The sequence below is a fragment of the Castor canadensis genome, chromosome 7 (assembly GCF_047511655.1).
Source record: "Castor canadensis chromosome 7, mCasCan1.hap1v2, whole genome shotgun sequence".
NCBI lineage: Eukaryota > Metazoa > Chordata > Mammalia > Rodentia > Castoridae > Castor > Castor canadensis.
This window is the reverse complement of record NC_133392.1, coordinates 40,918,224-41,062,402: the sequence shown is the minus strand read 5'-3', so window position 1 is coordinate 41,062,402 and position 144,179 is coordinate 40,918,224. Positions and strand designations below refer to the sequence as shown.

Here is a 144,179-nt window from a genome sequence, read left to right as displayed (position 1 = left end):
ACATTGTCACAGAGCAAGAGGGACCTCTTTATTTGTCACCAATTATTCATGAATATTGATGCATATGCTTCTATCATCCTTTAGACACAAAGGACCTGTGTTGTGTGCTCCCATGGAAACTACATATTAACATAATAGTAGCAGAGGAGACCACTTGGAAAGGGGTAGAACACCTGCCTAGGAAGTGCAAAGGCCTGAGTTCAAACCCCAGCTCCACCAAAAAAAATTAAAAAGATTATTGAAAGAGTTATTTCAGTATAAGGCTGCTTACATAGTCATACTAGTCTACTATTACATAGTCTACTACTGGAATAGTAGAATACATTCTACTATTAGTCTAAAATCACTGCATAATTTGGAGAAACTTTCAATGTTCTCTACACTGTTGTAGTGAATCTCTAGGTTTAGAACTTGAGAAAGCAAAGGGTTTAAGACAATGACCTCCAAATGGATACACAGTCGCCATAGACATCTTTGAAAAGAAAACTCAAAAGTTCACACTTACTTGTTTTGTAAACTTGTATGTCTTGCTGAGCATCTCTATGCTCAGATTCACATCTCTACTTTGCAAGACATAAAATTATTCATCCATGCACCCTCACAAAGTTATAATCTATCAAAAGGCTCCTGACTGTGAAAACATTCTGCACATTTTGACTATTAATGAGGTAACTAAATGAAGTCATTAACTGGGGCCAACCCAGACACTAGACCTTTCTCAGTTCCACTGAAAGCTGGCATTTTACTGCCTCCACTTAGGTAGCTGTCCCAGAGAAGAAGGAAACATGTCCAGTTGAAAACTTCTCACATCCTCCAACTTATCCCTAAATTCATATTTCCTCTCAAATATAGAGACATATCAAAGGTACAAAGCAATATTAAGCTAAATTGTCTGGAAAAATGAAACATGTAAGGGTTTATTTCATTCAAGACTGCCTCTAAGACTTTCGGTGGTTTAAGCATATACTTGTACATGAAAGAAATCTCCCAAGATGAACTCAAAGAAAAGATAGTAACTGCTTTTCCCCTGTGTTTTGGCATCATACTGCTAAATCCAGCCAGGCAATTTCTTTTTCAGTGATTTTTTGGGGAGGTGGCTGGCACATAGGGACATGTAGAAGTAAATACTCATAGGCTACCACAAATATAGGCTACTTACCCTACCATGTTAAGAAAACCATGCCACATGGTGAGAAGTGATACATTCTGGTATATATGGGCAATTTACTCAGACTTACAAAAGCATGGAAAGTACCTTCAGGAGTAATTGAAAGGAGAGATGCCAGGTGAGTTTGTGATTGTCAGCAAAACCTTCTAGTCTCTGGGTAAAACACAGCTGACCTAGAGCCTTCTCACACAGGACTGCCAGCTGTGCATTACAAAGCTCCACTGGGGGCGGGGGTGGCACCATTCACTTTACCGCTATGAAACTGACATGCCCTATAAGTGTTCAGTGTACAGTCTACATGGCTGTGCCTGCCAGATACAGCCATACAAAGTTTCCATGTCACCTGATAGAGAGAAGAAAAGGGAGGTGTGCAGAAGAAAGAAGGTTTGCTTTAAGACTGAATTTGTGTCTGGTTTTTCCATTTATGCTTTGGTTAACCAGAGGCAAGTCATGTGACCTCTCTGAACCTTGATTTCCTTCTCTGCAAAAGAGAAAATATTTTTAAAAATCTACTGAGTTAGAGAGAGGCTAAATGAAATGATGAAGATGAAAGTGACCAATACATGGAAGGGACACATTAAGTGATAGTTATTAATACTGAGTCACACACAAGCCTACCAAACAGAAAATGGAGGAAGCCAGCATCTTTTATTTATAAAGAGAATAATAGTAGTAGTAACAATAATACCAAACACTTAAGGAATTTTATGTATTAACATCAAATAACCTTTGTGGAGAGGTTACTAGAAACCCATTTTATTTTTTAACATTTTATTACAATATATTAGTTGTACAGAGGGGTTAATTGCAACATTTCTATGTATGCTTACAACATACCTTGGTTAGGTTTATCCCTACTATCATTCTACCTCATCCTACTCTCTCCCTACTTAAAACAACTTCAACAGGCTTCAGTATAAAGTACACTGACCCTATGCACCCGCTTCACTATCTCCACTCACCCTCACCCCTCGCATAGTACTTACCTCTTAATAGGATCTATTTTACGTTCCTGTTCTTCATTTGTTAAGTGTATGTTCATTGTTTGGAGGGGTTTCACCATGGTATGTTACCATGAATATATTATTCATTAATCAGATTACTCTCCCTTACTGTTCACTGTTTCTCACATTTTTGAAGAGTTTTCAGTGCATTTCACTACGCCATCTTCCAACACAGATGCAATGCATTTTGATATTATTCACTCTATCATTCTCTTTTCCTCTCCCTCCTCTCCCTTGTCCCCTCAAACAGTCTCACTATTGCAAACATGTTTATATGATCATGTTTGTATTTGTGTATGTATTTATCTTTTGGATTTATCTTCTGCATATGAGAATAAAAATGAGACCTTTATCTGAGCCTGGCTTATTTCACTTAACAAGATGAGCCCCAGTTCATCTGTTTATCTGCAAACCATACAATTTCATTCTTCTTTATGGCTGAATAATAGTCTATTAAGTACATAAACCATATTTTCTTAATCCATTTATTAGTTATAGGGCATCTGGGCTGTTTCCATAACTTGGCTATTATAAATAGTGCTGCAGTAAACATGGGTGTGAAAGTGTCTCTATTATATCCTGACTTACATTACTTCAGATATTTGCTCAAGAGTGATATCACTGGATCATATGGTAGTTCTATTTTTAGCTTTTTGAGGAACCACTATACTGCTTTACATAATAGCTGTACTAATTTACATTTTCATGAGCAGTGTACAAGAGTTCATCTTTTAGAACTCTATTTTATAAATTAGTTACATAACATTGATAATCACAAAGTTAGTAAGTGGAAGCACTAGAACTCAAGTCTGTCTTTTTGACTAGAAGTCCAATGCCCTGTCTCTGGGATGGGAGAGGCTCCTGAATGAAGCTTAAATTTCTATTCTCCAACTAGGGCTGGCTACTGAACTTTCTTGGCAATGGATTTCATGGACTCACCAAAGCCCATTTAAAACATGTCTTTCTTTCTCATCAGCTACTATGGGACTGCTTTGGTACAACCCAGGAATTAGAAAAGAGAGATCAATACTCAGGCTGCACAGATCTACCAGGAGAGAAGAGCAGAAATATGTGTCATTTAAGAGCTTTAAAAATTCCAAAATACTTTTGGGAATGTAAAGGTCCAGGTCTATGTCATGCTCAAGAAGATTTAAAAGGGGCTAAACATTCACCAATAGCTAGCTGATCTTTAGGCTTTGTGTAAGCAAAAAATGAAGGCTAAGGCAGAAGGAGAAACTGCCAAACAAAGATGACAGTGTGACCAAACACACACAGTCTTCTTGCAAAGAATGGAAGATCTGTTAGTTCCATGTATTTTAAGGTACACTAAGGTCACTAAACAACAAATGCAAAAAAAAAAAAAAAAAAGGAGGAAAAACAAAGCCTAGGGAAGAGTAAGAGTTTGATGTAACACATCAACACATTATAAAATTCAAAATGTCTGATTTCAATTAAAAATTATATGATATGCAAAGAAGCAAGAAAGTGTATCCTGTTAATTGGGGAACAATAGAAACTATTGCTGAAGAAACACACCTATTGCACTTATCAGATAAAGACTTTAATTATCTTAAAAATGCCACAATAGCTACAAAATAAAAAATCTACCAAACAAATAAAAAATGTGGACAAGAACTAAAGAAAATGAAGAGAACACTGTCTCACCAAGTCACCAAGAAGGTAATATCAATGAAGAGATTAAAATTATAAAAAGAAATCAAACAAATTCTAGAGTACAAAAACAAATAAAAAATAAAAAAAGCTAACTGAGGGACCCAAGAGCAGCTATTAGAAAGAAAATGAATGAACCATCAAACTTGAAGCTAGGTCAATTGATATTATTCAGCCTAAAGAACAGAAAGAAAAAGAATGTCAAAAAATGAACAAAGCCCAAGTGGCCTATGCCACCATCAAGCATAGCAACATAAGCATAAATATTGTTAAGATGACCAAAGATTCACAGCAATTCCTATCAAAATTCTAACTGTTTCAATAAAGGCAACTGCACACCCATGTTTATTGCAGCTTTATTTGCAATAGCTAAGCTATGGAAACAGCCAAGATGCCCAACTACTGATAAATTAAGACAATGTGGTATTTATATACAATAGAATTTTATTCAGTCATAAAGAGGAATGATTTTGTTTGTTTGTTTGCAGGTAAATGGGTGGAACTGGAGAACATCAACTCAAGTGAAGTTAGCTAGATTCAGAAAACCAAAGGCTGCTTATTTTCTCTCATATGTGGAATATAGACCCAATACAAACAAAGAAATATGAAAAAACAGGTCACACTAAGGGGAGTTCACATACAAGAAAGGGAGGGTAAAAGAAAGAGTTAAGAAGGTGAATATAGTTGATAAATACCTTCTATATAAGAATGAATATAGAATTTTTAAACCTGTTGAAATCACCATCAGAAGGGGACTAAGGGAGAAAAGAGAAAAATAGAGGAGATGAACGAATTTGGATTATAATACATCTATACATGGAAATGTCACAAGGAAAATCCCTATATACTTATCCTAAATAGACAAAAATGTCTTTTTTCTTTTACAAAATTGGAGAACAGGAGGGCAGAACATATCCTGCCTGGGGGGTTGGTACCAGTGGAAGGGGAGAGGATGTGGGGAAAGGGTGTAGGATGGTGCAAATACTGTGTACACATGTATGTAAATGGAAAAATGATACCTGTTGAAACTATTCCAGGAAGGGGGGAAGAAGGGATAAAGGAGAATGGTGGAGGGAATGTATTTAAATATGATATAGTTCATATATTGTAAGAATTTTTATAAATGCCACAATGTACCCCCGACACAAAAAATAAATAAATAAATATAAAACTTCTGTTTCTTTTGCAGAAATGGAAAAGACAGTCCTAAAATCTTACGGAATTTTGAGGGACTCTGAATAGAGAAAATAATCTTGAAAAAGAACAAAAAGCTAGGGTACTCACATTTCCCAACTTTAAAACTTGCCACAAAGTCACAGTATTTGAAATAGTGCAATGACACACATGTGGATCAGTGTAATATAATTAAGAATCTGGAAATATGTTCTCACACCAATGGTCAATTCATTTTTCACAAGGACTCCAAGACCAGTCACTGGAGAAAAAATAGTCTTTTCAAAATGTTATGCTGGAGCTACTGAATACTCATGAGAAAGGATGAAGATGAATGTTTACCTCACACCATCCATAGAAAATAACTCAAAAGAACCCAAAACTATAAAACCCTTAGAAGAAAATATAAGGATAAATCATCATGAATATGGAAAAGGTAATGGTTTTAAGTATGAGACAAGAAGCACAAGCAACAAAAGAAAAAAGTACATAACTAGACTTCAACAAAATTAAAAAACTTCTGTGCATCAGAGGACACTAGCAGGAAAGGGAAAGGATGACCTGCAAAAAAAAAATCTATATATCATGGATCTAATCAGGATCTAGAACTCTAGAACAAAGAGGAATCTGATGAAGGGCCACATACAAAAAAAAAACTTACAAAAAATATCATAGAGAGGCTACAAGATGGTGGTTAGGATAAGGAATCAGAAATCTTAAGCTCTGTGATGCCAGAAAACACCTTGAGACAATGGCACCACACTTGGGTAATTCTGATTGCTCTAACAAAAATAATAACCATCATCACATTAGGTGCAGATAAAATTCAAAGACTGACTGTTAAATCAGCATTCAATTGCACTTAACAGCCATAAATATCCCACACAACACAGCCAGCAAGGTGTGCCTGGCCCTGGGGGAAAAAAAAGCCTGGCCAGTGTTCTCTCTCTTTTTTTTTTTTTTCTTTCCCCAATAAACAGAAGACAAAGAGTCAATCAGAATCAAACTCTGTGACATCTTAGACCACTAGCCCATGAAAAACCTCCTTATACCACACCACACTGAGAAAAGTGGTACCATTTCTCCCCACTGGCTGGCTCCAAAGTTGCTTGTATGAATTTGCAGAATGAACAGGTAAGCATCATACACCCCTAGTGACTACCCTACCTACTCCCCAGGAACATAATCCAGCACAGTTCCTGGGCAGGCTGAACCTCCCCAACAAAACTGAACAACATAAACAGCCAAGTGTAATCTAACACTGATAGCAGAGGTGGGGGTGGAATGTTGAACCAGACCTGGAGAATGGGGGTGGGGCAAGAAGCCACACTCTCAATGTCCAACTCTCCATGATGAACAAGGGTCAAACAACAAAGACTGAGAGGGGGGTCGGGCAACAAGCAAACCTCCCAAAAGAAGTGAACTAGCACTGAGCAGAGGTCAAAAGAGGCACAAAGGCTGAGAGCAGGGGTGGGGCAACAGGCCAACCTCTCAAAGTGGGGCAAGTGGTGGATCCCAGTGCTGATCTCATGGAACAGAGGACAGCATTCAAAACTGAATTGCCCCACATTGCTGGGGGAGGAGCTGACCAAACAGAGTTGCAGCTGAAGGACAATGAAAACAACAACAGCTCTGACCATCCTGCACACAGACTCATGTCACCTCCCAATTGCAACTAATCCTGTGGACAGAAGAAGCCAAATACCACTCACAAGCCAGTTACCTGGTGAGACCTTATCAGAACTTCTACTTGTATGCCAATACCAGGATTAGACACCTAAGGAATAACTCCAGACCTGTTACCAAAAACTGAACTTTTTGTTGTTCCTGTACCTGGTGTTGTGTGTGTATGTGTCTGTGTGAGGTTTTTTTTTTTTCTGTATTATTAACATCACCATCACTATTTTCTTATCCCTATTCTCACCCCCTCACTTTCCCTCTTTTTTTCTGTGCTACAATCCATTGTTCTCCCTCCCAACTACTCTTTCTGTCTCTTCTCATCTACTCTCTCCTATAGTCTTTACCTCCCCCTCTTACCCTCCCCCAACCTATCACCATGCTACCCTTCCCTCCTACAGACTCACTACCCACTGACTATCCTACTGTGCCAACTGTGCACAACCCCAGGCCCCTGCAATCCCTGACACAAGCACCCTCCACTACAACAGAAATACACCCAAACATGCACAAGGGCTACAAAACCTAGCAGCCACCATAATTCTTCCACTACCCACTCCTTTTCCTGCACCCCCTTTAGTGCCAACTTTGCCAATTTCCCAAATTTCTATATCTAGCATAATAACAATTACCCTCTCCCAGCTCCCACTGCTTACACATATTATCACCAAGGAGTTTTATATATAATATGTAAACAATCGGTCTGGTATTGGAACTGTGGATTTGTTACTGCTAAATTACACCCTTAGGCCAGGGACAGAAAGAGCACATCAACCTAGCTAACAACCAATTCAGTCACAACAAAAAAAATAAATCAAGGGAAAGAAAACAGGCAATTAAAACCACCAATTAGCCTATCAAGAACATAACTTCACAGTACCTACTGGAGTGATGGGAAGAAGAAGGGATGGAAACCACTCTCTTCAAAAAAATAATTCAATACAGGATTCAGTGAGAAATGAACAAAATGAATACCCAGTTCCTGACATCAACAAAACAATGATAAATGTCACTAAGGAGCCCACTGATGCCACACACACACAGCAAAAAAAACCCTCAAAGAAGAAATCTCTGAGAAATTTGTGCAGAAGATAATAGACATGGTTAAACAGAATGTACAAGATACACTCAAGAAATTTCAAAACACCAAAAATAAAGAATATGAGAAGACACAGAAACAAATAAATTAACTCAAAGAGGACTTCAACAAACACCAACATGAAATAAAGGACACTATAAAAAGAGAGAGAGATGGATAAAAGATGACAACACAAAATATAAAAGAGTTGAACAAAGATATGGAAAAGCTCAAAAAAAAGAACCAAACAAAAATCCTAGAAATAAAAAATCCCTTTAGTCAAACAAACAACACAGTGGAAAGCCACTCTAGCAAACTAGAACAAGTGGCAGATAAAAACTCAGTTTTAAGATAAAACAGAAATTAAAGAAAAACAGAAGAAATCTTGGTCAAACATTACAAGAGCTGTGAAAGGAATATGCAAGAACTCAGCAACTCCCTCAAAAGACAAAATCTGAGTATCATGAGCATTGAAGAAGGAGGAGAGGTACAAGCAAAAGGTATACATAATATATTCAACAAAATAATAACAAAAAATTTCCCAAATCTTGAGAATGGTTTGTCATTCAGGTACAGGAAGCCTCCAGAACCCCAAAAAGACTTGACCAAAATAGACACTCCCCATGGCATATTATCATTAAAACAACAAGCACAGACAACAGAGAAAGAATATTGAAAGCTGTAAGAGAGAAAAAAACAAATAACATGTAAAGGTATACCCAGATTTCTCAACAGAAACCTTAAAACACAAAGGACATGGTGTGAGGTATTTTGGGCACTGAATGATAATAGTTTCAGCCTGAGGATACTCTACCTAGCAAAACTATCATTCAAAATTGATGGAGCATGTCTATCACCCTGTACTAGTATCAACTCAAAATGGATCGAGGACCTTAAGGACCCAAGACTCTGAAGTTAGTACAGGAAGGAGCAGGAAACACTCTGGAACTAATAGGTATAGGAAAGGACTTCCTCAATAGAACCCCAGCAGCCCAGCAACTAAGTGAAAGAATGGACAAATGGAACTTCATAAAATTAAAAAGCTTCTGCACAACAAAAGAAATGGTCTCTAAACTAAAGAGACCACCCACAGAGTGGGAGAAAATATTTGCCAGCTATACATTAGGCAAAGGATTGATAACCAGAACTTTAGAAACTAAACTTTCCCAAAATCAATGAACCAATTAAGAACCAATTAAGAAATGGGCACCTGAACTAAATAGAAGTTTTTCAAAAGAAGAAATTCAAATGGCCAAAAAACATATGAAAAAATGCACACTATCTCTAGCTATAAAGGAAATGCAAATCAAAACCATACTAAGATTTCACCTCACCCCTGTTAGAATAGCCATCATCAAAAACACCACCAACAACATGTGTTGGCAAGGATGTGGGGGAAAAGGAACCCTCGTACACTGCTGGTGGGAATGCAAGCTGGTGCAACCACTCTGGAAAAAAATTTGGAGGCTTCTTAAAAATCTAAACATAGATCTGCCATATGATCTAACAATCCCACTCCTGGTGATGTACCCTAAGGAATGAGACACAGGTTATTCCAAAGTCACCTGGACACCCATGTTTATTGCAGCTGTATTCACAATAACCAAGTTATGGAAACAACCAAGATGCCTCACTACTAATGAGTGAATCAAGAAAATGTGGTACTTATACACAATGGAATTTTACTCAGCCATGAAGAAAAATGAAATCTTATCATTTGCAAGTAAATGGATGGAACTGGAGAACTTGACTCTAAGTGAAGTTAGCCAGACAGAGCAAAAATTGTATGTTCTCCCTCATATGCAGTCTTCAGATCTAGGGCAAATACAGCAATGTTGTAGGACTTGGGTTACATGACAAGGGGAGAACATATATGGGAGGTACAGGGTTAGATGGAAAACCCAAAACATGAAAACATTTGATGTCCCCACTCCAGAGGAATTAATACAGAAATCTTAAAGTGACAGAGGTCAACATGAGAAGGGGATCAGAAACCAGTATAAAGATCAGTTAGAGATGAATCAACCTGGGTTGTAACACATTTGTACATGGAAGCAATGCTAGGAATCTCTCTGTATAGCTGTCCTTATCTCAACTAGAAAAAACATTTTGTCTTTCTTATTATTGCTTATTTCTACTCTTCAATGGAACTGGAGAAAAGCACAGAACAGGTTCTGCCTGGAAGCGAGGGGGGAGAGGGGAGAAGGTGGAGGTGGGGGCAGTGGGGAGAAATGACCCAAATAATGTATGCACATGTGAATAAATGAACAATTTAAAAAATTGATGGATCAATTAAAATCTTCCAAGATAAACAGAAGCTAAAACAATACATGACTAGCAAAGCCACCATTACAGAAGATTCTACAAGGAATTCTACACACAAAAGATGAAAGCAAACAAAACCATAAGAGGATGGGAAGTATCAAACCACAGGAGAAGAAAGAACAAGTAATCAGAGAATAGCATTGATTCAGCTGCACACAATCAAATACTTAAACAACAAAAACAACTAGATGGAAGGAATCACCACATACCTATCGATATTAACACTTAATGTCAATGTACTAGACTCACCCATCAAAAGACACTGTTTGGCAAACTGGATTAAAAAGGAAGATCCGATAGTCTGTTGTTTACAAAAGACCCATCTTATTGACAGAAATATTCACTGGCTTAGGGTGAAAGGCTGGAAGAAGGCTTACCAAGACAATGGCCCCCAAAAACAGGCAGGACTAGCAATACTTATATCAGACAAAGTAGACTTCAAACTTACATTGGTCAAATGAGATAAAGAAGGACAATTCATACTAATAAAAGTGGAAATACACCCAAAGGAAATAACAATTATCAACCTATATGAACCCAACATCAATGCACCCAACTTCATCAAACATACACTAAGGACTAAAATCACATATAGACTCCAATACAGTGGTGGTGGGAGACTTTAAAACCCCTTTACCACCAATAGATAAGTCATCCAAACAAAAAATCAACAAAAAAATCCTGGTACTAAATGACACCATAGATCAAATGGTCCTAGCTGATGTCTACAGAATACTTTATCCAACTTCTGCACAATATACATTCTTCTCAGCAGCCCTTGGAACTTTCTCCAAAATAGATCATATCTTAGGGCACAAAGCAAGCCACAGCAAATATAAGAAAATAGAAATAACCACCTTCACTCTATCTGATCATAATGCAGTGAAACTAGAACTCAACAACCAAAACAGCAGCAGAAAACACACAGATAATTAGAGACTGAATAATACATTGCTCAACAATCAGTGGGTCATAGTAGAAATAAGAGATGCAATCAATAGTTTCCTGAAAGCTAATGAAAATGAAAACACAACCTAACAGAACCTATGGGACACAGCAAAAGCAGTCTCAAGAGGAAAGTTTATAGCCATGAGCGCATATATTAAAAGGACAGAAAGATCTCAAATAAACAAGCTAATGCTACATCTCAAACTCCTAGTAAAACAAGAGCAAGCAAAACCTGAAACAAGCAGAAGGAGAGAAATAATAAAAATAAGGGCAGAAAATAATGAAATAGAGACCAAAAATAAAACGTACAAAGAATCAACAAAACAAAAAGCTGGTTCTTTGAAAAAACAAACAAGATTGACAACCCCTGGAAAATCTACTAAAATAAGGAAGAAAAGACACAAGTTAGTAAAACCAGAAATGAAAAAAGGGAGATAACAACACCAAGGAAATCCAGGAAATCATCAGAGACTACTTTGAGAATCTATATTCTAATAAGTTGGAAAATCTTGAAGAAATGGACAAATTTCTAGATACTTATGACACTCCAAAACTGAACCAAGAGGATATTAACAACCTAAACAGATCTATAACACGTAATGAAATTGAAGGAGCAATAGAGTCTCCCAAAAAAGAAAAGTCCAGGACCTGATAGATTCTTTGCTGAATTCTACCAGACCTTTAAAGAAGAACTAATGCCATCACTCCTTAAACTTTTCCACAAAATAGAAAGGGAAGAAACACTGCCTAACTCATTCTATGAAGCCAGGATTATATTCATCCAAAAACCAGACAAGGACATATCCAAAAAAGAAGACTACAGGCCAATCTCTTTAATGAACATTGATGCAAAAATCCTCAATAAAATAATGGCAAATCAAATCCAACATATCATGACCAAGTTGGCTTCATCCCAGGGATGCAGGGATGATTCAACATACACAAATCAATAAGGGCAATTCAGTACATTAATAGAAGCAAAGACAAAAAACACTTGATCATCTCAATAAATGCAGAAAATGCCTTTGATAAGATTCAGCACCATTTCATGTGGATGCTATAAGAAAACTAGGAATAGATGAAATTTACCTCAACATTATAAAGGCTATATATGACAAACATATAGCCAACATCATACTTAAGAGGGAAAAACTGAAACCACTTTCCCTAAAGTGAGGAATGAGACAAGGATACCCACTCTCCCCATTCCTATTGAACATAGTCCTGGAATTCCTAGCCAGAGAAATAAGGCAAGAAGAAGAAATAAAAGGAATACAAATAGGTAAAGAAATAGTTAAATTATCTCTATTTGCAAATGACATGATCCTATAAAGACCTCAAAGACCAAAAAAATCCACCAAAAAAACTCCTAGACATCATAAACAGCTTCAACAATGTAGCAGGATACAAAATCAACTTACAAAAGTCAGTAGTCTTTCTATATGCCAACAATGAACAAATTGAGAAAGAATAGAGAAACAATTCCATTTACAATATCCTCAAAAGAAAATATGTGGGAATAAACCTAACAAAGGATGTAAATGACCTCTAAAAGGAGAACTACAAACAACTGAAGAAAAAGATTGAAGAAGACTACAGAAGGAGAAAAGATCTCCCATGCTCACAGATTGACAGAATCAACATAGTAAAAATGGCTATACTACCAAAAGCAATCTATAGGTTCAATGCAATTCCCACCAAAATCCCAATGACATTCATCACAGAGATTGAAAAATCTACCCTAAAGTTCATTTGGAAACACAAAAAACTATGAATAGCCAAGGCAATACTGAGCAAAAAGAGCAATGCTGGAGGTATCACAATACCCCATTTCAAACTGTACTTCAGAGTGAAAGCAATAAAAACAGCATAGAATTGGCACAAAAACAGACATGAAGACCAATGAAAGAGAGTAGAGGACCTGGATATGAATCCACACAGCTATGCCCACCTTGTTTTTGACAAAGACGCCAAAAATATACAATGGAGAAAAGACAGCCTCTTCAACAATTGTTGCTGGGAAATGTGGCTATCTGCCTGAATGATCTGTGCCTATCACTCTGTACTAGTAGCAATTCAAAATGGATTAAGGACCTTAAGTCAGACCCAAAACCTTACAGTTAGTACAGGAAAGAGCAGGAAACACTTTGGAAGCAATAGGTATAGGCAATTACATCCTTAGTAGTATTCCAGCAGCCCAGCAACTAAATGAAAGGATGGACAATGGGACTACATGAAATTTAAAAGTTTCTGCACAACAAAAGAAATGATCTCTAAATTGAAGAGACCACCCACAGAGTGGGAGAAAATATTTGATAACCAAAATATACAGGGTACTCAAAAAATTAAACTCCCCAAAAATTAATGAACCGATAAAGAAATGGGCAACTGAACTTAACAATACTTTTTCAAAGGAAGAAGTCCAAATAGTCAAAAAATACATGAAAATATGATTACCATCCCTGGCCATAAAGGAAATGCAAATCAAAACTACATTAAGATTCCACCTAACTTCTGTTTCAGGAAGTTGCTATCTTAGATACAAGACACTGAGGCATTTTAGCAGGAAGCAACTTTTTACTGTGCCAGCATAGACTCAGCAGACTCGTGTCCAAAGGCTGAGCTCCGAGAACAAAGGGGTCTCATCTTATATACCCTTGCAAACAGGTTGCAGAAACAAAAAGCAAGATCTAATCCATAAATGGTTATATTTAATTTTATAAGCTTCTTTACCCTAGCTATGTGACTTTTTCCCCTCCCCAGTGCTATGTGACCTTCCTCATGTTCAGATTTTTCAGGTTTTATCTCTCTGCTATGCCATCCCTACCTCCCTGCTACTTTCTCAGGATTCAGGCCTAGTCTGTTTTCTTCTGATCCTCTTCCCTGCTACATTATTCCCCCCTTTGATGCTCAGACCTACCTAGGGTCAAAGAGCATCATCTTGATCTAGAGGTTTGTATTTTCATAACATCATTACATGTGTGGCCATTTTCCTTTTTATAATGGCCTTTATAATAGTCTTGATAGACTGTAGCACCAGGGGAACCAGGCAGGGCAATATTAAGCATGTTTTTAGAATTAGGCCCATTGCCCCTATCAGGGTTTTGAATCCACCTAAGGAAGAAAACCATCCTTCAAACATGTCATTGGGATCCCAACCTCTCCAAGTCTGGATGGGGACATGGGCAAGGTTTCTCATTTTGTCTGATCCCTTTTATAACCTTTTTTTTTCATCATTAATCTCTAAGCAGTAGTTTTTATAAACTCCTCCCTCAGAAGCAAGTAAATAGTCCAAAGTCAAGTGGTTCAATAGATGGCATTGTGCATCTTAGTGCTTGTCTTGTCAGCAAATTGAGGGCTCTTCTATTTTCATTAGTTATAATTTTAACAACAGTCTGTAGCCTGATGATGTGGTTGAGCATATATATAGGGGTGCGATAGCCCCAGGACCCATCTTCTCCCCAGGTGTCAGGACCATAGTATTGGATGATTTACTCAGGAGGCCACTTGTCATCTTTTTAATTGCCAATTTGTAAGGCACCCAATTTTTGTCTACTTAATCTTTTGTTATAATGCAGCCTTCCAGTTTTTCAACTTGTCTGAGGGGAATCAAGAGGATGGATGGTCTGATTAGCCTAGCACATAAGACCCAAACCAGCTTCTAGGTAGCACTGTATAAAAATGTTTCTCACAGATCCAATAGAGCCCCCTGGGTGCCTGCCAATCTATGTTTGCAGTAAGATTTTCCAATTTTTTTTTTTTTAGATTAGAAAAGTTGGCCAGTGGGTAGGGCTGGTGTTCTGTATGGTTTGGAGCTCCCCAACATTGGGTCTCTTGGGCAGTGTCATTGTAAAACTTCTGTCCTAAACAAGTTAAATCCCCCATCAAGGTGGAGAATTTGCCTTCTGGGCAGGAGATACAATAATTTCTGATGATGGAAGTTTTTAGGAGTCAGATGCCTTTCCTGTGTTTTGGGAAAGCAGTCTTATTAAAAGGCTTCTGTGGGCCCAGCTCCCTTACTTCCCAAAGCCAAGAGTCTCTCATGTTGGTCCCCCCACAAACATGGCATAAATTGTATTTATGTCTGGACTATAGACTGAGCCAGTGAGAGGAACAAGTTTTTAGCTTTGACAGAGATGAAAAATTCACCATTTGATATATAGGCTCTTTCTCAAGATAGACCTCCACAGCCACAGCCTGTACCTCCATATCTACCTTTGTCTATGGATGCACATGCATCAAAGAGCATTGATACTGGTTTAGCAGGACTAAACACCTGGGTGTGGCTGACAAGGTAGGTTCCCAGGGAAGCAGACACTCCTGATCTCTAACCATTGCTCCTGGGGACAGTAAGTGGGGTTGAAACAGATATGCTGATTACCATGGGAGCACACTAGATAGGTGGTGTGATTGTGAATGCATGACCCTATGACAGAGCCTGCACAGTAATAGTAAGTATGGAAAAGTAAAGTCTTAGTGACAACACTCCCTGCCTGAGTAATATGCACACATAGGTCACAAGAGGAGAGCTCTGGGGACATGAAGGTAAACCAGATCAGTAACAATAAACAGTAATTATGCATCCTGCCCAAAAGACATAAAAGAGAGCAAATAAAAAACCCTTTCACCGGAAGTCCATCAATGGGGGCGGTTTCTGCCAAGCCTATGAAGGAAGACTAGAGTGAGGACTACAGCTACAGATACAGACAAGGAGTGTCAATGCATTACAGTGAGATAACTGGTGTGGAAAACAGCCCATTTGTCCCATTGGAGAGTTGCCTCCTCAAGCTTCTGCTATGCATAGACTAGTTAGCTTGTAGGGGTGACTAGAACAGGGCAGTCATCTGTTCTCAGTCCCCTGTTGTTTCCTTAGAAGCTAAATCCTGCCAAGAAATGGTGCTCAGCTTCCAGAGGATGATCCTGTATGGTGAAGCTGGATCAGGGATGCACTCCCACCCAAGAGAAGCTGGCTTGACTGGACTATGGTGGATCTAAGGAGCAATCACTGCTACTTTAACTGTGGTGGAAGTAGTAGACAAGATAACTACAAAAGGGCCCCTCTAATGGGATTTTACTGGGTGGACATTTTATTTTTTTACCCAGACAATGTCTTTTTTTTTAACTGAGTAGAATTACCATGGCAAAAATATATTATCAGTATATATGTCCCAGAAAATGTATTGTTTAAAAAAAAAGTTAAAACCACCACCTTTAAGTATCAAAGGACATGTTTAGAGCCAGTAAAAATAGTTATTTTGTCTCTATTTAAGTAGAAGACCCTGTCTAAAAATATGAGTTTGTGTCTGGAAGGGCTCTAATGCCAGACAGCCACACATGTATAGGAACCATTTCCTCAATCCTCTTGCCTTTGGTTATTTTTGAGAGATCTGGCACGAGTGACTCTATTTGAACTTTGATGGCATTCCCCCCCTTGTCTCCAAACTGCTTGTCTCTGAAAAGTCTCCTCTGAAGATCTGTTCAAGTACTAAGTAGACCTGACACTACTTGGCTTTTGAGACCAGATGAGATTGGGTGAATTCAGGGTGATATGGCCTTAGACTGAAGATCTTTCTTGATTGGTCATTTTTCTCATCATCAGGATTTGCTCTTTTCTGGATTTTATTTGGTTGGTCTGTCTTGGTCCCACATTTGGGGGAAAATAATGAACAGATCAGTTGGGAGTCAGTGTCAACATGACCCTTTTGGCCAAATTTAAGCAACAAAGAGGCTTAGAAGGAGTAGCTCTTAGGCAGTGTGCTTCTAGACAAGGAAAATACAAAACAAAATCTAACAAAAGCAGACTCTAAAAAGCTAACCTTGTTGACACATAAGTAGTTATTAGAGGCATTTTTTTTATTGTTTTATTATTCATATGTGTATACAAGGCTTGGGTCATTTCTCCCCCCTGCCCCCACCCCCTCCCTTACCACCTACTCCCCCCCTCACTCTCCCCCCCCACCCCTTCAACACCCAGCAGAAACTATTTTGTAGAGGCATTTTTTTAATGGACTAGATTGTAAATGCCCCAGAAGGATCAGAACTGTAATGACAAAAACTTAAGAGTCAGGCTTAAAATTCTGATGGATAATTTAGCAACTAACAGAATAGTATACCAGTACCACTAACTTTTGTTGCTGTGTTTATCTAAATTTTGTATTTTAGAAGGCATATTTTAATAATCATAACTTGTTTTCTATTTACTTTTTATTTTTAAGACATAAAAACTCAACTGAATGAGTGTATTAAACCTTTTTTTCTGTCTCCAAATATTTCATGACATTTACACTTTCAATTTACTAGACTTCATCCTTGAAGTCCTCATCCCAATCTTGTTTCCATTTCTCCACTTCCCCCTCTCTACATTCACAGCCCTTCTGCAATATTCCTTTTCTTTCAAGTCAGGCCAGATCTGATGTATCAGTGCAAGTCCATCCTTCATGTGCTAATTTTTATAAGAGCTCAGTTAGTGCTGAACTTCAGTCCTTCTTCAGAATGCCCATTTTGTGTGAAGATGTGCAAACTGGGTACCAAAGCTACCCATCAAGACTGAAAGACTCTGATTTCTCCTCAGTCTGCCCAATAAATTGCTATCCAAATTTAAATAAACAACAGAGTCTGGTCTTTGAAGACCAGTTTTAGCCTCTTGGCTTTTCCCATTCTCCTGGGCGTTAGGGTTCTTTTTATAATTACTCTGTAAATTTCATTAACTACAGTTTTATCTAGTGACACTTCTGGGGCCATCCTACACCAATAGCAGGCCAATCTACTTCACAAAGGACAATTAGCTTCTTAGGAGTTAACTTAACTCCATAATCTCCATTAAATCCCTTTTTAAAGTTATTACTCATACACTCCAAGGGAGTGGTCTTACTCTGACTTCCACTAATCTCCTTCCATTACCAGACTGCCAGACAGACACATGGGGGGATGGTTTTGGAAAAGCACTTGCTTCATCTGTCTCCAGCCACTCCCTTAGTGGGGACTTAGGCCTCTCTTTGGCCCTAGTAAATCCATTAAACCCAGGACTGGAAGCCCTGTTAGGGTTCACTCTTGACCTTATGAGTTTGCCACAGAACCATGGATTGGGACTCTCTCTCACTTTGCAGCTGGGTTGCATCTCAGGCTCACACTTTCATACACTTTCACACAGCACAGTACTTCCACCCAGCTCCCTAAACCTGAGAGACACTGTTTCATGATGGTTACTAGTGGTTACTAGGTGATCAGTCTCTCCTTCTGCCTCATGAGACAAACCTGAATTTGAATGTGGGTTCTTATGAGCAGTATTCCCCTCCCCTCACTGGTTCCTATGCCTCACTGAGTTCCATTGTGCATATGAGGCCCTCACCCTGACTCTCCAGGAGGATGAATGCCTCTCCAGATCAAGCTGTCCATTGGCACCTGGTGGGATCGCCTCCTGGTAGTTCAGGGGGATGCACCCAGGTGACAAGGGAGGTGATAACTCACTGTGTCTCCACAATCCTGGATGAGCCCCCAAAAAATGTTTCAGGAAGTTGTCATCTTAGATACAAGACACTGAGGCAATTTATCAGGAAGCAATACTTTATTGTGCCAGCACAGACTCAGCTGTCCAAAGGCAGAGCCCTGAGAACAAAGGGGGCTCACTTTATATACCCTTGCAAGTAGGTTGCAGAAGTAAAAAGTAAGGTCTAGAGGAAGGATCCAGATGGTGACTAGAGCACAGAAGCAGACAGTATGAGCTCTGTAAATCAAAAATCTTGCTGAGATGCTGGAGCCACACTTGGTGGAAATCAAGCACCAAGAAGAATCAAAACTTCAACTCCCTGAACCCCTAGCCCATACAAAGCTTCTCCATGCCATGTTACACTGAGAAAACAGGAGGGCTCCTGTGCTGCCAGATGTTGACTCCAAACCTGCTTGGAAGACATTCAGCATACCAAACAGGTGAGCACCAAGCATCATGCAGCATTCCCCCAGCCACCCCTTGGGGATAAATCAGAATAGCCCCCTGAACAGACTGATCCCCTGCACCACAAAACAAAAGAAACAACAACTGAACAATAAACAAGCAAACTATCACAAAGCGCTGACAGCAGGAGGCCAGATGATGGATCACTGACCTTGCCCCAGAGAAAGGGGACAAGGCAAAGAAACAAGCCCCCAGTAAACCAACACAGCAAAAACCCAACTCCAAGGCAGGATGTCTGGTGGGCTACAGAGCTGATCTCCAGAACCTGAGGACAACATACAAACTTAAACTGTCACACCTCACTGAGGGAGGAGCTGACTAAGCAACTGCAACTAAAAGATAGAAGAAAAACTGATGAGACCCCCCCAGTCACCTGGTGAGACTAAGACAGAGCTTCTGCTTAAATACCAACACTAGGACTGGATACTGAAGGAGTAACACCAGAACTACAAAGACTGAAATTCTATTGTCCCTTAACCTAGAGTTTTTTGTGTGTTTGTTTGTTTGTTTATTTTGTCTCTTTTTTCTTTATTCATCTTTCCAAGTTGATTTCTTTGGTTTTTTGTTTGTTTGTTTTGTTTTGTTAGTTTTACTATTGTGAGTTAGTTAATACTAAATAACACCTAGACCAATGATAGCAATAGCATACATATGCTAAGCTAAAAACCCAATACACCCACAAAACAAAATTAAACCAAGGGAAAGAAAACAGGTGACTGAAAACACCAATAGCCTATCAAGAACATAGTTACACAGTACCAAGTGGAGTGATAGGAAGAAGAAAAAGGGATGGAAACAATTCTCCTCCCCAAAAATAATTAAATACAGGATTCAGAGGGAAATGAAGAAAACAGATACCCAGTTCCAGACCCCAACAAAACAAAGATACACAACATCAATGAACCCAATGATGCCCACGAGAACAACCTGAAAGAAGAAATCCTGCAAGTAATCACTGAGAATTTCATGGAGATTTTACCAGACATGGTCAACCAAAATGTACAAGAGGCACTTAAGAAATTCCAAGACAGAAAAAATAAAGAATACGAGAAGACACAGAAACAAATAAATGAACTCAGAGGAGCCCTAAATAAACACCAAAGTGAAACAGAGAACACTATAAATAGAGAGATAAATGAATTAAAGATGAAAATTCACAATATTAAAGAGGAAGTGGCCCATGATATGGAAAACCTCAGAAAAAAGAGAAACAGAAATACAAAACACAATGAAAGGACACTACAGCAGACTAGAGCAAGCAGAAGACAGAATCTCCCAACTTGAAGATAAAATGGAAATTAAAGGAAATACTGAAGAGCTATTAGTCAAACAACTCAAGACCTGTGAAAAGAATATGCAAGACCTCATGGACTCCATCAAAACCAAACCTGAGAATCATGGGCATTGAAAAAAGAGAAGAGGTCCAAGCAAAAGAGATTTATAATATATTCAATAAAATAATAACAGAAAATTTCCAAAATCTAGAAAAAACTATGCTCATTCAGGTACAGGAAGCCTCCAGGACACCAAACAGACTTGACCAAAATAGAACAACCCCACAACACATTATCATTAAAACAACAAGCACAGAGAATAAAGAAAGAATATTGAAGGCTGTAAGAGAAAAAACAAATAACATACAAAGGTAAACTCATCAAAATCACAGCAGATTTCTCAATGGAAACATTAAAAGCAAGAAGAGCATGGAGTGAGGTCTTCCGGGCACTGAATGAAAATAACTTCAACCCTAGGATACTCTACACAGCAAAACTATCATTCAAAATAGATGGAACAATAAAAGTCTTCCATGATAAGCAGAAACTCAAACAATATATGACACCAAAGCCACCACTACAAAAGATTCTTCAATGAATTCTGCACACAGAAAATGAAAGCAAACAAAACCATGAGAGGACAGGCAGTATCAAACCACAGGAGAAGAAAAGACATGGAATCAGAGAGTAACATTGATTGAGCTGCACACAATCAAACCCTTAAACAACAAAAATAACTAAATGACAGGAATCACCACATAATCAATGAACCAATAAAGAAATGGCAACTGAACTAAACAGTTCAGTTTAGTTAGTTTATCTTCTTTTTCAACAGAAGATATTTAATTGGCCAAAAAACACATGAAAAAATGCTCACCATCTCTGGCCATAAAGGAAACACAAATTAAAACCACACTAAGATTCCACCTCACCCCTGTTAGAATAGCTATCATCAAAAACACCACCAACAACAGGTGTTGGCGAGGATGTGGGACAAAAGGAACCCTCATACACTGCTGGTGGCAAGGCAAGCTAGTGCTACCACTCTGGAAAACAATATAGAGGCCTCTTAAAAGTCTAAACATAGATCTGTTATATGATCCAGCAATCCCACTCCTAAGGATATACCCTAAGGAATGTGACTCAGGTTACTCCAGAGGCATCTGCACACCCATGTTTGTTGCAACACTATTCACAATAGTCAAGTTATGGAAACGGCCAAGATGCCCCACTACTGATGAATGGATTAAGAAAATGTGGTACTTATACACAATGGAGTTTTACTCAGCCACGAAGAATAATGACATCTTATCATTCGAAAGTAAATGGATGGAACTGGAAAACATCATCCTGAGCAAAGTTAGCCAGGCTCAGAAGGCCAAAAATCGTATGTTCTCTCTCATATGCAGACTTCAGATCTAGGGCAAATGCAGTAATGTTGTTGGACTTGGGTCATACGCTAAGGGGAGAGCACATACGGGAGGAATAGGGATAGGTAGGAAACCCAAAACTTGAAAGTATTTGACATTCCCTCTGCAGAGAAGCCAATACAGTAACCTTAAAGCAACAGAGGTCAATGTGGGAAGGTGATTGGGAACTAGTGAAAAGGTCAGGTAGAGATGAATCAATTCAGGTTGTAATACACTTGTGCATGGAAGCAATGCTAGGAATCTCTCTTTATAGCTATCCTTATCTCAACTAGCAAAAATGCTATGTCTTTCTTATTATTGCTTATGTCTTCTCAACAAAATTGGAGAAAAGGGCAGAACAGGCTCTGCCTGGAAGCGAGAGTGTTGGGGGGCAAAGGGAGAAGGCAAGTGATGGGGGGGAGAAATACCCAAACAATGTATGCACATATGAATAAATGAATAATAAAAAAGCAAGGTCTAATCCATATGTGGTTATATTTAATTTTATAGGCTACTTTACCCTGGCTATGTGACTTTTTTCCTTTCCCAGTGCTACGTGACCTTCCTTATGTTCAGATTTCTCAGGCTTTATCTCTCTGACATGCCATCCCTACTTCCCTGCTGCTTTCTCAGGACTCAGGCTTAGTCTGTTTTCTTCTGATCTTCCTCCCTGCTGCACTCCTGTTAGAATAGCTAGCATCAAGAACACTAATAACAACAAATGTTGGCGAGGATGTGGGGAAAAAGGAACCCTCATACACTGCTGGTGGGAATGTAAGCTAATATAACCACTCTGGAAAACAATATGGAGGTTTCTTTAAAAACTAAACATCTATCTGCCTATGATCCAGCAATACTACTACTAGGAATATACCCAAAGGAATATGACTCATATTAATACAAAGACATCTGCATACCCATGTTTATTGCAACACTATTGACAATATCCAAGCTATAAAAACAGTGAAGATGCCCCACTACTGACGAATGGATTAAGAAAATGTGGTGTTTATACACAATGGAATTTTATTCAACACCAAGAAGAATGAAATTCCAAGTAAATGGATGGAACTGGAGAACATCATCTTAAGCGAAGTTAGCCAGCTCAGAAGGCCAAAAATAGCATGTTCTCCCTCTAATGCACATTATAGAGACAAAACAAATGTAGTAATATTATTGGCCATGGCTCACACACTATGAGAGAGAATGTGCACAAAGAATAGAGAAAGAGAAGGAATCCTAAAACATGAATGTGGTTGATGTGCACACTGTAGAGGAGCAAATATAGTAATCTTAAACTGGCAGAGGTCGCTATGGGAAGGGGACTAGGAAGTAGTAAAGAGGTTTGGTAGAGATGAACCAATGTGGATTGCAATTCACATGTGCATGGAATCAATGCTAAGAATCTCTCTGTATAGCTATCTTTATTTCAAAGTAGCAAAACGCTATGTCTTTCTTATTATCACTTATGTTTTCTCTTCAACAAAATCTGAGAATAAGAGGGCAGAACAGGTTCTGCCTGGAATGGGGGTATGGAGAGGTGGGCCAAACAATGTATACACATGTGAGTAAATGTAAAAATGATAAAATAAAAAAGAAAGAATATCATAAAAATAATGACATGCTTACTGGTGAAATAATGAATGTTTTTCTCCTAAGATCAGGAACAAAACAAGGATATCTCCTTTCTCATTACCTCTGTTTAATATTTTACTGGCAATTCTTAGCTTCTAGCCAGAGCAAGAAAGCAAGAGAAGGAAATAAAACAAATCTAGTCTGGAAAGAAAGAAGTAGAATGCCTTGATTTGCATGCACACTTTATTTTCATACTTCTGCTCTAATCTGTTGAGTATGACCAACATACTTTTCCAACTTACTTTTTTCAACATACTTCTTTCATACTTTTTTCAATATACTTTTTCATACTTCTGCTCCAGTCTGATGAGTTTGACCACCATCTTTATTTTTCAGTCTGGGATATAAAATGGGGCGGGTCTCTTAAACCCCAAGGACATCCTGCAAACAAACTACACTGACAAACTCATGCATAATATCAGCTCCATGGCAATTACTAAGACCTCATGCCATCTTAAAAGATGATCTATAGCTGCCTCATTAACTAGCTAATGATTTTTAACTGGGAAATCAGAGGTCAGAGAAATGGGTAACAGAAACCAGAAGCAAGAGCTGTTTGTCTGCTCTTAGACAGGTGATGCAGTAGCAGTTAAAACAGGAAATAACAGGGATGGCACACTGAGTTGACTCATGGGAAAAAGCTTGAGGAATGACCTAAGACCATCTGGTCCCAGCTTTGGTTCTTACCATGAGCTAGTCAATCTATGACAATTCACTTAACCTCAGCCCTGGCTCTTACTATAGAGCTATTTGATCTTGACAATTTATTTAACCTTTCCTTCTTCTCTGTGAAATAGGAATAAGCACACAGTGTTCTTCATCTGGCTGTCTCCCTCTTGTCATTCAATACTTATTTTAAAAAGCAGTTCTTTAAAGAGGACTTCCCTAACCCCCAATCTATAGGACCCCCACCCCACTTTCCAGGTCCTCTATCATCACATCATTCTGTCACATTTTCTACATATCATTAACATAATTTGAAATTAATTTTCTTCTTTATTTGTTTAATATCTGCTGTGAAACCTTGATATCAGTTAATAAAGGTATTACTTAAACCAAGCAGATTGTTAGCTCTGAAAACACTGTTGTTTTAAGGATGGAAAGGAATCATAGGTACACAGCATCTAACACTGTGTCTGCACCATAATAAGCAATTGTTATATCATTATCATTATTATTTTTGCTATCATGATTCCTTATCACCACACTAAAAGTGCTCATTAAGGTATAGGCTAAAGTGAAGTGCTGGGCATTAGGTCTGAGAAGCAGCATAGAGCAGTTCTGAGTGGCCTGATGTCCTAGATTATGCATAGGTCACATGGTCAGAGACAAGCCCACACTGGAGTAGACCAAACCAAAGGGTCAAACTAGAAAGAAGCTCTAACTCTGACAACAAGCCCTCAGTTCCTGGCTGAATGTAAGCAGAGCTGTCTGGCTACTCAGCTACCAGGACTCAGTCCAGGCAGTCACCTCTGCAGCCCCTTCCCTGGTCCCTCTTCATTGCCCTTCAGGAGGGCTCACACTAGGATAATGTATGTTACATCTGCACTATACACAGAACTTTTCTTCACAAACTACTTTCCTTCTTGATTCAATTCTTTCTTTTATCAGTGAACACTAGCTGTGATGCCCCCCCGCCCACACACACACATCCCACTGAGCAAGCCCAGGCGTAGGTCAGATGGCAAAAGCTGTCCTTAGAAATGTCCTCTTGAATGAATTCACAAGCTAGTTTCCTTTAGGAAAGTGCAATGCCTGCTTGTAAAAACTTATCTTTGTTTAACAAAAAGAGGAACAAATTCCCAAAGAAAAAGCCAGACACAACTCTTCTAAGCAGCCTTGGACTCATTTTTCTATGAATCTGAGGAACATGTGTAGCAAAGAAAAGATGAGCTATGAGGGACAACAGAGCATGGCAATGATAAGGGTAGGTTTTGGAGCCATTTTGCCTGGTGTGGATCCCGACTCAGTCACTTACTAGCTAAGAGAGTTTCTGTGCCATTGATGGGACTGCTGTGAGGAATGAAATGAGTTACTAGACATAAAATGAATCACAGTCTGGTGCGTAGTAAGGATTAGTGAAGCAATAAGATAACACAAAAATGAAAGAAAAGGGCAGCAAAACAGATATAGCTGGAGACAGACAGGCAGACAGAGATAGGCATCAAAATGCATCAAATGGGAAGCTCACCAATAGCGGAAGTGGGCTATGTGTTAGGAAGCTGCTACAATCAGCTGAGAACCCACAAAACCTCTGCAAGACTTCTAACCCAAAAGAGGTCTGTTGGGAAACAGGAATATGTTTAGGGTAAGAATAGGATTTGGATAAGATTTGGGCTTCCATGGGGTCTTTGATTCAAAGCCACTTTGAATCTTTTGTCTTAGCAAAAATATGAAATAAACTCTACCCTCGAGTTGACAAAGAACAGTAGCATTTGCCCATTTTGGGAATTAGATAATCAAGATGATGTTTACTGATATTAAATAATGTCAAAACACTCTCTGTGTTCACCTTGACTCCTAACAATCATACTAAATCTGTTTGCCCACCTGGCTTGTGGGGCACTGCAACCTCTAGTCAATGCTTAAGATGTGGCTATTCATTGCCTACTGATGATAAACACTCATGGACTCCTAGATTCACTTATACCTCAGGGGTTTCCTCCTTCAACCTAAAAGTAGAGGGATGCCACAGAGATATCACATTTTAAGCAATGTTCTTTTAAATAAAAGAACCAGAAAGGCATTTGGCCAGCCAAAAAGGAAAATTATTGGAAATCATGGCACCCAAGGGCAGAAAGTACAGCAGGCTTAAGGCCTAGAACTTGGGCCTGTAGAACCTCCAGAAACTAAAGCAGCTGATTTCTCTCAGAACACTCCTTTTGCAGTGAAGTATGTCACTCAATTCTCTTCCCTGAAAATCTGCTCATCCTTCTGTGGATGAGCTTACTCTGTATTGCTATTTATATAACATGGATAGTGTTCCCCAAATGGTCATCCTGACCCCCTTGTTTACATGTCCTAAGTTCCCAGGAGATATTCTAATTATTCCTATGTGGATCAGATTTCCAACCCATGTCTAAAAAGCTGTGGTCATGTTAGAGCATCATATTCTAGAACTATGGCTTTTGCATCAGAGCAAAAACTCAAGACATGGGGTTCTGTGTTAATTTATCCTTATCATCACAGCCATTATCAACATTTAGTATAATTGACATACAAGAAACTACACATATTCAAAGTATACAATTAGATAAATTTTCAATACACAGGTACATGGAAGCAATGCTAGGAATCTCTCTGTATAGCTATCTTTATCTCAAACTAGCAAAAACACTATGACTTTCTTATTATCTCTTATGCTTTCTCTTCAACAAAAACGGAGAACAAGAGGGCAGAACAGGTGCCTGGGGTGGGGAGGGAGGTGGCCCAAACAATGAATACAGATGTAAGTAAATATAAAAACTATAAAATAAAAAAAGATAAATTTTAAACATAGGTATACACCTATGAAGCCATTACCACAATCAAGATAATACACATAGCCATCATCCCTAAAAGTTTTTTTGGGCTGGCAGAGTGGCTCAAGTGGTAGAGCACCTGCCTAGCAAGTATGAAGCCCTGAATTCAAGCCAAAGTGCCACCGAAAAAAAAAAAAAAGGAAAAAAATTTTCTTGTGACTCTTGGTAATCTGAATTTGTTGTTCCTCTCCCTCCTCCAACAACTATACTGATCTATGCTTTTGTCACAATGGATTGTTTGCATTTTCTGGAAACTTATATAAATGGAGCCATATAACTGTACTCTATTTTATCAGGCTTTTAAATTCAATATAATCATTTTAAGATTCATCTTTATTATTATATGTATTAATAGTTCATTCCTATTTATTGCTGAGTTGTACTCCATTGTATGGATGCTTTCTTAAACATTTTTAAACAGTTTTCAGTTCACAGTGATAAGAGTTTACATCACTTAACTCATCAAGGTATGTGGCAGATTGATCTGAAACACTTCAAATTCCTATACATTGACACAATAATGAATGTAAATAATTGGCAAAAAACATAGATTACAATAATTTCTAAGTAGTATTCCATCACTGCATTTTTGACACTCAGCAAGAGACAGCACCCCAAGTGCTCTGAGGACCTAGAGGGTAAAAGGAAAGTAGCAGAGAGGAACAGAATGAGCATAGGTCTTTGTGCTTTAGACCAGCTGTGTGACCCAGGGAAAGTCACTTCCCATCTCTGAATCTCAGTTTCCTTATTTATAAAATAGGGAAACTGGACAGTGGCATCCTAACCTTAGCATCTGTGGAATCTGTAACTTGACAGGGTCAGCACGCAAGCTTCTTCCCTCAGCAGTGCTGGATGTGAGACCAACCAACCAACCCACAGCCGAGGACGAGCAACCTTTCCCTTTCCCCATCTAACAGGGAAATCAAACTGCATAATAAGGATGACTTTTTCCAGACAGCGTCACAGTCCAAGAGGCTTCTTTCAATAGTTCTTTGCTGCTAATTTTCACTAATCTCGCAGGTTTGGGGCTCTTGGCTTGGAGCTGATCCTTGGGATAGAAATAAAGAGCCCTCTCCTGGTGAGTATCAGGCTGACACTACCACAGATTTTCATAAACATTACAGCTCAGGCTGCTTTTGCAAGCTGCCCTGGGCTAGCTTCCTTTAATTCTTGTCACTCTGAGCAGCGCTTCCACCCCCACGCTTCCTACAACATTAGTGGAATTCTACCTCCCAGATTCTCTTGAGAGTCAGTCATGGAGGGAGAGCAGGGGCTTGCAGAAGAGAAGAATTCACAGAAAGAAGGCTAGAATGGGACCAGAAAGGCAGTAGCTAAATGGGGAGAGGTGGAGCATTGTCAAAGCAGAAATGGAGGATGTATGAGTATCTTCTTCCCTTCACAAGTGTCTAGGTCCACCTCATAATGCTGGGCAAACAGGGTATTGGTTCATCCACTCAGCAAACTACCACTTTGCCTCATTTGATCTTCAAACCAGCCTTAGGAAGTGGTCAAGGCCAGTTAATGTTGCTCTGCCCTCCATCCACTTCAAAGAGAGAGAAAGTGTTTTTTGGAGTGATTTAATGATTTCCTTCAAAACAGACCATCAGGCAGCTCAACTGCAGGTTTTTCATGCTCCACACCCTAGAGTCTACATTCCAAAGACATTTACAGAACACTTTCCAAGTATAAGAACATTGAAGGAATGAAAGATTTATAAAACATGGCCTCTTCTTTCGGAGACTTTTCTCTCCAGTAGAGGAGATTGTTTCCATGGAAGGAAAGGGGTAAAATTACTGTAAAAGAAATAAATGAAGCATCATAGACAGCAAAAGAGAGTAAAGAAAAGTTACAGGTGAATAGAGCAGGGATAGCCTTGCTTTTCCTTTGGCTTGACATCTCAGGTGCAGAGCAGGTATGCCACCCTGTCTGCTTGTCACAGCAGACACCAAAAAGATGGAACAGAGAATCCTCTTCTTGTTTTGCATTTTGACCAGGAGGTATATAAAAAAGCAAATAAGCAAAATATTTGGAGGAAGAAAATGTCTTTGGTGCTTCACGCAAAGAATGTCTGTCCACACTAATTTTCTTTTTTTAACCTCTAAAAACCATTTAATGACAGCTTAAACAGAGGAGGAGGAGGTAGTTGAGAGACAGACAGACACAGAGACAGAGAGGTTGAATGATTAACTTTTGGGTTTGGTACCCAAGAAAGGGTTATAGAATTACATCTGCAATGAGACTTAGTTAATAGAATGTTAATAGAGGTTAACTTTACACTTTTCAGTTCTTTTCCAGTGTTTGCAATCTTACCATGTGCATATTTTACTTTTATAAAAGGTAACTTTTTAAATCAAAAAGAAATCCATTTCTTTTTATATATCCTGCCTACTCTTTCTTTGGGAGCAGCTCATTATGTCTCATGTTTAATCATAACACTTTTGTAACAATTTAAATAAAAGAACAACTATCTACAGAGTGTTTGCAGTGTATAAGGCTGTGTGACAATTGTTATCTTTCTTATTCTTCACCACACTTCTAAGGGTAGGTCCTTCTACCTTCTTTATACATATGAGGAAATTGAGCCTTAAAGAGATTAAGCAACTTGCTTTAGATCACAAATTAAACAAGCAGTAGAGCCAGGATTAGGACCCAGACAGAATTTGCCATGGTTTCCTAACTGGAGTAACTAGCACTATTCTCTGTTGACAGTTATTACCCTAAACAGATATAATCACATCACATCTTTGCTTAAAATCTGTAGAACTCCTTACCTTCTACCTACATTGCTCACATTCAGTTTTAAATGAATTTGTCCATCTATTCATTATACATCAACAAATTATAGCAAACCCTAACATTTGCTTCAAATTTATTTTATGTATGGTCTCTCAAAACTCTTGTGACATAGTTAGGTGAGTAAACAGTCCTAAGCAGTGACAATGGCTTATCAAGAAGCAAGACAGGAAATGCATACCACAGGGCCCCAAAACCAGGCCTTGTTGAACAAAAGTAGAGTTCTTCACTGTCTCATGCAGTGCTCTGATCTTCCTTCAGATTTCAAGAATGTTAAGTTCTTTCATCTCTCTCCAATGTTGCAACTACTATATATTCTGCCAGGTATACCCTTTCCTTGCCTGATGAACCCATACAAATCTTCCATGATTTCCTTCCAATGGTCCACTTTCTTTAGGTTCCCTTAGCAACCTGTTAATATTCCCCATTACAGCACTGACCATATTAGGTTAGACACATTTTCATGATTGACTATCCAAGAACACTGTTACCTTCTCTAGAACAGAGATTATGAGTTATGAACATGGATGAAGCAGGAAGTTGGGATAGAGTAGGGATGGAGGATAGAGAAGAACAAGAAGGAATGGATGCAAAGAGACAGGACTATGCTTCCATTACCTGCAGAATTTTTGCAAACGGAACCAATGTGTACCAAGCAATAGGTATAGTTGTAGAGGTAAATAGGACAAAAATGGTAGTGTGTATTGAGCGAGAGAGAATGAGAAGGGAATGAAAGAAAAGAGAAAGAGAAAAAGAGAAAGAGAAGAAAATGTGTATATATAGACAGAGTTTTATACATATTTAGTATCCATGTATAGCATGTTTGTATCTGCATACATATATGTGTACATATACAGTGTGCATGTACATGTAATGTATATATCTTATGTCTGTATATATACTGTGCATATAGAGACTATTGTGTATATGTAGTTTATAAATACATACATGTGCATGTTTATAATAATGTATATATATCTATATAGTTTATATATATAGTGTATGCATATATAGTGAATATATGCTCTCATATATCATGTACATATACATGGTATGTATATGTACATGTGTGTGCACACATTGTGTGTACACTATAATGGAATAGGAATTATAAAGTACATTAGGAGATGGTAGGAAGGACATTCAGTACATACAATACATATTTTTTAAATAAAAAAAACAAGAGACTTGCAGCTTGCCTACTTGTGGTGAAGAAAAAAGAAACAGCTGAAGAATTAAGAAGGAAAAGGATTTAGAGAAACCTCACTTAAGGCCAAGCAAGAACCACATCCTAGGATGTAGCTGGTTAGCAAGAAAAAATAATAATAATTTTTTTTAAAGAGCCAAGGAGATGGAAAACCACAGGAAAGTGAGGGAAAGTCACTGGATTTGATAATTAGGAAGATAGTCAGTGGCGAGCCCAGAGTAAGTTCAGGAAGAGAGGAGGGTGGGATGACTCAGAAGTGGGGAAGTAGAATGAGACAGACAGACTTCTGTCTCTTTCTAAAGAGTTTGCCTTGAAAGGATAACTAGAGAAGCAGTTGGTGATCAAAGCAGTATCAAAACCTGGACTGCATTTGTCTCCCTATAAGATGGGAGAGCTCAAGCATGGTCGTGGACAGAAAGTTATAGTCCCAAAGTGCATGCACTCCAGGCGCTCAACACCACAGTCATGACCTCCAACCCATGGAACACTTAACATCTAATAACTCAAAAACGTCCTTACAGCTCTGTGAGAAGCTGACAATCCACATTTTACAAATGAGGAGTCTGAGGCACAGAGGGGTTAACGAGCTCGTTCAAAGTCATTCAGCTAATAAATCCCAAAACTCAGCTTCCACCCAGGTAATCTGGCTTCAGTATTTGTGCTCTTGGCCCATGGACAATGAGAGATGCAGAAAATATAGTCCTTGACCTGACTCCTGCTCTTCTAGGTCCTGTGTAGACTAGCCTACCTTCCCTGACTTCTCCCTCTGCCTCTGCAGAGGTTTTGAGCCCAAAGATATCAACATCTAAGTAGCGGGGCCAGGGGAATGCTGTGTTTTAGTAGCAATGGGCAAGGAGAAAGAGCGAAAAGAGACCTTAGGCTGGCATTGCAGGGTTTGCGTCTCTCTAGAAGTTGTGAAAATGATCACAAGCATCAGAAGAGACCTAAGTTTGAGAGAACTGGCTCCAACTCCTAGTGTTTTTTTAGTTGGAAAAAAGCATTTACTCTGTGTGGTTACTAACCCCCCATTTGTAACTGGATGATGGTAATATTAACAACTATCCTACACACCTCACGGTGTCGTTTCAAAGAGCAAGTGACATAATGAGTCAAAGTGTACCTAATTGTGAACTGCTTGTAACTATATATTAGGCTCACAAACGATCCAAAATATTGTTTGTCCTTTCCACAACCCCAATCCACCACATCTGACTTTGAGAAAGTTTCTAAATCCTAATCCTTTCCATGTGTACGGTTTGCCTCATCTAAAATTCCCTAATACGGTAAGACAATGGGACACATTTTTACAGATCTCTGATGGTGAGCTGTGACAAGTTGTTGTTATCCAAGATTCACAGGGCAGTTTTTTTTTGTTTTGTTTATTTTTTGTGGGTGCTTGGAGCAGCTAACAATAACTGATAGTTGCAACACACATTCCACATCTGCCTGTTTATCCTTCTCTTCTTTCTCCAGTCACTATGGAGAAATTAATGTACTGCCTCCAACATAGCTTTTTCCCTCACATCTCGCTTCCTCTTTCTGTGAATTTCACTTTTATAAATCATTGTGATCCTTAAGTTTCAGCCTGGTCTTGCTGAAAATGCAGAAGGAAGTAACTTAAGTCTAGAAGCCAGGGGAACACACATTAGAGGGAATGTGAGAAAATCAGCAGAGACTCCAGGCATTCTGACTTCATACTGCCTATCATTTGAAAGGACTGCAGGTTTTTCTCAGGAGTCTCATTTGACAGACGTGGTGACTAGGTCTTTAGATGGATTATTTTTACCTTTAAATGAGTCTAAAACTGCATGCAAACATTCTGTTCTTTATAGATTTCTACCTAACTTATCTTCACTTCTAATGTTATCTGATATAATTTAAATTACAAAGTTAACATTAAGATGAGTAAGCAGCAGCCAGATGAAACACTTGATGGGTGACGTGCATAATCTGTAACAGGGACAAATAATCTTCAAGAACATCTGGGACACCATCTGCTTTCACAGATGAGGAACCAGGGATCGGCGCCAAATTTTGCTTTATCTTTCTTTGAGAAAGGGCTGTATGTTTTGTGTGTAAGTCTTAATTAAGAAAATAAACTGTAGAAAAATTCCAGACAACAGAGGCAATGTTTTGATGATCAGTTGCACTGGCTAAGTATGGTTTCCTGAAAGGGGACTTCTTTGAAATTCCTTTTTTTTTATCAATCAGCTGCTCTAATGCATATACTTGACACCAGTTTCCCAAAACAAGGCAGTCCTCTAGTTCTATAAACTCCCTACACACACCCTCCAAATAATCCAGTGATTGCCCAGTGTTAACTGTCTCTGCAAATTCTTTTTGCCTATTATGTTGAAATCAGTTGAAAAGCATTCAGAATGATAGTGTCTTTCTCTCTGTAGAATCTCTAGATCAAAACAGTCAAACAGCCACTTCCCCATCTCCTTTTTTCCTACACTACCCCCTCATGATTCCACCAGATACCTCATTTTCCATGGCAGAGCTGATGGAGGCTCTGCAGAACACTTACAATCCCAGCACCCCTCCCTTTTTAGTTTTTATCCACTAATATGCAAGTGAGACAGGAGCCAGTACTTGTTTGAGTCATGTTCTTTTTCTTTCATTTTTAAAGGTAATAACATTCCTTTCAATATAAATATACACTTCTATGAAAAAATAGAAAACCCATAATCTCAGTCACTGTCCAGCAGGAACTTGTTAGGTTATTTAGAGTCAGTAGCTCTTCCACAAAAATGTTCATTTAGCCTGATTCTAAAACAATTTCAGACATAAGAAAGTCCTTGTTCTACCAAAAAGTCCTTTTAGAAAGAGGCTGGTGATGAATGTTTAATTTATGTCCAGCAGTTAAGGTTATCAAAGTGAGTTAGATTTTTGACATTAAGAATACAATTATATTTATATACTAACATTCTATAAATTACTTTCTCAGATTACAAAAATACATCAGATTTCACCTGTTACAGTTTTCATCAGTTAATAAGTTACTTGATTCAAAAAAAATAGCTCAGGTGTTTTTCTCCTGATTCAAGTGCAAAATGCACCGCAGTCCCTGGTCTGAAGGACATCTGTCACAGCCACACAACCTAGCTGGGAGTGGCGCAAGCCGCAGAGTGCCCAGTATTTTGTCCCAGTGTGTGAAGTAAGGAGCAAAGTTGCAGTTAAATTGAGAGTGATGAAGGTCGTGGTGTGCCACGCCTCCATACCATCCGAAAGGCACCAGTCTGTGAGTGGACCACGGGAAGTCATAGCCTGAGTGGTCCTCCACCGACAGCCAGATGTTGACAACGTGGAAGGTGAGGATAGTGAGCGGGTGGCACTCAAGCAGCGTGACGTTCACTATGTCAAAGAATCCCAAGGAAAACAGTTCCCAGATGCTCATGTACTGCGTCGCCAGCGCGAACGAGGACGAGTTCTGGTGGTGCACCTTGTGAAAGGTGCGATACAGCCAAGGCACCTTGTGGTGCAGCACGTGCCACACGAAGACTTCGGTGTCGAAGAGCAGCAAGCAGAACACGACATGGCGCACCAGCTCCAGCAGCTCGGGGGCTTCGGGCGGCAGCAGCGCGGGGGTGCGGGCCCAATGCAGCAGAGTCACCGGGAACACGAACACCACGTGCTGGTAGAGCGTCTGCCCCAGGCAGGGCAGCAGCTGCAGTGCAGACGGCAAAAACTCTGGGTGGATCTTGTAGCGCCGCAACGCGGGCACCCAGGGATACAGGACGTCCAACACCACGAAGGGCAAGCAGAATCCCATGTAGGTGGTGATGGAGAAGACCACCGGGAAGAAGGGGGACCGAGTGAGCGCCTCCCAGGTCTTCACGCGGTCCCAGAAAGGCTGCAGGAACAGCTGGCCGGAGCTGCTAAAGACCTGGAGCTCGGAGCCGTTGTGGCAGCTCATGGTGAGGTTGTGTCTGGCGCTGCTGCTGCAGCTGCGTCCCGCCGACTTTTCTTAGGACTGGCCCCACCCTCTGAGTGATGTCAAGTGGCTCCCTTTCCTGGTTGGGCGAAAGTTGCATTTAGTTGCTACAAAGATGCTCATTCACCGTTACATCTAATCGATTTTTATGTATGCCTTATGTAGTGTCATATAAGAACTTTTCATATGCATACAGAATTATGTTCTCATTTTTTCAGTTGCGTAGAATTTACACGGGACACAATGTACAGATCTGCAGTGAAGAGTTCCCGAGGGTTCTTTGTTTGAGACTGGGTCTCTCTAGGTATACCAGGTTGGCTTTCTGCCAGATTCCTTCCCAATGCTGGGATTAAAGTTTATATCACCACGCCCGGCTAAATTTCAGACTTTCGACAACTCAGTTCACCGGTGTCATCACGACTCCCAAACTAATGTTTCCATCCCTACCAGAAAATGCTGCTTTACAACCAATGCAGAATTACTTGCGTCTTTAAACGCACACATGTGTTTTCATCCAAGCTCAAACATCAGTGAATTTTTTAAAACTTTTTCAGGCAACGTACTTTGCACAGTTGGGGTTTTTTCTTTGTTGCCCACATTACAGCGGTCTAACCTGTTGCGAACAGCAAACGATTCCTTTGCAGAGGAAATAGTGAATCGCAGACTGAACGCGGTGGTGGTCAGCTCAGGATGGTGGCGGGATGGGAACCTCCGCCAGTTCCAGCGACTCTGAGAAGAAGCTTTCCAGTCCTGCTTACAGCCGGCTCAAGCTCCTGCACGCAGACTTGACCCTAGGGGCCAAGGTTGATCCGACACTGACGACTGTCGACAGAGCATCTAGGGGTGTCCAGACCAGCGACCACGGACCGTGAGGCACTGCTGTTAAAAGACTGCGCGGCCACTGCAAGGCTCGGGTTTGGGAAGGGGAAGGACGCCGGGTTTAACACTCAGTGCCTGTACAGATCCCGCTATAAAGCCACCGAATCTCAGTGTGGGCTGGAAGCAATTGAATAGGTAAATCACTTACTTTGATCCTCACGGGGATGGTTTGTGCGATTCTAACCACTGGGAAAAACGCACGCATTGTCGCACCTCCTCTCCTCGCCTTGACTGGAGCATTGGCGCCAGCTTTCCTCCAGCTCTCTACCTCCCTTCCCCAAACCACTCCTGGCCCAGAGAGCTGGAACACCACTCGTCGTTGCCCCCTCCGTTTCTCTACCACCAAACTGGAATGGCGTGGGGGGGGAGGGGGGAGTCAGAGACTCAGCACAACGAAATTGGTACTAAAATAGCTCTGGAGAGATCCCGGACCTGCATAAAAATCAACCTCCACGTTTGCCTGGGCGGGACACAGGGACCCCTAAAGGATAGACGTTTAGGACAAAAACTTGGAAACCTGAGACTATTGGATTTCTGCTTTTGCCTCTGAATCTATGTCATTGGGACCTGCCTTTCACTCCCAAAAGCTTGAATTTTCATATCCTCAGAAAGGAAAATAACAGTAGTCATCTTACAAGCTTGTTGTATTAAATGGAAATAGTAATAATAATAATGTCTACCGTGTCATGCTTGTATACTACATGCCTGGCACTCACTGAGTGTTTTACTTGAAGTGATTTCATCCAATCCTCAATAGCTAGTTTCCTCCTCTGTCAGGAAGTAGGCATTATTATTATTGCTGTGGGTTTAAAATCAAAATGCCTTGCACATAGCAAACAAAATAAAATGCATATTATTTAAAATTTATACTCCACATTTTATCTAAAGAATAATTGAGAGACATTGGAAATTAAAATCAAATTATGTAATGAGAAATAAAGGATATAAAGCCATATTTTATAAAGAAAGAATAAACACTATAAAATATAAACCAACAAATGAGTCTAAACTATAATACATAGGACATGTATATGTAATAGACCAATTCCTAATATATGTATATGGTGTATATGTGTGCATAATAGGCAAATTCACAATTCAGACATCATATCTGGTGTGTGTCCCAGGATAATCCTAGATGCCTGTTCTCTGGAGCCCTTAGGCAGTGGTAGCTTTTGATCCTAAAGCAACCTTCAAGAAAGAAAAAAAGGAAAAAAACCTCCATTGTGCCATGAGAATATATTCTGCTTGCATATTTGCCATTGATGATATAAAGGGTTAGAAGCAGCTTGAGCTTTTTGACAATGGTATAAAAGAGGAAAGAAGATAGATTTTCTAATGCCTCTCTGATATCTGAATGGTAGCAGAAACAGGTGCAATGCAGGTCCCAGGCCTCCCTGCTAGTGGGTTTCTTTCAATTAGGCAAGGATAGGCTTCTTACCAATATCCACACCCACACATGCTGTTTGCACTTCACCTTTAGGGCAACTTAGGAACTTTCTTCTTGTTCATTCCTGGTAAAGGTGGTCTTGCCTTGGTGTAGCATCTCAGAGAAGAGAGGAAGGCTTTTCTCTCCTTCACTCCCAGGTACCTCAGTGCCTCAAAGGGACACTAAGAATGCACATTCTGCTCATTAAAAATCACTCAAATTTACCCTCAACCAAAGTTATATCAGCCTTCAAATCTCCTTCCAGCATATAGTGTCCTTTCATTATGGTCTCAGCAATCATGCTTGGATGCTTTGAATGTTCTTGCAAAAAAATTTTTAAGTGGTTGACCTTGGTAGATTTGTTTAATTTGCATTTAGCCCTTAGATTTGCTATCAGAACTGTGTTCTTTGAGCTTGCAGCCAAAACCAATCCATTCTTTTTCTGTTTTATTGGTTCTGTCCTTTGTCACCACAAGACTGGTGTCTATGTGTACTGACATGGGAGAACTATGAAGCAAAATCTGGAAGCCAGGCACAGTTGGAATGGACCAGAATAAACTGAAGCAGAGCCATTTCTTTATTTCTTGATTTCTTGATTTCACACAGTATTCATGTGAAAATGTAGCTTGCTAGGTAAGTAGATCTGTTTAGAGTTCAAGGTGTATCTTTTCCCCACAGCATTATATCTTTTATTCTTTTTTTTTTTTTTGTGGTTCCATGATCAAACCCAGAGGCTGGCACATGCTCAACATGTGTTCTATCACTGAACTACACCACAGCCCCAGCGGCAAGTATTGTATCTTATATGTAAAGAGTGTGGAGAAGATGCTTGGTGCTCATTTTTAAAAATAGTAGCTCAAAATCAAGGCTAAAAAGCAGGGGTTTTTGTTGTTGTTGTTGTTGTTGTTTTTGGAGCACTAGTTGATGTAGTTTGTATCTGTTTCCCTACAGAGTCTATTTTCCACACAAGGGATGTTTTGATTTCAGATGATATTAGGACTTCAGCTACACTATTTCTTGTATTTCTCCAGTTGAGCATAACTTCTTGCGTACCATTTTTATCTTGGCCTGAGCCTTCTGACAGGGTAAAAGGTCAAAAGACACCTAGCTGTCACAGATATCTGCACATATTTAACTCAATCTCAAAGTTATTTGGTACCAACTCACCAAAAGATATTGAATACTGACCCCATGTACACACACACACAATAGAACATGTAGTTGGCAAAGCCTGTCACCTCTCATATATTCACTTCTTTATGGCTTTTATGATTTTTTTCCTTCCCAATATGAAGTTAGGCTGTCTTGGCTGCTTCAAAAACAGAAAGGCTATTCCTGGGTATAATCAGGGTGGAGTAATCTCAAAGATCAAAATCCAAACCTGAATTTTACAACCTCAGAAAAGTCAAGACTAGCCAGGGTTAAATAGTAAGTAACAGCCAAATCAAGAGTGAAACTTTTGTCAGTGCCAGTTCCAAGCTAAGTTGAATAGGAGACATTTGGCATTACAAGATGGCATAGGAGCTGCTTTTATGTGGCAATTTACAAAAGATTCAGAAAACATTAACTAGCCACATCAAAAGCAGTAGGAGAAGTTGATGAGGACAATCCCTCGAGGCTCCTGTTAATCCAGATATGGATGCATCTAATCTCGGTCTATCACATGGCACGTGGGTGGGTACTTCTTCTGGTCCTGTTGTAACTCTCATCAACCTCTGTAAAAAGATTGAAACATAAACTCATCCCCAATGGGAAGCATCCATGGCCTGTAAAGCAGAGAAAACAACACAATGCTTACTCAGCCTATCAAAGATTGCCACAGTAAAAAGCCTTATAAGAAGGCTACCATGTAAAATGAAGGCTTATTTTCAGTAAGACTAAGATATTGCAGAGTTTGACTTGCTTAGTGTGGAAGTGAACTTGAAATCTGCACCTAATACAATACAATAGTCTTGAATGAATGACTGATAGTCTTTTTAATCAGAACAATTACTCCCTAATGTTGCCTTTAGGCATCAGAATGTCTTTTATTTTGAAAAAAATCTCTTCATATACTAAAAAATAAGTGACAAGAAATCATCGACTTACAGTATATTTTCAATGTCACATTTAATAAATCAACACATGTAATAGCCACAAACACAAAACTATCTTCATTATTGGAAGTAATGCCACTAAATTTTGGTGTTTAATAAGTCTAAGGCCTAGGTTAATGCCTTCTCCACAATCCATCACCCATCACCCATGCCCATATCACTCATTTACCTGCTAAGCAAATTCTTATTTTTAGGTTATATTTGGGGGGCAGCTATTCCTTATGAACATTTCTCATATGTTACCCATTAGGCAAAAATTAATCTTAATCCTAGATAGAAATTACCACAGCCATAGCTGGCTTTACCCATAATCAAATTGCCAACAGGCTCTTAAAGCTTCCTTAGAGGAAGAGCCCAGAGAAAATCTCCCTACAAAATGGCTTGGTATTTCATAATTGTAATCCCAGCACCGAGGAGGGGCTAAAACAGAAGGATCATGAGTTTGAGGTCAACAGAGGCTAAAAGGTGAGGTGGTGGAGGGGTGATTTGCAAGCAAAGCCAAGAGTGCCCTCTTGTGGTAAATTAAAAATAATTTTCCTTCTTTAGGAGCCCTTCATTTCCCCCATGTAAATAGATTATTTTAGAGAACAGTTCCAAGTTGTCAGAATACAGGATTGCAGAGATCTTTTCTCAACAGAAGAAGCAAGAAATCCAGTTGAAAAGAACAGAGAAGAGCTCCTTAAAACTGTCACAGGACTTCTTGTCAGAACTTCCAACTCTCAGCTAATGATGAAACAAAAATATGGGAATACAGCTAGGATTAGATTACAAAGAGCTTATATAGTGTCCGTTAGGGCAAGAGGCCATGAACAAAGGCAAATGAGAAATGTAACCCAAATTTAGCAAGAGTGACTATGCAATATCTCTACCTTTAGACTATTTATTCACTTGACTTTAGGAAAGTCCCCAGTGCAAAATTTGGAAAGAAGACAAAGGAGAAGATGAGAAGCTTACAGTTCCTCAGTCTATTGTCTGGGTGTGGGAACTTGGATGACCACATATTCTCAAAGTTGTCTCTGGGAGTCCCCCATGGCATTGGCCACAGTTAGAGAAACCAAATCACCTATGGCACTGAAGCCATTCTCCCCATGACTGGAGAAAACAACAAACAGAAATACCCATGTAGGGATGGTTGGTTGCCCCAACCAGTTTGTCTTGGTCCAAGAAGAAAGGCTTCATTGGGGATCTATGGCCAGCAAGAAGGGTAGCATCTACCTGGGATGTGCTCTCATTGCATCTAGTAGAAGTTCACTATTATTTGTAGCTGCCCTGAAAAACCACAGTGATGCTATCTATGTCAGTCCCTAGACCCTCCCAGATGCTACCTGTGCATCTTACCTCATTTAACTAGATGAAGATGTCTGTTATTTTCACACATTTTTCTACCCCATATAATATTTATTGACCGACTATATTTCAGGCTCTGTTAGACTCTGGCTTTACAGAGAAATGGGTATATACTCTACCCTCAAGTTCAGACAACTGAAAGAGAGTACACTTGGGTCTCAAACCTGTGTTTGGGGGCTCAAAGGTATGTGCTGTCTCTCCAGCCTTAGTTGCCTCATTTGCTCATGGAGGGAGCTGGATAGACCGTCTATGCTTTTCCTGCAACTGGCCACTACCTGCAGACAGGATTCATTACTGCCTAGTCTTCACTCCCAGCCCCATTGACATGGGCCATGCATGGTAACACAGAAACCAGTGTTTCCAAACCATTCCTCAGCCCTCTGTAGCCTCAGGACCTGTTTCTCTTTTCCATGAAAGAGGAAAACAATTCATGGACTGCATCAGTGAAGTTGCCAAGAAGGAAGGAAGAAAGGGAGATGAGAAAGAAAATCATAAATCCTAGCCAGGTGTGTGTGGGGGGAGGGTTGGGCCTCCCCTGTAATCCCACCTACTTGGGAGGTGGAGATAGGAGGATTTCAGTTCAAGGCTGGCCAGGACAAAAAAAAAAAAAAGAGAACCTATCTGAAAAATAACTAAAGCAAAAAGGAATGGAGGTAGGGCTCAAGTGGTAGAGTGCTTGCCAAGCAAGAGCAAAGTCCTAAGTTCAAATCCTGTTACTACCAAAGGACAAAAGGAAAGAAAAGAAAATGGTAAATCCTGCCAGAACTACAGGATAGAATAGTCATTAAAGAGAAAACACACACACACACAATCCTTCAGGCCTTTGAGAAGGCTGAGTTTTATTGAAAATGTTACAAAGTAGCATTATTCTGCTTACATGTATTAGCCAATGCCAAGTATTGTTACTGCAGCTAAAGTATTTTTAATGCAGCTAAAGTAACTGCATCCGAAAAACACATCCTCACTCCACCCATCCAAAAGTATTGTAAAGAAATAATGCTACGAGAAAAGCAGATGAATGTGGGATTCCTTGACACAAGGTTACAAAGCAGGCTTATTAAAAACATGAATGAAACTAAACTAAAAGAATAAAATGCATTCCTGAGCTGTGCTTTAATCTGAAAATATCATGTTCACAATTTCATTTGAGTGAAAATGAAATGAACTTCTCATGGGCTTTGGCTTCATGTAGACATCGTCACAGACCTACAGAAGCTGGTTCAGAGCTCATTAATTTCAGGAAAAATAGTGGTTTAGTCTCTCCACGGGACTTTTCTTCTCAGACAAATAGGATAACCTAGATTTCAGGAAAATAATAGGTGTATCATTCTTCAAGTCATTTATAACAGAGTTTTAAAAATCAGTGCTATGTTTTTAAAGACTCCAGTAAACTATTTTGCTTGGCCTGAGAAATTCAAACATTTGCTAAATGCTTACTACTGAGGTTTGATAAAACTGATTTTATCAAATCTTTATTCCTGGCACAGCTTGGATATCATTGGATTTAACAAGGTTGTTATTACATAAAAACATGAAAAAGCGTCATTTAGATCCATAAATACAAGACCATTGGACTGGAGAGTCTTTTAAGGCAAGGAGATAAGAACTGGGTACTTTTTATAATATCGTACTCCAGTCAGTGACTGATTATTTACCAACAGTGTAAAATTCCCAACACATGTTAATTTGTTCCAGGTAGGCATAAAAAGGCAGGAATGGATTTTGAATTGTAAGGAGACACAGAACGGTTATAACGATTTTTTCACAAGTCAGTGGTATTTTTTTAAAAGACTTAAAAAGACAGTACTATAGTTGAGACCCTTGCTTCATAGTCAGTCATAATTAAAATACAGCTAGTGTTCCAAAGTCATCATTTTCTTGCATATAAAAATACAAATGATCTGGGAAAGGAAAACAAGTATTTTACAGAAATTAAGCAAACACATTTTTGCATGAGTTGGCAGTACAGGTCTCTGGGTTTTTTCACTGGTATTTCTTCATCAGATCAATAATTTCATTATATAATCGCCAAGGGGCGTCCAAGCCCCAGATGAAATCAAGATGTTCCCAGTCAGGAATGTGCTTGTAGTACACCAAGTTGGTGATCTGAGTCAGTAAGATGTTGATGTCTTTGACATCTGCGAGCCAGTCGTGACCCCCACTCCACAGGGCAGTGGGCACAAGCATATCTTTCACATTGTATCTGGGAGGGTAACTCTACAATGAAAAAGAGCCAGAGAAGGTTTTGTTGTTATAATTTTCAAAACTGCAATAAACACAATCTCCATTAAACACTGTCTAGTAAGTCTCATCTGAGAATAAGATACTAACTTTCGAAAATCACTTTCAGAATGTAGTATTTATATACAATGGAATTTTATTCAGCCATAAAGAAGAATGAAATTTTGTTGTTTGCAGGTAAATGGGTGGAACTGGAGAACACCATCTTAAGTTTTTAGCCAGGTTCAAAAAGCTGAATGTTGCATGTTTTCTCTCATATACGGAATACACATCCAATACAAATACAAGCAATATTATGAAAAACAGGTCACAATAAAGGCAGGTCACATATGAGAGGCTGAGGGTAAAAGAAGGAAGTTAAGAAGGTGAATATGGTTGATGTACTTCCTATACAAGAATGGATACAGAATTTGTAAACCTGTTGAAGTTACCATAAGAAGGGGACTAATGTAGAAAGGAGAAAAAACAGAGGGGATGAACCAATTATGGTTATATACATATATATGGAAATGTCACAATGAAATACCCTGTATAGCTCTCTTAAACAAAAATGTCTTTTTTTCCCAGAAAACAGAGAACAGGAAGGTAAAACAGATCTTGTCTGGGGGAGGGATCCAGTGGGAGGAAGAGGACATAAGGAAAGGGTGTAGGAGGGTGAATGTGATGGGACTATTATGTGCACATGAATGAAAATGGAAAAATGAGAACTGTTGAAAATATTCCAGGAATGAAGTGGGGGATAAAGGAAAATGATGGAGGGGATGAATTCAACTATGATATCCTGAAAGAACTTTTGTAAATGTCACAGTGTACCCCCAGTACAACAATAATATAATAATAAAAAAAAAGAAAACTACTGTCAGCATTCTTTTCAGGTTGCCATTATCAGAACAAAAAGAAATCTAACCCACAATGAAAGAATGCAAACTATGGAGGGGCTACCCTATCCTGAGTCAGTGAGGTCTGTTTAATCCCCAGTGAGGGCAGCACTGAACCAAGTAGGTGGGAAGGGGCTTCAGAGTCAGACACGTCTACTTTCTCCTTTTGGGTATAAAACAAGTCATAGAAATTCTCTAAGCCTCAGATTTCTCATCTTTAAATCAATGATAATCTTGTTTACATCACAGGAATTATTATGAGAATTAAATGAGAAAACACAGAGAAAGTATCTGACACTTCAGTATACTCGGGCTCAAAAACTGTCAGTATTATTTGTATAGGGAAGAAGAAAAAAATCAATGTAATGTGACCAAGGCTTTACAGCTGCAGGCAGCAATAGACTCAGACTACCTGATTCTAAAGTAAGTGTTCATGAGCACTCTGAATAACACATAACAGTGATGGATCTTATTTAGAGCTGGGGAAAGGATGAAGAGAGAAGGCTTAGCCCACAACTCCAACCTGGGTGGCTCTGGAGTGGACTTGGGGAGGTGGGGCTAGCAAACACTACCCAGTCAACTGTGTCAAGGATGTCCTTCAGCAGCTGAGCCCAAACAGAATCTTGATAACCCAGACTGGCTTCCTCAATGAGTTTTCAGAGCCATCTGAATTAAAAGACTGAAAACCTTACCTGGTTGTAATGAAAGTAATTCTTGGCACTGCTTCCCCAGTCAAAGGCTTGAAACTTTTGGAGTTTAACAGCCTAAAAAGGAAGAAAATTTGAGAAAAGTTATCTGACACTGTAGATTAAGACAACATCATAGGTTGTTGGAGCTAGCCATATCGTCAGCAACCAACTTTATACAAAAATCCAGAATTTATTTAGAATAAAATGAGATTGTTTTATTCTCTTTTACTGCCTGGTTCAATTTCTCACTGTATGATTGAAAAAAAATAACTACTAAATGACTCAAGAAAGCTGCTATACACAAATGCTTTTGATTACACTGGACCCACAGATGCTCCTATTAGATGATCTTTATTATTATTTTGGCAGTACTGGGATTTGAACTCAGGACCTCGCACTTCCTAGTCAAGCACTCAACCAGTTGAGCCACACCTCCAGCTTTTTTTGCGTTAGCTGCATTTTTCAGATAGAGTCTCATATTTTTACCTGAAGCCAGCTTCAGACAGCAATTCTATCTGTGCCTTCCACTGAGCTGGGATTGCAAGTATATACCATCATGCCTCACCTCGATGAGCTTTATGCAAATCTTTTCCACTGATATTTTCTTTTTAAATTTCTCAGAGAGTAATAATTTTGCTTGGAGATATAGATGCATAAAGGCATTTCAGACAAGGATGGGTTAAATATACTGCAGTGGATTATATCACTGAGTGACAACACAGCCATCTCAGTTTGTGTAAGAAACTGACTACTGACACATTTCTGAAGACACACGACAGTTAAGAAATGCCTGTATATTGTACATATACGTAACTGCATTTCCTATGTATGTCTATCCGACTTTTCTAGCTATATTATTTGTTACTTTTTTTAGTATTTTATTTATTGAATACCTTTTCTTAAGATCTTGTATGTACTCATTAAATTGTAGTTCATGCCATGCAGTTCTATCTAGTTAGGGATACTAGAGCTACAAGAGTGATACCGTGTATGAAATTTACATTTATGCATATTTAGAAGAGTATGATACACATGTTAACAAAAAGTCACTTATTTTTGAAATTTGAAATAATATATATTCATACTTCCTCTATGAATTACACTCCTAAATTAAAAGTTAGTCAAAACCTAAACCTCAAATTGGTGGAACTAAGTGAATCAGAAACTGCAAGTTTGGCCACATGGTGGCGCCTGGCTTAAAAAAACAAAAAAACCTACACAGTCTGTCAGAAATGCCTTTGATTTATGTGAAGCTTCAGTTCTTAACAGTTGCCTAAGATTCTACTGTTTGATGCTGAAGGAGAAATAGTTACCATTTTCCTTTGCCATTGCAAATGACAGATACTAAATACCTGATACACATTTAACAAAGCACAGATTTTCAGCACCTTTCAGTACTTCTGTGTCTAATTGTCAGGGATAAGACACCAAAGTGAAAGGTTCTGCCATGGTATGCCGATACCAGTTCCTACTTCCTCACGCATGTCTTTCTGCACTTACGTAAAGCACCAGGAGTGAGTATGGAACACAGAGTATTCTAACTCAGGCTGAACTTGACTTTCCTGCTTATAGTCACTTAGGGCTCACGCTACCCACTTCAGAGGGCATCTCCAAGGACAGAGTGTAAGATTATTTACAGAAACAGAAATCTGGGAATAAGCTAGTATTCAATAATAGCTATGTTATATCAAATAGAAAGCAGTATGTCACTGTCACAAAATAAATATAATAAAATATAAGCAGGAAACTTTATAAATAATTTCCATAAATCATACTAAGTGAAACTGAATATGCTCTGTGCATGTACTTCTATGATAATCAAATGTAAAGACCAAGAGGAAATGCTTATAGAATTAAAACAGTTTTAAAGCAACATTTAAAACTATTTTTAGATCTTGAATGCTAAGGAAATGTAAGTAGGTTAAACTTTTTGAAAGTATAATATGAATTCAAATCTTGAAGATATGCCTACCTTCTCACCATTCAGCCTACATCTATGAACGTAGCCTCCTAAGAAAATAATCTTCCTTATGTATAAGGACAGATCTATAATACAAGGGTATTTTCCCCAGGATGGTTCACTATTGCAAAAAAAAAATAGCAAAAAATAAAGATACTAAAATTTACCTAACTGTGCATGAATATCTTTAAAATTCAGTTACTAAGCTGGGAGGTGTTTTTTTTTTTATTATGACAGAGATTAACTGTCTTCTAAGAGCCATTCTTGCCTCTTCCTTTCAGTAATGGAATCCCTAAAGCTTACTAAAAGCACAGGACTGCCAGGAGAGAAACCACGCCCTCATCCCCTGGAGCAGCCAGGATGGGCCATATTGCTATAATCTCCTTTATGCAAAGCCATCTTCCCTGGACAGTCCCCAAGAGACCCTGCATGCCCTCAAACACAGTCACATCCTCCTCTACCATGAGCCCAGGACACTGTTCTCTGAACTGCATTATGAGAAAGAAATAAAGTATATTTTCAGCAGCTAGATTTGGGGGTTTCTGATACAGCAACTTAGCCTGTGTCTAAAAATACAATGCTACTTAAGTAAATGAAAAGTTACTCAAATCTGGGCATGGTGGTACACACTTGTAATCCCAGCACTGAGGAGGCAGAGACAGGAAGATCTAGAGTTTGAGGCTAACCTGGGCTACACAGTGAGACTATGTCAAAGAAAAGAAAGAGAAAGAAAAAGTTTCTAAAAAGTACACACAATATGATTCTGTTTTTGTAATGAACATGATAAATTAAAAATAAGATTATACCAAAATATTAATAATCACTAATATTAATGGTTATTTCTTAGTGATAGTGATTTTTTCTTCTTTCACTCATGTATCTTTTCAAAATTCATAAAACATATATTATATGAACAAGAAAAATTATACTGAACTTTTTACAATGAAAAAAAAAAGCCAATCAAGTGTTCACTTTTGTTTTTGTTTGCAGTTCAGTTTCAAACAATAAAGGACACCAGAATGATCTGAGGTCCTTAATAAAAGCAGATCCCAAGAATACACCCTCAGGAATTCAAGATTCTCTACAGGCCTTGGATAGGCCCAAGAGTAGCGCCTTAAGTAGCTGTGAACAATATGTAAAGATATGTTAAGACCCACATCCTTCTAACAGGAGCAAACACCTAGGCTCTGTGTAGCACTAGGGTAGGGTAACATAAAAACAACAGGCTTGACTTGGGTATCTCTGAAATTCATTAGTTTGTAAAGAAAATGGGAAGATTTGTACACTAGATTTAAATGTGCAGAACAAGGTTTTTGAATTGTTAATTGATGAACTATTAAAAACAAAAAAAAAACACTTCTGAACATACTGTAAATTAAATGGACTCAGAGGGCACCCCCAAACTCATACCAGAGGAACCTTCAAACTCCACCCCAGGCCCTACCCACGTCAGGAGAAGCCTTTCCCAGCAGGACCAAGGCTGCCTCTTGGAGAGTGGTGGCCTCAGAAGAGGGAGCACCAAGGGAGAACACTGGAAACAGCACTTGCAATGACAGAGGGATGGCACCGTGATCAGAAGGGCAAAGGGTGAAGCTGCCTTCCGCAGTAAACCTGTTAGGAGCCAGTTTGATCTCAGACAGTTAGGGCTGGGGGCCATAAAGGAGCAATTAAAGTCAGTAAGTATGTTACTGAAAAAAATAGTACTAATAAATGTCTTGGGTCTTGCACCCGGCAGGAAAAGAATGCAAGCAAGTCACAAAGATTATAACAAAAGTAGTGGTAGAGTTAACTGGGAAAGAACTGCACTTTCAGCAGGTTGGCAGGTCACTTCAAGGGAGAGAAGATAGGGTTAGACTTTAAAGTTGGGATGTTTGTTAAAGCTTTGGGATTTTTTAGCCTCTGGGATGATTTCCTAGGTTTGGGCCAATTGTCTTAAGTACACCTGTGTAAACTCAGTGCCAGACCTAGCTGACATTTAAGATGACATTTAAGATTAAGATTACTTTTAAATTAAGAGTAGATTAAATTTTAAGTATGTAGCTAACCTCAAGGCCCAAGACAGGGAGATAAAGATGGTCAAGAGGGAAGGAAAGAAAAAGAGTGCCAGGACCCTATAAGAAAAAAATCGGGTGCCCAACTATCAGAGAACTGTATTCAGGGACTTGCAAGGTCTGTCCCAAAAGCACACCAAAAGACTACATAAAAGCCTTTATACATACAACTGCCATGGCTCAGTCTTTCTGGACCACTCTAGTGCCCCAGGAGTTTCTGTCTTTCTTCACCCTCTCTTTGAAAGCCCCCAACCTTCAACTTTGTGGGCTCTACTCTCCCACGCTATACTTTTCTATCTCAATAAACTCCCTTTATTTCCTCTCATTGTCTGTGAAGTTCATTCATTGGCTTAGTAAGACAAGAATCAGACCTTCCCTTTGGCTAAATACCTAAGCAGAGACTCTTGGTCCTACACAAATCTCCTGTTTCAAATCATTCATCCAGCACATTCTAGTATATTAGTACCAAAAGCCTCAAGGTCACTACTGGGCCAGAGAGCAGGGCTCTGGCCCTCAGCCTGCAACCTTTGACCCTGGACAGCTGCTTGATAAAAGGATTTAGAATCACAGCAGAAACTAGCTTGGCTGGTAGCCAAGCCAACTGCTTTCCCACAAACCCAGAGGAAGCCTGGGACACAGAAGACTGAAGCAATATCATTCTGCAATACAAAGTAGGCCAGTCTCAGGACAGCTGTGGTTTCCGCATTCCCAGCGGCACTTGCAAGCACAGGTCTGGTGGCCACTTTTACCTTGCTGAGATATGTAGTATACACACATGGGCTGCTGGTGATCACTAAGCTAGTGAGCAGCTCAGCATCCACCCTCAATCTGGCTCTGTCTTCCTCCGGTGTCTCTGGGTGTACATTAACCCCCGAGGTGACTTTTCTGAGACATGTCCATTAGGTAAGCAGGTAAAAACACTCATGGATAACCAGGCGCCAGTGGCTCACCCCTATAATCCTAGCTACTCAGGAGGCAGAGATCGGGAAGATCGTGGTTCAAAGCCATCCCAAGCAAACAGTTCATGAGACCCTATCTTGAAGAACCCATCACACAAAAAGGGCTGGTGGAGTGGCTCAAGGTATAATCACTGAGTTCAAACCCCAGTACTGGGGTGTGGGGAACACACATGGATATAGTCGAATTTTGGTGTTAAGGTGTGAAGAAAACAAGAGATTATAAACACAAACTGTCAGCATGGTATGAACAACTTGCATTCCAGTGGTCCTTCTTCTAAGCCACAGCAAACTCTGACCTTTAGCCTTCCTCTCACTACAATGACAGGAAGGCTTGTAGAGGGTCTGATGTTAAGTGTTTAAAACCATGATTCTCACAGATATGGCTCTGAGAAAGTAGTAATAGCACACATACCTACCACGCCAACCACTGACTCCCAAACTCAGTTGGGTAGAAGAATCTGCTAGATAGATTTTTCAGAAATACAGGCTCCTCAGGAATAAAAAGAACTGACAAACCTCAAAATAATTATGCTGAGTGAAAAAGCCAGACAAAAACAAATATATACTACGTGACTATAATTCACAAACTCTAGAAAACTCAAGTCTCATTACTTCATTTTTTAGCAATGTTTTATTAAAAGATGTACATTTAAAAACAATTCAGTAATTCTGATGAAAGCAGTGCCTGACTCATGCTTGGAAATTACTGTCCAAGACACCTCCAGCATCCTGGTTTTAAGTTTAAACAGTAAATTATTTCATATTTAAGATAAAGTTGGCTGGAAAAAATTCCCAAAAACATGTCTTGAGAAGAAAATAAGTCCCTAACATATTAGAAAAAGTTATAAAACAATAAATAGGAGAAAAATAATCTGTTTTTTCATCATTTCTATCTTTAATTGCTTCTTTCTGAAATGATATATAAGCAAGAGGTATATAGAAGAATACATTTCATTCTCTAAATATATTTCACATCTCTAAATTAACATTTCTTGTCTCTGTTCAGGGTTTATAGAATAATTTTACTTTCAGTTTAAGATAATTTTCCTTTTGTCTAAATGTAGTTTCTAAATTTTCTAGAATAGACATACATTCCCTTAGTGATAAAATGATCAGAACTCTATTTTAAAACTTCACAACTCCCACTCATATTAATGATTGGTTTGCTCTGGTTTATTCACTGATGTTCCAGGCACTTTGTGCTCAGAGTTCAATACTAAATACAGCTTCTGTGACCAAAGCTGCTCTAAAATAATGTTTTAAGAAACAACACAGAAATAAAAATCTAAGACTCAATGGAAAACAGATGGGAGGTGGAAGAAAAAGAAGGTAGGGAGGGAATATATAAATCTGAGATTCAAATGAAGGAGAAGGAAGGGGAACGGAGGCAGAAGAAAAAAGTCAACCCTGAAAACTGTTCGGTGAACTCAAACACAACATAGTGTGCTCACAGAACACAATGAAAACAACACAAACACACTGACAAGGACCCAGGACCCTGCCGAAGAAAACCAGATCAGATTTGTAAACAGCTTATCTTTGAAAGGTTTGAGATAGGTGCTTCAATGAATCCATGAGCCTTTCCAACACTGATCTTACACAAACCCAGCTGCACTCCTGGAAGGCCTACCTGGCTCCAGTGTAGCATGTTCTGCACCGAAGTTCCTGCAGGACAGTGTGTCGTATACACGTCCACTCTAGACTGTAAGATAAACATGGTGAGATTAAAAAAAGAAAGAATTCATAGCTTCATATTATGGATCATAATTCATGGAGCCATAGTTTCAAATATATGAGATCAGTCTGGAAAAAATTTTATGACTACAAATATGTCCTATAAAATATAGGCCACCAAATACATAGAGTACCTATGAAGAAAATGCAATAATAAGCAAATGTGCATCTGTAAAGGTTGCAGTTGCAAGTTATTTTTATTCTTTATGCTCTTTGAATTTCTCAGTTTTAAGAGGCAATCACAACTTTCTTTAATAATCAGAAAAAATACAAAAGTTAGTATCACTTTAAAAAATTACCTAGAGAAAAAAAAATTCCTGATAGCCCAGACTTTATTCCAGACTTTTTTTTTTTTTGAGACAGATTTTCATTACATAACCAAGGCTGGCTTCAAACTCATGATCCTCCTGCCTCAGCTTCCCAAGTACTGAGATTACAAGTGTGCACTACCATGCCTGACTTTGTTTCAGGATTTTAAAACCTATTTTCAAAATGCAACATTACAAACAGTACAAATTGTAAATATATTTAGCAGTACAAGCATATTATTGATCAAGAGTTTACATTTTATAAAACAAATAAATACATAAATAACCTCATATATATACATATGTCCATATATATGAATATGTGTAATATATATAAATATAAATATATATATATATAAATATATATGGATACTTCAAACTTAAATGCACATGGAATTTGTTAAAATAAACAAATCCTATAATAAACCCATAAAAATTATGGCATAAATAGTGACAGATTCTCCTGTTCAATAGTCTCCATGTAGGTTCAGTGTAGGAAGCTGGCAACAGCTAGTGTAAGAACAGTGGGAGATGGTATGCTGGCACTTGCTGAAACTAATTCTCGTGCCTATTATACAAAAGACTGACCCTTTGGTACTCTGATGAGGCCATGCTGTGTCTGCTACATCATCCAACACAAATAAACACATTCGCAGATAAAATCACTGAAAGTATAAACTAATTTCTATGCATACCATATTTAAATTCTTCTCATTAAATCCACACAGAAGAAAAGCGATATTTCCACAAAGCTCCTTCAGAATAACATGGGTACAAACATGGGTACTCAGCCACTTCAGAAATGCATTCTGGGGAAGAAATTCTTTGTGCCCAAATAAGTCCTACAAAATAAAAAAAAAATCCAAGACTTCTGTTCTGGTGTACAGGTCTCCAAAATCCATTTGGAAACACAGACCTGCAAGTGTCTCCACCAGTGGCTCCAGGAGCAAAAGAGCAGCCAATGAACATTCAAACCAGGTACTTACTCAACAGGTTCAATAGGCTAAATCAATGTGTTAGAGATGTTGATTTATTAAATTCTCAAAGTACAGAAAATTAAACAAGTCTATAGCCCACTTTTACGAAGAGAAAAGGTCTTGACCACTCATCCCAGGATTATCACCAAACAGGTTACGTTTGTCTCTGAAGGGTCCACATGACTTCTGAGAAACAGTCAAGGCTGCACTTGATCAGCAATGTCTACCGGATGTGCATACATCTAATCCAATATGGGCCAAATTCAATCCACTGCCTGTTGTTTTTTCAAAAACATTTTTACTAACAGTCAATCATTACATTCTCAAGACAGATCTTCATGTACAGTGTAACAGGAAATCGGAGAAAGGTCTTCCTTATATTAAACTCAAATCTGACTCTTTATACTCTTGCTCATGTCTACCCACCAGAGGGACAAGCAAGAATGAGAAACTCAAATGACTACAAAAATAGCTTTATTGATTAAATTATGTCTCCCCTAAAAACCAGATGTTGAAGTCTTAACTGCTAGTATTTCAGCATGACCTTATTTGAAGACAGTCTTTATCAATGAATCAAGTTAAATAAGGCCATTAGGCTTGGCCCTTATGCAATATGATTGGTGACCTTATAGAAAAGGGAAATTTGGACAGGGGCAGAGATACAGACACAGAGAAAACATCAAGTGAAGATGAAGGCAGGAGTTGGAATGATGCTTTTATACACCAAGGAAGACCAAAGATGGCCAGCAAACCATCAGTAGAGATGAGGCATAGAACAGGTCATCCTCACGACCCAGCAAGATAATACAGGTAGACATGTAAATATAAATGAGCAACACTGTAAATGGAAAATGCTATGCCCTGCTTCAGAGTGGATGATTAGAGAGTATTAAGAACTGTGGAAAACTTGAAAGCTTATACTCAGCCTAAATACTGTTGTAACCACTACTTGTTCTCATTTGTCACTAATCCATAAGATTGTATAGCCTAACTTCCTTTTTTCCCCTCTCCTTAAAATATCAGCTATCAAGACTGCAATGTAAATATTCTACTAATTTGAATGCATAATATTATATGAATTCAACATTTCTTCCAGCAAATGTGGCTGCCCACAGACAATCTGTGATTTTTGTCAAATTAGACAATTAATCAGTATCTAAAGACAGGTATCAGGTCTTCTTGAATGTTCCCCAGACTAAAAACACTAGAATTAGCTGGGGAGAAACAACCAGGAAGTAAATCCCACATGTGGCTTTATATCTTCTTAAGGGTCACATGTAACAACTGCACGTATTTCTGAAACTCTTTACTAAACCCAAATTATGAGGCTGATGCATCACAGGACTAAATCACAATAAAACAAGCTTTTCATTCAAGTGATGAAGGGTGTGAATACTTCTGTGGATTACCTCCACTTGACACAGTGTATTGATAGAAAGATGATAGATAGGAAAGAAGTTACCTTAAACATTTGCAGACTTTCTCATATTAATTTTGATATCTTTATAATTTATGCCTTTATATTTTGAAAAAAGGATTACAGAGAATGCTGTACTTTCACAAAAGCAGCATATATTCTTTAGAGCAGCTAATTCAAAGGTTTTATGAAGATTTATTCATTCACTTTTTTACCCTTCCAGTTTATTATAAAGAACTATAGCCTCAAACGGTGGTTCCCAAATTCCAAACCATTTTAGTCTATATCAGAAATCACAGAAAGTGTTTTGTAAAAGCCCAGATCCCTGGACCCCACTCTGGATTTTATCAAACACCATCAGCCAAGTGAGATGGGATGGAGCTTTTACAAAGCTACTAAATTATAATCTCCAAGGATGAAGTTAGTTAAAAAATGCATTTAGAACTACTAAATTAAACTCTTCACAGGATTAAATTAAATTATATATTCTTTTTTTATTGTGGCACATAATTAAGGTGATTAAGGAGGGGACAGCACAGTGGGGAGCCCTCATGAGTGCAGGGCTCGCCACTTGTCCAGGGGACCACGATTAGGGATGTATTTGACCCCACAGCCATCAGGGATGAGCGACTTCTCAGCTATTAAATCCATCCGCATTAAACTTGGTAAAGCCCCACTTCTTTGAGGTGTGGATCTTCTGGCAGCCAGGGAACTTGAACTTGCCCCTGTGTGGGGCCTCAATCACATGTTCCTTAATCTGCTGCTTTGTGTAGATGGACATGTGCCCCCTGGCCACTGTGCCCTGGGGTTTCCCAAAGGAATGCCATATACCTGTCTGGAGCCTGTCAGCCCCAGCACAGGACAACATCTTGTTGATGCAAATGATGTGGAAAGGGTGCAGCCGAACTCAAATATGAAAGCCATCTTTGCCATAATTTTTTACCATGTACTTGTTGGCACAAATAAAGACAGCCTCCAGGGCTTCAGAGGAGAGCTCCTCATTCATCAGACACCATGTGCCACAAAGTGGGAATTCGTCCACTTTGCCTTCTTCCACCCCAGGTCAAAGATGCGGATCTTGGCCTCAGCAAAAGCACAATTTTGGGTGTGGTTTTTCTTACAAGACTGGTAACATTGAGTGGCGAAGCAACCCATGGTAACACCAGGATCTTTGGCAGCATGTGAAAGGAAAAGAGATAAATATATTTTCTTTTACAGCAATTTTACTTTTCCTTATCCACTGTATGGCTATTTCCTTAAACGGGCAAAAATGTATAGCACAGCAGTCTGACTAAATAAACAGTAGTTCTCTATAGTAAAAAATACTACGCAGCAGTTAAAAGAAAAGGAACTAACATGATAGTGCTCTCATTTTATGTGAATGTCAGTGTTGTTTTGGTTTGGTTTTTGTGGTACTAGAGATTGAACTCAGAGTCTCTTGCTTGCTAGGCAAGTACTCTATCACTTGAGCCATCCCCCTTCCCACCCCAAGTCCTTTTGCTTTTAATTTGTTTTCAGATAGGGTCTCGATTTCACAGTGCTGGCTTCAATGTGACCCTCTTGTCTCCATCTCCAGAATAGCTAAGATTATAGCTATATACCACCACGCCAGACTGAGTGTCAAGTTTTGGGATCAGAGTATAGTCCCTACCAAAAGTCTTAAATCGCCTAGAATTATGTTATACATGGTTTTAATTACTATCATGAACATGAGATAAATGAGGAGCACAGCACAGCATAGTGCTTTCGGGTAAACTTTCCTTTTATAAGTAGAAAGAGCACACTCTAAGATAATTGAGAAAATAGTACAGTAAATACACAAACCAGCAACACAGTCATTTATTATCATTATCAAGTATTATATGTTATGCATAATAATTGTATGTGGTGTCCTTTTTATAACTGGTAGAACAGTAGGTTTGTTTACATGAGCGCCACCACAAATGTGTGAATAATGTGTCAAACTGTGACCTCATTAAATGATAGGTATTTCTTAGCTCCACTATAATCTTACAGGGCCACCATCCAATATGTGGTCCCTCATTGACAAAAACACATGACATGGTACATGCCTGTATATCTTTCTATATGAGTGTGTACATATTTATAAAACATATAACACTGTAATAATGATCCACCTGGTCTCAGTGGACTTGAAACACATTCTCATGAGTGTCGTTTCCTCCTTGAATAGCATGGAGCTACATAGCTTTAGGGCTGAGCGTTTAGGGGTCATACTATAAAATATGATAAAACAGTGACTTTAGATCACCCTTAATGTGGCTACAGATGGGCCGTGAGAATCGTGCATTTCCTGTCTCCTGTGTCTACTGCTGTGTACAGCAACACTATGAATGTTTAAATTACTTTCTCGCACTCTCTCATGCTCTCTTTGGGTGGTGGGTAGAGAGCTGGACTAACATGTCAGCCATGAGTACCCACAGCTACAGTGTATAGTTAATGCTCTCCCCCTGCAACCCTCCTCACCAGGTTCCCCTGGCATAGGAAGTAGGAGAGAAGGGAAAAACCCACTGCTACACTAATAGCAAACTCAGAGGAGGATGTCACAGTTTCTCCCTGAAATAGGCAACTCTTCAGCTCTAAAAGAGGAAATTTGTGGGGAGGGGAGAAAAAGGGCAAAAGGGCGGGGGGGGGGGTGAACCACATACCTCAATGACAAGACTTGGCAGTCGTCCTAATTTGGTTAGAGGGCTTAAACAGAAACTCAGTGAAACCACAGGAGCCAAGGCAAAAAACATTTTAATTCTTTTGGCCAACTCTGGGATCTGTGAAAATGCTATAAAGGCTGTGGGAAAAAAAAGAAGATAAGAGGAATTCCACTTTTTGGGACTTTCTTTCAGAAAACACAAGAAGGGTCATTCATGACACGTTCCAGAGGCAACCTGAGAACCATCCAAGTAGCATTGCCCTTAGGAGGCAAAGCACTTGAAAAGGGACCCTCTAAACTGTGTGCTCAAGCACTAAATTTAACTAAACTAGCAAATCAAGTATTTGCTGGGTGCTTGTTCTGAATATAAACCTAGATATGCATGAGAAGAAATCCAGGTTCCGAGAACAAGAAAATCTTCCCAGCTCCTTTAACAATGCAAACCAGAAGTCAGTATTTCTGTAGCTTCAGTCCAACATTTTCATTCCCCTGCCCCTCCCTCTATTCCTAATTCACAAACCATTCAAATAGACAGCAAAGACTCAAAAGGAATGCAAACATTTAGAATTCCCTGGCTTTAAATTATCCTTTAACCTTCACTCAGGTCATTTTGTTACCATTTGATCCTAGAATGTCACTCTAGAAAACAGTATGGCACAGGACACAAGTAAATTAGTCATGAAAGAAGAAATATAAATGAAGAATGTCCAACTCTACTTTCCTGAGGCTGAGGCAATTTAACCATATGTATCAACATGCTTAAAAAGCATTCATACCTTTCACACAGTTAATTCTCCTTGTAAGAATGTAGTCTAAGAACATCACGTGACAAACACAAAGGTGTTAGCCATAGTAAACATGAAATAGGAGAATTAAATAAATATAGGACCGGTTCCCTAGCCCCTCAGGACAGAAACTTGCTTGTTAGATTATGAGAAATTCATCTCTTTAAACTTTGATATTTTCTATTTTTCTTTGTAATAAGAGCATTAATTTTGTAATCAGCATAAATAAAATACACACATAGCTTTTAAAAACTGTAAAGTGTAATCTATCATTCTTGTAGTTAGTTACATTCTACTTAACTTTATACTTTTTATTATCTTTTATTTATTTACTTATTTATTTGTTTGTTTGTTTATTGTGTTGTTGGGGATAAAACCCAGGGCTTTATGCATGGTTGACAAGTACTCTAGCACTGAGGTATATCCCCACTCCCACTTAACTTTAAAAGATAGCATATTTTCTTTTGAACTCTTTGACCTTAGAAAATTTCCTTTTTTCTACCCTCTCACATCCCTATATTGCTTAATTGGGAAAATACATAATAGAATATGGCTTACATCAATTCTTTCAATTTTAAGAGAACCATATACCATATTTACCAATTTATACTGTAGTCTGAGTTTCCATAGAAGGCCAAAATCCTGTGATTTCTCCTTACTGTTTTAATCAAACCTTTATTTGAACTACACTTTTTATATTTCACTTTTTAAAACAAATGTCTGCTCTGCAGTAAGGCATCACATCAATTCCAATCTTTATTCTGTACATACCTATTGTATTAATTCCAATCTTTATTCCATACATACCTATTGTGGTGCCTTGAGAATGGCCCACATAATATATTTGTTCTTGACCAGTTTTACTCAGAATGTAGTTAATTGAAGCTGGGAGGTCATACTTTGCCATCTCATCAAAACTATAATCCAAAAAAAAAGGAACACTTTTATTGAAATAGTACATAAAATAGAACAGCACACACAAACTAAGCATGAAGTTTGAGGAATTATCACAAACTAAGTAAACCAGAACTAAATGTTCAGAAAACTGAACATTTCCAAGAAGACCACAGGACTGGACTCCCTTCCAAAGGTAACCATTATCCTCATTCTTCACACTATAAATTAGTTTCACTCATTTTAGAATTTTTTTTGTAAATAAGATTATGCAGTATATCTCTTCCATATCTGGCTTCACACATGTTGGTACATGAGTTGTATTATCTATCTTCACTTTATTATTTAGTATATCACACTGTATTTGAACACTTATTCCATTCACAGCTGACATGCACTTGAGAATTTTTCAGCTTTTCACTATTACAAATAGTGTGACAATATTCTGAAGCCTGCCTTTTGGTAAAAGCTCCCAATAATTTATTTATAGTTTACCTTGCTGCTAGTTATTAAATTCCTGGGAAGATTTAATACACTTCAAGAGACATCAAGTCTCCTCTCATAAGATTTCAAAGTTATTCACAAATTTGTCTCTTTTGCTGAATTCTCATGTGTCTACTTCAAGAAACAGACCCATGTCATAATCAACTACAATGTACCTGAAAGCCCAGAATTCATCCTGAGAAACTGAAAGAGTCTTGTGTTTCCGAGACCAGGTGTTTCCTCTGCTATTTCCCATCCACACATCAAAACCAGCATCCGCAAGAATGAAGCCCAGGCTGCTGTTGTCAAGGTTGGTCACCCAGTTACTGGAGTCTGCTAGCAAGCCATGCTGCAGATAGACAACTGGTTTGGGACCTGAAAACCATTCATGTTTAAGAGATAGCAGCCCCAAGTTTCAGAATGAACATGGTATCTTGCTAAACAGATAATTACCAAAAGATAACAAAGCAAATGGTTACACAGAAACAAATTAAAATGTTGAGTTAGCATTTTGTACCTATATAACATTAGCAACAATTTTTTTAAAACAGTACTGACAGGGGCGCAGCAAAACTGAACTATTTTTGCATGTCTGGTAACAAAACACTAATTTAACCACCCCAAAAATATTTAATGTATTTTAAGAACATACAGAGATGTTTCTATAATTTGCTCTAGTAACTGTATTTTCCACAATGATTTCTAACAAAGCAAACCAAGAGAAAAACAGTCACACATAGAGCAAGATGCACCTATTAGAATGGCCAAAATCTGAAGACATTAACAATGTCAACTGCCACTGAAGATGTATAGCACCAGGAACTTATGTTTGCTGCTAATAGAAATGCAAAATGGTAGAGCTGTCTTGTGAGACAGTTTGGCAGTTTCTTACAAAACTAACCATTCTCTTACTATACAACCTTGCAGTCATGCTCCTTGATATTTTACCTAAAGGAGCTGAAAACTTAGGTCCACACAAAAACTTGCAAGTAGATGCTTATGGTGGCTTTATTAATAATTGCTAAGGTCTGCAAATAACCAAGATGTCCTTCTACCAGTGAATGTGTAAATAAATGTTAGTATATAGCCAGAGAATGGAGTATTATCTAGTCCTAAAAGGAAATGAGTTATCAACCTATGGAAAGACATGGAGGAACATTAAGTGCATATTGCTAAGGGAAAAAGCCAATCTGCAAAGGGTGTAGTCTATATAACATTCTGGAAAACTTAAGGAGACAACAAAAAGATCACTGGTTACCAAGGACTGGAAAATAGGCAGAGCAGAGAAACTTTGTATATTACCATAGTAGCGGACAGATGATTCTACATTGTCCAAACCCACACACTGTGCAATACCACAAATGCCCTAATGTAAGCTATGAACTTTGGGTGATAATTATGTACCCATGTAGGTTCATCAACTATAACCAACGTATAATTGAGGGGCATTCATAAAAGGGGTGGCTATGCATGTATGGGGTGAGGAGATGAGGGAAATATCTGTATATCGATGTTTATAACAGCTTTATTCATAATTGACAAAATTTAGAAGCCCTTGGTTACTCATCAGCTTCTGCTTGATTTTGCTGTGAATGTAAAATTGTTCTGAAGAAAACAAGAGTCTAATAAAAAATTTAATGGAGTAAAAATGTTAAATAGTAAAAAGATCACACATATATAAATTCATAAAAGTGTGTGTGTATTTGTGTGTGTAAATCTATTTTCTATTCACCTCTACCTGAGACAGTGAAATAGCAGGAAAAAAATGAAGGTTTGGAAAACCAAAGAAACCTGAACTCAAGCTGCTTGCAGTGTTGAAACCATTCAATGTCTCTCATTAAACAAATCTTCATTCAGCACAAATACGTGCCAGGCATCCTTCTTAGCACTGGGAAGTGTGTTAAACACATATGAAAACATCACAGTGGAATCCCTGTTTACAATTAACATGTGCTTAAATAAATAAATGGCTAGTACTGGGGACACAGCAAAGAACAAAGATAATACGGAAAAAAACACTACCCTCATAGAGCTAACATTATACTGATCACGAATTTTAGAGTTAGAAAACCTGGGTTCAAATTTTTTCTTTCTGAGTTCTGATGTGACACCTTAAACACTCTTTAATTATCTGTGAGATTTTTATGAAAAATTTTGAGTAAAGTGTCTGACAGAGAATAAGAATTCAATATACATCAGCTCATATTAGAACACTGTTTAACCAGCCTCAGTTTTATAAATAACCATTCAGAGGATTAAATGAGATCACTGAGCCAGATGTGGTGGTGCATGCTTATAATGCCAGCACTTGGGAGGCTAAGGCAGGAGAATTGAGAGTTCAAGGCCAGCCTAGGTGAAATCCTGTCTCAAAAAAAAAAAAAATAGGTAAGTGTGAAGCATAATAACAGATACATAGTTCAAGGTGAGCAAATAAGAACTCCTGTGTCTTCTGCTCGTCCTTTATAATAGTAAGACACTGGAAATAAGCTAATTTGCAAACGGGCAAATAATTTTTATAGTTTTTTTTTTTTTGTGGTACTAGGGTTTGAACTCAAGACCTCACACTTGCAAGGCAAGTGCTCTACCACTTGGGCCCCTTTCTGGTTGAGTATTTCCAAGATAGGGTCTTGGGAGCTATTTGCCTGGGCTGGCTTCAAACCTCTTGATCTCTGCCTCTTGAGTAGCTAGGATTACAAGCATGAGCCACTGGTACCCAACTCAAATAATTAATTGCAATCCATATGGTGCAATAATTAAGCTGCCATCAACAATATCAGCAATGACAGGCACTGTGATAACAGAAAATCTAATAGCATAACTTAAGGCAAACACTAAATTATAGACTACTCTAGACTAGATATTCAAAAATACTGTCTGTCTATGGAAAGAAGGAGAGAACATCAAAGAAAAATGGGAAGAATGATTTGTCAGAATCATGAGACTGAAATTGAATTGACACATTTTTATTTCTGTTTGTGCCCTAATACACACAACAGTTCCTTAGTATCCATAGGGCATTGGCTCCATGACTTCCAAGACAGATATCAAAATCCATAAATGTTCAAATCCCTTAGATAAAATAGTGTAGCTTTTGCATATAACTTGCAGTTCTATATAACCTGTGCCTAATACAATGTAAATGCTTTGCAAATATATCGTACACTGTATTGTTTAGGGAGTAATGATAAGAAAAAAAAGTCTGTACATGCCCAGTGCAGATGAAATTTTTTTCTAACTATTTTCAATCTGTGGTTGATTGAATCTATAGATGTCAAGTCCACAAATATGGAAGGCCAACTGCATTTGTTAACTAATAAGTTGTTTTTCAGTGGCAGTTCCTCTGATGCAAGTTCCTCTATAGACAGCTCCAAAAGCACTGTTCACATTCATGACAACATGAATGGCATGTCTTGAAGCTGTGCAGCATGGGGGTGCTGGTTCCCTTAAGGAGGTAACATAGTGGAACCTCCCAAGCTGAGGTTCCCAAATGACTCCTATGATTTTCTAACCATAAAATTGCAACCTTGTGCAGTTGTAGAGCCACACAGGTGACCTTCCTCACTTGCCTTCAAATGTTCATTTTTAGTGCGACATCACAAGACTAAATTTACTATGTAAGTTCTACATACAAGACACTGTACAGTATCTGATGAGCAGGCTCTCTGACTTCAATGAGGAAGAGTCTAATTTAGTTTGGGAAACTAGAAAAATTCTTGTCCTAGAAACCTAACTGGGAGCAACAGGAGATTGAGAAAGGACAAAAGACAGAAGACAAACATCAGAAAGCTGGGGTCAGGTGGGCTGGGTGCTCTGATGGAGCCACACAACAGCCTCATCTACCTCCAGTGAGTTTATTATACACAGTGCAAACAAGAAGGTGGAGCAACAGTTCTGGGGTGTGGGGGGCCATGACATTGTAGCTATCAGGAACAGGAGGAACCTGTGATTGCTACTCTGTGAACATAAACATGTTAGGAAAAGTAGCTGTGCTGCATTTTGCCCTCACCCCCTTCTGCGGCTGGGGCTGTGCCAACTCAGCCTACAGATTATTTGACATAGCTGTGCTTTTGTCAAGTTCTCATAGGCTTCTCATAATCCACTCCCCACAAAAAATAATCATTAAAAATTTTTAAATTATGAACTTCAGTGTAAGTGACAATTACTGAAATTCGCTCATCAAATTATAGTTGGCACTAGGAGAGCTGGGGACTAAGAAAAAAACCCTTTTTTTTTTCATTCAGACACATAAAATAACTGTATCATGAACACTAAAAGAGCCAGCACCAAGCTGACTGTGAGCAGGAGCCCAGGGGCAGTTCATCACAATGCTGCCTCCTTGGTGTAGAAGTGAGAAGGGGGATTACACAGGCTCTGGAACTGAAATGGTTCACAGGAGGAAGATGACTCACAGGTGGAGAAGTTCTTCTTGCCTCCCAAGGAACTGGAGTGTGACCCTATCACACTCCAAAATGGATGTGAGAAACCAGATAAGGTCTGGAGAAGAAGAAAAACCAAGAGTAAAGAGGAAGAAAGCCAGAGTTGAGGGTATCAGCATGAAACAGACCTTAGTTCTCATTAGCTATAAAGATTTAGGATTTGCCCAACTTTTATAAAGTTAAGTGTCCTTTTCTAAAGTGGAGAAGAAGTAATGGCCAATGCATGGGAAGCCCATTAAATAACAGTAATAATAATAAACATAGAAATGTAATAAAATATTATTAGAACACAAGCACTATGAAAAAAGATAAAGTGAAAGTGAACTGACATTCTTTAACCCAAGCAATATAATCGAGTTACAGCAAGACACAGTGTTGATCATGTGTTAGGAATGGTGCTATGTACTTCACATGCATTATCTCAGGTAAGTCACCTAACGACTCTCTGAGTTGGTGCAGGTGGAATAATGTACCCCCAAAGATGGCTGCATCCTAACTCCTGGAATAAGAGACTATGTTACCTTGCATGGCAAAAGGGACCTTGTAGATGTGATTAAGGATTTTGAGATGAAGCAATCACCATGAATTTTCAGGTGGGCCCAGTGTAGTCACAAGGGTCCTTATAAAAGGGACACAGAACGTGTTTGAAATTAACAGGCAGCAGCTAGATATAAGTGGTGGCTGCAAGAGGAAAAAAGAAAGAAAATCAATATAATTAAACCTCCAACTCCAGTAGTCTTAATTAAGATAAAGTAGCCAGAGGCCAGGGGATATCACAGGATACTCTGAAGTAGCTCAGTGTGTAAATAGCACAGGTATAGCATGCATAAAGCTCTGGGTTCACCCCACCCTCAAAGCACCATAAAAAGAGTAAATGAAAGGAAAGAAAACACTGTGTAGTCACATTCACAGCAAGATGCACACACCATATACACTCTCCAGAACAACGTCTTGTACAGTTTGCCATGTAGTCAGGATGGTGCTAGACCATTTACATCGTTCTTCCTGCTTTCTTGACCCTGAAGCTTAGACAGAGTATCAGACTCCAGGACATACAATTAGTAAATGGTGGACTGGAATCCAACCAGGCCATGCAACACCAAAGTGTCCACCATCCCCAGACCAAACTGCCTTTCTGTCTTCCTTTGCCCTTCTCTACCACCATAGACTATCTTCAGATAGATTCATATCACAGCAACTTAAGTTCACAGAGCTGCAAAGGTGGCCGAATGTTGTGAAATTATCTAACTTTAGAAAGAAAAGAGAGCTCCAGAGAGAGGAGTCCCGCAGGGGGTGACCTGGCAGAGATGAATGTACTGTCATGTGATATGCAAGCATGGTTCTGCCTATTACATTCCTTTATTAAGCATCTTCTGCCCATGGTAAATAAGTCCTGACAGTTTCCTGGCATCTTTCTCCTATAGTTTAGGATACACTCCCTGTTGAGGAGCACTGGGTAAAGCAGATTATCAGAGCCCACCATCAAATCCATCATAGTCTTTAAAAGTTAAAAACAGATGCTCAAGCTTCCATCTATACAGGGTAACATGCTTCATGGGCCTGACTGCAACAATCTATTAAATAACAAGCATCATTCTTCCCGTGTAGTAGATGAAGAAACTAAAACTCAAAGAAACTAAGTAAATTGCCAAGATCACACTGCTCCTTCAAGTAGTAGAACTAACACTTCAGCCCAAGGCTTAACCACCAGACAACATAACGAGTTTTATCCTCCACAGTAAGCCCACAAATTGTGCTTGTGGGTACCTCTGAGCCCAGAAATAGGGAAGTCTTAACCCAAATATGACCTAGAGCAAGGAACACTATTACATTGCGATGCTTTGCTCAACCCAGATCCAGGAAGTCTGCAGGAGCATTCATGGTCAGACTAAGGCCTTGAACTGAAGCAATTATCAAGCAAATGAGTCAGAAAAGGCCTTGACCTCAACAGAGCTCAAAATCGACTGAAGAAGATAGAGGTCACATGTATTACTGTTGATTGTTTCAACTAATATGAAAAGAACACACAGAGATTCAGAATAGGTAGCTCCAGGGTCCTGAGCTGTATGAGTAGCTGGGGAAATGTCCCTGACTCGTGACATTCTACAGCTGGCTACAAGAAAGAGAAGGAACGTTGGAGGAGGGAAGGGAGCAGAGCAGCGTATGTTCTTCCTTTCTACACTGGCCCTTTGTTCCAGCCCCAACCTGAGTAAATGAAACAAACCATATAGCTGGCACCAACTTACATAGCCCAGTGTCTGAATGCAATCCCCTACCCAGTGCACCATCGGTGTTCTTGGCAAGCCTAAGCCTGAGCTCAGCCCCAGTCAACAAGTTCAGGCATTGATTAATGAACCCACATCTGTTCATCCTACCACTACCAGAGGCAAGGAATTATATGCCAGATTATCAAGGCCTACTGTAGCTTGCTAGAGCACTGCATTTATTTTGAAAAGTGATTTCTTTAGAAGGGAAGAGTTTCTATAAGGAAAGAAAAATCAGAAATCAGTTGGAATGCTAAAATAAATAAGCAAAGCAAACCACAGGTCCATGGCCTTTCCTTCCAGAGACTTAACTCATAAGTCATGTTGTGAATTTTCAGTTATGACTCAAATAACTCAATGGCCAACCCTGGGGAGCCTTTGCCTGGGGTTCAATTGAAAAGCCTGTTTCTGCAGACTGCCTATAGTTATTCCAGGCCTTCCCAGCCCAGAATGTCACCACACCCAGTGGGCCATCAGATGCATAATTTTTTAGACACAAATGTGCCACTCTGGTGCTTTCTTTGACAACTGGTTAATTTTCTAGTTAGGCAAAGAGTAAACCCTGTCTTGTTCCTGCTGTTGCTTTATGAATTTTATTTTTAATGCTAGCACAACCAGCATTTCCTTGTTTTAGCTAAAAAAAACATATGTCATGACTATCACGGGACCAGCTTATTCAATACTTATTACCTAAGGCTATGTTCTCAAATTCAAGGAACAATGAATCTGCAGTTAGAATGAACAGGTGACTACCCTGTGACCTGAGGCAAATGTCTTTACTTCTTTGACCCTGGCCATCTCACTCAAGAAAATGAAGGTGTTGATCTAGAAGACAAAGATCCAGATGCCTTAGAATCAAGAGTGTGTTAAAAATATAAGCTCTGCAAATTCTTGGCCCCAGTAGCAAGCTAAGATGGGTCTGGCACTAAGACTCCTTGACTTTCTACAATAAGACTGAGCAGATGAAAACAAAACCACTTCCCTAAAAATAATTAATTTCTGAATTTCAATTCCCTTAAGAAGTTAGCAAAAAGCAAGAGTAGCTCAACACTTGATGAAAAGGTTGCTTAACAGTGAGAACAGCACGCATGTGCTCCAAGCAGCTAAATGTCACTACTGTATAGAATAGGGGTGAAAGATACAGGTAACGGCTAGGACAAAATGTTAAGGCAGGCATGTGTCTCCATTCATTAGCCCCTGAAGATTGAGGCCTATCAATCACATCATTATAGCTAGGCTTTAAGCAACTTCATCTTGCAAAAACATGTAGGATAGATGAGAACAGGGAGACTGGCAGAACGTACAAGAGGAAATGGGCAAAGATACTACTTGGTCCAGTCCTGTGTTTATACAGAACCTCCAATAACCTCCAAGTGAGGCTATGAACACTGTCAGAGGAGTCCACTGCAACAGGACTCACTGCAACAGGATGCCCACTATTCAGTTGTTAATTCATATGTCTCTAGGGAATGTGGTTCCAATAAATGAATAACATTTTAACACATCCAGTAATTACTTATAAAGAGTAAGGATTGTGGCATTATTTTATGTGTTCTAAAAGCATTATTTTCTTAAAACATAAGCAGACTAAATTTCCCTATTCCTATTTTGAAATTCTTCCTTTTCTTTAATATATGGGAAGCCTTTAAAAAAGAAGCCACACAAGCCTCTCCCAGTTTAGGGGCTGATTCAGGTGTCCAGTTAAATGATAATAAGAGCCTAAAGTAAGGTGTTGTCAGGAACAGGAGAAAGAGAAAGAAATGAACAAAAGGGATGTAACATGGGTGACCCAGAGAGGCCCTGACAGTTGCCTGAGTAGTTTGAAGAATGATCCTGAAAGGGCAGAGGTCACTCAATGCTATAGTGCTTGCCTATCTTGTGCAAGGCTAAGATTCAACCTTCAGCACTGCAAGGGAAAAGGAAGGGGAGGGAAAGGGAAAGGGAAGGAAGGGTAAGGGGAGGGAAAGGGAAAGGAGGGAAGGGGAGGGGAGAGGAGGGGAAGGGAGGGGAAAAGGAAGAAAGAATGAATTTTGTACTTTCCAGACTAGGTCTTTGGAAGGGTAATGGTACCATTAATAGGAAGTTAGGAGGGCAAGTGGCATACTGAGAAGAAGATGAGCTCCATTTTGGGTGCAAAGGACTTTGTGTATTCTTTTTGACTAGCTGGCTTTCAATGAACCAAAGTAACAGTGCTGATAACACTGCTCTTGAATGTACATTCTGTCCCATGCTTGTCTTGGACCATGGAAAGCGCTTGTGCAGTTCTTAGGAAAATCACAATTCCTTCAGAGAACTGAGTCATTTGTTATACATTTTCTTGAAAAATCCCCTCTGGGGTTGGCTCACAGCAGGTATTAAATACATGTTCCTGATCCTCTCGGGAAACTTGGAACAGAGAAAAGAAGATGGGAACCTACTGCTATGGCCAGATTCAGCTTAGAGTACTTTCAGTCTATGGTCCCCATTCTGAAGACCAAGAGTATATACTTCCCCATCCTCCAACACATCTCCCCCTCAAAAAAATAAAAAATATAACCCCAAAAAATAGAAAATGTAGCAACTAAATGGGACCTTTGAGACCATCCACATCAATCGATGGTTACGAGAGATACAGACTCTGAGACTCACAGGGATGAAAGCACAAAAGGAGTCAGCGCAGACCAGCTCTAGCACTGGGTCTCCTATTGCTTCTCCCAGCACCTGGAAGCATATCAAGACTCATGCTTACTCATACTGCAGGACACAGCACCTTCACCCGGGACAGTGTGACACACACACAAATATGGCAGGGAACCCTGGCAACTGCTGTATAGAAAGAGATGCCTGGAGGTGGAAACAGAAAAAGAAGAGGAGGCACATTCACTCAGCATGTTTTACTGAGATTCCCAGCACCTTTTAGGAATGACTCACTTTACCAATTACATTAGTCAGTGAACTGCTTTTATGAGAAATAACATCAATGTCTATTTTTCTGTACATGGAGTCTGAAATATTTACAGTTCTTTAAAGAAAAAAAAAAGGAAGGAAGGAAACAAAGATCATATGCTCACTGTAGCATAAAATAGTTGCTTCGTGTTGTCTGAGCACAAGAAAAATGATAGACCTGTACTGCAACTCATCACTCATCTGGTAACACATTTATAAACGGGAAGTTTAGTTTTAAAAAAAGTTACAAAGCTTTTTAAAACTCTCAACATTTAATTTCTCAATTAAATATCAAAACATTAACTTATCGCTACTTAAACATTATCAGATGCTTTATTATGCCTAGAATTTATGGAAGAAAAATGAGGTAAACTGGACTAGATTAAGAGAAAGCATAAAGCAAATAATGATACAAAGTTCATATTATCACAGAAGGTTTTTAAGTTTGTTTGAAAAACAATTCGGGAAGGAATCATGGTAAAGAAGTTCTTCTGCCCACATAAAACTTGAATGGAGCCAGGCGCCCGTGGCTCACGCCTGTAAGCCTAGCTATTCAGAAGGCAGAGATCAGGAGGATCACAGTTCAAAGCCAGCCCAGGCAAATAGTTGACGAGCCCTATCTCAAAAAATCCATCACAAAAATGGGTTGGTGGAGTAGCTCAAGTGGTAAAAGTGCCTGCCTAACAAGTGTGAAGCCCTGAGTTCCAAACCCCAGTACCACAAAAAAAAAAAAAAAGAAACCTTAATTAAAGACAAGAAAGTGATCCAGTTACCTTAACCTAAAAGAACAGGTCATACTGGGAGAGATAACTGAATAAATCTGTTATTCTGATATCTGTTTAAAATTTCAATTAGTCTGTCTAGCAGTTCCTTAATCTGCATCAGAAACTGCAGTTTTGCTAGGCTATAAAATGACAAAAAAGGAAATATGCAAATATATGTAAACACATACACACACACACACACACACATATGTATACAGTTTTACAAGCCAAAGCTATAAGAACTTCCATACATTCCTAGTGAGAGCAGTAGTTACAAGTACAAGTGCACACGCAAAGCAATTTAACTATCAAAACACAAATTCATAATCTTCTGGCCCAAAAATTCTATTTCTGGAAAGACAACTTATCAATAAACTTAATACACATAAAAGGTTTACTGCAGCAGCAACATTTGTTAGCAAAAAACTGGAAATAGCACAAATGCTCATTAATAGAATGCTTACTATAGAATAAGTGCTGTATGTATTCATGGAAAGATCATACAAGATATTAAGTAAAAATTCAAAGAACAAGAGTGTGCATATTATGCCAACTTTTGAATTTAAAAGGAAGCAAGGGAAGCACTTTTCACAATAGCCAAGTTATGGAAACAGCCAAGATGCCCCACCACTGACGAATGGATTAAGAAAATGTGGTATCTATACACAATGGAATTTTATGCAGCCATGAAAAAGAACGAAATGTTACCATTCGCTGGTAAATGGATGGAATTGGAAAACATCATTCTGAGTGAGGTTAGCCTGGCCCAAAAGACCAAAAATCGTATGTTCTCCCTCATATGTGGACATTAGATCAAGGGCATACACAACAAGGTGATTGAATTTTGATCACAAGATAAAAGCGAGAGCACACAAGGGAGGGGTGAGGATAGGTAAGACGCCTAAAAAATTAGCTAGCATTTGTTGCCCTCAATGCAGAGAAACTAAAGCAGATACCTTAAAAGCAACTGAGGCCAATAGGAGAAGGGGACCAGGACTAGAGAAAAGGTTAGATCAAGAAGAATTAACCTAGAAGGTAACACACATGCACAGGAAATTAATGTGAGTCCAATCCCTGTACAGCTATCCTTATCTCAACTAGCAAAAACCCTTGTTCCTTCCTATTATTGCTTATACTCTCTCTTCAACAAAATTAGAGATAAGGGCAAAATAGTTTCTGCTGGGTATCGAGTGTGTGGGGGGGAGAGGGAGGGGGAGGAGTGGGTGGTAAGGGAGGAGGTGGGGGCAGGGGGGAGAAATGACCCAAGCCTTGTATGCACATATGAATAATAAATAAATAAATAAATAAATAAAAATTAAAAAAATAAATAAATAAAAGGAGGCAAGGGAAAAATAAGAATCCATGTTTGTATTTGCTTCTAATGAGACTTTTGGAGATAAAAAAATTAAAAATGAAAAAAATTTCAAAAGGATACTTTTAAAAACATGAAACAAGGAATAAGATAGAAAGGAGGTATTTTACTATGCATCTTTCTATTCTCTTTGATTTTGGACTATGTGAATACATTACCTATTCAAAAAATTTAATAATTTTTTAATAGCAGAAGCCATCTATTTAATGTTCAAAACATTTCATTAAGTAAGATGCTTCCTTATAAAACAAAGAAAGGACACATTTTAGCATATTCTCAAAGGAATTTGACCTTTGAAACTTTCAGGAAAATATGAAATTTGATGGATTCTCCACACTTCTTTAAAATATTTTCATATGCTTTGCATAAATGTAACACATTTAGCACACTGGTCTAAAACTAATCCCAGTTCAATGTTTTCAAGTTACATGTGAATTCACTTGAAATTCCAGCAATGCAGTTACTCTTCAGAGCTCTTCTGTCTCACCCCACAAAACACCATACCTTTGTCAGAATAGCTCTTCCTCCCATGAGGGATTCGGTGAAGGCACAGAATATACCCGTCTTCTGTCTCCACTAAGTGTTCCTCAGCAGGGAATCCCCAGTGAGTGATAATTTCAATCTGAGGAGAGAAAAAACAACTATATGAAATGTAACCATATTTCAGGAAACAACATTCTACAGACAGAATCTGATGCACTCTCCCACATGAACAGGCAAAGAAGAAAACAGAATATAATGACATTTATTTAAGAAATCAATTGTTATTGACATTTGAGTCTGCTCATCTAGCAACCAACAGGCAATCACCAGAGTAAATCTCCCAAACCCACAGGTGTTAAGTCAAACTTTGGTTTTATCACTCTGGCATCTTCTATAACAAATATGTCTAATTTTACCACAGCATTTGGGCCTCCTTTTCATCTTGCCTACCAGGCACAAATACACTCATTTCTTTATTTTCTAAATATGCCAGCTAATACTGTCCTTGTTTTAAAGGTTCCATCCTAAGAAATAGAGCACTTTTAAAAAAAATCAATCCATTCTCATCAGTGGACTAAAACAAAAATTGCACTAGAATGTCAAGATGCAGTTGAAGAAAAGCTGAAAAAATAGGGAATTATAAATAAATTCACTTCTCCATAAGGAAAGCCACATTGGGCAACTGTTACTTGGAAGCTTATTGGGATATGGATGAATCAACTACCCAGAAGATTTAATGTAAATAAGTGCTTATTATCTTCCTTTCTACCATAAATACTTGAAAGGATTTAATTTTATTATTCTTATGGGAAAGAATTTGTTAAAAGAGAAGGAAGTAAAAGATTTGGGACAAAAACCTAAACTTAATCTTGAGATCCTCCTTGGGTCGCTAATTTTTCTGAGTCTCTACAGCTACCCAATTCTTCAGTTGGGTCACTGCATCTACTATTTTAAAGTTGCTGTTTCATTTAATAATTGTATTTTTCCAAAATCTTACACCTAAATGAAGTGCTTCCAGATTTGATTGTTTACTTCAGAATAATAATTTGGAAATGTTTTAATTAGTCAAGAGCCTATTTTTGCTTATTTCTTCCAATATATTTTTCAAATACTTCACTTTGTGTTGAAATATGTCCCCTGGACATTCTTAGTCACAAGCTGTGTTAAATGTAGTCTACAACCAACAGTTGGTTGTAATGCTCTTACAAAATTTTGACTCATTTTTATTGAGTCTGTGAGACTCAAAAATGAAACTGATTTAAAAAAGTCTCCGTTAATCTTAAGAAGTTTGTAGTTTTCAACAGTCACATGAAGTCTGTTACATACACTCTACCTCGTGGGAACAGTCGCGTAAACAGAATAAGATTTAAACATAGAGGAAAACATAATGAGCTATAAAGAGATTAGAGCTGTAGCTTCATATAGCCCAAATAACTATATTTAAGGAAACAACATTTGTCACAGTTCCATTTTAAAAGCACATGACTTGGAGAAACTTACCACAGTCATGTTTGCTTCAGGATCCACAGCTGACACTTTCCCTCTGGTCCCCACCAAATGCAGGATCCCAAGGACCAAACAGACCACCAACCCCAACAGCTTCATTTTCATTCTGTATAAAACAGTCAATTGTTACCTTTCCAAATTTTACTGCACAAAAATGTGCTGGCAGATAAATACTCTTACAAGTTCTGAAGCAAGTTTAAGGGAAGCAGAGTTAGGTGCATGACAAATTACTCCAGCCATATCTAAAAAGAGAAAATGAAGAGGAATTCTTTACTAAGAAACCTCCCACCCTGACACTCCAGTTAACATGTGACCTTTGGAGCCCAGCACTCCCACTTACCACCTCACCACAAAGTTAAATTGTTTCTACAAAAATAAGTAACAGGAGGCAGAACTTAGAAAAGGACAGATAGAAAGAGGAAAAAACTCCAGAACCTGTTAATTTCCCACCTTTTCCTCTCCTTGGGTGATTTAAACATTTTCATGTTTAGCCAATACTAGCTTTTCCCTCCCACTATCTACTAACTTCTGTTCTTGCCTCAAATTATAGGTCAAGACTCACAGTTGTCACTCAAGTGAAAAAAAGTGAAGTAAGAGAAAAGAGCCAGCAAGAGAAATAAGGAAGCAGAAGTCAACCCCTCTCCTGACTCTCCAACCACCAACAAAGATCATCCTAGTTTCTGGCAGTAATGGCTCAAAATCACAACACAGCAGCAAGACTTGGGACATTAAAGGAAAAGTAATGTGACTCCCCTCAGGACACACAGTTGGTTAGAGGAAATACTGGGACTATTGCCCAGGCTTAACTACATTTAAAAAATAAATAGAATCACTTAAAAAGATGTATGTGCATATGGCCATACAAAGATTTGCACATAAATGTTTTATAGCAGCTTTGTGCATAACAGCCAAAAGCTGGAAAACCCAAACCGTTCCAAATGGATAAATATATTATGGTATTCACATACTATTAGATGATAAAAAGGAATGAACGTACAGATGAATCTCAAAGTAATTTTGCTTCACCAAAGAAGTCAGACCCACAAGAACAGAGAGCAAGAGAGAGAAAATCATTTTGCTCCCATTTATTTAAAACTTAGGAAAATGCAATCTAATCTACATTGACAGAAAGCAAATCAATGCCTGGGGAGAGAAGGGGCATGAGGAAAGGAAAGATTACCAGGGGATGATGCATAGTTTCATAACACTGAATGCACTGATGATTTCACAGATGTATACTTACATCAAAGCTTAGAAATTTGTACACTGTATCTTTTTATTGAGTCAGTAACTCCTCAATACTGCTGTTTAAAAAAAATAATAAAAGACTTGCTTAAACAAGTATTCCACATCTTAAGAAAGTGGTTCTCAGACTGCAAAAGTTGAATCGACTCACTTCTGTTGCTGCAATGGCTCCTTAAGTTATTGTTCCAAGCAACAGTGAAACCTAAAATTCTAGATAGGAGGGAATATTCTTGAGCCTGCATTGATCAAGCAAGCCTTCTGCTTTTTAATTATAAGTTCCCCCGCCTCACCCTCAGGAGGTGGGAAACCATCCCAGGGCCTTGCACCATTAGGCAAATGCTCCACCACTGAGCTACATCCCTAACAGGAGTGTCTTTCACTTGGGTAGCTGGGAAGAACTGTACAGAAGTTCAATCTCCCCGAAGTCCTTTATGACTTGAGAATAAGAAGATGGAAAAGGGAAAAATTCATCATTATCACTGCAGTTTAGAATAAGCATCCGGCAGCAGCTGCTTTCCACGCGGTGCCTATTCTACAGAACCTGGACCAGCAGGCCAGAGGATGCTCCATAAGTGCCACCTGAAGCTACTCAAATGGAAATGTCACCCAGTTCATCTGGCCTGCCACCTCAATACTTAATTTCTCAACAAACTTTCAAGCAATTCTCACAGAGGAGATTATGAGAGAAATAAATTCTCTCTACACTGGACTGCTGGACTCAGAGTGCTATTCACCTTATCTCAGTTCTTCTGACTTCGTAACAAGCCGATTAAGTGCGGCTGTCTGTCTTCATTTCACCCCAGGCGGAGGGAGGGCAGAGTCTAAGTCTGACTCAACTTTGTACCTCCAGGACCGAAGCCCTCTGGCTAACAAATTAAGAGACTAGGGAAGGCCGCCAGGACGAACTAGCGGAAGAGCAGCCCAGGGAGCGAGGAGGGCTGGGTGAGAACCCGGCACTCCGCTGTCTGCGCAGTCCAGGGGCTGTGGTCAGCTTCACCGGCCAGACACTGCGCATGTCCATGAAATCCGAAAGCGCGCAGGGAAGGGTGGACCCCGCCTGAGAGCCCCAGCTGCAGAGTGCTTGGGAGAAGCTTAAGAGCCACTGGCCGCAGCCAAGGCTCCGCGGCTTCCCCAGGCAAGGCGCGGAGACCCACGAGCGCAGCACCAGCTCCCACCCGCGACCCGGGCGCACTCACCCCCGCAGCTGTCCCGCGTCGCACTGACCACTCGCGGCTCCACAGTGCGGGGAGCGGATTTGAAGAGGACCGAGGCGGCCCTGGCGGGAGGGCGGGCACCTGCCACAGCGCTATGGGTGCTGGTGCAGCCAACCAGAGCAGCCCGCCACCGGGAAGTGCCCCGGCGACTCCGCCCCGGCCTGGCCCCGCGGCTTCCGAGCGGCCCTGCTGCAGGCTTTCAGAGGAGCATGCGCCATGAGCGTCCCCAGCGCCCCCTCGTCTCTGCGGGGCTGCACCCTCTGCACCTGGCACGCAGCCTTGGGTTCCAATGATAAAAACAAATTATATGCTTCTTATAAAGTGATTGGCAGAGTTCCTGATGCAAAGCCATCTTGCTGTACATTTTATGTTTTTATTGTTATTAAAGATCTGTGAAAAGGGGAGGAATATAACAATATTCAATATGCACATATGGTGTTATTAATCATTTCACTCAACGAATATTTTATTGAGCACTTACTAAGTGCCAGACATTATTAAGACTGGAAGTGTAGCTACCGAAGTCCCTGTTTTCTTGCTTACATTCTAATGGGAAAGAGACACACCGTGCATAAATAACTCCATAATGTTTAAGGTGGTGTTAAGTGTTATGAAGAGCAATCAAACAGGGTAGTAATCAGAAAAGAACCCTCTATGAAGGGTCATGTGAGTACAGACTGGAAGTGATTAAGAGCCTCCTGGATACCGGGGAAAGAGCATTCTGAGATGGTAATATCAAGAGAAAAGGGAATGGGGCTGCAGTATTTCCTGCAGGTTCTAGCGGGAGCGATGAGCTCAATGCAGCTAAGACATAGATAAATGTGCATCACGGAAGTGGGGAACAGTACTAGAGGCAGGTGGCTGGCTTGAGGCTCAATTGTCAAGATTTTTCCTTTTCTTCTGACCAAAATGAGAAACTAGTGAAGGGTTTTCACCACAAGGCAACATAATCTGGCTTACGGAAAAATCTAGAACAGCAGGATAGAACTGATGATGGCTTGGACAAGCATGACAGCGGCAGGGGTGTGGGAAAATAGTTGACTCTAGTTATGTTCATGAAGTCCAGAGAGCAAGATTTGCTGGTTGATTGGCTGGAGGTATGAGAAGGAAAATGGTGTCAAGGATGACACTACTGTGTTTAATAAGATGAAAATACCATGAACAGAAATGAAGACAGTGCCAGAAAGAGCAGCCTGAAAGGGAAATCAAGAGTGTGTTCCAAATGTATTGATTTTGAGACACCTGTTAGAGAACTCCACCAGGTAAGGAAAAAGTAACCACTGGAGGGATTCCAAGCAGAGGAAACTGTCACACAGACAATGGAATTTCTGGGAAGCTAACAGGGCTTGGGCAGGAACTCCAAATATTATAAGCAAAGGTGGAAGGACTGAGTCATTATTGCAAGAAGATAGTGTCATCAGAGACCAAAGGTTAGCTGCAGCCTCTGTCCGAGACAACTACCCAAGACCAAAAGAGGGGAGCTAGAAATATCAAAGCTTTTCTTTCCTTCTGTGTTCCAGTCTTCTACCAATCCCTCCTGTAGGTTAAATGCAGCTTGAAACTGCAGATTTGGGAGCCTAAGAAATGCAGCCTACAAGGGTCAGACCCCTCCACTCTCTGAGACAGAGTAGAGCAGAGGAAGGACAAAGGATGATCTGAGACCAAAAAAAAAAAAAAAAGCAAAAAGCAGCAAAACATCCACATGGACATGTTGAGTAGGCATCAGGATATGTAACTCTAGTATTCAAAGTCAAAGTTCCAGGATAGAGATATAATTTGGACATAATCAGTTTAGAGACAAAATTTAAGACCATGAGATTAGATGAGATCTTTTATAATGTCAGCCTAAACAACAAAGGATGTACATAGAGATTCCACAAATATAAAAGCTGGGAACAGTTGGAGAATTGGGAGTGTTGCACTTGGCACCAAATAAAGAAGAAAATTTCAAGAGGAAGTGATCAGTCCTAGCAGTGCCAATGATAGCTTAAGTGAGTCAGCCCTGAGAAAAAAGCATCAGTTTAGCAACATTTCTACATGTCACATTGTGCTTAGCTCTTTACATGGAGTGTCTCATTCAATCCCCCATAACAGCTTCACGTTTCCATTTCACAGGTAATGAAACGAGGCTTGCCAGTCTGGGGCTGGGGCTGGAGGCTTGTGCCTAGGGAAGGTGTGTTTCTGGATGGTCTCTCATATTGCAAAGACCACATGCCCTTAAAAGTACCCACAAAGCAATTGGATAACTGGGTTGTCTTACCTTCACAGATGTACCCTCAGGGATGGGGGCCCTACAGCACCCAGAGCGGGTTGTGAAACAGGTCTAAGAGGAGAAGAGAGTATGACATCCTCGTGGGACCAGCTTCGTACCTGACATGAGTCTACCCCTCCCTGGCACTTAGAAGGTTGTATTGAGTAGCTCTTTTTCATCCTCCCTGTGGTGTCTAACAGCTGTTCAAAGCCAAGCTCAGCCCACACTGGGTTGTGCTAAGTCATCCTTGGACACCACAAATATCTCCACAGGCCTGTGGCTGTGTTTCCTCCACTCTAAACTCCCAGTGCCCCTTGCCCATAACACATTTCAATGCTTGAGGGTTCAAGGCAAAACATCTCTATGTGTTCAATAAATTCCCGTGACTTCCCTGCCTCCTAAATGGGAGGCATTTTAAACTAGTGTTTTGGTTTCTTCATTTCCATTGTAAACTCTGATGAAATGTTTATTGGCATGCAGTTGAAACAACCAAGTAAAACAAGTTAGGGAGATAGAGGAGGGAGCTGCCAGGGGGAGAATGAATGGAGTTCTAGAAACCAGAACACTGCAGGCTTTGACTTTTGAAAGAAGAACCTCAAGGACTGTTTCCTTGTCCTATTCTGGGCTTTCCAGTTAATTCCATCACAATAAGTAGGTGGTGGTTGGAGGGGGCACATCCCAGCATCAGAACAATTTCTTGAAATTATTGAATAAGGGCCCCTTAATTCCCAGCATGCAATTACTTTTGATTCCCATTAGCAACCTTTTTGGAAACCTAGTAAAGACCAGGCCCTGAGCTGATGAATAAGTCCAAATCTTCAGTATCCTCCCACGAAAATATGAATAACAGTCTACAACCTAGAGGTCCTCCAATCTGTTTCATCGCCAACATATCAGGCCATGAGTGTTCTAGAAATCTGAGTTAGTATCCACCAGTTAAAACTCAAAAGAACACATATAAAAAATATAGTTCTAGCTTCTCTTGAAAAATCTAAAGGGTCACTGGGCCCTCCATCACACATGACAAGAATGTGCTGAGCAGTAGATGCCACTTTTGACAAGGGCTCTGGTGGTCTTACAAGTGCAAACCCCCTCCCACTCTTTTCTGCCACACCCCAGGTTTGCTTCACTTCAGTAGGATATCTGCCTATCTCTACAGGTGCCTAAGTTGGGGGGGACATCTGTGGTACTCCTTGCTTACATCTTCATTCCCATTTCTGGCCACACATTCTCTCAGACCCTAAACTCTAGCCAGGTGTAATAGTTTTCAATCCCCAGAGATCACTCCTTCTACTTGGAATGCATTTGTCCATACCATACCCCTAACCCCCAACCTATCAGCTTGGTGTACCTGGTCATCTTCTAAGATGTACCTCAAACAATAATATGTTTGCAAAACACCTGCTTCTCCACTTCACATGAACTTTATCTCACTTGGATATATTAATTCCAGACCAAATAAGTTGGTCAAATACAAATTATTAAACAAAGCACCAGTTAAAAAAAAAATCAAAATCTCCAGAAACTGATTTCTTATGCATTAGCAAATTAACGGACACCATGCAACTTCTTTTACAACATTCAATATAGTCACTATTTCTTGATCTTCCCTTGTCTCAGCATCTTCAATGCAAAGTGAAGAGTCTAAGAGTGCCCACCTAATAAGAGTTCTTAAGAATGCTAAATTAATTTAAACAATTTCTGGCAAGTACTCATTTGTTATTTGTTATTATCTCTGTTCTATAAGTACATAAGTAATAATCATACCATTACATAAGTAATCCAAATTTAAAAATCCAAAAATCTATAAGAAAATCACCAACAGTTGTATATCTATACCAATTTTGACAAATAATTATTTAAGTTTAAAGTAGTAAAATATCTTATATATAAAATTTTGTACCCTGCTTCTTAGACTTGTCAGTTTGTGTGTGTGCTATTTATGATTTATTTTGACTAATTAGGTCATCTGATTATTTGTATGTATTTTTGAGATTTAAAGTTACTTTATGTTGAGCTGTAATTTATTGTCCAAAACCCAATTTTTGCAACTAGATGTTTACAACCATTGATTATGGGATGCACACTGAGAAAAGTTTTAACTTTTTATCCCTTTTATTATAAAGCAACTTTGTCCATTTCTAAGTTACCTTGATGTTTAAAATTTATGATTTGTCACAATTCTTAGTATATTGTTTCTTTTTGAAACATATACTTCATATAAGGAAAATACCAGATACAGGTCATTTGCAGACATTTAGTTTTGCTTAAACTGCAGGGTTTATATCCTGCCTCAAAGGGGAACACTGATTAACATGTGACTCAAAACAAAGTATAGTCCACTTTTACTCTTAAATTTTCTCACCCATGAATTGGGGCTGTTACTAATACAGTTGTTCCTGGAGCCCTGTAGATTCCAAAGTCTATGTAAGCCCAAATCCTTTTTATAAAATGACATAGCATTGTGTATAACCTAACTACATCCACCCATATACTCTGAATCCTCTCTAGATTACTTATCAATACGCAATACAATGTGAATGACTACATAGATAGCTGTTATAATTTATTATTCAGAGAATAATGACAAGGAAAAAAATCTGTTCATCTTCAGTGCAGAAGAAACTTTAAAATGTTTTCAAGGTTGAACCTGCAGATGTACAATCCACGTATATGGAGGGCTGGCTGTAATTTCTCCTTCATAGTATTTTTGAGAAGACAGTATAAATAGCCATGTGAAGTGTGAGACTGGTGTCTGACAAATAGCAAGGACTCACTATTAATGTTGTTTGGTTATAATGAAATAATCTCACTTTAAGAAATGCTGCATTAAAAATAATTGGCAGTTCCTCAAAAGGCTACAGTTACTTTATAAACCATCAACTCCACTCCCAGCTATACACCTAAGAGAAATGGAAAAAAGCCCCTACAAAAACTTGCATTGTTGTAGTAGCATTGCTTATAGTAGTCAAAATATGGAAACAACCCAAATGTCTATTAATTGACACATGCTACAACAGACAAAACCTGAAAATATTGTGTCAAGTGTAAGAAAACATTCACAAAAACCACATATTGTATGATTTCATTTTTTATGAAATGTCCAGAAGAGAAACAGACAGTAGATGAGTGGATGCCAGATGGGAGATAAGAAAGAAATGGGAATTGACTATTAAAGGGTACAGTGTTTCCTTTGGAGGTGATGAAAATGTTTTGAAATTAAATAAATTAGATAATGTGATTCTTGTACAGTGCTATTTAGTGAATATACTAGAACCCACTGAACTATGCACTTGAAAAGTGTGAATTTTATGGTACATGAGTTATATCTCAATACAGCCATTAAAAAAAGACATGGGCTTGAGCAAACTGATGTTGAAAGAATTTGAGCTGTGATGCACATCACGGTCTGGCTATTTATCAGCTTCATGAGTCAGAGTTTAAACTGTAGTTTCTGCTTCAATTTCCCATTCCTTCTTAAAAATTTGGCTGTCAGCAGGCCATTTTTTGCTTTATCATAGAGAAGGGCGCAACTGAGTGAAGTCCTGAAGGAAATGAGAGAGCTAGTCATACAGATCAGTGGACGGACAGTTGAGAATCTAGGTAGAGACCCAGCAAGTACAGAGGCCTCAGCTGCCCTTGGTTGGTGGAATCATAGTCAGGAGCCAATGTGGGAAGGTAAGGTGCCATCAAGTATAGCCTCAAAAACCCCTGTGACAATTTAGGTTTTTATTGCCATGGAATTGTTTGTGTTGTCTTATTTTAGTATTGGTTATTACTAAGGAATTTGCTGTTGTTCTATTATACAAATATTCAATAGTTTAAAGCTGAATGAAACTGTGGTTAGGTCTTAAAATTATCTATGCTTCCTTCTTTCCCCAATCACATTACAATCCTCTAATTTCTGTTGTATTCTATCAGCCTATTGTCAAAGTGATTCATAGTTAAAACAAACATACAAAGTAGAGTTGATAATCACTTTTTATCCATAGCATTCATTTCATTACAGAAGAGGAATCCTCCCAGAAAAGAGAAAGACTGAGCCAAATTCCTGGGACATTTAAGAGAAAAAAGTAAAAGGAAACAAATTGAGGCCAGGGAGAGCCCAGTGGATCATTGGCACACAGACCTACATTCTCCCACAAAGTCCCCAGTTATACTGGGAGCCCTGGGAATAATGGAAGTCAGGATCAATCCAGGTTCCAATGTGTTGTAGACTCTTAGACCAGTCTTACAACTATGCTTGTAAGTTTAGTCTTCCCAAGTATTGCAAGACTTATTTATGTTTCTAGAAAGCACAGCTTGGCATGTGGTGAATGAAGCAACTATCAATGGAATTAGCAGATGCAGTATTAGCTTTAAAAAATTCTCTGTATCTTTATATTTATCTGCTGGTGTGGTAGTTTTCTGTTACTTTAACAAATGCCTGAGATGATCACCCTATAAGAGATCATAACTATAAACTTTGGCTTATAGTTTCAGAGGTTTCAGTCCATGGTCAGCAGGACACATTGCTTTTGGGCCTGTGTACATCATGGCAGAAGTGTGTGATGAAGCAAAGCTGCTCACTTTATGGCAGAGAAGTGAAAACACAGTGAAAGAACATATCTGGAATCCCACTGTCCCCTTCAAGGGAACATCCCAAAGACCTAAAAGCTCCTGCTAGGCACCACCTCTTAAAGGGTCTATCACCTCCCAATAGCACCAAACTGGGAACCAAGCCCAATCCTCCCAAATGTGTGATCAGAGCTTCCCTTCCATGTGTGATCCAATCCTCCCTTCCATGTGTCACACAGAGCACAAAATTATAATCTGCCACTTTTCAAGTTTTCTTTCAGAGCAGAGAAAGCTGGCTCCTAAAAACATGAGAGAGTAAACCTCTCAGAGTGGTAACAGAATTTCTTAGCTGAGCTCAAGTCCAGCCACCCCTCAGTGCAGAGTATTGACCTTGACTTCCACCCTCTATCTTTTCTAGTTCATTCTTAGTCTTTCTTTTTCTAACCTGTGCATATGATGTCACTTTACACTGAATGGGCTGAGCTCACTGGGATATACCCATCTGAAAACAGCCATCCTTCTCTCCCATTACTGCCCTCCAATGTGCTGTTTCAGAGCTCCCCATTCTAAATAATCCCTTAGTTTGCTCCTTTGTCCTGTAGAGTCCAATGCCAATCTCATTTCTAAATTCAGCTTCTTCCCTTCTCCATCTCAGATCCACTTGAGATGGAGTCCAGTCATGGGAAGGGGTGTGCGATCTGTTCTTTCCCTCTTTCCAGGTCTCTTTCCCTTCCCATGACCCATCCTAACTTATCCAAATCAGGATCAGGAAAGATGACATAATATGGAGTTTGTTTGTTACATGAATGATGCTAAACTCTCAGTATTCTCTATGGGCAAGCAAAATTACAAATTCTCTCATTTAGCACACATACCACTGGGCAAATTTTCTGTAAGAAAAATTAGAATGCACCACCTTTCAAGCAATAGGGTACTAGTTAAATGTGTTTGGACTTCTGATAATGCTTTTCTCAGTGATCTGAGGCCAGCCTTAGACTCAGTCAATAGGCAGTTCTGTTAGCCTCCTCTCCATTTTCCTTTGGGCACTCATTGGAGTCTCTTTCTTGGTTTCTATGTGCCCAGGTAGAAGCCAAGACTCCTTTATGACTCCATGATGACCAAATGGTTGTGGAGTTTCAATATCTTTTTTCCTCTCTGAATCACAACTTTTTCAAGTGCACCTTGTGTTTTGTTTGCTTGTTTTTTAGTATTTCCATTTTTCAACTGCCATCACACTATCCGAACATTTACAACCTTGCTATAAAGACCAGCATATTGACATCACCTAGGATTATGTGGGAAATGCAGAAACTGAGGCCTGTCCTCAGATCTACTGAATCAGAATCTGCACATTAACAAGATTCTCAGGTGACTCATTCTTCTCAGGAATATTTAAGAATCATTCTTTAATATTCCTGAGAATTCTTTAATATTCCTGAGAATATGAGTCACCTCATATTCTCAGGAATATTTAAGAATCATTCTTTATCGCTGGTAGAGTGACTCAAGTGGTAGAGTGCATGCCTAACAAGTGTGAGGCTCTAAATTCAAACCTCAGTGCTGGGGAAAAAAAAAGGCCTAAATAAATAAGAATCATTCTTTATAAGATTCTAATTTAGAGGTTCATCAGCTTAATATTCACATATTAAACACATTTCCCATATTGTTCTTGTACCATCTATTAAAATAATTCTAAACCTTTTGTCCACATTTTATCAGAAACCTCAGTGAGCTGTGGTGTGGGATCCTTTCTCATTTGACAAAGTATTTTGGGAAGGGGACGATATAAACTACCAAGCCATGAACTTGGAAGAACATTTGCAGTAATTAAGTCACTTTAAAGCATGCTAACATGTGGCTGTTGACAGCTGAGCCACAATGAAGGAGGAGAGGCAGCAAGAGCTTCCTTCAAGTATTCATTAGTTTCCTCATTCTTTTTTTCCTGGAAATGTTCTTTACATACAAAATAGACATACCTCCCCCTGTTTTATTTCTTTAAATGCTCCCAATGAAACTCATTCTTTAATCCAAGGAGTTGTTTTGAAACCTCTTGTATGCCAAGGTTGTTAAGATCCAGTCTCTTAAGCACAAGGCAAAACCTCTGACTACAAGCTGCCTGCAAGGCAGCCTTAGGGGACTCCTCACAAGAGCAGGAAATCTCTTGGCCGGTGGAGGTAACCCCACATGCATGGGTCCCAGTACTTGATGGGCCTGAGTCTCCTCCTGACCCTCCTCATCTGACACTGAATCAGAATCTCCTGTCTGAGCTTTACTTTTAAGATGGGGCTGATGGTTTCTACTACCCACAGCATCTTGTTACTGCCTCTCACAGTCCTGTATGACTGGCTTTAAGGGGTGAGTCCCACATCCCGGCTTGGCTACCAAGGAGGAAAATCTTTGTTCTTACTTCTATTTACTTTATTCTACTGTTCTACCTCATTTCTTCTTCTACTGCTCTACTGTAATTCCTCTACTGTAATTCTTCTATCACATTCTACCTTATAATTCTTCTACCATATTCTCCTTTATAATTTCTGCTGTATAATTTTTCTAGCACATTCTACTGTTTAATTCTACCTTATAATTCTTCTCATCTTCTACCATATAATTCTTAATTCTTCTACCACATAATGATTAATTCTTCTACCTTCTAATTCTTCTTCTACCTTCTAATTCTTAACATAGCTTTTTAAAGCTTATATAGAGAGTTTCCCAAGTTTTTACAGCTGACTGTATTCAATTTACTCTCCCTCTCACTGGGCTTATTTTTCTGTTCCTTGCTTATTTTTCATTTCTCTATTATGCATGCACTTCCCACAGAGTGTCTCCTTGTCTCAGGCTTTGAGTTCCCCCATGGTTAAGTCCCTGTAGTTAGGTCCCTGTTTGGGTGCCATCTGAAGTGAGCTTTTTGTCACTCCCTTGTTACTACTGAGCCTAACTGGGGCCAACTGGTGGTGACGGGAGATGCAGAAAGGACACAGGATAGACAGACAGAAAGTTGGGGCCAGGTGTGCTGGGCACTCAAGTGGACACACACAACAGCCTCATTGCTTCTTTTCTCTATTATTCTCTTCATTTACTCTGCTTCTTTTGTCTGTCTTTATTCTTTAAGACCTTACTCCTTTACAGTTCTTTAAAACCTTCCTTCTAAAGTCTTTCCTTAAAACCTTGCTTTTAAAGTCTTCTGTTCTTTAAAGTCTCTTTCCTTAGACTCGCTCTGTCCCATGCTTTCTCTTAGCTGTTCTTCAGCATAATCTCTCTTAAAGTTTTTGCCCTCAGACTTGCACTGTCCCTTGTTCTCTCTTTAGCTTTCTTAAAGCCTCAGTGATCAGACTTGCACTGTCCCATGTTCTCTTTAGTGTTCTTAAAATCTCAGCCCTCAGACTTGCTAGCAATTCCCCTTTAGCAATTCTTCAGCAATTATTTTCCCTTCATCAATCCTCCCTTCTTTTCATTCAGCCATTCATTTTCCCCCTTCAGCAATCTCCCTCCAGCAATTCTCCCTTCTGAAAGCCTCCCACATCCAAAAAGCCAAAAGCCTCATGTCCTCCTTTAGCAAGTATTTTATACCCAGTGGTAAACAAGGAGGTGGAGCAATGGCTCTCAGGGAGGGGCTTGGCATTGTAACAGGAGAAACCTGCATTAAGCAACTTAAGAAAAGCAGCTGTGCTGCATCTCACTTTCTTGCTGTCTTCTGTGGCTGGGGCTGTGCCAAATTTCAGCCTACAGATTACTTGACATAAACACCTTAGGAAAAACAGCTGCTCTGCATCTTATTCTCTTCCTGTTCTGCAGCTGGGGCTGTGCCAAACTCAGCTGCAGAACACTGGACACAGCTGTGCTTGTGTCCAGTTTTCATAGGCTTCTCATTATCCACTTCCCACACATACCCTGATGGGTATCAGGGCCAATTTGACCTTGGCTTTCCCATCACTTACTTCTAATTATCCTTCTCTACCTCTATGATGTTCCCAGTGAACTATCATAAGTGAAAAACAACTTGATCTCTGTAATTCTTTCAATTTGTCATGGCAGACACTGAACTCTTCTACTCTGCCAAACATATCAACTAAAAGCAATTGACAAACATATAAAGTTATGATTAACCAAAAGTTACTTGAGAGGCATAAAGTTTAAAGAAGTCCTAATAGCATGTGGAATAAATAAACATCCTTTTGTACAAAAATATTTTTTGAAGAGGGTATAAGTCACCTTACTGCATGAATCAAATGCTACAGAAAGCATGCCTTTGTTCCTGAAGACTTGAACTTTTTCTCTTTCACATTAAAAAAATTGTTCATTGAATCAATTAATATCTATTGCACATTTATTTTATGCAAGGGCTAGTGTCAAACATTATGAGACTGAAAACTTGCACAGGTTGCTGCCCATAGATCTAGGTAAACCAGTCAAGTCATTGTTATTTTTTAAATGTTTAGAGATGCAAATTTGCCAGTTCAACAAGTGACCAGCCACTCAGATGGCCAACTGCTTTGTCAGCATTATTCCCAAAATATAAATGAAATTAAGCAGTCAAATAAATGATGATGTCTGAGTACCTTAATATGGCATATAAGTTCAGCATCCCATAGAATACAGAGTAGACAACCAATAATATCTTGCCAAATGGCTGATTTTCATAAGATCTTTATACTTATGCTTTGAATAAGAATTCTGGTCTAGTCCTTGCTGTATATATAGTGAAGTCAGATGAACTAGTTATTATTTCTCAAAATGACATTAAGTAAAAGGCAAGAGCCTGGATAAACCTGGCTAACAAATGTAACTTCCAGTCCTTATGGCAGAAGGCTTTATATAGAGACATAATAGAATTAGAAAACACTGATTTTACAAAGTATGTGTTAGATGGGCGGGGCAGGGAGACTACACTATGATAAACCTGATAACTAATTGTCTTTAGGTGTGTCCTGCATACAGGTTATGGAGCTTCTTGAATCAGTGATTTGATGCATTTTATCAGTTTTACAATTATTCATTATCTCCTCAAATATTCCCTCTAATCTTATCTCTTCTACATTTTGGTCTCCAGTTATGTATGTGACTGACTTTGTCTCATGTCTCATAAATCTCATGCTTTTTTTCCCCTTGTATTTTTCTCCATGACTTGGTCTATGTATTTTCTTCTTATGTTATACTTCTCCTCTCATTTGCCCTAAATCTCTACTAACTTCCTGCATCTCTCAATTCTGTCATATTCTACCAGGACTAACTCACCTTAAAATATCTGCTTATGTTCCATTTTATGGGCTTCCCATCTAATACAGGCAGATTTCTCAGGAAGTCCCTCTATCCAAAGCCTGATCTATCACACTCCACCATGATGATTACATCCATATCTTTAAAAAACATGTAATAAGGCTGGAAGGACACATGGAACAATAAACAGAAGTATGCTTAATAGGATAGGCAGTAACAGCTTGCCTACCAGGAAAGAGATCCTGTAGAAATACACTATAAAGAAGGGTCCAAATGTAGAGAGGATGGGGATGAAACTGGCAAGGCTACATATGTGACTGAGTGAAGGGATTCAGCCAATGTGCAAAAGAGAGTGGTAATGATGAATTGATAAATGAGATTTCAATAGTAACACTTTTGAGATAGAATGAAGTAGAATGAACTACTCAATCAGCTTGTTGAATCAAGATGCTCTTAATGAGTGTGAAGAATGTGTAAGGCTAGGGAGACACATTTTCTACATGATTGAAATCTCAGGGAATCCATATGGCCCCTCTCTGTTACTCACATGCTACCAAAATTGCTTCTACCCTATAGGAACCAATAAGATGTTTTGCCAAAAATGTAGAATGTGATAATGCCTCCTTTTCTGTAAAAGTATCTATGTGGGTAACAATTTAAGTAAATAGCAACAAGGTGATAGGACAAAGCAAAGGATTGTCTCTGGTCTTGCATGATAATTTTTGTACACTTACTACTTTGTAATGCATCCACAAAAGATTAGAGAAAGCCATTCATCTCTGTACCAAATGAAAAGAGCAAAAACAATAAAAAAGAAAAAATGAGAAGAGTACAAAAAAAATAAAAAAGAAAAAAGTTATGGGGGAAAATGAAGATAAGAAAGAAAAGAGATAAAAGCAAAGTAAAAGAAAAAAATGGAAAAATGACAAGAAAACATTTTTAAAATACCTTTTAAAAAGTAAAGAAAAAAAATAATAAGCATTATAGACATATATGCCAAGGATTTCTTTGTTGGTGTGTGTGGCAGTACTGGGGTTTGAACTCAGAACCTCACACTTGGTAGGTAGGTGCTCTACCACTTGAGCCACAGTCCCAGTCCCCTGAAAGGACGTTTTTGAAAGTACAAAAACTTGGGCCTAGCCAGAAACTTACATAAATTCTTAGAATTACAGAATAGATCTGCCTGGGTCATAGAAACAATAGACCTGTCCTGGTTGGAGGAAAATTCACAGTGATTTCTTTGTTTGCTCATTGTTATTATTATTTTTTTTATGGGGAGGAGGGTTGACAAAAAAATTATTCTTAAAAAAACTATTGAAGATGTCAAAGATATTTTTTGTGTTAGTGGGGTTATGGCTACTGATATTTACCTTAGTAGAAATTAAAGCCTATAGATCTTTTAATAGTCTGTTTCTAGTTTGAAAAGCTACAATAAATTTTGGCTTTTAACATCTACTCTTAAATTCAATTCCTTTTTCTATAAAGTCTTGAGTAATCAGTCTCAAAATAATGGCATCCTTTTTTTCTTTTTGAGATGTGGAAATTGAACTCAGGGCCTCATGCATGCTAGGCAATTGATCTACCAATGAAACACACCCCAACCCCCAATGCCATGACTTAATTGGCATTATAATACTACAGGGAAATGTTCTTCTGCACAAGACACTACAAGGCACATTGTCAACATCTATAAAGCTGAGGGAAGCTAGCTTGCATTGTACTTTCCTCTCATTTTAGTTTTGTCCAATTAATTTGGAATAAACTCCTTCCTTCCCAAAATCCCTCTTCACAGTTCTGCCCTGGCTCCTACTTCTGTCCATTCTTTCCCAGACAGTCCCATAGTCCCCCATCTACTTTTACAACCTTCTTGGTGAGGCCTTCCTTGATTCACCTATTTGGTCACACAGTACCTTTTGCATATCCTATCTTCCACCCATATCCATTGCTTTCTTTAAGGGAAAAAAAATACTTTGTATAAAGGAAAATTTCAAACATACACAAAATTAGAGTAGTATAAAGACCCTATTGATGTTGGACCCTTCCAACATCAATAATTATCAATATTTTTTCAACCTTAGTTTTTTTAAGAAACACAGCTGCCATACCAATATCAAATCTAAAAAAGTAACAGTATCATATAATAACATATTCAAATGTCCCAATTGTTTCAGTGATGTCTCTACAGTTGATATGTTTGAATAAAAATTCAAACAAGGCATACACATTGTTTTATATTTTTCCATACAAATATCACAATATAAAATACCATATATTTTACTTATTTGCTTACTGTCAGTTTTTTGCACTAGAATACTACTTCGTGTAGGCAGGGATGTGTGTGGTTTTGTGTGTGTGTGTGTGTGTGTGTGTGTGTGTGTGTGTGTGTGTTGTTGGGAATCAAACCCGAGGCCTTTTGCACACAAGGCAAACACTATTACTGAGCTGTATCCTTGTCCCACAAGTGGGGTTGTTATTGGCTTTGATCCTGGCTGTATCTTCAGAATCTCGAATGATTGCTACATACATTAGGCATTCAATAAATATTTATAGAATGGAATAAATGAATGAAGTTGGCAACACGGATGTAATAGTCAAGGAGTATACCTTGTACACATGGTTATTTCTGCTTGTTTCTAGCTCTAGAATTTATGGCAACTTTTGTGTGCATCAATTTTCCCATCTGCAAAGTGGGACTGATATCAACTTTGCAGCATTGTTGTGAGAATTAGACTAAAAATGTGTACAATGTCTGACACTCTCAATGTAATTATTTTTATTTTTCAGTAAATTAAGGATCTGGAGATGAGATTATCCTGGATTAGGGTGGCTCTAAATCCAGTGATGATGTCCTTGTGATAGAAAAGGAAAATACATGCCATGTGAAGACAGAGACCTATATTGAAGTAATACAGCCACAAGCCAAGGAACATCAAAGTCACCATAAGCTAGAAGAGGAAATAATAAGTTCTCCTTTAAAATCTTTGGAGAAAATGTGGCTTTGCCAACACCTTGATTTTAGACTATAAGTCTCCAGTCCTGTGAAAGAGCATATTTCTCTTGTTTTAGTTACCAAGTTTGTGACGATTTATTATAGAGGTCACAGGAACCTACTACACATTCCTCCACTCCATACAGTGTAGAGAACACAGCAGTGCTCAATCAGTTGAGTGGTTTGAGTGACTGACATACAGTTTGAAGCAGCTTCATTGATTTTCCAATGAATCCAGGTCCACCCCAGGATAGTTTCAACCTTTTAAACTATCTATTTCTCTCTAGCTATTCTCAATGGATCTCCTTGTCTCAACCCCCAAAAGATCTTATAATTTCTGAATGGTGCATTCAGAGGGTTTGTGTCCATGAACCAAAGCCCAAAGGGAGTGATGATGCCTCTCTGATTTGATGCCACACAAACAAGCTTTTCTCCTGCTGGGAAAGCTCAGGAGGCTGGAACTGAAGAGGGTGCTGTGGGATCTCAAGGCTAGAGGGACTGGAAGCAAAAATATTTCAAGTGGGAGAAAGCCAGTGTAGATACATATGCATGCATGGGCATTTGAGTATACACAAGTATATTAGTGCATAATCTATGTGTGCATCTACAAAAGAGAAGCAGCCTCTTGGTTTCAAAACTTATATTATGAGCTGGGGATATGTGGCTTAAGTGTAGAGTGCATGCCTAGCAAGCACAAGGCCTTGAGTTCAATCCTGTGTACCACCAAAAATAAACAAACAAAAAACCTTAAGCTGTGCTGAGTCCCTCTGACTTATGCCAAAGGAGTATTCAGGGACTAAATCTTATTGGTTATACCATTGTGTAGGGTACTGTATTTCTGGCAACCAGTTTTGGGGAGTGAGGAGGAGTCTCTTGGGAAATAATTTAAAGTAAGAAAAAAGAGAATGGAAGGATACAGGAAAACAGCACAGAGTGAAAATGAAGTGGAGGCTTTGTGAGTATTTTGTACTCTTGATCTGCCTTCTCTCCCTCACCATCTGTAGACACTTGTGCCAGTCTTGAGGAGTGGCTATTGAAACAAAAGTACATTAAAGTCTTCATCCCAGTTCACTGGGGAACAGAGTGGCCCAGGCAAGGCTTGACAGAGCACAGGCAGGAGCCCTGTCATGACACATGGAATTTGGAGGAGAGATCCTCAAGGCACTCCAGGGACCTTTCAGGCATATTCGGCAGAGGGAGGTGGATGAGGGCAGGGCTAGATTCTGCTATTATGGGTGGAAACTGAAGGCAGAGAAACAGGAATTTGTTTCTTTACTGGTGACTTAGATTTTGTCTTCAGGCTGAGAACACTGGTTACTTAAGAGTATAAAACCCATCACATTTATTGAAATCCTGTCATTGCTGAAACTCATTGAAAAACAAAAAACTCACTTTTTAAAGTTAAGGAAACAACATAGACTTGTTGCAATTTACTGAAATTTATCAATAAAAACAATTTACTTTGCACAGATAGTGATAATAAACTTGAATTACAAAATAAATCTTCCAGGGGGGCGGGGATGATGGAGGAGGGATAAAAGAGAATGCTGGAGGGAGTAAATTCAACTATGATATATTGTAAGAACTTTTGTAAATGTCACAACACACCCTAGTACAACAATAATTTTAAAAATCAGGTTATTCAGTAAAAAATAATAATAAATCTCTATGTTAGAACTCATTAAGAGTATCGTTTCTTTCTCCTATTCCCATCATAAACTTGCAATTATATGACCAAAATCTGTACCTGTAGTAACAAGGGGACTTTGGTCCTTCCCCTCCTTCTTGGTGTCCTGGAAGAGTTCCATGATAAGCCGTGTCCCTAAGGTGTGGCAGGAGGGCATCAGCCCTTCGCCTCCTGTATCAGCAACTAGGTTGTGAGGATGAAAAGAACTAATTTATGAAAAGCACAACACAAGTACATAAGCTCTCAGAAATGGGCAATGACAACTAGGCCTAGACCCCGAGGATGCGCAGCAATTCCTGTAGGGGGCTGGTTAATCGAGGGAGGAGATTTAGGGAGTGAGAGACTGACTACTAGAGTGCCTTTGAGATAAGGACCTGCGACATGGTCCTGAAAGTACAGCAAAAGCCACACAAGGGACAAAAGAGCAGCAGACCCTTTCAATGCACTGGCAGCTGAAGCCTGGGCAGTGCCAAGGACTAGGGGCTGGAAAGTTCGGCAGGTGTTCAATGAATAATGGGTAAAACCCCTCCCGGCCTCAGAAGAGATTTGGGGCAAAATGTTAAACTGCAGAAAGCTGTCTTGTGGGACTGAGGGGAAGAAGAGCTAAGAGCAGAAGCGAAGGGCACCCCCTGGAGGTCCAGAGCAGCATCCGAGGGAGCCACGTGGACGGCGGGATGGGTGTCTCCCCAAACCCGGCTCCGGGCGCCCTGTTTCTCGCAGTCCAGCTGCTGGAGCGCGGATTTGCCACGGAGCTGGAGGCCTCCTAGGCGGGAAGTGAATGGTGGGGAGGGTTGGGGGGTACGCCGGTCATTTTAGGGAACAGTGGGTGTCTGTGCTGGGGAATCCCGAAAAGAGACGAACGCCACCAATTAAACTAATTTGTTCCAACCATGAATCAGCTGTGTGTTCACCGGAGGCCGCCACACTCCAGCTGCACTTGTTACCGCGGGGTAACAGGGTCAGAAGCAGCCTGACGGCTTCAGTCGCACTCTGGACTCTGTCCCTGTCTCCGAGTGCTCCTTCCCGGCAGCGAGGTCAGAAGCCCTAGGAAATGAGTCCACAGACGCCTGTACCTACCCTTTTCCTGGTCAGCAGGGGCACGCCGAGAAGGATGAGGCTGAGAAGGTCATTGCCTTTAACAGGATCGACGGAGGTGACCTTTGCCAGGGACGTCCACCAGGGGGCGCTGGTCCGCCTCCGCCGCTGCTGAGCCGGCTGTGCGCGCCGCCGCCCGCCCCGGGGCCCCGCCTGTGCCTAGGGATGAAGTTTCTCAAGTTTCCTGTTGTTTCTTAGCTGGAAAGGAATACACCAAAAACTGGGAAAACAAAGAAAAATATTGCCCTTATTCCCTGAACTCAGATTCCTCTGTTAGCATGTTACTGTTTGATGAGCTCTGTGTGCGTGCGTGTGCGTGTGTGCCCCGGAGTTGGGGTAATTGTTTAACAGCTGGCCTCACAATTCCTCCTCGCGGGAGGGGCAGGGGGATTTAGTTCAGTGCTAGAGTGTGCTTAGCATGCTCAAGATCTTGGGTTCGTCAAAGGCACCTAAAACAAATTAATGATAAAGAAATATAAATTTTAATTTCCCCGATCCGATCAGTACACATCGTATGCCTTTGTTGAAATGTACTCTACCTCCTAAGATGTACATTTATTAATCAAAAAAAATTTTAATATTTAAAATGGAAATGCTAACTACCTTTAATTGATCTTTAAACATTGCTTGCCTATAGAAAATTATGACACTCTACCTAATAAATATATATAATGAAATTCTTTTAAGTAGTACAACTATTTCATAAATCTTAATTTGTTCTTTTTGTGTAATTAAACTCAATTTTGAGATTTATTCATTGCTGCTTTGAATAGTTTTGCCTTTGCTTTTTGCCCATACTTGCTAAAGATTTATGCACTTGACTATTTTTTTTTTTGCGATGCTTGGGTTTGAACTCAGAGCCCTACACCTTGAGCCACCCACCAGCATCTTTTTTCAGATGGGTTTTTTGAGATAGGGTCTCACCAAGTATTTGCCAGGGCTGGCTTTAAACTGGGATCCTCCTGATCTCTGCCTTCTGAGTAGCTAGGATTACAGGCCTGAGCCACAGGCGCTTTTTTAAAACCTGTATGTAGAGCATATTAATCTTTATTATTTTGTTCTTTTTTATTTATTTTTTTTTATTTTTTATTTTTTGGTGGCACAGGGGTTTGAACTCAGGATCTCACCTTGGTAGGAAGGTGCTCTACCACTCAAGCCACTCTGCCAACCTACCCGGTTCTTTTTAAAGAATGATGTCTCCGTAATTAATTCCTTTTCTTCTCATCATGAGAGAAACTCAGAGAGATGAGAGGGAACATTCCAGCAAGATTTAATGTCCAGGTGGTCCACAGATCACAAAATAGCAAGCCTATTTCTCAAAGGTGTTACATGAGCTGCAGATCCCCTTGGAGTCCCCATGATGAAGCACCAATAAATTAATGGGAATAATGAGAACCAAAACTGACATTTAATTCAGTAGGCACTAGTGTCTCTGAACCAATGGGTTTGGCTGTTGTCCATCCTGGTTGGTCAGGTGTCTCTCTTGAATGAGCAAATTCCAAAAAGATTTGATTAATATTTTTATCATTACTCTGCTCAGAAACTGATATAGTGGGCTGGCAGAGTGGCTCAAGTGGTAGAGCACCTGTCTAACAAGCATGAAGCCCTGAGTTCAAACCCCAGTACTGCCAAAAAAAAAAAAAGTCTGATGCAGTAAACTATACTCTGGGGTACAATAAGATACTACAATAAATGTAGTGATTATATTCTTAAATTGTCAGAAAAATTTAAATTTAAACATATTTAAATGTATGTCTTGTAAGTTTTAACTACGTCTGGACACAGGCTTATAGTCTTTGTTCTGAAAAAAAATAATAAACTACTTGAGTCCAATTACCATATTGAAAATATTCTTCCAAAGTTTTATTTCCCTGTCATTTCTCCTCCATTTGTCTGAAGTTGATACTTAAAATTTTAAATATTTTATGTAAGTGAATACTTAAATAAGAACCATTTCTTAGCTCCAGACAGTGTGAATATTTTTATGCATGTTAAAATGTGCTCAGTTTAAAACTTTAGGAAAAACAAAAACAAAAAGAAAACTCCCAGAGGGCAAAATCAGATTGTAGGTCTAATAATGAATACAGTGAATTCAGATGTCCAGTGGCTGCTACAAAGATGTGAAAATGTCATCAGGTATAATGCAATTGAAATAGAATGTTCTACTGTGTGAAAAAAAAAAGGTCCTGGCTTGATCCCAGCACCACAAACCACAAACACACAAAAAAATCTTTAAAAAGTGGGGCCAGGACAAGGGGAGATTAGAAAGAGTACAGAGTGCGTGAATGATCAAGGTATGGTACATGAATGTTTGGAAATATCACAATGAAATTCCCCACTTTGTACAATTCATATATACCAGTATAAGTACAATTTAAAAACAAATTCCTCTTTTGCGGGGAGGGAGGCACAATGAATTTTTTTCTCGAACAATAAGCTGATACATTTTCTGGATTCAGAGTGGGACAGTATTTTGTCCCTGGTATAAGAAGGAGAGAGGAGACATCAAAAGAAATGGTCTGTAAACTGAAGAGAACACCCACAGAGTGGGAGAAAATATTTGCCAGCTACACATCAGACAAAAGACTGATAACCAGAATATACAGGGAATTTAAAAAACTAAATTTTCCCAAAACTAATGAACCAATAAAGAAATGGGCAAGTGAACTAAACAGAACTTTCTCAAAAGAAGAAATTCAAATGGCCAAAAAACACATGAAAAAATGCTCACCATCTCTAGCAATAAAGGAAATGCAAATTAAAACCATACTAAGATTCCACCTCCCCCCTGTTAGAATAGCCATCATTAGCAACACCACCACCAACAGGTGTTGGCGAGGATGTGGGGAAAAAGGAACCCTCATACACTGTTGGTGGGAATGTAAACCAGTACAACCACTCTGGAAAAAAATTTGGAGGCTACTTAAAAAGCTAGACATCGATCTACCATTTGATCCAGCAATACCACTCTTGGGGATATACCCAAAAGACTGTGACACAGGTTACTCCAGAGGCACCTGCACACCCATGTTTATTGCAGCACTATTCACAATAGCCAAGTTATGGAAACAGCCAAGATGCCCCACCACTGACGAATGGATTAAGAAAATGTGGTATCTATACACAATGGAATTTTATGCAGTCATGAAGAAAAACGAAATGTTTTCATTCGCTGGTAAATGGATGGAACTGGAGAACATCATTCTGAGTGAGGTTAACCTGGCCCAAAAGACCAAAAATCGTATGTTCTCCCTCATGTGCGGACATTATTAGATCAAGGGCAAACATAACAAGGGGATTGAACTTTGATCACAAGATATAAGCGAGTGCACACAAGGGAGATATGAGGATAGGTAAGACACCTAAAAAATTAGTTAGCATTTGTTGCCCTCAACGCAGAGAAACTAAAGCAGATACCTTAAAAGCAACTGAGGCTAATAGGAGAAGGAGACCGGGAACTAGAGAAAAGGTTAGATCAAAAAGAATTAACCTAGAAGGTAACACACATGCACAGGGAATCAATGTGAGTCAACTTCCTGTATAGCTATCCTTATCTCAACTAGCAAAAACCCTGTTCCTTCCTATTATTGCTTATACTCTCTCTTCAACAAAATTAGAGATAAGGGCAAAATAGTTTCTGCCGGGTATGAGGGAGTGGGGGGGAGAGGGAGGGGGTGGAGTGGGTGGTAAGGGAGGGGGTGGGGGCAGGAGGGAGAAATGACCCAAGCATTGTATGCACATATGAATAATAAAAAAATTTTCAAAAAGAAGGAGAGAGCAGAGAAGTAAGGGATGGTGTCTTCTGGAATAAGGAATTCAGAGATGGAGGAGCTAGATTACACAGGGGAGGCATTTGTGACCTTGTATGAATGAATATTTGGGGGTCCTGTGAACAGGTGTTAATTTCTGTACAGGTCAAGGCAAGCAACATAAACATAGTGTCAGGGAAGCAGCAGCTCAGGAGGCCATGAGCCTGAAACCTACTTATGCTTCTTTGAAGTATCAAGAAAGACTCTAAGAAAACATATCTGATGATTAATAACATTTTGACACCCTGGAAAATCCTACAAAAATATTCTGAAATGGGAAGGTGAGAGGAGCCTGCAGAAGGTAGAGTGAACAATGCTAGGGCCTTATTTCTTCAAGATGCTCTCTGAGCATAAAGAATGTACAAGGCCTAGAACAAGGACTAACAAACCACAGCTCACAGGCTGAATGTGACCCACTGTTGTTTTTGTAAATAAAGTTTTATTAGAACATGTATTGTTATGACTGGTTGTATGCTATAGTATCAAAGTTGAGTAGTTAAGACATTGACTTTATTTCTCACAAAGCCAAAGAGAATATTTACTATTTGATCCTTGACAGAAATGGTTTGCAACCCCTGCTCTAGGACATCATTATAGCCATGATTTAGTTTTCTGGGATCTTTGAGACATAAGACTATAGGAACTGGAGATTGTGTGCTAGGGACCCTTAGTCACAAGTGCAGATGCCTGGCCCTTGAACCATGACAAGAAACTAAGGATAAGGTTAGCAGCAGGACTTGAGGTAGAAATTTTGTTTCCATATCTGGTGATAGTCTCTGCTGAGATAGACATTCTTAAAGTTTTCTTTCTGCTCCAACACACAAAGATATAGAAGGACTTAATTTGTTGATGGTTGCTGTTATTATTAGAGGATGCTGCTGATGCTGTTTCTTCTGCAATTGTTCTAGATGTAAGAAATGCATTGTATTACTCCAAAACATTTTCTTAAAATGAAAGCACTACCAAAAAGCTCACATGGCAGTGCCTGAATTAGGCAAAGAAATAGAGTGGAAAACTGTAGGCTTTGTAATGTGTCAATTTGGCTAGGCTGAACAGTGTTTCCAGTCAGGGTGAGTCAAGAGACATTACTACATTTTTCTTTTTAAGCCTAAAAAGGTAGGGCAGGTGTTTTGTAGCTTTTAGCACACTGTTGTTGCTCATTTCCTGGCTCACCTCTTTGGCTCCTGCTCCAGCATCTCCACTTTCTGGCCCAGGGGTGTGTTTCACTCCATGACAAAGGGCTCCAGCTTCTCTTACAGGGGTAGTGGAGGCAATGAAAGCTGACTCCCCGATTCTGGCCCATCCTTGGGAGCCTCTCCTTGCTCTCCCCACTACACATCTCTCTTCTCTTCTTGAAGCCATGGAAGCAGACGTGAAGACAAAACACCTTACAAAAACTACTTAGCCAGCTCCCACAATTGCATAAGACTGAATTCTGGTAAGATATATAGATATATTTCCTAAATTGCAAACCCATCCTCATCTGCTAGTGTATTAGTCAGATTTTTTTGTCACTGTGACAAAAACTACTTAAGAAAGGATGGATTTATTTTGGTTCATGGTTACAGAGGTTTCAGCCATGGTTGACTGGCTCCATTGCTTTTAGGCCTGTGGCAAGGCAGAAACAGCATGGCCGAAGGGCATGGAGTAGGGGAAGCTGCTCACCTCATATCAGCCAAAATGCAGAGAGAGAAATACAAGAAGAGGCCAGAAACAAGACATACCCTTCAAAGGTTTGCCACAATGACCTACCTCCAAGCACTCAGGAAGTAGAGGCTGCCTGGGCTACATAGTTAGATCCTGTCTCAAAAAACAAAAACAAACAAATAACAACAACAAAACCAATAACCCCTCCCCCTATAAAGCTCTAAAATTGAAGTGGGTATCTATGACAAAAAGTAAAAAGTATGTCTTAAGTAATTATTATAAATCTTGATAAAGATTTCCTCCCTGGTCAAACCTTAAGAAGTTTCTTTTTTTGTCAGAGCCATCTTTCTTTTTTTTTTCAGTACTGGAGTTTGAACTCAGGGCCTACACCTTAAGCCACTCCACCAGCCCCTTTTTTGTGATGGGTTTTTTCAAGAAAGTTTCTCTCAAACTATTTGCCTGGGCTGGCTTTGAACCACAATCCTCTTTATCTCTCATTCCTGAGTAGCTAGGATTACAGGCATAAACCACTGGCACCTGGCCATGGTATTTTTTCTGAAAATAATACTGAGACCTGGATTGTGATTCGCCTAATATCACAGGCAGTTGGTGACAGAGCTCGAAACTAGAACTAATGCCAAAACTTACTCTGAACATAAAAGAACAGATTTTTCCCTTTACATCCATTATGTGTCAGACTCCATTCTAAGAGCTTACAGATGAAGAAGTGATACAAGTTCACACAAGTGGTGGTTGGTGGAGCTGAATATGGAACCATGTAGTTTAGATCTAGAATACTCAGATCTGGATTTCACTTCTTGGATATGTGGCATAAGCTCTCTGAGTATTCATTTATTTGGTAAAAGGCCATAACTCACAAAGGTATCAAATGCAATAAATTATGTGAGTCTGACCAAAATTCTGATAAAAATCTGTCATATTAGCTATGGTGTTAGTATTAATATCACCTTATAATGAAAACAGTTTTCCTGAAGCCATTCTAGTTCATTGGTTTGTAGTTTGTAGTTCTCTTGAGGTTATATTTCTGATTCTCCCTCTTGTCAGTTTTCTTCTACCTTAAATGTCCTCAGAAATATTCTGTCCCAGTTGACTTCATCAAAGTTTTTCCTGCTAAAGTCTCTTTTTCCTGCAGCAGGAAACCAGTTGAAATCTCACACCCTGGCCAGTATAAATTTCTACTTCATTTTGCACATACACAAAAAGCTACCCTCTATCAAAAAGCACTGTGCTTCTTACTCTCAAGAATCTGTAGTCAGCTCAGGCAGGCTTCTTAACAAAATCAACCTTGGCCAGAACACTGCAGGAGAGCAAGCCCACTCTAGGCTTACCACCATGAGGTCAAGTAAGTCATTTCTTGCACAATTTCTTAAATTGTGTCTAGTGTCTTTGATAATGTCAGACCAGATTTTCTTAAAGTACTGGATTTTGACACTTGCTTAAATATTTAATGTCCCTTAATCTACGGAATGATTGTTTCTCATTAGGTCAGGCATTTGATGTTCTTTGTCACTTCTAGACTCATATTGGCTCCCCAATGGAGGTTTTAGAAACCCTAACTAGAAAGTGGCTAGAACTTAGAGCAGGAAGAATGTAGCAGATAATGCACAAATCTATTTCACTCTCTTGTCTAAACCATACTTTCCTCAGAAAGCCCATACAAGCTCTTTTTAAAAAAATTTTTCATTTGAAAGGAGATCAGAAGGGTAGGGTCATTTCATGATAATATTTAAATGTAGCTACTTCATCAGAGCTCAGCACTGGCAGAACTACTAGCGGTTGGGCTGGACTTAGTGAATTCTTTTCTGAGGAAACACTGTTGTTCATGAGCTAAACCAGCATCTTTGGTCCCCAAAGCCTCCAGAGAAGCTGGGCTCTATCAGTCAATCCCAATTCCCATACACTCACTTTCTGTTTTGTTTTCAATCCTTAGTGGTGTTTAAAAAACAAAACAAACTCGAATCATGAAAGATTTTTCTCAGATCAAAATACTGTAAGCACACTAAAGAATCTTTGGAAAAATAACAGCAAATATAAGTGAAAAAATTATATTCCCTCTTACATTAACAACCAGAAAGAAAATAATTCACTATATGCATAGATATAAAGTCAGATACATTTCATAAAACAGATTTTTGGGAAAAAATTTTCAGTTATAGGTATATATTATATTTAACTTATTCTTTTAACTTAGCATTGTAATTTCCCATGAAATTAAAATTTTTCAATAGCATGAATAAAGAGGGCTTTATAACAATGTTGCAAAATATGGGTGTGCCATAATTGGTCTCCTTTTCCTTTGTATTTTTCCACTTTTTCCTTTCTTCTGTCCTTCTCTGGTTCTCATTTCTTCTTTGTTGTTGTTTCTATCCTTTCTTTCCTATCTCCTTCTTTCCTTTGTTCATTCCTCCTCCCTTCCCTTCTGCCAGCCCAGATTCATTCTGCTTAATATTATTCAAATTTATACATTGAAGCCATTTAAAATAGTCAACATGACCTACAAGGTAGAACAAATTGCAATCCCCCACATCCATCCCACTCTATTTAGCACTCTCCAGAGGCAACTATGCACTGCATAACGATTTTAGTGACTATTTCATTATTTATTATTATGTCCTTAAATAATCTGAGTATGTTGGTAGTTTTTGATTTTTTTTTTAAATTTTGGGCAATATCAATTGGTTTTCTTCCATGGAATTTTCTTTTCACCAAACAAATGCATAAATACACACACACACATTCACACACTGTCACTACTTCCTGCCTTTGGAAAATTCAGCCTTATAAATTAGTTTATTTATTTGACTTTCTCCACTGTGGACAGGTTTCTCAAGTTTAGTAAATACTACCTATTTAGCCCTTTTAGAGTTTCAAAGATTTTGTTCCATTTAGTACTCTTCTCTTTTCTTTGTGGAATGAAATGTTCAAAAATTATATCATGATAGTAGAATTTGAGAAAAAAGCTTACATTTTCAGCTTATATTCCTATAATACACTTAAATATTTTTTTAGATCATCATCTAGTTTGTTTAAAATTTTAAGCAGTTGTAACAATTCCTGGAATGAACATTTTTAATTCAATAAATTTTGTGTCAGTCTGGGTACAATTATAGAAACAAAAGTAAGAAGAGATATATATTAAAGACTTTGTTGCAGGGATTTAGCTTAAAAATGTAGTTATGGGGGCTGATTAGGCAAGTTTGAAATAAACACAAAAACCAATCAGGAATTCTGATGCATGGTTTTATGGTCTACAAGAAGGGTGTCCTCATCAGGGATCTCAGCTCTGCACTTAAAAACTTTTCATTTGTTGATACAGGCCCACCCAGATCACCTAGGACACTCTCTCTTACTTAAATTTAACTGCCTATAAACTTTAATCATATCTACACTATACCTACCCAGCAACATAAGTGGGGACTCTAAACTAGCCAAATTGACACATTAAGAGACCATCACAAACCAGGGGTGTTGGCATATGTCTATAATCCTAGCACTTGCAAAGTAGTACAGAAGGATCATGAGTTCAAGAGTAGACTTTTCTACACAGTGAGACCCTGTCACATATAAACTAAAATAGACCATCACAACCTATACTGAATATTTGATTTTCTTTGCATTCCAGAAGTTCAAATTTTATGTCAAAAACCTCTACTATGTCTTGCACAATACCCTACAAGTTCTGTATCAAAACATCCTCCAGAAACTCATGTGTGAGAGTGTCCAACTTGTCATATTCTTATAAGCTTTGTTTTTTAAAAATTGGTCATTGAATATTCCAAAATGCCATTGAAGTGTTATTCATTTTATTTGTATTTTCTTGACTATTAGCAATGCCCATATTCATATGCATTTTGATAAATTTTAAAATATTTGTTTACATTAGAATTGTCTTAGTTTTTGGAGCTTTTTAAGTATAAAATTTATTCTATTTATATTTACTATAATCACTTATTTCCTGGTTTCCAGTTTTCCCTTTGATTTTTGTGAGTAGAATTTGAATGCAGCCAGTTTTCGTCATGTTTCTCACCTACTCCAGTGATTTCTCTCCTTTGTAGGAAACTCCTCTTCAAAGGAGTTTTGTGCCTAAAGGGAATGAGGCTGCTGACCAACGGAAAAGGGCAGTTGGCCATGCCATCAGGTAGTCCCAGGCAGGTAGGGGGTAGGAAAGCATTTGAGTTGTTTCAATTCTTGATTCAATCCTAATAGCCAACTCAACAAAGCAAATCAACAGGGACAGTGACACAGATGGTACTTTCCTCATAGGCCCAATCTCAGATAAACAAAAGCTACTGTGGACCAGCTTGATAAGCTAATTCTCCATGCATACTCCATCCCTATGAACAGACTCCTGAAGAACACACACTTGTCCAGCTCATTGACTGCTATGCATTGTGTTTGGCTAGACTGATAGGCAGAACTAACTCTTCAGAAGGTCTAGGAATGCCTGTAAACTGAGGTGGATAGAAATGATCCTCTGTGCAGGGATTGGCCTGGGAAGACCACTGACCCCATCTTTAGCCAGTATTGTTCACAATAGGTGCTTGCTTCCCATGTTAGTGTAGAAAGAATTTCTTTTTCCCTCATGCCTAGTCCATCAGTTAAATTCTTCTTACTACCTCCTTTGAGAGAACCTAAAAAATAGGGCTTGTGAGCCACAGCCCTATGCCAATAGTACTTGAGAACAGTGAAAAGGGTGCAAAATTTCCCTTCTGCTTCAGGAGAAGTGATCAAGTGGCCATGCCCCAGAAGATTGACTTGTACCTCTGCTTTCTGTCATCCCCAAATGTTCTGTTTTCTTCCCAAAGTGAAATTGCAAACATTCCTTAGACGATGCTGTATTACAACCGAAATGTCATTTTGCCTGTAATTTATATGATGAAGAAAGTTCCTCAGATGATTTAGAAGACAGAGTTTATGACTAGACAGAGTTTCCAAACACAAACTCAGAGCGATCATGTACAACCTGTTTGCCTTTGTTAAACAGCCCAGAGGCCAGCACCAGGCAGTTCTGGAATACTTATAGCAAGCAAAGGGGCTTAATCTTCAGGAGCAAACCTCACAGGGCAAAATCAAAGCCTGATCACCTGGGGGAACTGTGCCTGGGTCCAATGTCACATGGGCATTTTCTGGAAGCTCAGGCTACACTGAAAAAGTAGCATACCTTTGCAAGATGTTTGCAAGCCCCTATAGAACTAAGTGCTCTGCGATTGACTATGATGAAGGATGGGTGCTTTTAAAATGATGAGAAAGTATTATGAATGGGCAAAGGAGTGTTTTGAGAAAGCTATAGAAGAGACTGATAATTGCACTCTATATTCTAAGTGAAAAAGCACCAATAGTAAATCCCCTTTGCCTCAGAGGCAGACCATGAAACTGAATCCTGACAACAAACATGCTAATGTCCTCCAGGCTCTGATTCTTCAAAAGGTCAGGAAAGAAGCTGAGGAAGAAAAGTTGGGTAAAGAGTCTCTGAAGGCAACATCTTGTCTGACAGACAAACCCTGCAGTGTTTCTAATTATCAAAATAAAGGCTATCTGGACACAGATAGCCCTTAGAATCAGTGCCAAACAATGTCTACCAACATCACCAGATAGGATGCAGCTACAGAGCAAATATCAGACAAAAAAAAAAAAAAAAAAGCAGCGATTAAGAGAACACAGAACTGATGAGGATGAGGTACAAACCCAGAAAATGATACGGAATTGAATTGAACCTCCCTGTGCCTGCTGGGCCCTTTCCTGCCTGGATGCCATAGCAGGTCAGGTGACGAGGCAGAATGTTACTTCCAGGCAGAATTTAGCAAGCCTCTCCCTCTTGCCAAGAGTCAAGTGCCCCATCTGAAATATGGAGCAGCTGTGATGACACTGCCATCCGTCCTCACCCGGTAAAGGGAAAACTGATCATGAACCTACGAACTGCTAATAAATGACTCTCTAAAAAAGCCTCAGATGCCTTGAGTTGGCAACTGTCCAAATTCATCCACGAACTGAGGAGAAAAGACACTAACAGCTGGCAGGACTGAAAGAGAACAGGGATGCCTGTGTCTGACTCTTCCTCTCTGACTCTTCCACAAGTGGCCTAGAGATGGTACACGTAGGGCCCACCACCTAGAATAGCAGAAGACCCTGGAGAGGAAAGAGAAAAAGGAGACGAAGAAAAAGGTTTAGGAGGCCTGGTTTGGTGGTCATGAAGTTGAGGGAAAAGGGGAGACAGAGAGACTTCAACTTGTACACCTGGGCTGATGACTGGGCTTGTCATTCCTTCCAGCTTCAAAAAATTCTCTCATCCAAATTTACAATCACTTTTCTTATATCATGTAGAGTTTTTGCAAAAGCTTCTTGAAAGGGAAGTGGTCACTTTGGTACTATGTGATTCTGGTTAATCCTCAGTGAGCATTAGACTTCCAAGGAGATTTTCACTCTGTGCCCTGTACAATCTTGACACACAGATATTTGCTAGGTAATTAATAAGTAGAACTCTCTTGATGCCTGACCATCTCCTTGCTCCTTAAACCTCAAAATGAGTTTGCTATTAACCAAAGTTCTAGGTGTTCATTAAATTGAAATTGTTTAAAAAACTGCAGGAATTCTTGAGAGAAATGTTTTTAATCTCAGGGTCTGGAAGTTGTAAGTATGAAACAATATGTACAAGATAAACTACTCATACATTCTACTATATTAAAAAAGATAGAAAAAAATATCTATAGAAAAAGATATCTTAAAACAATCAAAATAAATAGCAAACCAAATGATAATATTTCAAGTATTACTAGATAATGAATTAATTTCCTCAGTGGTGAAGTAGTTTCTGCAAATCAAGAAGGAAAAACCAACTAAATGGAAAAATAAGAAATGGTCAGTAACAGATAGGAAATGAAAATGACTTTTAAACACATGAAATGGATGTTAATGTCACTCATAGAAAGAGCAAAGAGGGTAGTCAACACAGCAAGTAAGAATATTTTAGGCCAGCAAGGAAAATGTCTTGGGTGTACTGCCAAGATATAGATAAATAGGCTCTATCATGACTTGATGTTAAGATTATAGATCATATAAAAGGAGAGAATTTGTCAATGGTCATTTAATGTAACAGAATCTTTGCCTCAGAAATTCCATTCTTATTAATATTTGCACATGCATGTAAAGACATGTACGTGGACTTTCATGAAGCTTTGTTTACATTATTTTTGCTATTAGTGAAAATAGCTCACTACAGAACTTATATATTAGTTTTCTTAATTCATACATGAAATACAATGTACCTACTGCAACAATAATAATCATAATAATGCAGTTCTATGAAAAATGTAGAGCTCTATTTCCAAAATATATTTAAATATAAATAAACGGGGCTGGTGGAGTGGCTCAAGTGGTAGAGTGCCTGCCTAGCAAGCATGAGTCCATGAGTTCAAACCCCACTACTGCCAAAAACAAAAAAGGAAAAAGAAAAGTGCAGAAATGTACACGGCTCGCTAACATTTATGAAAGAAAGGGAAGAAAGAAGAAGGGAGAGAGGGAGGGAGTCAAGAAGGTGGAGGGAGGAAAGCAGGAAGGAAAGAAAGAAGAAAAATGAGGGAGAAAAACAATTATTAGAAGTATACATAGAATATTTTAGGAAGATACTTTCTCTCCAAGGTAACCTTTCAAGATGTAACTGGTTGTCTAGGAGATATAAGGGAGGGAGATTTACTTTAAAAGTGTATCTCTTTGAGTTTTGTATCTTTTGAGTTTTGTCTCCTAAGCATATATTACATAGTCCAACAAAGTAAAACCAAGGTCAAAACAAAAATATTAGACCGGAATGCTGTGACCACTCCCTTAGTACTTACTTCACAAATAGTTCCTACTGTGTGCAAAAAGGCCACACTATTCAATGTTTGAAAATCTCTACACAAAATTTATAAGTGTCTATTTCTAGGTGTTTTCCCCTAGAAAACCTCTATGACCAACCACTGCCCCTCTCACATACATAAAACTCTCTCCAATTCTTTCCTTTCATGTATAATCTTAGTAATCAAAATGGATTTTTAAAAATCAGTCACCTTCAAGTGTTTGTTCTCCTACTGAGAGTTTTCTTCTCTGTCATTTTAAAGGCATGTAGTTTGAATCTTGCGATCAGATTAAAATCCAGAAAGACAGGGACCAGGACTTTTATTTCAAAAGGAAAGTCTGTGGTTTTGGCCTGAGGTGAGTGTAGGGGATCTCTGCCTGCAGACCTTTGTTAGGCACAAAGCAAGTCTAAAGGAAGGCACAAAATCTGGTGAGAAACCCCAAAGTTCCCTAGAAGCTTGGCTTCCAGGAAGCAGGTGAAGCAGCTGATGAGCAAAGTAGAAATGTTCCACTTCTGATTTCTGACTTCAAAAAAATCAACAATGCATGTACAGCAGAATACACTTGCTCATCCCCTCTCATTTTCTTGACTTCCTTTGTTGTTACTTGTACCTTTATGTGGCCTTTTGTCATAACTTCTTACTCATCACCACTTTCATGAAAATCTTTTTTCTTTCCTTTTTTTTTTTTTCATTTTTTTGGTGATACTGGGATTTAACTCAGGGCTCTGCACTTCCTGGTTGAGCACTCTACCATGTGAAACAGAACTTTCGCTGAGTAAGTTTTTCCTAAAAGTGTAAGACAGTTGGTTCTCCTTTCTGATTTCCACTATGCTCACACAGAGCAGCTGGTGCATCCCTGTTGTAGAAGTGTTGTATACAGGCATAGACATACTGGTTTCTAAGTTACGCTTAGACACTTCAGAGCACACTGACTGTGCATAAAATCCATCTCTGTGCATCTCCCCACCCATTACCGTTACCCATATTTTAAGCATTTCTAAGAGTTTTATTTAGTGCAAATTCCAAAACCCACAACATTCCACCAGCTCAGTGACAAAGTCACTTTCATTTTTTTGGCAGTTTGAACTAGGTTTTGAACTCAGGACCTCATGCTTGCTACACAAGCACTCCAGTTGAGCCACTCTGCCAGCCCCCCAGAACATTCCTAGCTTCCTATTTCAGTGGTTCTTGTACACCAAAGTACATTTCTAGAAATATGTCATAGAACTTGTGAATAGAACTTGAACTTTTCATTCATGAGTGAGACTTAAAAAGTTAGGAATTGCAATGGAGATAGCACAGCTATGTTCCCCAATCAAAGAGTAGAGGAATTTACAAAGCACAGCTTTGCGTCTACCCCAGGCAGAAAATTCATGATAAATGTCTTTCTCCAAGACTGAGTAACCTACCTCAGCTACTTCAGTTTTCCAGGAGAATACTATGCTCTGTGTAAGTCCTTAATGGCAAAAGCAACTAGTCCTAGTAGCTGTTTCCCCCTTGGGTCTATGCACATTATAATTACTGTATTAGCCAGAGTTCTCCAGAGGTACAAACCAATAAAATGTAGATAAAATTGTAAGATGGGATTTATGAGATTTGCCTATATGATCAGAGGCTGGATAGTCCCACAATGGCCATGTGCAGGCTGTAGAACTGAGGAAAACAATAACTGCTCAGTCCAAGAAACTGGATGCTTGAGAACCAGAGAGACCAGTGACACAGCCCCAGTTGGAGGCTGGAGGCCTGGAAGTCCCCTGGAGAATCTCTGGTGAAAAGTCCATGGTCAAAGGAGAATCTGGAGTCTCATGTCTCTGGGCAATGACTGCAGCCAAAAAAAAAAAAGAAAAGAAATGCACCTGCTTAAGAAGAGAAGTATGGCCACCCATGGAAGCTTTCCCCTTCTCTGCTCTCTGTTCCATCCAGGTCCCTGTCTTCTTGATGATTCCACCCACATTCAAGACAGGTCTTCTCCACCCAGTTTGCTGACACATGCCATTGTCTGTAGACACAATGTCTCTAGCCACAGCCGGAAGTATACTTTAGCAATTTTCAAGGTGTCTCTCAATCCAGTAAAGTTGACAACAGGATTAACCAACACAGGTATGGATAGGGAAAAAGGGAAAGAAAAGGTATTTCTCTGTCATCTTAATCCTCTGTGACTGCACATTGTGATGTACCAGTGCTGAAAGCTAAGTTGTCACACAGGGATTTACATATTTTGGGGCCCAGAGGAGCCCAGACATGTAGAGAAGTTAAGGAATGTTTGGCTTAGCTTACCAATCATGATGAATTCTGGGATACCAAATGATCTAAAGATATGGAAAAACCAAACATCAAGTAGCATAATGAAACCCACTAAAACTGTTTAAAAGGAGGTAGGGGGATAGGAAACAGTAATAGAGGGGTGAATTTGATAAAAGTATGCTACATGCAAGTATGGAAATACTACAATGAAACACCTTTGTGTTCACAATTAATTTATGCTAATAAAAGGTTTCTCTCTGGTCTCTTTGGTAGATGATTTTAATCATGATAAAAGCTACCATCTAATTTTTCCATGCCAGGCACTATTCTAAGGACATTTTATATATCCAATCATTTAGCCCTCCCATCACCACTATGAATGGGTAGCAGTATCTCTCCCCGTTTACAACAGAAGAAACTATAGCAGAGACATTTAATAAGTTCTTCAGAAAGCCACAACATATAAATGCAGTCTGATTTCAAATGCAGAATGACTGATATCGGCACACAAGCTTCAAATCATGTGTTCATAGATTCAACAACACCGTTTGAATCCCTGACATACTAGGCAAACCGCACAAATCATTGCAAAGACTGGAGCTTCAGCAGTGAGTTAAAGAGACTAAAAGTTCCCGCCCTGGGGGAGTTGGCTGCTCCTGATAGTGACCTGCAGGGCACAAGGGTAATGAGGATGAGGGTAGATTTACAGGGGAACAATGAGTTAGGGTGCCTTGTAAATGGGTTAAACCACCTTGATGTCACAATGCACTCTGTCTACAGCACAGCCTTGTTCCCTGAAGGCCTTGGTTCTTATTCAAGATTCATTTTTCTTAGAGTCCTAGCAATCTCACCTTTCAGTTTCAGTTCCTCTTTTGTAAAGCCAACTTCAGAGAAACAGAAAAGGAAAGTAGCTGCTGCTGTTATATATAGATCGGCAGTATTTGCCAGAGGCAGAGGAGGAATATTTCTGAAGAGCACAGCAGAGTGACTGAGCCCTTCCAGCACAGCTGAGACTGCATGTCAATCATGAGGTGAAAACTCTCACTTTACTGTCTGTGTTGATTATGTAGAATCAATCTTGTAGTATTCAAGTCCTAAGTGCCCCTGCTCCTGAGCAAGGCCAGCTCTGTTCTATTTGTTATAGCCTTAATAGGCTGCTGCCTCTGTGTTTGTAAAGCTGTCTATTGATATATCTTTCTGTTTTATTCCGAGTTCACTGTCCAAGCCCTAATGGCCCCTCTCCAGATCTGCAGGGCGGAGGGGGTGGGGGGAGTTGAGAGCTGAGGTCAGATAGAAGAGGCAGAGAGGAATGTTTAACCTTTGGAGGAGAGGGGCTCCTATAAACTGCCTCTCCTTTGTTTCTTACTTGAAACTTTAAGTTGAGGGTTTTCATAAAAGTATTACTTGACAAAAATTTTCTTTGCAGCAGATTTCTTTTCTTTAGTGTTAAATTGTACTCAGAATACCAGTCTTACTTCTTGCTAAAGTGAATTTTACTTTCAGTGACCTTGGTCAGCTCAGGATTGTTAACTAAACAAAGCTAGTAAGCAAATAGGAGGGATCAGCTTCCCTGGTTTTCCCCGTGGAAATAAAAAGTGACGTTCAAGCAGTGAGATTGGATGTTTTTTCAATAGCTGTTGAAAGTGTTTGCATAGCACATTTGTTGCATGTCTCCATCATGCAAATGCACAACTGACTATTCGTTATACATGGTGGAGATAAGCCCTTATTCTCTGTTTCTTTGATACAGTGAGGAAGGACCTAAGGAGCTCTCAGGCTTAGGGGACTCTTCCTGAACCCTCACTAAGAAGAAGATTGAGCATGGGATTTCAGGGGAAGCTACTGTCATTAGGATGGCAGATACCAAGCCAGGCACTCTCCTACCCCTCCCCCTGGAGTTAGTTGTCAGGATCTGATTTTTGCTAAGACCTTCATGGGACTTTAAAGTAAGGAGGGTCCTTCCCAGAAACCCCTGCCCATTTTCCTTCATATTGTTTATTCTAGGTGATAGTTAAGACTCCACTTGTTGCAAGAAATAGAAATTAGCTGGATCTGCCTTAAAGTTTCTGGAACATCTCACAAGACCCAGTAGCAGGACTGTAGTGACCCCAAGAAGCCTAAAACAAGAGACTGGGAAGCATTGGGGACTCAGACCCTGTGACTTCTCCATGTGCATTTAGAGCACATTCTGTGTAACATGCATTGTACAAGGGGTGACCCTGCGTTAGGGGAACAGTGGAATCTGTGATCAGAAGACTTCCAAATTCTTTGTGCCCCACAGGAAGAATCCATGGCAGGACACATGGGTGTAAATGGAGTTTATTAAATGTTAGGGAAGGGAAATACAAAAGAAAGCTTGGTGGGGTCCAGGTGGAATCCGGAGGCAGAGAGAGGATGTTTCTCTTCTCCAGGTGCTTTTAAAGCCTATGCTAACCTATGGGAAGGGACAAATCTGGTGATTTCCATCCAAAAATCAATGAGTGGGGAGGGGTATGGGCATTGCCTTTGAGCCAGGGGGAGGAGCTGGGCAGACTGCCTTATACAACTATGTTAATTCTCAGGTGCCCCACTCATAGGGAGGACATTCTCATTCTTTCTAACTTATTGTAATGAAAATGGAGCTCTTAAGGTGAGTGGGGGGGTCTCAGTCCCAAATTTTCCCTAATTCTAACCTGCCTCACCTGCAGAACATGGCCGCCCATGCACCCCCATATGCACAGCACTCCTGCCAACACATGAAGTCTGGCTCCAGCTCTTCACTCCCTCTCAGTTCACTTTCCAGTCTGGTTCAATCCTGACCCAATCAAAATGTGTGGAGTTGGGTAATGAGTGTGATATGAAAAGTAAAAGAGAGGGGCAAGTGTATAGGGGAATAGTTTTCATCTGGAGGTATATGTCAACATGATCTACAACGCTTCCTGTGACTTGTATATGTCAGTATTCATAATTTTTAGATTATCATATAACTTCTGATAAAAGGGCTGCCTTATAGGTACCATGAAAAAATTTAAGTGAGAAAAAGCAACATCTCAGGGACTCCAATGGATAGGTTTTGTCATTCTGTGTTCCTGGCTTGTTTGTTGCTTATTTCTTCATTTATTTTGAGGACAACACTGAAGGGAATCTTCAAGGGAATGGAAAACCTTCTAAGAAGAGTCACAAGGATACCCTAAAGGAAAAAGAGCTATTCCCAATGACAAAAGGAGCCAGCTGCCTGGGAGCCTCCCCTGTAGCCATGCCTCTTATGCCTGTTCTGAAAGGAAAACCAGGACAGAAGAAAACAGTATCGATAGAAAACTGAAACAAAAAGTGCAGAATTTTTAACAGTTCTGCTCAATGAGACATGTTAAACATAGAAATCACCAGTCTAAGAAGTAGAAGTGAGGCAGAAGGAGAAAAAAGGAGCAACAACAATGAAAAGACTAAATTTTATCCCAAAATAAAAGTTTAAGGATATGCTAACATAGGTAATAAAAGTGATAGAAAGAATGCTACAAAAGCAGGGTTAAAGACTAAAAATTAAGAAGCACTCAGTACCAGTCACTGGTGGCTCATGCCATAAATCCTAGCTACTTGGGAAGCTGAGATTCGGAGGATATGGCTTGAAGCTAACCTGGGCAAACAGTTTGGGAGACTCCATCTCCAAAATAACCACAGGAAAGCAGATTGGAGGTGTGGCTCAAGGGGTTGAGCACCTGCTTTGCAAGTGCAAAGCCTTGAGTACAAACCTCAGTCACACACCCCCAAAAAATGACCCAAAATAAGATTTAAATGGTTATAATATAATAACTGAATGACAAAAATAAGAGTGTACCATGTTAAAATAATAAAGAAAAGCAACAACAATTAGACAAAAAAATCAAAAAGTTTACATAGACAAAAATCCATTAGTGATATAAAATAAGCTGAAATACTTAGCAGAAATACGAGTTCTTTTAAGGAAAAGGATGGAAGTAAGAAAATATAAACTAGGCCAGGTACAATGACTCATACTTATAATCCCAGACACTCAGAACGTGGAGTTCTAAAGGATTGCAAGCAAGACTGAATCTCAACAAACAAGCTGAGCATGGTGCTGTGCACCTTGATCTCAGCTAAGGAGAAGGTGTAGGTAAGAAGATCATAATCTGGGGCCAGACCAGGCAAAAAATGGGAGATCCTATCTGGAAAAAAAATCATAAGGAAAATGCTACAGGGGGCATAGAGCACAAAGTAGGCCTGAGGCATGAGTTCAAAACCCAGTACACCAAAGAATATAGAAGATAAAGTGGAGTTGAATTGCAGAAGCATGACAGGTAAAGTAAAATACACACAATGAAATATTAAGCAAATAGAAAAGTATAAAGCAAAGATTTACTAAATACAAAAGTAAATAACAGGACAACAGGCAATTAATTGCTAAATACTTCTTTAAGAGCTCATTAACTAAAGCAAGCCTCTGCAGAATCATTCCCACAGGTTTGACCTCTCTGGGAGACATACAAGCCAGAGGACCTGAGCTGCCTGACACAATCCACCTATTCAGGAAACCTAAGCTCAGGCTCTGAGTGACCATCTCCCTCTCACTAATACTTCTGCTTTCCAAAGTCACCAAACTCTTGCTTCCCTGTGCAGGAAGTGACACGTGTGTCAAAACATTGGAAGCAAGATACAGAAAGTTTGTTCTTTTGTGATTTAGAAGGAAAAGAGTCTTATTTGCTGTGATCCTGTTTCTTGACATACAGATCTGTGCTGTGTCACAAAGTGTCCATCTTTCTTTTTTTCCCTACAGCGAGAATACTAAGAAATTTTTGGAGAGCAGCCTACAGCAACTAAAATGCCATTTCACCTGGAACCTGATGGAGGGAGAACAGTCCTTGGACGAGTTTGAGAACAGAGTGTTGAACAAGTGTGAGCTTCAGAACAGTGAGTTTAAAGCCACCATGTGCAACATACAGGCCTACATCAAGCACCACCGAGGGCAAAACGAGGCGGCCCTGGAATGCTTACAGCAAGCTGAAGAGCTAATCCAGAGACAGCACGCTGGCCAGGCAGAAATCAGAAGTCTGGTGACCTGGGGAAACTATGCCTGGGTCTACTATCACATGGGCCGGCTCTCAGAAGCTCAGATTTATGTGGACAAAGTGAAAGAGGTCTGTGCCAAGTGTTCCAGTCCCTATAGAATTGAGAGTCCTGAACTTGACTGTGAGGAAGGGTGGACACGGCTAAAGTGCACAAAACGGCAAAATGAAAGGGGGAAGGTGTGTTTTGAGAAGGCTCTGGAAAAGGACCCAAAGAACCCAGAATTCTTCACTGGATGGGCCATAGAAAACTACCGTCTGGATCGCTGGCCAGCATCTCAGAACCCCATCGATGCTCTGAGGACAGCCATTGAGTTGAATCCTGACAACCAGTATATGAAGGTCCTCTTGGCTCTGAAACTTCAAAAACTGAATGAAGAAGATGAGGAAAGCGAAGGAGACAGGCTAGTGGAGGAAGCCTTAAGGGAGGCTGAAGGTGCAACAGATGTGCTGTGCAGTGCAGCAAAGTTTTATCGAAATAAGCGTGCTGTGGACAAAAGTATCGATCTGCTTAGAGAGGCGTTAAAAAGCATGCCAGACAATGCCTACTTGCATTACCATATTGGGTGCTGCTATCGGTCCAAAGTCCAACGAATGCTGAGTATGAGAGACAGGGGAATGAATGGGAAAAGTGAGTTCCTGGAATTAACGCAACAGGCTGTGCACCATTTAAAGAGAGCTGATGAGATCAATGGCAATCTCTTGAATGTCTGTAGTCATCTTGCTGGTATTTTTTCTATGGTAGGCCAGTATGAAGAAGCAGAGTTTTACTTCCAGAAAGAACTCAGCAAGGAACATGCACCCATAGCTAAACAACTGCTCCATCTGCGCTATGGCAATTTTCAACTGTATCAAATGAAATTGGAAGACAAGGCCATCCAGCAGTTTAAAGAGGGTGTGAAAATAAACCAGGAATCAAAGGAGAAAGAAAAGATGAAAAGCAAATTGCAAAGAATTGCCCAAGGGCGGCTTTCTAAAAATGAAGCCGATTCTGAAGCTTTGCATCTCTTGGCATTTCTTCAGGAGTTGAATGGTGGAGAAATGTAGCAAGTAGATGCTGACACTGAGAGGGATGTAAGCACAGGAAGCTGTGTCCCTCTGGCATCTTTAGATGAGACAGGAAATGAAGAATAGGGATGCACTGCCCACAAAGACACTCCCTGATGGGACTGGTCACTCTTCATAATTTTTAACTATTGGAATGGTATAAACACAGACTAAGACATTGGCCATTGCACTGAATCAGGGTTAGGGAGACCTTGCCACGCCAGATGTAAGCACCTGAGTGGCTGGATCATGGGGCATTTTGGGAGACGGAACAGATGGGCACAGATCCTTGGGTGTGGTTTGCAAGGTGACTTTTCTTCAGTCCATAGAACAATGCATTGGGATTTTTTCTGTGTTTATGTAAAGCAGTCAGTTTCCTTACATCTGTAATGTTTTTCCATCCTTGGATCATTTTAGATTTTGCACAGTTTGGTCTTGCAGGACTATAATGTGTTGTGTTCATTAAAGAGCAGAGGGAACAAAGGCTAGATAGAGCTTTGTATTCTTTCTCTCTCTCCCCCACCCCTCCCCACCTCTTTCCTCTCTTTCTCTGTCAATCCTTAATCTACAATGCTCCATACAACATGAATTCAATTGCCCCATTAACTGAGGTAGCAACATGTTTGAAGAAGAGAACAGAAATCAGGTGAAATCTTGACGGAACAGACAGGAGGAACCAATGGACTCTGTGCAATCTTTCAGGAGGCAGGACGGGAGACTTTCCCTCCATCTGCTGTAATTGTAGTACCACAGGAAAATAAAGAAGGGAATTTTGTAAAATATGCTAGCAACCAACATACATATTTCATTAAATCCTGTGTGTGGAAAACCTAATAAGGACAGGCAAAGAGAAAGAAAAAGGTATAGAAATGGAAAGCTGAATTTTTGTAGATTACACTCACATGAAAATCTTTTCACTTGTTAAGATGTCCCACATTTTTTGAATAATTTTAAGAGATTTCGTTATATGCATATAATGTACTTTGATCATATTATCCCACATTTCTTTTTAATAGCAAGACTTATTTTCTTCAAAAGTGCTTTGAAGCTCTCATGTCTGAGATGATAGCAAGGCAGCTGAATGGGAAAACTGCTTGGTGACAAGGGTCTAGTGGACAGTCTAGGAAATGACATTGATAATGATGGGTGTTATTTCCCTCATTAGAACTGTTCCATATTTGGTGATAGAATAACTTCTTTGATGCCTCAGAGACAACAGAAAATGAATGGTCTGATTGTGGTGATTGGAATTTTCTAGGTAGAAGTTGCTTGGACTAGGTATATAGGTTGGTATGAACCAAAGTAGACTCCATTGGCACAGCATGAAACCATCTGCCACTCTCTGGGTTGGAAAACGTTTGTCTATTGGCATTGATTTAGATGTGCATATATACCAGTATATTAATAAATAATTATAATGTATATAATTCAATAAAAATACAACTACTGTAACAAAGTTTCATGTTATTTTCTGTATTAAAAATAGTGTTATAAGCCTAAAGCTGGTGGCTGACACCTGTAATCTATGCTACATGGGAGGATGAGATCTGAAGAATCAGTGTTTTGGCTTGCCAGGGTGAAAAATTTCCTGAGACCCCAGATCAACAGAAAAATCTGGACATGTGCCATGTTCCTGTCATCTCAGCTATGGTGAGAAGCCTAAAATAAGAGAATCACAATGCAGGCTGGCTTGAGCAAAAAATGAGATCCCATGTCAAAAATAACCAGAGCTAAAAGGTTTGAGTCAAGGGTAGAGCACATGCCTACCAAACAGGATACCCAGAGTTCAAACTCCACTACCATCTTTAAAAAAATCTTTTGAGGTCATCAGAACACACTGATTGAATTCATGGAAAAAGTCATAACTTTCATTATTAAATGACTTACTTACTATAATAGCATCAAAAGCATTTCCAATTTATCTTAAATTTTACTGTACCTTAAGTCTTTTAGAATTAAGTACTGACATGTGAAATGTTACGGTGAGTATGAACGGGCCTCAAATAATCTAGGGTAGTTAATACCATAACTTGTGTTTACACTTGCCACCAGTTGCAAAAGGCCCCTTGTGCACAAACGCTGTGCCCTCCCCCACTCTTGACACTGGGGTGTTGTTGCCCTTTTCTGTTAAACCTTTCTTTTAGTCACATTCTCTCTCTTTGCCCTCTATTTTGAAAAATGAGTAAGTGCTGTTGGTTCTGTTTTCTGCACTGTCTTGGAGGCAATCCAATGCTCATTAGAGAATTTTCCCAATTGGGTAAAGAATAGAAAGAAGCAAGGAGCCCTGAAATCTTTCATGGTTTTTCCAGAGGCCTTTGGTGGAAAGTAGAAATCAGAAGAGTGGCAACGAGAAATTCATTTCATAGGATAAGTGTACATTCCAGAGGAAAATCTACCTCTCTTTACCCGAGTAACCTATTGGATTGAGTACCTAGAAAAGAAAGCCAGGACAGCTCTGAATGAAAGGGAAGATGGGTGGGTGCAATGGCCTGGAATGAGAATCACTGATACCTGTGTGTGCTAAAAAATCAGGTATATGTAAACTTGTCCTTGCATATCATGCCACCAAACCTGTGTTGGAACCAGGATCTAGAGAGGGCAAAGGTAGGGAAGAAATAAATGACTATTACAACTAATATTTATTTAAGGAGATAAAGCTAACAAATAATTGGAAACAATAAGGAAATTTATATATGTAGTTCATGTTTTTGAAATTCCACTACGTGGGGATCACAACTGAAGGCACATTAATTGGTCATGATTGATAAATCCCAGTCCAATTGCACCATGTACTGACCAAGGTAAATGGCAAGTCCCCATCAGCACTCTCCTAGGTGGTGATAAACAACTGTCAGAACTACCTGACTGTGAGAGGATCCAAAATGGCAACTGGGACACAGATGCAGACTGCATGAGCTCTGTGAATCAGGGACCTTGCTGAGACACTGGAGACAAACTTGGCTGAGGTAAAGCACCAGGGAGAGCTGAAATTTCAGCACCCTGAACTCCTAGCCTGTGGAATTCTTCTCCATGCCACAGTACACTGAAAGAGCAGGTGGGCTGCCACCCGCATAATGCCACTGTCAGAAGCCTGCCAGCCCACTGGGCCTCCACCTCACACAGCAGCCAAACTGCTGTGCGCTGGCACACAGAACAGCCAGGCCATTGCTTGCCACCCTGCCAGACTTCCACCCCGTGGGCCCATGGGTCCACCGCCTCACGGGTGCACCAGGCCTCCGCCCTGCAGAACAGTCAGGCTGCTGCTGGCCAGATCACAGGCTGCCACCCTGCAGGCCTGCCAGGTGGCTGCCTGCTAGCCTGCCAAGTCACCACCCCACAGGTGTGCCAGGCCTCTGCCCTGCAGAAAAGCCAGGCTGCTGCTCACCAGACCACCATGCCTCTGACCCACAGGCCCAATGGGCTGCCACCTGCCAGCTGGACCACTGGTACACTGGCTGTTGCATGAAACAGGAGGGCTCCAACACCACCAGACACCAGCTCAAAACCTGCCTAGGAGACGCAGACAAACAGGACTGGATGCTAAAGGAGTAACACCAGAACTACTGAGACTGAAAGTCTACAGTTCCTGAACCAGGAGTTTTTTTTCTTTTTCTCTTTTCTTTAAGTGTTTGTTTGTCTTGTTTGCTGTTCAATTGTCCACCACATCTCCCTGCTGATTTTTTTGGTTCTTCTTTTTTTTTTTCTTTTCCTTTTTCTTTTTCTTTTTTCTCTTTTTTTCTTGGTTTTGTTAGTTTTACGATTGTAAGTTAACTAATACTAAATTACACATAGACCAGGGACAGAAACAGTACCAAGTGGAATGATGGGAAGACAAAAAAAGGATGGAAACTATTCTCCCCCCAAAAAATAAATTAGTACAAGATTCAGAGGGAAATGAAGAAAACAGAGACCCAGATCCAGACTCCAACAAAACCAAGATAAACTATACCAAGGAACCCAATGAAGCCCACAAGAACACTCTGAAAGAAGAAATCCTGCAAGTAATAAATGAGAATTTCATAGTGATGATACTAGACATGGTCAACCAAAATGTACAGGAGGCACTCAAGAAATTCCAAGACAACAAAAATAAAAAATATGAGAAAACACAAAAACAAATAAATGAAATCATAGGAGCTCTACATAAACACCAAATTGAAACAGAGAACACCATAAGTTGAAAGATAAATGAATAAAGGAAAAAAATTGACAATATTAAAGAGGAAGTGTCCCATGATATGGAAAACCTCAGAAAAAAAAATGAAACAGAGATACAAAATAAAATGGAAGGCCATTCCAGCAGACTAGAACAAGTGAGAGACAGAATCTCAGAACTTGAAGATGAAATGGTAATTAAAGGAAAACTGAAGAACTATTAGTCAGACAACTCAAGATCTGTGAAAGGAATATGCAAAAACTCATTGACTCCATCAAAAGACCAAACCTGAGAATCACGGGCATTGAAGGAGAAGAGGTGCAAACAAAAGGAATTTGGAATATAGTCAACAAAATAATAACAGATAATTTCCCAAATCTGGAGAAAACTATCCCCATTCAGGTACAGGAAGCCTCCAGGACACCAAACAGACTTAGCCAAAATAGAACTACCCCATGACATATTATCATTAAAACAACAAGCACAGAGAATAGAGAAAGACTATTGAAGGCTGTAAGAGAGAAAACACAAATAACATTCAAAGATAAATCCATCAAAATCACAGCAGATTTCTCAACAGAAACCTTAAAAGCAAGAAGAGCATGGAGTGAGGTACTCTGGGCACTGAATGTGAAAATAACTTCAACCCTAGAGTATTCTAGCAAAACTATCATTCAAAATAGATGGAGCAATAAAAGTCTTCCATGATAAGCAGAAACTAAAACAATACATGACCACCAAGCCACCACTACAAACGATTCTTAAAGGAATGCTGCACACAGAAAATGAAAGCAAACAAAACCATGAAAGGACAGGCAGTACCAAACTACAGGAGAAGAAAAGGCAAGAAAGTAGAGAGTAACATTGATTCAGTTGCACACAATGAAACCCTTAAACAACAAAGATAAATAAATGACAGGAATCACCACATACCTATCAATACTAACACTGAATGTTTTAATGGACTTAATTCCCCCATCAAAAGACACCTTTTGGCAAACTGGATTAAAAAGGAAGATCAAACAATCTGTTGTTTACAGGAGACCCATCTCATCAACAGAAACAAGCACTGGCTTAGGGTGAAAGGCTGGAAGAAGATTTACCAAGCCAATGGTCGCCAAAACAGGCAGAAGTAGCAATACTTATCTTGGACAAAGTAGACTTCAGACTTACATTGATCAAACAAGATAAAAAAGGACATTCCATACTAATAAAAGGGGAAATACACCAAAAGGAAATAACAATTAACCTATATGAACCCAACATCAATGCACCCAATTTCATCAAACATACCCTGAAGGACCTAAAAACATATATAGACTCCAACACAGTGGTAGTTTGAGACTTTAATACCCCCTATCAACAACAGATAGGTCATCCCAACAAAAAATCAATAAAGAAATCCTAGAACTAAATCACACCATAGATCAACTAGACCTAGCTGATGTCTACAGAATATTTCATCCAACTTGTGCACAATATATATTCTTCTCAGCAGTTTATGGAACCTTCTCCAAAATTATCACATCTTAGGGCACAAAGCAAGCCTCAGCAAATATAAGAAAACAGAAATAATCCCATGCATTCTATCCGATCACAATACATTAAAACTAGAAATCAACAACAAAAACAATAATAAAAAACATGCAAACAATTGGAGGCCGACAAACACATTGCTCAATGATCAATGGGTCATTGATGAAATAAAAGAGGAAATTAAAAGTTTCCTGGAAGTTAATGAAAACGAAAACATGACCTACTAGAACCTATGGGACACAGCACAGGCAGTCCTAAGAGGAAAGTTTATAACCATAAGTGCATATATTAAAAGGACAGAAAGATCTCAAATTAATGACCTAATGCTCATCTCAAACTCCAAGAAAAACAAGAACAAGCAAAACCCAAAATAAGTTGAAAGAGAGAAATAATAAAAATAAGGGCTGAAATCAATGAAATAGAAACAAACAAACAAACAAAAAACAAAAACAAAGAATCAATGAAACAAAAAGCTGATTCCTTGAAAAAATAAATAAGATTGACCCCTGGCAAACCTGACTAAAATGAGGAGAGAAAAAACCCAAATCAGTAAAATCAGAAATGCAAAAAAGGACATAACAACAAACACCATGGAAATCCAGGAAATCATCAGAGAATACTTTGATAACCTATATTCTAATAAGTTTGAAAAGTTTGAAGACATGGACAGATTTTGAGATACGTATAAGCATCCAAACCTGAACCAAGCGGACATTAATCACCTGAATAGATCTATAATACAAAATAAAATTGAAGCAGAAATAAAGAGTCTCCCAAAAAAAGAAAAGTCCAGGACTTGATGGATTCTCTGCTGAGTTCAATCAGATGTTTAAAGAAGAACTAATACCAACCCTTCTTAAACTGTTCCACAAAATAGAAAGGCAAGGAACACTACCTAACTCATTTTATGAAGTCATGATTACTCTCATCCCAAAACCAGACAAAGACACCTCCAAAAAGGAGAATTATTGGCCAATTTCCTTAATGAACATCGAAGCAAAAATCATGAATAAAATAATGGCAAACTGAATCCAACAACACATCAGAAATATCATCCAACATGGCCAAGTCAGCTTCATCCCAAGGATGCAAGGGTGGTTCAACATATGCAAATCTATAAATATAATACAGTACATTCATAGAAGCAAAGACAAAAACCACTTCATCATCTCAATAGATGCAGAAAAAGCCTTTGACAAGATCCAATACCACTTCCTGATAAAAGCTCTAAGAAAACTAGGAATAGAAGGAATGTACCTCAACATTGTAAAGGCTATATATGACAAATCTACAGCCAACATCATACTTAATGGTGAAAAATTGAAACCATTTGCCCTAAAATCAGGAATGATACAAGGGTGCCCACTATACATATACAATGGAGAAAAGACATATACAATGCTAAACATATACAATGGAGAAAAGACAGCTTCTTCAACGAATGTTGCTGGGAAAATGGTTATCGGTCTTCAAGAAACTGAAACTAGATTCATGTCTATCACCCTGTACCAGTATCAACTCAAAATAGATCAAAGACCTTAATATAAGACCCAAAACTCTGAAGTTAATACAGAAAGTAGCAGGAAACACTTTGGAAGTAATAGGTATAGGCAAGGACTTCCTCAATAGAATTCCAGCAACTAAGAGAAACAATGGACAAATGGAACTTCATAAAATTAAAAAGCTTCTGCAGAACAAAAAAATGGTCTCTAAACTGAAAAGACCACCCACAAACTGGGAGAAAATATTTGCCAGCTATACATCAGACAAAGGACTGATAACCAGAATATACAGGGAGCTCAAAAAACTAAACTCTCCCAAAATCAATGAACCTACAAAGAAATGGGCAACTGAACTAAACAGAACATTCTCAAACGAAGAAATTCAAATGGCCAAAAAACACATGAAAAAATACTCATCATCTCCAGCCATAAAGGAAATGCAAATCAAAACCACATTAAGATTCCACCTCACCCCTGTTAGAATAGCCATCATCAAAAACACCAACACCAACACCAACAGGTGTTAGTGAGCATGTGGGGGAAAAGGAACCCTCTTACACTGCTGGTGGGAATGCAAGCTAGTGAAACCACTCTGGAAAAAAAATTGGAGGCTTCTTAAAAATCTAAACATAGATCTGCCATATGATCCAGCAATCCCACTCTTAGGGTTATACCCAAAGGAATGCAATACAGGTTACTCCAGAGGCACCTGCACACCCATGTTTATTGCAGCACTATTCACAATAGCCAAGTTATAGAAACAACCAAGATGCCCCACTACTGACGAATGGATCAAGAAAATGTGGTATTCATACACAATGGAATTTTACTCAGCCATGAAGAAGAATGAAATCTTATTATTCTCAAGAAAATGGATGAAACTAGAGAACATCATGCTGAGCGAGGTTGGCCAGGCTCAGAAGACCAAAATTCATATGTTCTCCCTCATATGTGGACTTTAGATCTAGGGCAAATACAGCAATGTTTTTGGACTTAGGTCACCTGACAAGGGGACAGCACATAGGGAAGGACATGCTTTCAATGTGGACAGGCGGGCCACATTAGAAGGAAGTGCCCCTGGAGAAAGCCACCTCCAGGACCCTGCCCCATTTGTCAGGGAAAATATTGGAAGGCACACTGTTCCCAGTTCCCAGGGTAACTGAGGCCAGAGCCTCCCACACAGTGACAGTCCCAGGTCCTTCCATACAGGCTCCTGTGACTACCATAAAAGCAGGGGAGCCCTGGGTTTTACTCACTATCAAAAGCACATGTCAGCCTCTATCAATACTGGACCAGCATCTCAGCTATTTCTTTCTCTCCTGGACCCAGGTCCTCCAAGAAAATTACTGTTCAAGGCATATTAGGCCAGCCTCTAGAGTGTTATTTCACTCAACCTTTAGCCTGCTCCTCGGGAGATTTCCATTTTTGTCACTCCTTTTTTATTGTCCCAGAAACCCCTAATCTCCTGCTAGGGTAAGACCTTCTATCTAAATTGGGGGTACAGCTCCTTTTATCCCCAGTAGAGTACTTCTGCTTGTCCCTAATAGAGGAACAAGTGGACCCCACAGTGTGGGCAGATAGACACACCATGGGATGGGCATGAACAGTTGTCCCAGTCCTGATTCATCTCAAGGACCCTTCCTGGTTTCCCCATCAAAAACAATATTCTTTAAAGCCAGAAGTTAAGGAGGGGCTAATTCCCATAATCAAAAACTTAAAGAGACAGGGACTGGTAATAGAATGCTACAGCCCATATAATACTCCTATTCTCAGTGTCAGGAAGGGACCTAACAAATGGAGGCTAGTCCAGGATCTCCACCTGATCGATGAAGTAGTATGCCTCTCCACCTTGTAGTTCTATGTTCCTATATGCTTTTAGCTCAAATACTTCAGGTACTGTTTACTACTCTGTCCTGGATTTAAAGGATGCCATCTTTTCCATTCCCTTACGTCCTAAATGTCAACCTATCTTTGCCTTTGGGGACCCCACAAAATAGTCTGGACTGGTCACCTTCACTGTTCTCTCCTAGGGAGAGCCCCCACCTCTTTGGGTTGGCTTTAACCCAAGACTCGGCAGAGTAGCAATATCCACAAGCTACTCTGCTACATTATGCAGATGCCTTCCTGCTCTGTGGACCAAATGAGCTCTCATTTCTTGAGCCACTGAATCCTTACTAAACTTCTTAGCAGATAGCGGGTATAAAATCTCTAAAGGAAAAGCCCAATTGTGTAAGTCTAGTGTTACATATTTAGATCTTGTCCTAGAGAAAGAAATGAGGAACTTACGAAAAGATAGAATCCATCCAGTCTTGATGTTTCCTCTACTTAAAACTCTAAAGCAATTGATGGCCTTTTTGGGGGTCACAGGATACTGTATAATTTGGATCCTGGGATATGCACACCTAGACAGGCCCTTATATCAAATCCTTAAGGAAGCACAGAAGGATACCCAACCCTTTATTGAATGGGATGACAAGTCAGAAAATGCATTCCACGCATTAGAAAAAGGCCCTTATGACAGCTCCAACCCTGAATCTCCCAGTACGGACAAGTTTCAATTATATGTCTGTGAAAAGGGAGGACTGGCCTTGGGAATTGTGACTCAGCTCCAGGGTAAAACTCCCTAACCAGTAGGCTACTTAAGCAAAGAGTTAGATCAGGTAGCCAAGGGATGGCCAGGATGCCTTGGAGCAGTGGCTGCAGTAAGCCTTCTAGTGCCTGAAGCTCAAAATATATCCTAAACTGCCCCCTAATGATTTATACCCCACATGACCTAGGGAAAATTTTAAACTCAAAAGGAGAACTTTGGCTATCTGACAACTATTTACTTGAATACCAGGCACAGCTTCTGGGAAGGACAGAAATATCTTCAAGGACCTGTCAGAGCCTAAATCCTGCATCCCTTCTACCAGAGGAAGAGGGAAATCCAGAACACTCATGTAAGGAAGTACTTTTGAAAAATTATGCTGCCCAACCTGACTTAACTGATCAACTCTTTAAAAACCAGATCTAGAATTATACCCTGATGGCAGTTCCTTTGTCAAGAATGGTGTCAGACATGCAGGGTTTGCAGTTGTAACAGAATTTGACATCCTCAAATCAGGTCCTCTTCCTCCTAGTACAAGTGCTCAATTGGCAGAATTAGTGGGCCTAACAGAAGCCCAGAGACTGTCAAAAGAACAGAGAGTCAACATCTATACAGATTCTAAGTGTGCCTTCCTGATCCTGCATGCTCATGCAGTCATTTGGAAGGAAAGGTAATGCTAACTACAACAAGCTCTCCCATTAGACATGTTCATGATCATGTAACTGAAAAAATCCTAACCAAAGTAGTAGAGAGTGCCTCATACTATATAGGCCTTGCCATTAAAGACATACAAAGGTCTTTGTCATCCCTTGCCTGTATGGTCACGGACCACTGTCTGGCCCTAGATTTTCTTTTGGCTAAACAAGGAGGGGTTTGTTCCATGTCCAATACTTCCTGTTGCACTTATATAAACACTTCAGACATTGTAGAAGAATGTGCTGATTATATTCTCCAACAGGCTAAAGGGCTCCAGGAACAATCTCTTGAAACTCAGGTTTCTACACAGGTATGGGACCAAATAAAATCCTGGCTCCCCTCCAGGACTTGATTTTTACCCTTTCTGGGGCCTATAGTTGCTATTATTTTCTTGCTTGTGTTTGAGCCTTGCATTTTAAACTTACTTGTCAAGTTTGTTTCTTCGTGTCTAATATTCATCAAACTACATATGCCCCTGATGGACATGAAAATGACCGACTATAGCAGTCCCTTTGACAACCCTTCTCATAGTCATCCCTGATGCTGTGGGCCCCTTCATCACCTCCCGTCAGCAGGAATCAGTTACTGAATAGACTTGGTCATCCCTATTCCTAACAGCAGTTAGGATGGTCACTGAGAGGGGGGACTTGAAAGATTGACTGCAGGAGGTCAAGGAGACACTTGTCTTCCCCAGGAAATGCCCATCAGTATATGAAAGGCACCTCTGCCCTCAAACAATACACAAAGAAAAAGACTATAAGACCCAATCCACACCCAGACCCATAGGACCACCAGTTTCTGGGTCCCCCTGTATTTCCCACTATGCAGTCTTTCTCTTCTCTTCTTTACAAATAAAATCTTTCTGACTTTTGCTGTTGGAGTCTGTCTGTGCTTTCATTTTCAGTGCGAGCTCAAGAACCCTGAGCATCTGTAATTCCTGTGCATGTCATCTGTGCATCATCAAGATGGCCACAAAACAAAATTAAATCAAAGGAAAGAAAACAGGTGACTGAAACCACCAACTAGCCTATCAAGAACATAGTTGCACAGTATCAAGTGGAGCAATGGGAAGAAGAAAAAGGGATGGAAACCATTCTCCCCCCAAAAATAATTCATACAGGATTCAGAGGGAAATGAAGAAAACAGATACCCAGTTCCAGATTCCAACAAAACAAAGATAAATGACACCAAGGAATCCAACAATGTCCATAAAAACATCCTCAAAGAAGAAATCTTGTAAGTAATCACTGAGAGTTTCATGGAGATGATACTAGACATAGTTAACTAAAACATACAAGAGGCACTCAAGAAATTTCAAGACACCAAAAATAAAGAATACAAGAAGACACAGAAACAAATAAGTGAACTCATAGGAGCCCTAAATAAACACCAAATTGAAACAGAGAACACTATAAATAGATAAATGAATTAAAGATGAAAGTAGACAATCTTAAAGCGGAAGTGACCCATAATATGGAAAACCTCAGAAAAAAGACTGAATCAGAAACACAAAACACAATGGAAGACCACTCAAGCAGATTAGAGCAAGCGGAAGACAGAATCTCAGAACTTGAAGATAAATAATATGGAAATTGAGAAAAAACTGAAGAACTGTTAGTCAAACAACTCAAGACTTCCAAAAGGAATGTGCAAGAACTCACCGATTCAATCAAAAGACCAAACCTGAGAATCATGGGCATTGAAGAAGGAGAAGAGGTCCAAGCAAAAGAGATTTGTAGTATATTCAATAAAATAATAACAGAAAAATTCCCAAATCTAGAGAAAGTTATGGCCATTCAGGTACAGGAAGTCTCCAGGATGCCAAACAGACTTGAACAAAATAGAACTTCCCCATGACATATTATCATTAAAACAACAAGCACAGAGAATAGAGAAAGAACATTGAAGTCTGTAAGAGAGAAAACACAAATAACATACAAAGGTAAACCCATCAAAATCACAGCAGATTTTCCAACAAAATCTTAAAAGCAATAAGTGCATGGAATCAGGTATTCCAGGCACTGAATGAAAATACCTTCAACCTTATGATGCTGTATCCAACAAAACTATCATTCAAAATAGATGGAGCAATAAAAGTCTTCCACAATCAGCAGAAACTGAAACAATATATCACCACCAAAACACCACTACAAAAGATTCTCCAAGGAATTCTGTACACAGAAAATGAAAGCAAATAAAACCATGAGAAGACAGGCAATATCAAACCACAGGAGAAGAAAAGACAAGGAATTGGAGAGTAACATTGATTCAGCTTCACACAATCAAACCTTAAACAACAAAAACAGCTAAAAGACAGGAATCACCACATACCTACCAATACTAACACTGAATGTCAACAGACTCAACTCCCCCATCAAAAGACATGCTTGGCAAACTGGATTAAAAAGGAAAATCCAACAATATGTTGTTTACAGGAGACCCATCTCATTGACAGAAACAAACACTGGCTTAGAGTGAAAGGTTGGAAGAAGATTTACCAAGCCAATGACCCCCCCAAAACAGGCAGAGTCAATACTTATCTCAGACAAAGTAGACTTCAAACTTACATTGATCAAACAAGATAAAGAAGGACACTCCATACTAACAAAAGGAGAAATACACCAAAAGGAAAAAACAATTATCAATCTATGGGCACCCAATGTCAGTGCACCCAATTTAATCAAACATACTCTAAAGGACTTAAAAGTACATATAGACTCCAACACAGTGGTAGTGGGAGAGTTTAATACTCCCCATCACCAATAGAGAGGTCATCCCAACAAAAAAATCAATAAAGAAATTCTAGAACTAAATCACACCATAGATCAAATGGACCTAGCTGATTTCTACAGAATATTTCATCCAGCATCTGCACAATATACATTCTTCTCAGCAGCTCATGGAACCTTCTCCAAAATTAATCATATCTTAGGGCACAAAGCAAGCCTCAGCAAATACAAGATAATAGAAATAATCTAATGCATTCTATCTGATCACAGTGCACTAAAGCTAGAACTCAACAACAAAAACAACAGAAGAAAATATGCAAAGAATTGGAAGCCGAACAGCACATTGCTCAATGATCAATGGGTCATTGATGACATAAAAGAGGAAATTAAAAGGTTCCAGGAAGTTAATGAAAATGAAAACATGACCTACCGGAACCTATGGGATACAACAAAGGCTGTCCTGAGAGGAAAGTTTATAGCCATGAGTGTGTATATTAAAAGGACAGAAAGATCTCAAATTAATGACCTAATGCTACATCTCAAACTCCTAGAAAAATAAGAACAAGCAAAACCCAAAATAAGGAGGAGAGAAATAATAAAAATAAGGGCTGAAATTAATGAAATAGAGACAAAAAAAAAAAAAAACCCATACAAAGAATCAATAAAACAAAAAGCTGGTTCTTTGAAAAAATAAACAAGATTGACAGATCTCTGGCAAACCTGACTAAAATGAGGAGAGAAAAAACTCAAATAAGTAAAATCAGAAATGCAAAAGGGGTGATAGAAATAAACACCACAGAAACTCAGGAAATCATCAGTGACTACTTTGAGAACTTATATTCCAATGAACTTGAAAATCTTAAAGAAATAGCCAAATTTTTAGATAATTATGACCATCCAAAATTGAACCAAGAGGATTTTAACCACCTAAATAGATATATAACACGAAATGAAATTGAAGCAGGAATAAAGAGTCTCCCAAAAAAAGAAAAGTCCAGGACCTGATAGATTCTCTGCTGAATTCTACCAGACCTTTAAAGAAGAACTGATACCAACTCTCCTTAAACTTTTCCATAAAGTAGAAAGGCAAGGAATACTGCCAAACTCATTCTATGAAGCCAGTATTACACTCATCCCAAAACTAGAGAAAGACACCTCCAAAAAGGAGAACTATAGGCCAATCTCCTTAATGAACATCAATGCAAAATCCTCAATAAAATATTGGCAAACCAAATCCAACAATATTTCAGAAAGATTATTCACCATGACCAAGTCGGCTTCATCCCCAAGATGCAGGGGGCTTCAACATACGCAGATCTATAAATGTAATACAGCACACTAATAGAAGCAAAGACAAAAACCACTTGATCCTCTCAATAGGTGAAGAAAAAGCCTTTGATAAGATTCAACATCATTTCATGATAAAAGCTTTAAGAAAACTAAGAATAGGAGGAATGTATCGCAACATTATAAAGGCTATATATGACAAACCTATAGCCAACATCATACTTAATGGAGAAAAATTGAAACCATTTCCCCTAAAAGCAGGAATGATACAAGGGTGCCCACTATTCCTACTCCTATTCAACATAGTACTGAAATTCCTAGCCAGAGCAATTAAGCAATAAGAAGAAATAAAAGGAATACAAATAGGTAAAGAAACTGCCAAAATATCCCTATTTGCAGATGACCTAATCCCATACCTTAAAGACCCAAAAAACTCAACACAAAAAGTGCTAGACACCATAAACAGCTCCAGCAATGTGGCAGGACATAAAATCAACTTACAAAAATCATTAGTTTTTCAATACACCATCAATGAACTAATTGAGAAAGAATATATGGAAACAATTCCCTTTACAATAGCCTCAAAAACAAATCAAATACCTAGGAGTAATCATAACAAAGGATGTGAATGACCTTTACAAGGAGAACTACAAACCTCTGAAGAAAGAGATTGAGGAAGACCACAGAAGGTTGAAAGATCTCCTGTGCTCATGGATTGGTAGAATCAAAATAGTAAAAATGGCTATACTACCAAAAGCAATCTACATGTTTAATGCAATTTCCATCAAAATCCCAATGATTTTCTTCACAGAGATTGAAAAATCTACCTAAAGTTCATTTGGAAACACAAGAGACCACAAGTAGCCAAGACAATACTGAGCAAAAAGAGCAATGCTGGAGGTATCACAATATCCTACTTCAAACTATATTACAAACCTATAGCAGTAAAAACAGCATGGTACTGGCACAAAAACAAATATGAAGACTAGTGAACAGAATAGAGGATCTGGATATGAATCCACATAGCTATGCCCACCTTATTTTTGACAAAATTGCCAAAATATACAATGGAAAATAGACAGTCTCTTCAACAAATGTTGCTGGGAAAAGTGGTTATCTGCCTGCAGAAAACTGAAACTTGATCCATGTTTATCACCTTGTACTAGTCTCAACTCAAAATGGATCAAGGACCTTAATATCAGACCCAAAACTCTGAAGTTGGTACAGAAAAAAAGCAGAAAACACTGGAAGCAATAGGTATGGGCAAGGACTTCTTCAACAGATCCCCAGCAGCTTAGCAACTAAGAGAAAGTGTAGAAAAATGTGACTACATGGAATTAAAAACTTTCTGCACAACAAAAGAAATGGTCTCAAAACTAAAAAGACCACCAACATTTGCTAGCTATACAGTATTCAGACAAAGGATTAATAACCAGAATATACAGGGAGCTCAAAAAACTAAACTCCCCCAAAATCAATGAACCAATAAAGAAATGGGCAACTGAACGAAACAGAAATTTTTCAAAAGAAGAAATTCAAGTGGCTAAAAAACACATGAAAAAATGCTCACATCTCTAGCCATAAAGGAAATGCAAATCAAAACCACACTAAGATTCCACCTTACCCCTGTTAGAATAACTATCATCAAAAACACCACCACCAACAAATGCTGGTGAGGATGTGGGGAAAAAGGAACCTTGTACACTGCTGGTGGGAATGCAAGATAGTACAACCACTCTGGAAAACAATATGGAGGCTTCTTAAAAAACAAAAAATATATCCTTCATAAGATCTAGCAATCCCACTCCTAGGGATATACCCAAAGGAATGTGACACAGGTTACTCCATAGGCACCTGCCACCTGTGTTTATTTCAATGCTATTCAGAATAGCCAAGTTATGGAAACAGCCAAGATGCCCCACTACTGACAAATGAATTAAGAAAATGTGGTATTTATATACAATGGAATTTTACTCAGCTATGAAGAATGATGAAATCTTATCATTCACAAGTAAATGGATAGGACTGGAGAACATCATCTTAAGTGAGGTTAGCCAAGCTCAGAAAGCCAAAAATCATATGTTTTCCCTCATATGTGGACTTTAGATCTAAAACAAATGTTTAATATTATTAGACATGGGTCACCCACTAGGGGAGAACACATAACAAGAGGAATAGGGAAAGGTAGGAAACCCAAAACTTGAAAGTGTTTGATGTGTCTTCTGAAGAGGAGCTCATATAGTAACCTTAAAACGACAGAGGTTAATATGGGAAGGTGACCGGTAATTAGTGAAAAGGTCTGGTAGAGATGAATCAAATTGGGTTGTAATACACTTGTGCATAGAAGCTATGCTAGGAATCTCTTTGTATAGCTATTGTTATCCCAAACTAGCAAAAACACTGTCTTTCCTATTCCTGCTTATGTCTTCTCTTCAACAAAATTGGAGAAGAGGGTAGAACAGGTTCTGCCTGGAAGCAAGGGGGTGGGGGGGAGAGGTAGGGGGAACAAATGGCCCATACAATATATGCACATATGAATAAATGGATAAAAATAAATAAATAAATAAGTTAATTATTTTCAACAGAATGTATGAGAAATGCAGTTTCCATCAACTTCACCAATTCCTAATATTATGAGTCTTTAATTTTTGCCAGTCTGTTGAATCCAAGAATATATTACCAGTGATGGTTTGACCATATGAATCACAGATCAAATGTCTAAGAGTGATACTTTAGGCTATAGCTTAGGGGTAGAGCCATTTCCTTGCATGTGCAAGTCCTGGTTTCATCCCCATCATACACACACACACACACACACACACACACACACGAAAGAATTTTCACAAAACATTCAAGCATGCCATCCACATTTGAACTATTTTCACATTCTGAACCTCAGAGTGCCTTGCTCTTGTTCCCAATCCCTGATCCTCTACTTCTCCTCCTCCCTCTTTTCCTCGCTCTGTGTCTTACTTGTTCAAAATGACTTTGCATCTCTGTGCACAAAATGGGAAGTAGCCCTCACTGATTACCCTATTTTCTTAATTCATTAATTTAATGAAGACTTTCTAGAAACATTCTGGTCTTGTTAAAAATTCCAGTGAAGGGTTGGAGGAATGACTTAAGTGGAAGAGTATCTGTCTAGCAAGCATAAGGCCCTGAGTTCGAACCCCAGAACCTCCAAAATCCAAGCAAATAAATAAATAATCCAGTGAAATATATGCTTGGCCCACTTCAAGTCATATATCCTTCCCTGACAGAATTTTTGTGATCAAGAGAATGAGATCATAGGCCAGGCAGCAAGCAGTTTTGAATGCAGCCTTTCTGGAAAGGAATGTAGGAATGTTATCCAAGAAGTTATACAGGAGCAGGGAGGAAATGGCTTGCATACTTAGAATCACTCTAGCACTCAATCATACTGGCACAGCATTTTGCTTGTTGTCTAGAACTTAGTTTTAAATGTTACCACCTGTAGAATATCCAGAGTTCTAACTACACAAATACTTCTCAAACTAATGTGTGGAACCTAATCATGAGCACAAATTACTGTGCTTCTTGCTAAAAAGAAGATTGTGTAGGTCTTGCTGGAGCCTGTGATTCTGTATTTCTTATAAGCTCTCCAGGCAAACCTATGCTGTCAGCCCATAAACTCCAGCCTGAATAGCAAGGATGTTGACTTAGCTGTATCTAGTTCAGTCTGGGGTCATTTTTCAGCCTAACCTTTGGTGAATGAAGCATGAAGATCATAAGGCATATTTTCCTTGCTTCAGTCTTCTCTCTGTGTAACTCATTCACTGAGAGTTCAGATCAAAAAAATCTACATTACCTCAAGAAGAATCACTCTAAGTGTTAAAGTGATGCAGCTGTTTTGGAAAACAATTGGCAATTCCTGAAATGGTTAACTGTAGAGTTACTATATGTTCCCATAATTCCATTCCTAGTTATACATCTAGGAGAAGTGAAAAACATATATTCTCACAAAACTTATGTTACCACAAAGCTGCTCCCTTGGCCTCAATGCCAATTCACAAATCATGAGAGTAGGGTTTTGAGGAAAAGAAAATAAATTTTATTATTCATTTGACATAGACAGGGAGAGAGTCAGCCTGTCTACATTCTGTTGTCCCACTGCTCTCTCTTTTGCTCTCTTTTTTTTTTTTTTGTAGTGGTACTGGAGTTTGAACTCAGAGCCTCATGTTTGCTAGGCAGGTGCTCTACCACTTGAGCTTCTCTCCACTTCTAGGAGAAAATGTTCACATTTTAAAGGTGAGTTTGAGGGCTCAGTTCAAGTACATGACAAATGTATGTTTCATAATAGGTGCCAGTCATGTTTCCTCAGGTGCCCTGGCACTGCATCTCTAAAACTGTATGTCTTGGCTGACAGGTTTTCTTCTCTAGTGATCTGAGAAAGATAAAGAGTAGACGACTGTTTAGTTTAATGGTAAAGGGTATTGTCTTGGGCTCTTCAGCATTCAGACAAAGGGGGAGGTAGGGGGTGGGGAATGTTAGTTTGATTAGCAAGCAGAGTGAACTAGCCAGCATGCCAGCTGGCTACACCAAAAGTTTTTCCCTTTTGTGGTCCTGGTTACATTTTCCCCAACATCAATTTGTTCCTTCCATTTTTATGAGGTGTCACATCACAATCATGTTTCCTGCCTCTACTTAGTTTGTGTGCCCAAGTAAGGAGTCAGTGCTCCTCAACAAAAGCAGCTTTTAAGCACCTGTTACACTTCTGTAGTGTATGAATGTTTAGAGCAGCCTTGTCCATGATAGAAAATTTAGACCCATCAGCTAGTTGGTTATCTTGGTATATTCATACAGTGGAGTATTCTTTACTGATAAAATAAGTGAAGTATTAACTGAATGCTTTAGTTACCTTTGCATTACTGTCATTAAATACCTGACAAAAACAACTTAACAGGAGGGAGAATATACTTGGGGCTCATGGTTTTAGAGGGTTCAGTCTATGGTCTGTCAACCTCATGCACTTGGGCAGAGGATCATGGTGGTGGAGGACAGTTGTTCACCTCGTGGCAGACAAGAAGTAGACATAGATTAGAGGACTGGGGAATTAGTATAACTTTCAAAGGCTCACCCCATTGCCTCTTTCCTCTAGCTGCCCAGCCTCCCAATATTTCTATAGTCTCTAAAAATAGCACTATTAGCTGGGACCAAGTATTCAAAACTTGAACATGTGTATATCATTTTATATTCAAACCATAACACTGACACATGCTACTATGTAAATGAACCTTTTCAATGTGTGAAAGAAGTCACTCACAAAATGTCACATTTTATGATTTTGTTCATATTGTATCAGGGTGGAGGATCAGAAGAAAAACAGACTAGGCCTGAGTTCTGAGAAACTAGCAGGGAGGTAGGGACGGCATAGCGGAGAGATAAAACCTGAGAAATCTGAACACGGATGGGGTAATGTAGCACTGGGGAGGGGAAAGTCATGTAGCACTAGGGTAAAGTAGCCTATAGAACTGTATGTAACCATACACGGATTAGACCTTGCTTTTTGCTTCTGTAACCTGCTTGCAAGGGTATATAAGGTGAGACCCCTTTGTTCTCAGGGCTCAGCCTTTGGACATGAGTCTGCTGAGTCTGTGCCAGCACAACAAAATGTTGCTTCCCACTAAACTACCTCAGTCCTGTATCTCAGCTTGTGATTCCTGCAACAATATGACATGCTGTGATGGGGAAATCAATAGAGATAAAAGATGGGATGCTCCAAAAGGTGATTAATCCTACAATCTGAATTATGTGTGTTATTGACTCCATTTTTGGGCTCTAGGGGCTGCATGCATGTCAACAACAACCCTTCTGTGTGTCCCAAACCATTCTACTAACATCAGCAGTCTAGGTTATGATTTATAAATATCCAAGCTATGACTCCCAGTCACTGGGTTTCCTAACTTTATGCTACTCCCTTATCTCGGTTTCTGTATCTAATCATTTGAGACATTAATCTTATTGGTTTATTATTATCTTTTTAGAAAATGTAATTGTTCCCCCATTTTTCTCAGTTTACAAGCTGACTGAAACTCCATAGCTAGATATGTGCTCATGTTGCTGGCTCTTCTTTCACAGCCCAAATCCTGAGCTTTCTGTCCATATCTTCTCACTGCAGCAAGCAAAGGACACAGGTCTTAGGAAAATTGACCATGGGCTGTGGGTTTATATCAGCCAAGCCTACATTGGTGCAATTAGATTTGATAGTTAATTCCATACTGGTTAAAAAAATTTCATATTAAGATGCCTCTCTTTAAACACTCAGCAGATTGCCTTCCTTGATATTGTTGTCTTTTCATTTTACATGTTGTTTTTGGTATCGGGTTCTTTGCCCAGTGTATAATAGTTCTGATGCTCTAATAGTTGGGTTGGCTTTCAGGATCAGCATCCCATCTAGGAACCCTCATGCAGGGATGTAAGAGACTGGCCATTTGGAGAGTGGTAAGAAGTCAGGTTGCTCCACTGTTTGTTCATGCAGAGACATCAGTTGTATGCCTTTGCATCCCTCCAAGATATAAGAGGGAGGCCTTGAAGATCTTGAATGGATCTCACTGTCTTGCCAAGGGCAAATTTCCTCCTTCCCTTTCCCTCTCTCTCTCCACCAGTCAGCAAAGGTGATTCCATTCAGGAGCCCTTGTGCAGGCATGGAAAGACTGACCTTTAAAAGAACAATTACTTCTCTTAAAGTGTAAATTTCCCTTCCCTTTCCCTCTCTCTCTTTCTACCAGCCAGTAAAGGGGAAGTCAACATGTTCACTTGGCTCTACCCTTAAGTACTGGGAGTGCTTTGATCCTGCTAGCCAAAAATAAGATGACTAGCTCTCTTCATAGCCCATTTAAAATTATTTGCTATTCTTTGCATCCTGCCTAAATTAGTCTCTTTCCAGATGCAAAAATCCTAAGGTATTTTTCTAGTAATACTGAGGAAACTCAGTTTAAACTAAGTAAATATTCTTTTAAATGTTTCTAATACTGCTAGTGCCTTCTACATGTACCTAAATGATATAAAATCCTTTATAGGATTAGAAATACATACATGTAAACAGCTGTAGTTCTTTTATCTAAGGTACATTCTATCTAATAAAGTCTTTTACATTTTGGCTCTTTATGACAAATGTTAAAAGTTCTGACATTCAGGCCTGACATCTGTTTGTGAGATAAACATTGGTTTACCTGATATCTGTTTGTCTGATAAACATTTGTTTATCTGACATTGTCTAGATAAACATTATTTTATATATATGATATGCAATTGAGCATTAAAACTGGAGCTATTTGAAATTACTGACATTGCCTTCTCCTAACCATTGAAAAATTTAGGGTTTTTAATTTTAACAACCTCTAACTTGTTACTTTACATAACTAAAATTGTCAATACAGTACTGACAACCACTAACTTGTTACTTTACCTAACGAAAGTTCAAGATTTAAACTGTGATGCTGCTACTGGCTCCTTTATATGTTAGGTGTCTCTGTGTTCTTTGAGTATATAAGCTTTCTACAATAGTAATAAAAAGATACTACCAAGGTGGTGTCTTAAATTCTTTCAAAAGTTTGTGTGTATGTTCCCAATTGTAAGAAGTGGGGTTTAGTAACAGCATACTATTATATCAATTGCTAAACTATTAACCATGGTTACTTTAATTTTTGTCATTACAGTTTTGATCCTTCAGGAACATTTATAGGTTAGTCCTTGAAAAATGACTCTGGCAAGGGCTTATTTATCAACCAAGACAGACATTCTTAAGTATTGGAGTCATTTTGTATTTTTGTGTAGAAACTTTATAACTGTTTTCTACAGCAATTTAAGGTATCAGTACATCCCCTATGGGACAGACAATTAGATTTAATTAAGCCAGTCTAAGGGCCATTTTTTAAAAATAAATCTCTTTGTTGCTTAATTTGGCTAAAAAGGTCACATTGCACTGACTTCTGACCTGTTCAATGTGCTATTCCCCCTTCTCTGTGGAACAAAATCTGACTTTCTGAAAGAAGCAATGACTTTCCAGGAGAAGCTGTGGCAAGAAGGCAGGGAGGGGGAAGAGAGATTAATGAGTGTTATAGTAAAACAAAGGAAAACCGGAGTTGGGGAATGTTACCTGGAGACCAGAGGAGAGTCACCTCACCTCAGAGGTTAAAGCAGCCAATAAAATAACGTGATTATGTATGGGAACTGTACATCCCCCTCCCATTTCTTAACATGCTCTAGATGGTATATAAGGAAAGCCGCCTTTGTTCTCAGCACTCAGATTTTGGACATGAGTCTGCTGAGTCGCTGCCGGCCTGCTTAATAAACTTGCTTCCTGAAAGCTTTGGGGACCTCTCAGTCTCTCTCTGATCCCTCCTGCAACATTTCTGGGGGCCTTGTCTGGGATTTGGAGGGTAATGTTTTCACCTTATCACCAGCTTAGCATCCCTGGCCCAACAGGAGGGCTGCCCCTACCAGGCAGCCAGGGGAGGGAACCTCTCTCCTGGTGAGCTGAGGAGGTGAGCTCTGGTTGCACAAAGGAACCTGGAAAGGCTCGGGAACCAACCTGGAAGCCCCACTCATCAGACTGGTAAGAACCCAGGTTCAAATTCAGGCCTGCCTCAGGAGGCAGAAGGGGAGTCTGATCAACTCTCAAAAGGCACCCAAGTAATGCCTTTTTGCAGGGAGAAATCATGTCTTTCAGGTTCTGGGAGTGGGGTGGAAGTACTGTGCTGTGTGAGAGTGTGTGAAAGTGTGAGCCTGAGACGTAGCCTGGTTACAAAGCAAGTGTGGAGTCCTGATCCATGGGTTTGTAGTGAACTCATATGGTCTAAGGTTAGCCCTAACAGGGCCTCTGGTGCAGGGATTATACAGACTCATTACGGACAAGAGATGCCTAAATCCCTGCAAGGGGAGTGGCCAGAGATGGACAAAGCAAATGGTGTTATTTGTTTTCTCCTGTGTGCCAAAGAGGAGGAACCCTTACCTCCTCTCCACAGCCCTCATCCCTTCTGTCTTTGTCTCTGTCTAGACATCTGGCAAATGGGAGGAATGGGAGAAGATTAGAGTAAGAACACCTCCTAGAACTTTAATAGGGGATTTAATGGAGATTACAGGGTCAAACTGACTCCTGAGAAGCTTAGGACCTTCTGTAAAATAAACTCATCTGCTTTTGCTGTAGGATGGCCCTTGGAGGGGCTATTAGAAAAGATCACAGTCAATAGAGTTTTTAAAGGGGTTGTAGGGGAGCCTGAAACACCCAGATGTTCCTTATATTGGCAGCTGGCAGGGTGCAGTCCTCCGTTAGCCCACGTGGCTAAAGCCCTACCTAGAGAAAGCCCATAAGGGTGGCTGCGGCTTCCAAGTACAGGGCAAAATGTAAAAAGCCACAAAAACCCATATTAATGGGGGACTCCAAGGAGTCCCCCCCACCATGTGCCACTGTACAGATTAGAGAATTTCAAGGAACTGCAGGTTTCTGCCAGATCTGGATCCCCAATTATTCCCTCTTGGCAAAACCCATTTATGAAGCCACAAAGGGGGAGGATGAAAACCTATGGTATGGGGAGAAAAGCAAGAAACCAAACAAAAAAGGCCTTTTAAGAATTAAGAGGGGGCTTAAAAATGCCCCTGCTCTGGGCCTGCCAGATACAACAAAACCATTCTTCCTATATGTACATAAGAGACTTGGAGCTGTAGGAGTCTTGACCCAGTTGCTAGGTTCCTGGCACTGCACAGTGGCCTATTTATCAAAGCAACTTTATGCAGTTTCTCCAAGCTGGCCACCCTGCTTGTGCACCCATCTTGGCAGTTAAAGCAGACAAATTTACTTTGAGACAAAAACTCACAGTGTGAGTTCCCCACTCTGTTTTGACTTTCATGACATATAAAGAAAATTATTGGCTAACAAATTCCCAAATGGTCAAATATCAAAATATGTTATGTAAAAATCTTTATGTCCAACTAGATGTTGTTAAGACTCTAAGCCCAGCCACCCTACTACAGGTTAATTCAGGCCCACTTGAGCATGACTGTTTAGGGATTATGGATGAGGTATTCTCCAGCCAGCCAGTCTTGATCAACTGCCCATTAGTCATCCGGACGTTGCATACTTCATGGATGGCAACAGTTTTGTCTGAAAAGATGCACATTTTACTGGATATGCAGTAGTTACGCAGGACACTGTCATTAAAAACACAACCGTTGTCAATCAGGACTTCTAACTTGGAAAAAAAAGTGTTAAATATGGACAAAAATTCTAAAATTACTAAGTGAGTAGCAGTCATGCACTGCTGAGGGCACCAGAAGGGGGAGACAACAGCTGTTTGGGAAAATCGAAAGGCTGATTAGAAAGCCAAGTGAGAAGCCCTCACAGGAGGACAAACCTCGGCCTCACTGGCAGCTGCCTTGTTGCTGTGTTCCTTATCTAAATGGGATCCATGGCATACTTTACAAGAACAGGCCTGATTTGAGACTGAAGGAAAAAATTTTCTACTGGACAGATGGTGGAAGTTCATACTTGAGTCACTGGCTCCCACATTTGTCAAACAGTTCCACGAAGGAACTCACTCAGGACAAATAGCTCTTGAGACTAGCTTGGCCCAGCATTTTTATGTCCCCAAGCTCTCCAACATAAGTAAGACCATATTTATTATGTGCAGTCTGTGTGCCAGAAACAATCCCCAATGTTTGTTGGTGTTTGTCTACACGTTCTCAGGATGAATAAAAAACTTCCCCATTCTGACTGAGAAAGCCCAAAAGGTGGCCAGGTGCCTGTTAAAGAAAATCATCCCTAGATATGGAATACCTGTGTCTATTGGGTCAGATAATGGGCTGGCCTTTGTGACTGAGGTGGTACAGTTAATTGCTAAGAGATTAAAAATAACTTAAAAGCTACACATGGCCTAACAACCCCCAGAATTCAGGAAAAACAAAACATACACAGGACTCTAAAAAATTACAATTAAAAAAACTATGCCAGGAGTTGATCCCTACTGTGGGATCAACTATTGCCCTTGCTCAGGATTAGGTCAAGCCCCACCAAACAGCCCCTTTTAAAATGCTTTTTTTGGCATCCACCCCCTTTAGTCAAGGGCCTGCGAGGGGATCTTAAAAAATAGGTGACCTCACCCTGAGACAACAAATACAGGGCCTTGATTTGACTCTCAAAAATCAATGACTGCTTAAGAGAGAGACTCCTGTTAGCCTGACAATATCCATGCACCCTTATATACCAGGGGATGCTGTTTGGGTAAAAAACTGAGATGTTCAACCATAAAGCTCCACTAGAGGACATTTTTGTTGTTGTTTTGTCCACCCCCACAGCAGTTAAGGTAGCACAGATTGTTCCCTGGAACCACCACAGCCAAGTGAAGCCAGCTTCCCTCAAATGGGAGTGCACCCTGACCCAGTCTCACCATAAAAGATCACCTTCAAAACACTAGCACCCTTCCCTAACAGGATCCTGCTTCCCAGGAGACAATAGGAAGCCATAGACAGCAAGACATTAGCCCTGCTCTAGTCACTCCGGAAGCTGACTAGTCTACCCATGGTGGAAGCTTGAGGAGTCAAACATCTCACCTTTGAGGATAATGTGCGGAACTGACAGGTGTATTGAATAAGCTATGTGTTTGAGTTTGGCACAGCCCCAACCCACAGAAGGGAGCAAGTATAGTTATGCCCAGTAAAATTGCATGATTGGTACAGCCTCAGCTGTAAAAATACAGTACAGCTGTTTTCCCCTTTAATGTTTACATTTGGAGAGAAGCTGTCACATGTTCCTCCTGTTCCTAAGGATCATGATGTCACACCCCCTCCCCTGAGAAATGCCTCTCCACCTCATGTTGCTATGGTATATAATAAACGCACTGGAGGTGAGGGGGTGCTAGTATGTCTCCATCTGAGCACAAAAACCTACCTGGCCCCAGCTTTATGCATGTTTTGTCTTTTGTCTGATGTCTTGTCTACATCTCCCATTGGCCTCAGTTAGGTTTCTAGGACAAGCTCGTGTGGGATGTAAGAGGATAAGTCTGTTCTGTGCAGTAAAAAAGAAACAGACCTCAGTACTTTGCTGCATTTTCAACTCATCATGATCACTCATGAGAGCTCCTCATACCATGTCTTTCGTGCCTTTACAAGGAGATACAAAGTGAGTTTCCCATCTCAGTTACAACTAAAAACCTGTTTCTCTTACTAGGTGAGTCCATAGCATAAACTCTGAATGTAACTTTGTGATATGTTTGTGGAGGAACAAATATGAGAGATCATTGACCATGGGAGGCAAAAGAGCTAAACCCCACAAGAACCCTTTAATGAAACCACCCTCCCTAGCCTTGGGGAGAGTATTTGGCTCCTAAAAACCTCTATTACTGGAAATTACTGTATCTCCCATCCAAAAAGCCAATTCTCCACCCCGGTAGAGGACTTGATCTGCTTGGGACAAAAGTTTTACAATGATGCTACTCAGGAGACTCAGTGGGGGGTGGGAGGGTTGGCTCCCAATCACATGGAGCCCCAACCTTACCTGCTGGCTACAATACCCCGAAATAATCTGAGCAACTGCTATTTACAGATTGATGATGAGAAAAAGGTAATTAAAGAGATTACTGACAAGATAAAAAAAGCTTGCCTGTGCAGACTTGAAAGGGATAAAGTTCCAATGACATATTGGGGGCTGGTTCTCAACCCCAGGTAGGTTCAAGACCTGGATAGGGACAAGGTTCCTTGTCTTAAGACCATGCCTGATATCACTCTGCCTAATCCCCTAGTACTTTGGTCTTTATCAAGATGATGCTCTTTGACCCAGAAGAGGGTCTGAGCATCAAAGAGGGGAATGTGGCAGGAAGGCAAGGAAGGGAAAGAGAGATTAATGAGTGCTACAGTAAAACAAAGGAAAATTGGAGCTGGGGAATGTTACCTGGAGACCAGAAGAGGGTCACCTCACCCCAGAGGTTAGAACAGCCAATGAAATAACATGTGATTATGTATGGGACAAGCTGTATGCACCTTCCCATCCCATTTCTGTAACCTGCTCTAAATGGCAAATAAGGAAAGCCCCCATTGTTCTCAGTGCTTAGCCTTTGGACATGAGTCCACGAGTCACTGCCAGCCTGCTTAATGAACTTGCTTCCTGAAAGCTTTGGTGCCCTCTCAGTCTCTGTCTAAGCCCTCCTGAACAAAGCTACTCCTGCTCCAAGGGACAAAACTGCCAAACTGGCAGAATCATCAGAGACAACTTTTCAGAGAAACAGTTTGAGGATGCGACTTCTGAGTGGTTGGCATCCCCCAGCTTCTTAGAGAAACAAGTGGTGTTTAGCCACCTGAAACTGATCAAAGGACTACACAAATGAGAGGACTTCTCCAGATCTAGGTGGATTTAATTTTGCCAGAACTCTAAAAGTGACCAATACAGAGAGATTTTGAAAAGGGTCTTATGCATGTGCTCTAATATTTAAGGCTTCTGCCAAAGGCAAGATCATGTCTTTGAACAAGGCCTTCTGATTAAGCAAAGGCAATATAATGTATAATCGCTTTTCACTTCTGCTTAGGGACAGTGTAAATCTTCTTTCTGTACAAAACTAAATCTTATTAATGTTTACCCTATAATTGGACAGGCACCTGCCCCCTGGTATACTTGGCCTCTAATGTAGATATTACCTGAAACAATCAGTCCTTAACTGTCCACTACTGTGGCAGTACATAGAGTGTCATCTAAGGGTTAAAAGTAGCTACAGTTATAAACATCTATAGGAAAAATAGCCATAAGACTCTCTGTCACTTTTCAAGATGAAAATTTAGATTCTTTATCCTTCCTGCCACACCTGGCAGGGCCCCTTCTGATTTCCTATCAGTGTTCATGTTCAATGTTTAGAAGGCATGCCTTCTAAACCAGACTTATCTCTTCCAGGATAAAAAACTTTAGAACCCAAATCATGAGGTAACAAGGCTATTGATCTCTGCAGACAATAAGAGCTCCATGAGCAACCCAGATCTCCATGAGGAACCTTGACTGTGTTGAACAATAATTCAGACAACAACTTGTGTCCAAATGAGCCCCAAGGGAAAGAAATAGGAGGGACAATTTTCCCTCATAAGTAGGGTTTGCTGCCCCTTGTCAGCTTGAAGTAGATACTGCTGCCCCCCCTTCAACAACTCCCAACAAAAGAATTTTTTGGAATATTGTCTCTCAGGGGGAATTTGATGCAGGCTAAAATTAGGGAAGGCTAGGGATTCATAGAAGCTTAATATTATATTTCAGATTGACCACACTCTGACTCAGGGACTTCCTTCACTTGGCCCAGGAACCCTTCATTGCTTATTAGATGGGAATCACCTGGTTCCTCCCTGCCCATAGGTAAGCATAAGTTTTAAAAGCCCCTGTAGAAGAGAAGCAAGCTTTCTTGGCCTCCAGATTCTACCCCATCACTCTCCCCTTTATAGTTCCCTTCCCTAACCTTTAATAAACTCCATTTATACCCACATGTCCTGCCATGGATTATTCCCCGGGAGACAAAAAGACTTTGGAAGTCTTCTGAGCAGACTGCACCAGCACCATTAACAGAAGCAGGTTATATAAAGTGATAAAAGGAGCAACTGAATCTGCCAGAGGACTGACAAAATGCCTAAGCCAAAGCAATCTTCTGAAGAAGTCAGAGCTCTTCTTGCTACCTGTGCTTTTAAATGTTTCTAGGAATTTGCAACTTTAGTGAAGTGAGTATTTCCCTTATTATGATTCTTTTTTGAGAAAAGAGAATATTCTAATAGTAGAATGAAATTCAATCAATTCTTTTATTGTACTAATGAGGAAAAATTAGTATTGCAAATTTCTTAATAATGAAGACTGTTATTTAGCCAACATATGCAATTGCTACAGATTCAAGCTAATACGTAAGTACTTCTTAAAAAAGAGAAGCAAGAAAATGGACAGGTGGTGCTACTGCACTAAGAATAAGTATTTTCTGCCTATGTGATATTGAGGCAGATTAGAATTAGGGAAAACTTGGGACTGAGACCCATCCTTGACTCACCTTCAGAGCTCTATTTTAATTACAATAAGTTAGAAAGAATGGGAACTTCCTCCCTAATGAGTGGGTGTCGAGAGCGCTTGTTGATTCAATTGAGTACAGAGAGATAATACTCAGGAGACTCTTATTCCAGAGAATAGGGTTTTTATGCAAACAAATTCACATGGCACTTTCCTATGGATCCTAATGCCTGTCTCTGCTACCCTATCCAGCCAGGAGTTACTCAGACCTTCCCCCAAGTCTTGCTCACTGTGCGAGGTCTTCTCAGCTGATGAGGGGGGCATATCTGCGTCCCAACAGATCCTCACAGCTGCCTTCAGTGCAGGTCCAGTTCACAGTTCACCGGTGACACCCAGTGGTCATCGGGAGAAGGGGCACATTCACAAGCGGCAGCTGCCTCCATGTCAGGGTCTTGGGATGGACTCTGACAGCATGGTCTCCAATGGG

The 144,179-nt window shown here is 39.4% G+C and overlaps 3 protein-coding genes, 1 long non-coding RNA gene and 1 pseudogene across 6 annotated transcripts; 1 reads left to right on the top strand and 4 right to left on the bottom strand.

Annotated features, from left to right (window-relative positions):
• Positions 1 to 32,150: 32,150 nt before the first annotated feature.
• On the bottom strand, positions 32,151 to 34,803 carry Ch25h (cholesterol 25-hydroxylase). Its single transcript, XM_074078809.1, has one exon. The coding sequence runs from the start codon at positions 34,751 to 34,753 to the stop codon at positions 33,860 to 33,862; it is 894 nt and encodes a 297-aa protein (XP_073934910.1). The 5' UTR covers positions 34,754 to 34,803; the 3' UTR covers positions 32,151 to 33,859.
• A 6,530-nt stretch (positions 34,804 to 41,333) lies between these two features.
• Lipa (lipase A, lysosomal acid type) lies at positions 41,334 to 92,639 on the bottom strand. 3 transcript variants are annotated; one of them, XM_074078807.1, is made up of 11 exons: positions 92,554 to 92,639; positions 91,537 to 91,659; positions 72,311 to 72,422; positions 70,832 to 70,949; positions 58,743 to 58,941; positions 57,997 to 58,106; positions 56,406 to 56,542; positions 52,038 to 52,184; positions 50,931 to 51,002; positions 44,334 to 44,405; positions 41,334 to 42,739 (listed from the first exon to the last, which is right to left on the bottom strand). In XM_074078807.1, exons 3-11 carry the CDS (start codon positions 72,419 to 72,421, stop codon positions 42,506 to 42,508), a joined length of 1,200 nt encoding a protein of 399 aa, XP_073934908.1. In that variant the 5' UTR covers position 72,422; positions 91,537 to 91,659; positions 92,554 to 92,639; the 3' UTR covers positions 41,334 to 42,505. The 3 variants fall into 3 exon arrangements, with proteins under 3 accessions (XP_073934908.1, XP_020032456.1, XP_073934909.1); XM_020176867.2 differs by lacking the exons at positions 91,537 to 91,659; positions 92,554 to 92,639 and adding an exon at positions 74,758 to 74,914; XM_074078808.1 differs by lacking the exons at positions 52,038 to 52,184; positions 91,537 to 91,659; positions 92,554 to 92,639 and adding an exon at positions 74,758 to 74,914.
• LOC109694734 (large ribosomal subunit protein uL16-like) lies at positions 54,211 to 54,891 on the bottom strand (annotated as a pseudogene).
• LOC141424786 (uncharacterized) lies at positions 62,344 to 70,161 on the bottom strand. Its single transcript, XR_012449696.1, has 2 exons — positions 63,524 to 70,161; positions 62,344 to 63,060 (listed from the first exon to the last, which is right to left on the bottom strand). It is a non-coding gene; the product is annotated as an uncharacterized lncRNA (long non-coding RNA).
• Positions 92,640 to 109,010: 16,371 nt separating the features above from the next.
• Positions 109,011 to 115,681, top strand: Ifit2 (interferon induced protein with tetratricopeptide repeats 2). The gene is made up of 2 exons (XM_074078806.1): positions 109,011 to 109,155; positions 112,896 to 115,681. The coding sequence occupies exons 1-2, from the start codon at positions 109,142 to 109,144 to the stop codon at positions 114,229 to 114,231; spliced, it is 1,350 nt and encodes a 449-aa protein (XP_073934907.1). The 5' UTR covers positions 109,011 to 109,141; the 3' UTR covers positions 114,232 to 115,681.
• The last annotated feature ends 28,498 nt before the right edge of the window (positions 115,682 to 144,179 follow it).

Excerpts from the sequence above, each read along its gene's own strand:
- Ch25h (XM_074078809.1), bottom strand. The coding sequence starts at position 34,753 with ATGAGCTGCCACAACGGCTCCGAGCTCCAGGTCTTTAGCAGCTCCGGC.
- Lipa (XM_074078807.1), bottom strand. The coding sequence starts at position 72,421 with ATGAAAATGAAGCTGTTGGGGTTGGTGGTCTGTTTGGTCCTTGGGATC. Across the intron at positions 58,107-58,742 it reads GATGAATTCTGGGCTTTCAG|TTTTGATGAGATGGCAAAGT; the intron begins GTACATTGTAGT and ends TTTGGATTATAG. Across the intron at positions 56,543-57,996 it reads TTCTCAAGGCACCACAATAG|CCTTTATAGCATTTTCACAG; the intron begins GTATGTATGGAA and ends TTTTTCCCACAG.